The 144179-nt window shown below is 37.0% G+C and overlaps 1 protein-coding gene and 1 long non-coding RNA gene across 3 annotated transcripts; one reads left to right on the top strand and one right to left on the bottom strand.

Annotated features, from left to right (window-relative positions):
* Positions 1-74042: 74042 nt before the first annotated feature.
* Positions 74043-87142, bottom strand: LOC127988078 (uncharacterized). The gene is made up of 3 exons (XR_008161504.1): positions 87114-87142; positions 76299-77518; positions 74043-76192 (listed from the first exon to the last, which is right to left on the bottom strand). It is a non-coding gene; the product is annotated as an uncharacterized LOC127988078 (long non-coding RNA).
* LOC127988077 (nuclear receptor subfamily 5 group A member 2) lies at positions 85649-143480 on the top strand. 2 transcript variants are annotated; one of them, XM_052590593.1, is made up of 7 exons: positions 85649-85861; positions 89854-89972; positions 91852-91993; positions 96752-97443; positions 119665-119784; positions 123444-123591; positions 139101-143480. In XM_052590593.1, the coding sequence occupies exons 2-7, from the start codon at positions 89868-89870 to the stop codon at positions 139346-139348; spliced, it is 1455 nt and encodes a 484-aa protein (XP_052446553.1). In that variant the 5' UTR covers positions 85649-85861; positions 89854-89867; the 3' UTR covers positions 139349-143480. The 2 variants fall into 2 exon arrangements, with proteins under 2 accessions (XP_052446553.1, XP_052446552.1); XM_052590592.1 differs by lacking the exon at positions 85649-85861 and adding an exon at positions 87324-87687.
* The last annotated feature ends 699 nt before the right edge of the window (positions 143481-144179 follow it).

Raw genomic sequence — 144179 nt, 5'->3', positions numbered from 1 at the left:
CTTCATGTGCTAGAACGCGTTTGGGAGTTTGTAGAGTTCCAATAATAGCAGACAGGTGACAAACCGTGATGAGGACTTGAAAATCATCTGGCTGTCTTCTTAAACATCTACTGGAAACGAGCGCCAACGTTAAAGAGAACTGTGTTTATGTTTCATAGGGAAAAAAGAAGCCCCGAAGCGTTTCCCCATGAACGCCCTGCAGTTATCTCAGTGATTTACAGCCACTAGCCTATACTTTCATTGCTACGCAAAGCACGCATTTCTTCATCATGCATTTCTGAGTAAGCATGTTTGGAAAGATGACTAAGTTCCACTTTACTGTAATTAATGATTCACCATCTTAGTCTGACAGTGTACACAAAGCAAGAATGAAACACTGCTATTTTTCAACAGCATCTAAATTCTCTCTCATACTCAAGACGTTTGTATAAGTATTATAAGGATTACTTAAAATAAATACATGCTCCATGTTAAGTACAAGTTAAGCTCAATTGGCATAATTTATGGCATATCGTTGACTGCTATAAATGAACAAACAACAGAAGCCACTTACAATAGAAGTCAATAGGGTCAGGGATTTAAATACAGAAATGTGAAGCTTCTTTACAAAAGCAATTGCATTAATGCTTACGCTGCAACTTGTGCATTGCATGACCTTTAAAGACACTTTCACAGTCGTTTTTTTAAGTTTTAGGCTTTATGTTGTCATGGCAGCAAACTAAACAAATATATTTTTACACAGAAAACCTTTTGTTTTATAATAATATCATGTTAACAAACACATATTGTTTACATGCTTCGGCTGTACTATTAGAACAATAAGTATTTTGTTGCCAACATTTTGAGAACATTATTAAAGACCAGATAATTTTCTATTCTGTTAATGTTTAGAAATTCTATTAATGTTACTGGAACAGTGAGGTTCATAACTTTGAGAGAACCTTGCAAGAACATTTTGGTAACGTTCTCTGTTAGCTAAGTGTTATGTTTTGAACTATTACAGGAAAAAGTTGGCTTCTGCATTAAAAACAAAATAAGACTGGAATGACTGGAATGCTATATTTAAAAAAAAGCATTTAGAACCTGAGTAACATGTTTTATACATACAATCATTGTCAGATTCACTTAAACATCACTTAACATGTACATATAAACATTAAGCATCATGCTTGACACTGAGTACTGTATTCAACTTTCTGCAGCACATGTGATTTCAATTTCTTCAGGACGCATGAGACTGAAATACCACATTACTTTGAATTTCTCAACTTCCCTTTATTGCCTCCTCTCTTTCTCTACTTTCTTTCTGTGGTGTTTCCTAAAGACCACAGATTCTATTTTTGCCCTCCTGTTTACTTTCATATATTTTAAATGCAGGCGCCCAGAGCCCTTCCCTGTCAAAGACCCAGCCCTGGTTAGCAAACCGGAGGCCGTGACACAGTGCTTCCATTCTTCAAGGAATGTGTGTGTGTGTGTGTGTGTGTGTGTTTGTGTGTGTTTGTGTGTGTGTATGTGTGTGTGCGTACCTCGATCCCTCCCTAACCCAAACCCCAAAACCAGCACTGACTGTATCCAGGGTACGCTGTCATGTCCTGTCACGGGAGCCTGTCGTTCAGATGCTTAGGGTTGAGATTTGTGATCTTTCTTCAATATTAAAGTGGATCTGAAGCAAATGAGTTCCATCATTAAATTATTTGTACTGGGTGATTAATTATACAGTATGAGGGAAGCTGGGCTCTTTTTGTTTTTATTTTTGATCAGCCACTTAATTTATTCACCTTTTGGTGGAGACGCAATGAAAATTCATGAACGAGAGTCTTTGATGGTCAGGTCATTAAAAGCGCATTTACTTGTATTCTGTCCAAAATCGACATCTTTATTCATTTTTCTGAATTCGTTAAACACTGTCAGATCGAATAATGCTTCACCAAACCGCTTTAGCTGCAGGTGTTTATTTGCTCAATATTACATTTATTCCATTGATTGGCAACGCAATTTATTCCATTGATCGGCAAGAAAAGTTTACACATTTGTAGGTTTTGGCAATACATTTTGGTGCCTATGTAGCTTAAAAATAAATAAATAAATAAATAAATAAATAAATAAATAAATAAATAAAATATACATATACTTATAAATATAAGAAATTTTCAAAAAAGGGGTTCAGATATGAAAGAGATTTCTGACTGATAATTAAATTATATTTAGTAAAAAAAGTATTAATAACACATTATATAGAATTATATTAATATAATAATAATAAATTATATAATTTACAGTTAATTTATTAATAAACATAATATCAAATATAATTATATTAACATTTTAATATTTAATATATTTCTTTTCAGATATGGAAGGGTTGTCTGACTGACAAACTAAACCACCAATCAAACTTTATATTTAATAATTTGAATATAATATTTCAATACACACACACAGACACACACACACAATATATATATATATATATATATATATATATATATATATATATATATATATATATATATATATATATATATATATATATATAAAAATGCAAGAAATAGTGATATTCCTGGTGAAAACTACATTACCCATAATTCTGCAAAGAAATCTTCACTAATCAGAAACAATCAAATTATGCCAATATATATATTATGAACGTATATGTTTTTCATTAACAGTTTATTGCAGGCATCAACAGTGTGTGTGTGTGTGTGTGTGTGTGTGTGTGTGTGTGTGTGTGTGTGTGTGTGTGTGTGTGTGTGTGTGTGTGTGTGTGTGTGACTAAAAGTACAGTGTTTATAAACATGATGACATCATGACAGGAAATTACAACTATGATTGTTTCCTCATATTTCTTAGACTGTCATCGTTTCACACCAGAACTTTTTGTTTGCACAGAGGGGGGCACGAGATGCAAAATGGCAAAAGAAAATGACAACATGGATGTGAGTCACACAGCGCTTCATACATGGGAAGTAATTGCAAAACAATTGTTGAGACGTAGACTATCTGTATGAGCACTATTTTGAACGGCTCTCAGCTTGTGGTGGAATCAATTAAAACTCATGCTGTTTATTACCGATTGACTGAAATTAAGTGTTTTTGCAGTCGGAATGCAAGTCGATTCAATTTTTGGGGAATGAATATGTGAAATGAGCCATTACTTTTACAACCATCTGATGCGAAAGAGGCATCTGGCTCCTTCTGAAAAGAGATTTAACCAGAGTAATGCTCTGCTATTTATCTACTCCTCCACTTTCACCATTAACATTATGCTAATAGGACTGCTCAGTAGCTCGTTACACACTCCTCTTGAAAATCCGTGTTGTGAAATCCATAGGATTCGTCAAGTTCCTATTCTCTGGATTGCCTGCTCACTCTCGGATGTATAGATCAGCTTTGAGGTTCTTATCTAGCTCTCCCAGCTCCCGGCATAATGCGTTCACTTACCAACTCCACACACTCGTTCTTAGGGGAGGGGGAAAGACAGAAAAGAAGGACTGACACTACAGTCTTAACTTCACAGTCAGCTCAGAGAAGAGCACACAGCTCTAAGCCGCCCCTGTTGCTGCCTGCAAGGTGGAGATATTAGAGCTCGGTGTAGGACAGATGCAAAGATCTGAGCAGCGCTAGCTAACCTGCATCTGTCATGCTTTTTCCGTACATCTAAAACAGAGGAAACATCCCGGGCTGGATTTGAAACCAAAGAGAGATGTATTTTGGAAATGTAGGTTATTGTGACAGAAGGATTTCGTTTCATTCAGTGCCTCTCCAAAAGATGCATAACCTTCTGAATGCTTAGAGTCTAAATCTAAATTAGTCATTTGTGGCTGTTAGTGCACTTCTGTTAGCTTTGGGACTGTTAACATGCTAATGTACTTCTAAAAGTTGACAAAAAAGATGGGGAAATAATCCGAAAAATTTGAATGACTCAGATAGCACTCAGGGGCGTGTATAAATCTCTTGTCCAATCAAATGCTCTCTAGATTTAAAATGTGCCGCCCCCAATAGAGTGCAACATTGTGCTCTAGGAGTAATAATCCAATTAATTTTCTCATAATGCAAACTAATTTTTAACAAGAACATAAAACACTAAAGACAGGCCAATTGTGAGCTACAAGGTTAATCAGTCATCAATCTACATAACTTTAAAAAAAAAATAAAAAAATTGGTGATATTCCTGATGAAAACTACATTACCCATAATTCTGCAAATAAATCTTCACTAATCAGAAACAAGCAAATTATGCCAAAATAACTTTAGCTCCACCCACTCCCATGAAGCACTTCAAATTAAGTCAATCTCTCTCTGCTCTCAAACTCCTTGTTGTTTTTCATTTGATTGGCATTCACAATGCTTCATGGGATTGTAGTTTTTCCTTCAATAAAGTGTTATCAAGGTTTTCAAATACTTTTTTGCTTCAGATCAAAGTTTGTAATGTGATTCACCTCTTAGCTGGCTGATTTGGTTCATGACTTATATCTCTTTGACGAAGACGTAAAAATTCTGTATGGGAAAAATTACTTTCAGAACTAAGAACGCTTAAAAAGTGTGCACTAATACACTCTATATCGCCCACTGCTCACTTACGTTAGCAAATAGCACACTACCACATTTTTGTATATATGGTAGGAATGGTAAGTGTAGTATTCATTTCAAAGGCTGCGCCATCTGGTAGTTGCATTTTTTGGTCGCATACATCATAGGAGTTGTGTTGTTTACAAAAATTAACAATTATAAAATGTACTATTAATTTCTCTAGCATGTAATGTTACTTTTCTGAATTGATGGTGCACACGGCTGAAAAACACGACCTCTGAAGGATGCAGCTTTCGAAATGAGACAAAGCCTATTTGCTATTTGCTAATGCTAGCAAAAAAGACAACTCTTGATATGTCTCACCTCTTGCAAGTTTAAATAGGAAATACGTCAACGCAGTAAACAAACTTCAAGAATAAAAGGAATCAAAGGACCTGGTAAGCATCTTCAAACAATTTTACTTGCAAAACTGAAAGAATTTAGATAAAATAAATCAAGCTCTCTAAACACTCTAAACATTCCAGGTGGTGCCATTATGGCTCTGGCAGGCTGAATCTATAAGGAGATCCTGACTTGATTTCATATGCACTTTCATGTGGCTTGCCATTTAATTATACATTAGTTTAGGGCCCCAGAATGAGACCCCCATCACTTCACATGTACAAACAGTTGAATTATTGAGCAGTGTACAGACTGGAAATGCAGCAGCATAGCTGTTTCGGTGCAAAAATGGGAATGACTGCAGGGTGATGTATCCCTTTATCCTTACACTCCCAAAGTTACTCTCAGCTTTTTGAGTCAACTGAGCTGCTTTTCTATCACATTCAGCTCTGGGGGAGCGCGATTAAACTTGGTCAGACAGCCTCACGTGGATTTTTGTCGTTAGCATTTTTTTCTTGTTCTGTGTTGCCTAAATATCCACAAAAGTTCAAAGCACTGAAGCGGAGACTTCGGAAATGTAAGACAAAGAATTTTGACAGATCAATTATGAGAGTAAAGCTTGAAGTGGCTAAATGTGCACACTGACACTAGCGAAATGAGGTTTAATTCAGATGCACAGGAACATGTGAGTGCATAGCTAAACCTAAATACTCTGTGTATATATCCTATTAGGTACAAATATGTATGCAAAAAGCAATGACATGGAATTAAAGGATCTGAAATGTGGAATGTAAAATTTAAAGCTGAAGAGTGTATTTTTTTTATATGTAAAACTCTATCCAAGCTTAATAAGTAGAGACAACTAAGTTAGCCATTTGTAGGTGGATTCTGCTGAAAAATTTAAAAACAAAGGTGTTTTCAAAACAGCATAGCAACAATGGCTCAACCAATGGCATGAGTTTGGGGTGTGGCTTTTTGTTTGAAGACCAATAACAGGAGGTTTGAGAAACCTGTTTGAAAACAATCATTACTTTTGCAATAGTAGAGCAGAAATTACATACCTTTACATTCAAAATTGGAATTTTAATTTTAAATGTGAATTTCCGTTTTAAAAATTTAAATTTGAAAATTACACTTTCAGTTTTGGAATTTAAATATATATTCCAGTTTTGAAAGTTGCAATGCTTTACAGCCATCAGAGACATCCTCTATTGGTGCACTCAAACTGTTTGAATTAAAATTATTTTTTTTTAACTCTTAAAATAAAATTTTATCAAATGAAAAAAAGAAAATCTGATTTTAAAAGGTTTGCATGCATTAGGTCTGTCAGAGACTTTGTCCACTGGGAAAGTACACTCTTAAGAAAATAATAGAAATTTGAAAATGAAATTGTTATCTCTTAAAATGGAATTGTATCAAATTTACAATGTAAAACTGTAAGTTGAAATGTTTGCATGCATTACATTCACCAGATACATTGTTTCATGGGAGAATACACTCTTAAAACATTCACTCAGTTCACTGAAGACATTTTTTTTTAATGCAGCCACCCAGGATGCATTTCTCTCTTTAATTTACACCTCCAGGGCTTCAGATGTGCGATATATACAGCTGATTGGGAGATGCGACTCAAACGATAGCAGGAAAGAGGGGGGAGAGCGAGAGAGCGAGAAATAGAGGGGTGTAACAGAAGCTGACTGACTGACTGTTTTTAGAAGCAGGATACGCATGAGTGGGCTGGTTAAGTTGATATCTACTGGGGCTGGTGGGTGAGGGGCGTGCATGTGCTAGGCAGGAGGGCCTCATGCCGATGACAGGTGAAGCCTATTACTACAGCTGAGACCTCGCAGCTGACCTGGATCTACTCTGAATCCTCTCTGCAGAGCACATGCCATGTTCCCAGGTTTACTATGGCCCCTTTGAGACAACAGTTTGCAGCTTAAAGTGTAATTGCAAATTTGAGTGTGCATGGTCAACCCAGAGCTTAGTTTTTAGATGATACAATCATTAATAAAACTCCAATTTAATACAGTAAGTCAAAAAGTCAGCCTGAAGCTTTGCCTCAAGTAGGTCAGCTTTGAGGTGCTTAAAGACTGAGAACTGGAATGTGACACCTTCGTGCACTCATTTCACTCAAGCACAGCTCAGTGTGACATAAATAAGCCCGTGAACACCTTTCTATTATTGATGTAAGTGCTTTTTAGGGTTTATCCCATTCAACCGTACCTGTCCTCTGACTGTATGAATGTTACAGATTTAACCTTCTTGGAAATCTTCAAGGCTTCACCGAAAGGCAAAGACAGAAAGACTCCACCAAAAGTTCTGCAGAGCAACCCAACATTCTCTTGATTAACCTCTTAAATCAGACTGTATGTGCTTGTTAAAGGTCGTTGCAGTCGCCATTATATTCAGACCAGTAACCAGACATCAGTTAAATCCTTTTAGTAATATGGCAAGTTGCAACATCTCTTTGTATTAGGCCTAACCTTTCTGGAAAAGAGCTTCTCAGTGAGCCATCAAGAGCAAAATAAATAATTCAGCAAAATAAATCCAATCTAACGACGGGTTTTGCAAGGTTTAGAGTATCTTAAAGGTCCCATTCTTCGTGATTCCATGTTTTAAACTTTAGTTTGTGTGTAATGTTGTTGTTAGAGTATAAATAATATCTGTAAAATTCTAAACCTCAAAGTTCAATGCCAAGCGAGATATTTTATTTAACAGAATTCGCCTACAAAAAGCGACCCGTTTGGACTACATCCCTCTAGTTCCTGCAGTAATGATGTCACTGAAACAGTTTTTTGACTAACCTCCACCCACATGAATTCACAAACAGGGGGCGTGGTCTTGTTGCGCTCCGACGGAGAAGAGAAAGAGTTGCGTTTGTGTTTGTCACCATGTCGTCGTAACACTGTTATTTTCATCTCGGAGTCCAATCATCTTTGTTTGGGCTTCCCAGTGACGTTGTACTTGCAGATTAATGGTTACAATTTATGTTTAACTCGGTTCCCGGAAATTATAATCCACATGTAAAACTATGTGCAGCACATTTTGCTGAGGACAGCGAGCTTCCTCAATCTTAATCAGTTTAATGCCGGATTTGCACAAAGATTATTCTTGAAAGATGGAGCAGTTCCCTCTTTGTCTGGAGAAGGCGTTGTTTATGGACCGGTAAGTATATTTTATTATTTAAGTTGGTGAGTTTAACAGATTCTGTAACTTATTACACAAAGGGCAATGCTGTTTAGCTTTGTTAACTAGATGTTAGGGCTGTGCAAAGTAAAAACGCTCCTGTGATTATAAGTACATCTCCAGCACGTGCGTTCTTTTACTGTCTATGGTTCAGATCAGGATTGCCAGGTTTTCAAAACAAATCCTGCCCACTTGCTTCTCAAAACTAGCCCAATCGCGTTTCCAGGAGGGCAGCGTGAGCTAAGCTGGTGTCGAATCACAGCACAGGAACCGCTGGACCAATCAGAACTCGTAACGTATTTCTGAAGGAGGGACTTCATAGAACAAGGAAGTCATCAGCCCGTTTTTATGACAGTGAAAACAGCGGTATACAGATATGTTAATTGTGTGAAAAATAATGTGATTTTTTTACACGCGAAACATGAACACATGTTATATTGGACACTGTAAACACCATCAAAGCTTTAAAAAAGCACGAAAATCGGGACCTTTAAAAATATGTTTGAAGCCATTGTAAACAGGGTACAACTATATGTTCTGCAAAACAACCCAAACTTGCAACCGGTTTTGCATGGTTTTAAAGGGTCACTTGAATATTGTCTCAAAAATATGATTGTATGCCCAAAGTCATTGCAAATTGCCAATATAGATGGTACATGAATATGTGAGTCTAGTCAAGTTGCAACATCATTTTGCATTGTGCCTAACTTTCATACAGATCTTCTGGGCTTCTCTCCAAGGCTTTAAGAGATCAAATAAGACCACCAAAAGTTCTGTTAAGCAACCCAAACGTACAACTGGTTTTGCAGGTTTTAAAGAGTCTCTAGAATACGGTCTCAAAAATATGATTGTCCTAAGCTGTAATTGTAAATTGTATATATAGGGTATGAACAAATGTGACCTTAAATCAATTAAAATATGTAGCGAGAGATCAAAGAAGACCAACAGATGTTCTGCAGAGGAACTCAATCTTCGACTGGTTTTGCAAGAATTTAAAGGGTCTCTTGAATACTGACTTAAATGATTGTATGTTCGAAAGCTGCTGTAGACTGCCAATTTACACCAAGTTTTGGCCGTTTTTATCATATTTCAGCACAAGTATAACTCTTTCCCTTATTAATGCTAAATTACGTAGCAGTTAGCTCACTTATGACATCAGTTTGCACTGCCCTGTTGAAAAAACTGCATATGCTGGTTAGGTGTGTTTTGAAGCATGGCAGCTTGTTTAAGATGGTCTGTAGTTGGTCATGAGCTGGTTTAAGCTGGTTCTGAGCTTATTTAAGCTGGTCAGGTGATGGTCTTAAGAAACTAGCTCCAGCTCATGACCTTCTTGGAGATCTTCTTCACAACACAGTGTCGAATGCAATAAAATGGCAATGAAATCTACTGCATATGTCCTTAATTCAAAGGTGGACCTATATTTTCTAGATCTTCCACTCAAGCCTGCTTTCCCATCAGCACACCTACCTGATATTGCATTGTTGCATGTTTGGACCACAAAACTTCTACAAAGCAAACCAACCTGGTTCTGCAAAACAGTTTCTGTGTAGAAAGCTTCTGTTAAAGTTTTTGTACGAATTGTTGGAGAATTGAAAATCTGGTGAACTGCCTTACACATTGCAGAGTTTGCATGTGCTCTGTCTTGGGGTTTTTTTCCGTTGGCCCTGAAATTGGGAACACCTTGCACCTCGACACTCTGCGAATTATGATTTTCGGTTCCCACGTGTGAATCATCATTTGGCGTCTTTATGAAACCTGACTGACCAAAATGACAAGCGAAACCTTCAGCTCCACTTTCGTCATCCATCAGTCCCACCGAAATAATTACAGTGGCTGCCTGAGACCCAAATCGAGGGGTCGAATCTAATAACCTCCATTAACTCCTCAGACATCTCATACGGCGAGTGCAGCGTAATGAGGTTAGGCCTCCTTCAGCAAAAGATAATGCTCGGTCTCAAGGCATATTGCACTCACACGCCGGGCTGTTTTAGGGCCCAGGCCATTTTTCTGGAGAAATAGCATTTTTGAAGGTGAACCCGGGTGGTTATTATCAGCATCTCTCAGCTGAACCGTGATGCCTGCCAGGGTCCTCAGTGTGCTCGACTGGCAGGCTGTCGCTCTGAGCAGTAGGGTTTTTCTTTGCCCTTGTTTTGGCAGGGAGGCCGGGGCAGATGCCACACACTTCCCTCAGGGCTTTGTGTGCGTATGTGTGGATGTATGTTTGGGATGAAACCTGTGTCTGCAGTGTCATAAGACAGAGGAGGTAAGCATTAAATAGCCAATCTATGGCATCGTGGAGGCAATAGCGAGGTCTTCGCAACAGATGGATGGAAAAGCTGACAGAATAGCAAACCTCCGTGGAGTAGATGTAGGGAACATGGCACAGTCAGAACTGGATTAAAGCAGATAAGCGCGCATGGAAACAGTGCCATTTTTCTTTCCTAATCTCCGATTTCAAATGAAACTGCCAAAGTAGCACAATTTTGCAAGGGTTTTTTTGGGCGACACGTACTCGAATCTTGAGGTTTGCTAGGGATGTTCTGATTTTGACTCATAATTTTGACTCTTAAACGTGATCGCATTCGTATCCGTAGGTGTTTAAGTGGAAAGTGTGGTTCTACCACATAATTTTTGCCATACGGATAGATTGATACATCAATATCAACATGGAGAAACGATTTCTAAGATGTCGAAATGTTTTATGCATAAAAACCTTTATGTGCGTTTGACTTACATTTCATGGCTATTTAGTTTTGCTGCAATCAAGTTCAGCCAAATGAACAGCGCAAATGAATTTACTTTGATTAACCCCACCTGGATTCTATTTATTAATGAATTAGCAGATAAAAAGGTATGTCTCAGCCAGCGTTTCTGGATCATTTGCTTCTGTATTCAGAGAATTCATAAATATTTTTCTCTCGGAAGTTTGTTTTATATGCTGACAGTATGTTGGTTTTGTACAAAAATGTGCATGTGCATAAAGTACTTAGAATTACAACTGAGATTTTAAGTGCACAATTTTTTTTTCCTTCTTTTTCATCACAGTTTCCATGAACAGAACTTAGGTTTATTTGAAAATCAAAAAAAAAAAAAAAAAAACTGCTGGTTATAGCTATTACACTAAGTTTTAGTGTATTTGTAGACTTCTGGATACATATGGTATGACGTCTATGCTGCTGTGTGATAAATCAAGGAATAGATAGAGTAAAGCAAATAATACATGTAATTCCACTGCAGATACTTTACACACACTCGCCTTTGAACTGATTAAACATTAATATTCATAAATATGTAGATTTTTGGTAATCACACAATGCCGAAAGCAGATAATTATTATTGTGCTTTCAAAAAAAAAGAAGTCTAAAAAAAAATGTTTAAAGCCTACGTGGGCAAGGCTGTTTTACGTCCTTGCATCAGAGCTAAGGCTAAAATTAGACCTAAATCATCATGCATTAACGGTTCTCTGAATCCTCTTTGCTCTCTACAATTTATGCTAAGCATTGCAAAATGTCAGTCTAAATTTAGGTGTGGAGCAAAGATAAGATTTTGCTCATTTGTGATGAGCTGAACACTTTGCTGCTGATTTATCCTCTTTATTTTGAATTTGGTTTGTTGATTTGTTGCCCCCTTCAAATGCATACGCGCACACACACACACCTGCAGCAGGAAATTGTGACACATAACGGACAAGCCCTTATTGGGAGAATAAAAATGAAAGCAAGAAGGCCTTCTGAGCATGACTTTGCTTCTGACCGGAGATTAATGGTTAAATATTGCCTTAATAAAACTGAACAAGCCTGTGCTTTGACATGATCCATGATTTTCAACTGGAAATACTGCGAACTCTCCTCAGGCGGCTATGTTAAATGTGGCATTACTAGAGAAATGCCACAGTCGACAGCTCGTCTCACATCTTATATAACTGAGTCACAATAATATTTCTGATTTACTCATTTAACAAAATCATCATCACTCTCGTTTACAGATTACAAATCTATTTTAGAATCCAAATGGTTTCAAACTGACTTTGAAGAATCATGCCACTACAGAGGTCCAGATGCAATAGCTGTAGATATTGAAAGATACTTGGTTTTACATATACTTGCATCTTTTTAAAATTTACTTTTTTTTCCATGGGAACTTCTTTTTTTTCTTTTTCTTTTTTTTTTAGAACTCATATATATTCTTTGCATAAGACACAAAAATGAAAATATTAGAAGCAAGATCATGCACCATTAGATATACGATTCTCTAATATGCTAGAGGAAAAATATAGCTTAATAATTCCATTATAGGCACATAAATAAAATGTAAAAAAAGGGTGTGTGTGATAAATAAATCGATACACACACACATCCCTGGAACGAACAGACAAAATCCCTGAAAAATTGTGTCTGTTCATTAGCAGCCATGACAAAGAGTTAATTTTGGACTTTGCCTGCAACCTTTACAGTATGTGATCTGTTTAATTGTTTATACACTGTTGCAATGTCAAGGAGTCTTAAATCTTGAAAGGAAATGCAATGCAAAGCTAAGTTGCAGTAAACATCTCCATAGCAGGAATGCTTTTGACACCACATGCTACAGTGGCTACCAAAACTAACCAACCAACATGAGACACACGTAATTCTGAGAGTGAAAGAAAAAAAGACGCTAGTGAGCAGTCTTCCAGCAGCAGGTGCGGCTCGATTCAAATGACTGTCAAAGCTAATGTACGCTAATCAGCTGTTGGATTGGCTCTTTTTTTTTGGCTGTCACACATACTGAAAGACAAGAATATGTCATCAGACACATTTTTTATCCCTCTTGCAGAATTATCAAAGCATGAAGGTGGTGGTGGGCCATTCAGACGAGGAAGAGAGAGAGAAGGGGCGTCACAAAAAATCTGAAAACAACTGCACAGCCCACGCGGCGGATCATGACAGCAGTCAAGTGAATAACTCAACGAGGGGAAGCTTGGCAGAATATTGATTTAATGCTGCATTCATGCAGGGAGGATGTTCACCCGCATTACACACGGTCTAATATCCCCCAGCATTCCTTGGGCCTTCGGTTTTCGGGGGAAAAAGAGACTGGAATATTCCTCTCGCATGAGCATTTAAGCACAATTCAGTGTCTCCGAATTGAAGCGTGAACTGAATCGATCAGAATCCAAAGAAAAGTGTCTGCTATGGTGGAACGCCAGTGATTAGCACCCATTTTGTGGAAAATAGGGTGTAACTGAGTAAACAAGATGGCTTTATGAAGCATCCAGCTGATTTTTTTTGGGCAGTACTATGTTTAATGGCATGTGGGACATTTATTCAATTAAAATAACTCGGGAAGGGAAGGATATATGTGAATGGAAGGGGCTCTCAGGTGCTGAAATGCACAAACAGGTTTCTTATAAATAGTGTGTCAGTCTTGAGAATGAAGGAACAGTGAATGTTATTTCAATTGCATTTAAAGCAAGATATTATATCCATCTGATTCATTTTTGATCCATAAATAAATACATAAATAAATAATGAAAAAAATGTACAACGAAATGACCACAGTGATTTATGTTCTCCTTTCTTCCTTTCTTTCTTTTCCTTTTTTATTAAGGTTTTTATTGCATTCATTTAAACATTTCCTTACAGGTGAATGAAATCTCAAATATTAAGAAGTGAGTACATTAAAAGGTGATTTTGACTCTTTCTTATCATTTTATATAGCCTTTAACTGTCCTTATGTCGTTTTGATTACATTAATTTAACATTTTTAAAAGAAAGTGGCACCCAGAGTAATATTAAAAATGATCTCCTATTGCATGATTTATTGGATATTCTATAGTCTATATGAATATAACACTATTTGGTTAACGGCATTTCATTAAGTTGTCTTACTATATGAAATAACATATTTTGTATAACTGATATATGTGAAGAGTTGTTATATTTTTAAGCTTTAGTTTTATTACAATTCTAGTAGCAACACCTAGTTTCCTTTATTATATTTAAAATTAAACATTTTTTTTAATTGAAATAAAAATAAACGTCCTTCATTAGATAATTAGACGTATTTAGAAGTATTTACATGCAATATGATATGTTTATATTATATAGCTATTTCTATTTATTTAGTCTAAAAATCTATCACAGACATTATTTGAATAGCAAGTCTGTGTGGTGCTATATTTAAATGCATTAAAGCAGCATGATTGCTATCACTAATGTAAACAATTATCAATAAGTAATCGATAAATTAAGCTACCTATGCTGATTCTTACTGTCGCAATGTTTTTTTCCAGCAGCTTTGAAGACGTTTTGACCTCATACATCAGAAGACATCCCTCGGTTTTCTTCTCACACATTCTTGCGCTCCGAAATCAGCGAGGAGGAGCGTCTGTCCCTCCGCTCGCGCCCAATGGAACAAAGAGCAGCGTTATCAATGTACACGCGTTCAGCCAATAGGAGCGCTCCGCTTCTGATGACGCGACGCGGCGGCTCCGGTCTCTTTCCAGTGAGCAGGAAGCGAGATGCGCAAAAGCAGCAGAAGTTAAACGCAAAGGTAACGCGGCACACGCACGAGCAAGCAGCAGGTTTTTGTGTGTGTGTCTGTTTTTTTTTACTGTAAGCGCTCGGAGTTTCCCGCGAATGCAAGAGGAACCCGGCGTCTCGAGCAGAATGAATGGTTGGTATCGATATTACTTTATTATTATTATTATTCTACGAAAAACACTTTGCAAGTCGTGTTAGATGTTTATCGTAGTTTTTGAATAACAGAGTTTTTAGTCAGATTTTGTTTTGATCTTTACAGAGGTATTCTGCAAAAAAAAAAAACGTTTAAAGCTAATATATATCTATATCTATATATATATGTATATGTATATATAAACTTTTATAGATTACTGGACTATTTTATAGAAGGCTAATATCGATTTTGTGTATTCTGAAGTAAATTTTAGTTGATGACTTGTCTTTTTTTTCTTTCTTTTTTTTTTTTTTTTTGAAATAGCTTAAAAAAATAGCTTAGAAACATTTTTGACTTGATCTAGTCCAGCTTAAACCTTTTGCCCCTGTTATTTCATAAAATGTTATATTTAAAAAATAATCTAGATTTTATTTTAATATCCTATAAGGAGATGTAGGCTGTTGTCATCCCATGTGAAAATCTGATGCCATGTGTCTGGTTTTGTGTAGAATGTGTCGCGTGCTGTAAAGTTGTGACAGCCGGGGACCTGTGTCAAACAGTTGTGTGTTTGTTTCTCATCATTAATCGTACGCAGGCTTCCATATGCATGCATGCAATGCGTCTCATAAATACAAATAATGCTTGTATTAATATTAATTCAACATCTTGAGAGCTGGGAAACCTGAGTTTAGAAAAAAAAAAGAGGCTTATTTAGATCGCAGTGCATTGCAATGAGACCTTGCAAGACTGTTTGATGTCTGAGGGTCTTCAGATGTTTTTAATTAGGACCTGTAAAAAAAAAAAAAAAATCAGTCTGTCCTGTTCTCTGGGGCGATGCTTTGAAAAAAAAAAAAAGGCAGGAGAACACAGAAAGTCACTTCAGTGGAGGATCAGCTAATCAAATTTTTATAGCATTTTCTCATAACCCCCCCTCTCTCTCTACCCTCCCTCCCTCCCTTGCTTTCTTGATCCCGGTGAACGAGTTTCTCTTTGTCTGCTTCTTTGGTAACCACACCTCCCCCCAAAACGCAGCCGGCTCAGACACCTGAAGGCTAGACATAATGATCAACGCAGTCCCCATGAGTCTGGATGCCTGCCAGTTGTTTTCGCTCAAATTTTTTTTTTTTCACTACTTTTGTCTCTTCTTCTGTTTTTTCCCCACTTGCATCTCTCGCCCTGCACAATCAACGGGCCAGCGCTCAATGTTGGGGGCCAGCATGCAGTATATGAGGGGCCAACTCGTCTGCAATGTATGGACCACGGAGAAAGAAGTCTGGCACACATGCAAGGAGAAGCATGAACAACAATGTCTCCTTGTGTGTGTGTGTAAGTGGGAATCTGTATTCAACCATGCTGTTCAAAATTGCATATCAAGTCTCTCTTTTTTTTTGCCATACAAGACCTGTCAGAATACAGTGTGTGTTTTGCTTTCGTAAAGAGCAAGTCTGGCTTATTAGGATCCAGATATTGTTTGTTTTCTTTAATCTGTGGATTAGAACAGAGCGTTGGATTCTCTGCTTGTTTAAGTGCTTTGTCTGTGAAAGATTAGGTTTACCGCATGTGAAATTACATACAGTGTGGCGTAATAATGCAAGAATGATTGTGCGATGAGGAAAGCTGAAAGGACGCAATCGTGGGTTGATAAAGCAACCTTTTTTTCTGCACAGTATCCTGAAGAGTGTATTATAATTTTAGAGGAATTGTGTGTCGAAGACTATTAAAGTTGGTACAAAAAAAGGGACAAAAATCACAGTTTATATGAATGTTTGTTTGATTTCAGAGTAGGATTCAATATGGCAACTTAAAGTGTGAGTGCAAAAAAAAAAAAAAAACAACCCCAAAAAAATAATCTTCATTCATTTTAGTATTATTCTATAAATTATAGTTATCCTTACCAAACCCAAACCTCTCTTACATTTGAAATACATTGATGTCTGTTTCGTCAGAATAAGTGTCCCCCCCCAAAAAAAGAAATCGCCATTTTGTCTCTAGCTGGTGCCCTTTGATTTGCTCGACGTGCAATATTTTGGATGTAGCCTGCTTGTGTATTCTCACACAGCTCAGAGCCGACATGTTGGGAGTACAATGGCACTAAGTAGATGGCAGATCCTTTCTCTCTCACTCTCCTCCTCTGCCATAAGCCTTTGAAGGGGTGTAATAAAAGGTTCAATAGAAGCAACAAGCTGTTTTTTTCTCTCCTCTCACGCGTTCTTTAGGCATTCTACCTGCGCATGAATAGGAGGCCACTGAGACTCTCTGACAGAGGAAGAGTGTTTATTGAAGGCTAAAGGGCTCAATACAATCAGACAGCCTCACGTGGAGAACTGCGCGGCTTGGGCGAGAGGCCATGGGCGTGTGTTCTCCCCAGTGTCACACCCATCGACTCCGTTTTGAGTCTACGTTTTTGGGCTGCCAAGAGGAATATCGTATAGAAACGCACACTGTGGATATAGATATCAAGTATGTTTTTAGTAGATGTATTTTTAATTATTGAAGAGACCTTTATGCATGTACGGTTCCATTAAGAATCTTTCCATTCCAAAGAATTTTCTTCAGATTGTTAAAAGGTTCTTCACGCTACGAAAAAAAAAAAGAAACTGCTTTTGACTTTAGTACAATCAACCAAGATGAATTCTGGGAGTGATTCGCTATTTTAATAAGCAGTTTTGATTTTCAGTTGCAGTTTTCGTTTGTAATCAAACAGTTGCTTGCTTAAAAAAAAAAAGAGAGAAAATAAAGAGGAACTTTTTTTTTTTTATTCAGTAAACTGAATATTGGTGTGGACATGTCCCTGTCAGTGACTAAGGTGTATAAAGGAATAATTTTCTCCAAAATGATTTGTTCCAAAAAAAAAAAAAAATGAAATTATATCTATTCACACTGAAGGTTCATTTTTGGGTGATCTATCTCAATTTTAAGATTGCACCATCCTGACATGTCAAACAGCATCAGTAAAATGGGTTTATAAAGAAATTCAGATTACACCTACACATATCCCTCCAAAAAAATCAAATTTTTTATATACAACTTATGTAGGAGTTTTCAATCCAGTATGTATAGAAATACTATCCATTATGTCTGATAATCTTAAACTATGTAGCAAAGCATTAAGGGCAAATATATAATAATATTTAAACTTGCTGAATTATGGTTTGGAATTTGAATGGATGGTTCTTGACTTATTCCTCTAGCGCTCAGTGTGAAAACGCATCACCGGGTAGAGGTTAATTGTTTTTAGATCTTTATGTGTCAAGAGAAAATGGAGAAACTGGTGCATAATTGAACTCCTGGTCGTTTGAGTGATTATGGATTAAAGCGCCTCTCCAAAGGAGAAAGACAGCGATGGAAGGAGCAAAAAGAAGCGACCAAAAGACCCATGTCGTGAGCTGCAACCACAGGGGTTGTCTGGTCTTTTCAGAGCGAGAGGGAGTGAAGGCTTGTTCAGTCAGTGGCCCTTGGGGGCTTGACCTTTGACCTGTGCTGTGCCCCTCTGTGCTCCAGGTGCAGGTCGGTTCTCCACGGTTTTCACAGCACACACACTCCAGAGGGCTGGGGGTAATGTTGCGTGAAGCCTTTTTATTTCTTGTTTGCACGAGGTGTGGCTGAGACCAAAAGGGTTGTGAGGGTGGGCGGAAGAACCTACTTTTCTTGTAGTCTTTGCTAAAACAGCCTTGAAGTTCGTGGAAGGCACAAGTAAAGATAATTCAGTGTTGTAATATTCATGAGTGCATTAATCAGAAGGTTGTCATGTATAATTATTACAGCGTTTGATAAAGCCAGAGCAAATCACCTCAGGCAGTGGTGATTGCTGCCTGATGCTATTAATGTTCTTTAATAAAATGCCCGTGTGGGCCGAACCGTCAGCGCAGCCCGGTAGTTAAGTGCTGTAAGGTTAATGAGGCAATTTACATACGTTCTGCCGCCATCTGGACGCAGTAAGAGACAGCTGCTTGCTCTTATTTCATACTGTGTTTTGGGAGCTAACCCGCAGAAATGTCATTCCAGTACATGCAGAGAGCTTGTTGAACACTTTTGACTTTTGTCCCGTCAACACGGATGAATTCTGGGAGAGATTGGCTATGCTAATGATAAGTTTTGCTTCTCAGTTGCAGTTTTTGTTTTGTAATCCTCCACACAGTAGCTGACTTTAAAAAAAGGGGAGGAAAGGGGGTTCTGATTTGTTTTTAATTTGTTTTTGAGTTGTGTGCATGCTAATAGTTTCTTTAATTTTCTGTTTTAGCATGTGGTATCAGCAAAGCATGGAAAATACAAGAGATTTATAATTATTTTTAGAGTCTGGGCTCATTGTAAAGGGTGTGTATGTCTTTAATGGTTTTATAAGTCACCAATCACTGATAAAATGACTGAAATTGAACCAAAGAAGTAGCATGACTACAACTGGAGATATGACTTATCATAAACTAGAGATATATGTCACCAGTTTTAAATTGACCTTTTTTTTAGTTGGCAGACCACTTAAAATAGTCAAATTGGAATTGCAGACCCCCTAACACGTTAGCTACCTTAAAACAATCATGTATAGTTTCACATCCTTTATTTTCACCTTAATGCCTAATTCTCTCATTTTTACCAATCAATAATGTTGCTACATGGTCATTTTGTTCATATTTCTTTAACTGACTTCTTTAGCTAATGAACCAAAATGCTAAGCTAAAAAGTTTGCTAGCTTAAGCTAAGAAGTTAAGAATGTATAACTTTGAGGAGTGAAACAGAAAAAAAAATATAACTGATTTTAGTGAGCACAATCAGTTCATATTATCAGTCACTTAATTCAGGGATGGTACTTTTCCACAATTATAATGATCTGGTTTTTTTTAAGTCACCAATTTGAGAACTAGACATATAAAACCTTGAAAGTAGGCTGTATCTTGTGGGCCAGCCAGCATTTTAAATAAACCGCTTTATACCAATTGCAGTCACTTTCTTTCTTTAACAGTAACAACAAAAAAGAGTCTCTCGTTCCATGGGCCTCTTCTTATGCAGATAATTTCACACCACTTCCTCCAAGGACTGGACAAAGTACAGCCACTCTGCAATCGATAACCAACCGAGAAAACGACCGAGGGCTGTTAGTTTGGGTCCGAAGTAGGTAGACACAGCCAGGAACCCCTCCAATGGCAGAAAGCAAATAACTGTTACTGAGCTATCCGTAAAATTGCAGCGATGGACCGTGAAAGGCAAAACTGTGGAGTTGGTGGATTCCTGCTGGCTCCGTTTCAGGTTAGGTAGACTTAAGTGACAAGCATCGAGGGCTCGCTGGTGAAACCTGACAGCATTTTCTGATAGGCCGAATTAATTCGCTGTCGCCTCGTGTGCAGCTTGATTCTTCAAGCCTCTCTCAATCCAAGCGATTAAAAAATGATCCAGCTCGAAAATAATATTATGTAAGATTCAGCGGATGTGTTTGTTCCAGTTAGGAGATCGTGCAAAAAGGAAGCTGGGAATTAACTCTCATTGTCAGAAGCTCAATCCAACATGAAAGCCGTCGAATGCGCATTTTTTACAAATTCAGCATTTGTCCGGTTTTGTGGCTCTATCAAAGCAGAACAGCACCAGGGAGCCTTTATTTGCCATCAACTGTGCTGCAATGCAAAAGATATAGTATCATTTTATTGTTCGGCGGTTTCTCATTTAAACTTGAGACTCTGTTGTGTGATCCATTCAGTCCAATTCTAGGGACCAGTCCAACTTTCAAGTTGCGGTTGATTCGTTTAATGTCTTTGAACCCTCTTCATGTGTTTGCAAAGTGAGCTAAAGACCTGCAAGCAGTAAACTTCAAAGCACTTCCATATTGTACTTATTACAAGAAGTGCATCCAAGCATTAGCGGCTCTCAAATCCAAAGCATTTATCCACAGCTAGCAGAAAGGAAGCTTAAATTGGCAAGCCATTGGCGTCAACACTTTTTGCAACCATTCCACAATGAATAAACCACCAGAAGATTACTTTGTGTTATCTGTATGGTGCCACAGCCAAATGGATGATGTCTTGCTGAGATCCTTCACCTACAGTTTTAGGACTCTCACAATGGATAAATGGGGAAGAAGTTTCATAGTGTGCAATTAGGTTTGTCCATTTTGTTATTGGACTTGGTGCTGATCGCTTTCTACCCTGACAGAGGAAAAGGATGTTCCATTCACAAGAACATTGACTCAGTTTCTTGGTTGTTCCTTGGGTACTAGATGCCAGTTTGATGGATGTTTAATTGAGACATGGTGGACAATGAACTTGAAGCCCCCAAGGGACCACTCAATTAGTTTAGCACCACTGCCGAAGCCTCCCTGTTTTGTCAATGTGAGTACTGGGACTAGTAATCTCAAGAGGTTTTCATGGTCTGACACGAATGCATCCAAACTCCCTGTGGTCTTGCCCTGGTCACCTCCTAATTTGAGTTAAACGGCCCTTTTAAAAAACATTTGTACTGGAGTAAATTTGGCGTGAGACTATTGTCAAGCTCCCCCCATGTACTTGTGGCATTGCCTTTGTTACCATTTCAGACTCACTTAGGGTGCTAGTCATCAAAACTGACTTCTCATTGAAACATTTCAACATTTTCACCATATTTCATCATTTCCTCCTAGTACAGTCATTCACTTCTTTTCTCAACTGCAATTTTATAATATGTTGTATTGAATTTCCTCATGCCCTAAACTTATGAGATGAAAAAAAGAGTTAAATTTGCATGTTATACAACATGTATTGTTGTGAAAATAGATAACACAAATGAGAGATGTTTTTAAAAACAGTATTATATGTCAGTGTTTTAAAAAAGTGCTTTTCAGATCCTTCCTATATCAAAGACTAAGAATGTTAATCTTGAATTATTCCACTCAAGGTTTATCCAGGGATTGCTTGAGGATTGTGGAATCAGCACAACCACTAGAGGAGTGCTCATCTTTAGTCCAAACATTTCTCTCTCAGCTCTACTCATGGCTACAAGTGGTTCTGAACTATTTCTCTTGAGTTGTGGAACAATGCTTGTGATTTAAATACCTACAAGAACCATACAGACTTTGTAATCTTAGCATTGCCACAAGGGGAGCTCTAGCGAGCTTTAAATCATGAACTGTCTTCTTCTGCACACTACTCATGTTTATATCTAGTTATCTAAGACATATATTTCTAGCGTCTCAGAAAAGACAATCGAAAATTACGTACATTTCATTCTGTCTTTAATGGAATTTACTCTGTTAGGTAACTATTACCCCCTTTAGTACTGAAGTTTGTTACCTCAAAAAGTAATGCATGAACATACATATACAAGTTGTATGCATACTTGCATAGATTATGTTTCTGGCCTGCTGGTGCATTTTGTACTGACCAATTTGATGTTTCCTAAATATAGACTATATAATTTGTATTTATGCTAATGAGAATTTTTGTTACGTAAAAACAGAATGCTCTATGTGTTTATTTTCGATTGGCTTTTAATTAGTTTAAATATGTTCCAAAACATTTATGAACCTTTTACCAAGAAAAATGGCTACCATAAACATGGTCATTAAAATAAAGCAGACCGTAAAACAGCTATTTAAATTAAAATCAGGGAAATTACTGTTTCTTACGATCTAACGGCGAAGGGAACCGAGCCACGGGGAAAATAAAGACACATCTATACAGGTTAAGGATCTTATTTAAATGTCTGCCTTGTAAATGGGATATTATGCACATATGTAAAGGAAATACACAGCTTACAGCGCCTTACATGTTTTTGTGAAGGTGGGAACTAGAAAGTGATGCATAGCTGAATTCTTGATTCTAACTTACTGCCTATCTACAGTATCTTTGTCTGTTTTTGGAGGGCTTGTACACTGATGGTCGCCTCATCTCCAACCCCCTTTGAAGCCCCCTCTGGTATTGCTGAGTTGACAGAACTGTAGGAATGGTAGGAGCTGGAAAACGAGAGACCCTCCCCGCCACTCTCTATCTCACTTTTCACGCTGTCTTTCCCTCTCTCGGTTTTTGCCGAGCTTGTTCAGGCATGCCTGTCAACCGAACGGAGGGTGGATGGGGGGCGCCGAGGGAGAGGAGTGGTCTGGGGTGAACAAAGAAGCACTGTCACTGCTTTTCAGGGGTTCTGGGCTGTGCAGGGCGAACGGAGAGCTGGGTGGGGGTGGCGGGAATAGCAATTAAAAATGGACGTGCGACCATTGAGACCGAACGTTGATGAGGACAAGCATTGAATGTTCAAACATATAGTCAGCTTCAAAAGAACTGTGGAAGCTCTATGTTTGTCGTTCATTGTGCAATATTTGGCTAACCCTTTATCTGTGCAGCTGTGGCCTAAAAAAAGAGAAGGAGAGCGTGTTGAATAGCCGCACAGCTGCTGCTGATTTGATGAGCGTCTATTACCACTACAGAGTCATCCTCCTGTGCTGAAGTGACCTCTTCACACAGTGTAATATAGAGCAGGGCAGGGCCAGATCAGGGTAAATGTTTGATTTGTCAAAACTTGCTCATCCTTTAATGGCAAAAACATAGCTAGTAGTCACACAGTCACGACCCCGATGACTGGGATGGCGTTGTACTGTCGTGACTTTTCTCAGTAATACCCTTTGTACTTCTCACGGGTGCTGCGGGAAAGATAACGAAAAGTATTTTAATGTAATGATTCGAATCCGCGACCCCGTCTCATCTTGTCAAATTGAGTTTTTTTAAATGAAAAGCGCTGCCTTCTGCTTTCGCCTGCCTTTAGACATTTCCATCTGGTGAAACGATTTCCTTATCGTTCTTCCTTCCCCCCTCTGTATTTCATAGGTTATCAAGCCGCCAGAAACCGCGCTAGAGCGAAGGAAGCTGTTAAAAGATGCAGCGCCGGGAGTCTTTTAAAGCCTGGTTCTTCTGGAGACTTGGCGGAGCTCAACCTCGGAAGTCAGAGCGCTATGGGCCGAAGACGACCGATAAAGGTAACGAAATGCACATTCTGTATCCTCAAATTGCTCCTCGGCAGAGTCTGCAAACGTGCATGCGCGTGTGTGTATGAGTATTGGGCAATTTGCCATGTGATCCAGGTGCAGAACACATCGTTTTGTCCCCGGCTCATCCTGCACGCTCTGGCGTCAGTTCCTTAACTGATTATCTGTGCCTTCATCTAACCTCGTCATGTTAAACCGACATCTGAGACTCCCTGTATTTTACTCACTGAAATTATCTCACCGCAATGCACTATGACTGCTATTATGAGTGAGTCTGGAACAATATGTCATCTTATGGGTTAAGAGATGCAGTGCAAGAATTACATTTTTAAATATAGGTATTACAAAACATTGCTGATGATGAAGATGTCTGGCGTTATGTAAAAGTCAGTTTTTTGGGTAGACTAAAAGCGTGACAATTAAACATGATCATGCAGTGATTTGTAGTTGCAGCAAGGAAAAGTTTAAAGGGATAGTTTTGCCAAAACAGATTATGCTGTCCTAATTAATCACCCTCATATCGTTCCAAACCTGTAAGACCTTTGTTCATGTCCACACACAAATTAAGATATTATTTTGTTTTCTTTGCGGACAAAAGGTATTTATGTAGCTTCATAACAGAACGATTGAACCACTGATGTCTGGACATGGACTGTTTTAATTATGTATTTACTACCTTTCTAGTAAGTTGTGTAGTTGTGTTTCAGTTTTTGCTGGTTCAGAAAGCTCCTCAAAACTATCTTAATTTGCGTTACGAAGATGAAGAAAGGTCTCACAGGTTTGTTACAACATGGGGGTGCGTAATTAATTGCATAATTTTTATTTTTGGTTGAACTTCCCCTTCAACCAAATCACTTATTGCTCTTTATGTCGTTCCAAAACAGTGAGCTTTTTATGCTGAATGCAAAAGAAAGATTTATGAATAATCGTTATAGTGAACATGTCTTTTGAACTCCAAAAAGGACAAAAAAAATACCATAACAAATCATAAAAGCGATTCATGCGACTTGTGCTATATAGTCATATGATTTTGGAAATTTAAATTCACTGAAACTCTTTTTGCTGGTTGGAGGCATTGAAGCCAAACTGGATATAGTGTACAAAATTACTTTTACAATGCTTTTATGGTGTTTTTGTCCTTTTTTGAAGCATTACAGACAGCCGTTATGTAAAAAGCAAAATAACAGCATGATGGTTCTGGAATGACATGAAGGTGAGTGAATACTGACAGAATTTTGTTTTTCTGTGCACTACTCGTTTTAATGTTGCTTGTGTGCATTTTTTTTTTTTACAGCGCTGCCCTTAAATCCAAAAAGATCAGAGTTACCGATCAGCCGTTTCGTTTAAAGTGTTTGCTTTCCTCTAGGGCCAAAAATGTTGCATTGTGCTGCCAGTTAGTGTTCCCAAGACGAACTCTTAGCCACTTAGTCTGAGAGCATTCTTTATCCATACTAAAAGCTTGAGTAAATTATCTCTAGTCTGTCAAGTGGTCAGACAGACTGGCCCTGTAGGATTATAGGTAACACAGATATAAATGCTGGATGGCCGGAAGGCTATAATTTCTTTTCTATCCCCCATTGGACCCACCCTCTCTTGCCCTCGTCCCTTGTAAAAGTCTCAGCAGACTTTGCTAGGAGACTAGTTTAAGACACTGGCTGTCTCTTTTTCCAACGGACACTTGCTACATTTCCTTATTTTCTTGCTCCACCCTTTTGTAGACCCCCACATGCCTAAACAAGTGTTTAAAAGCTCATTTTATTCCCTCTGGCGTCAACCTCTCCAGCTGTTGTCTTCCTGGATGTGATTCACTCGGCCGTTTGATTCCTTTTCTCTTGTACTTCAGCCTCATCCTCTCCTGCTGGGTTAACAACGCACCTCCGCCTTTGACTACTGTTGCGTAGCATATGAATCCAACTCAAAGCTCCTTCTAAATAAGTGGGACTGGACGTGGGCCTGTCATTAAAAGCACTAATTGAGAATCTAAAACTCTGCAATTTTAGACATTTTTCAGCTAGCATAATCTACCCCTTATTTGTAAGAGTTCTCCCTCATGTCTCCACTTCCATGCTGGGAAGCCCCAAGGTCCACTCACCCTATTCTACGCACACAGCAGGAGGGTAGCGACTAACATGCTAGCTGTTTTTTGCGAAGCTAACGGTGCATTAAAAGGCGTGTTAACAGACACGGCCCTCAGAGCATTTATAAAAGCACACTGCGGAGGGACAGGGACAAGCTTGGTGGGATTTAGAACTGTCAAAGAGCATTTTAGGGACAGTTGAACAAAGTTGCAGAGTATGTTTATGTGTGCTTTTTTGCAAAGTCAAGCTACAGTCTTCATCTTTCTGTTATAGTGTATGTTATTTTAATAAGTGGGAAATGCAAACCACACTCAAACACCTGCTTTCCTAGCTAGGGAACCAACTTTCATTTATGTTTTAATTCTTAGTAAGTAATGTTTATTGAACTTTATTCATATTTGATATATATTCCCATAATGTTGAGAGAAAACATTCTGAGATCAACATTCTTGGAACATCATCATAATGTTATTTGTACTTGACGAACATTTAAAAACGTTTCTCTCACATTTAAATAACATTCTAATCACGACCAGAAAAACGGATGTTTTAACTCTCCAAGAATATTAAAAAATAATACTTCCAAAAAGTCATATTTTGATTAAATAAATTAGTAGAATGTTGCAATAAAAGTTTTTGTAACCTTTAAATAATGCTACTATCACAACAAGAAATCTGGGCATTTCAACGTTTTAGAATTCTTTTCAAAACAATGTTCCCACAATGTTTTTATAATCTAAACTTGTTGCGTGCTTTAGCACCACTTTAAAGTGTTCCTGTAGCTCACCTGGCTAGCGTTGTTACTATTGTTAGCAATGACAAGGTCATATGGCCAAATATATATCTTAAATACACTGCAAATCATATTTGATAATGCCAGCCATAAATGTAAACACCACAGCAAACATGCTAACCACTAGGCTGTGTTTTACAAAAATGGTATATATTTTTGTAAGTGGGTGGATAGTTTACCTGCTACTTTACAGCATGCTAAATGAGCGTGTTTCCCGGCCCTGTGCTAATTAGGTAGCTGGGGTGCAGGACCTGAGCGATAGTTACCGGCATGAAATCTGGATGACTTTACAACCTCCGAGAGCAGTGCCAGTGCCACGGGCACTTGACCAGAGAGAGATTATCTGGGCTTTCTTTCCTCTCTGCCTGCCAATATAAGCCGAGCCAGCCATTTCACTTATCACCGGAGGTTAAAAACCACTGGCGAACCACAGTGTGTCTTTATCTTGGTAGTTTGTACTGTAGTGTTTGAAATGATCGTAGCATTTCAGGGAAACCTGGATGGAATCTGAGAACGGTATTCCTACTAGGTTCACGAACCGCTTGAAATCCTTGGCTCCGTGGTGGCTTATTTTGGACACAATGGTGTGCAGTACATTCCCGACTTGTTTCTTTCATACCTTGCTGAACCTTCGAATGGACTGAAAGCTCTTTAGAGCCCAGGGTTTGCGAGGGGGCCAAAAGACTCTTCACATGACTGTGTTAATAGAAAGGCTTGAAAAATCTCCTCAAACTGTGTCCTTTCTATAGCAACTTCATGTACATTCATACCCTCACTTATACACAAGGAAACAGCCGTGTAATTTTGAACTGGATATTGATATTCTCCACATAAATAAAGCACTAGGTCAAGGTGTCTAGTCCAAACAAGCAACTTTGTAATCCAAAATTGATAAAACGAGCAATGCTACAACAGGCCCCCCTCACCCATAATGCATTTCAAGAGATAAATGGTCTCAAAGAGATAAAGTCGGTACAACCACGAGCCAAAGCGGTATAAAATGTGCTCATCACACTCAATTTGCCTAGCAAATTTGTAGCCGTTAATGCTGCTGTGGGAAAATATATTGAGTTACTTACCACCTTGTGTCTTTGCAGCCCAGGAGCTGCTCACGCGAGTTCAGGGTCATTACCCTCGCTGTCAATGACAAATGGAGCTTGATAGCATCTGCGCATAGCTACAATGGAAACAGATTAATACCTCGGGGTGAAACTTTGCATATTATGAAGGGGAAGGAGGGGGCGAATGCACCCTCTTCTGTTTTCTATTGGTGTCTCGTGTTTTGCAGCCCGAATAGTTGTTGCTCTCAAATGAGCTCGTTTTAATGGATCATTTGAAGATTTAGAGGGTAAACGGTTTGTTTGGATACGCTAAGAAGACGAACGCTTCTAAGACAAAAGATGAATCATTAAAGTAGGAAAAAACAAGCCAATGTTCTCCCGCTACCCTGCACTTTGCCTCCTGCTTCGTGACCGTCCCTGATATTGTCATTGTAAATTACAGACTATCAGGGGCCACGGAGTGTCTTGTTTTAGGAGACAGTCTTTTATTACAGCGTCTCCGAATTTATGACACCCTTTCATCTTAAAAACGTACCTCTGGATGCTCCTGCTTACAACCCATAACATTCTCTACCTCAAAGGTGTTTACGTTTGCATGTAGGCCTGTGCATTTCATAGAGGCTTTTATCTCAAGTGACTTAAATTCATTGTGTATTGTTTTTCAGTATGTTTACCAGTATGTTCCCTGGGAATTGAACCCACGACCTTGGCACACAAAATAATGTTTACAAATAGCAATTGAAACCTTGCAGATGTTTTTTTTTTTTTTTTTCTAGGCCTGAAAATGTTTACACATTAGTCATATAACCCTATTTTTTTTTAGTTTTGAGCCAGTCTCTCAGATTTCCGTAGGTCTGTTTTAGCTCAAATCTAAAAATGGTAGTAATTTTATCTTGGAAAATGTAATTGCAAATGCTGGAATTGTCTATTTTCGATACAAGGTTTGGGTGTGTATTGGCTCTTTTTTTTTTACTGTGGCGAATTTGTTCTCCGTATAAAACTTGAAGCGCAAATGAGGGAGGTAACTGCAGTTATGACGGTGTACTTTCAAGTCGATGACACACCCAGAGGATGGAGACAATTAAAGCATCTAAAGCCTTGTTTAGACGGCTAATCTGGGTGGTCCAGAGCTTGGGCGACAAGTTACGGCTGGTTAGCGCCACAATAAAGTCTAGAAGTCTTAAAAAAAATGAATCAGTATGTATGGAGGCTGGTCTGTAGAAGTCATGCCACTGTGGAGATATTTGAGGTTTTAAATGTTGAATTAAAAGATAGAAATCGGCTCAGTTTCATGCAGACATTGATATTATTAAATTAAATGTATTTCTAGTCCTATGTGCACTGTAGGACTTCAGAGCAGTTTGTGGGTGGTCCTCGTTTAGGTTTCTGGCTTGTGTATATATTAGCTTGTGGCAGACAAAAATTGCGAGCCGCATGAAGTTTCCCAAATAAAAATGTTCATCAAGTTGTCAAGTAGAAGAAAGCGTGGAAAATGAAACCGGATGATTTAACATTGTGCAATTCAGTGCATCACATGGGTGTTGGGTGTTGGAGTTGTAGGCATCTGTGAACAAATGAAACAAATCTTTATTAAAATAGATTTTGTGGATTTCAGTGTGTCTGGAAAGCCAGCTTTTATAGGACAGAGTTAGATTCTCAAATGTTTCTCCTATATAGTGATGAGATTAGTACCAGTAATGGAGACTTACATTGTCTTTCATTTCTATGCCAAATTAAAAAGAAAAAAATACTCCTCTGGAGTTTCAGAAAAGATCTCAACAATGTGACAAACTGTGTTCAGATTTGTCAAGGTACCAAAGTTTGCCGTCAAAATTCAAGAGATCCATAGAAGTCAGCTCTTTTGTAATCTATTTATTCATTTAAAATTTTCCAAACTAACTAATATTATAGAGCTCATTCAACTTGTCTCATATATGAGTGTTTTTTATTTCCACTAAGGATTTTTAGAAGAAACCTCTGAGACAGAGTGGAAACATTGGCATTTATGTTTCTTGAGCTCTAAAGAGAAAGATCTGATTGAAACAAAAGTTACTTTTGGTGGTCAATTTGATTAAATATTATTTTTTTTTTTTATTATTTTACAGTTGTTATGCTAAAATACAAAACACAATACATGACCTTTGACATCACAACAACAAGAGGTGATTTTATTGTTGTAGACCGAGTTTATGGCAAAATACAGCACAGTTTGATTGGATACACAAACTTTGACAACGAAAAAAATTTACTTTTAGAAAACATGCAATATCTCCATTCTGACTCCTCCTTTCTACAACGCTGCCTTTAATTTGTCTCCAACTAAATTGCTATTTTTGCCTTCAGTTTTTGATGTAGTTTCAGCTCTTGTCTCCCAGGTGCTCTTTGTGTCTGGCAGCATCGTAGAGGCATTTTACATGTTTGTCAGTTTCCTTGGTTCCTCTCTTTTCATCTTCTGTCACTGCTCCATGTGAGATGGGGCGTCACAGTGTGCTCACATGTACCTGGCCTTTGAGATATCAAAGGTTGACTGCCATCTGTCCTTGCAGGCTCACACAGACGCGCGAGACGGCGAGTTTCTCACTCAGGTGAAGCCGCTTGGCCCCGAGCAGCTTTATCTTACACACAGAGGTAGACTGTGCTGAAGAAACACACAAGGAAACAGTTCAGCACAATGAATTTCCTTTATCTTATAGATAAATAGGCATTTGACCACCAGAGACACTGAGAAAGGCACGTCACACACAGTATTTAGATTATTGGTGAGACAACACAAGTCTTTTGAAATTTGATCTATATTATGAGTGTTTTGTTTCAACATGCAGCTGCAGTTTGTTCAAAGCTGCTTGTCATTTTGAATGTGGAAAATCAGTTTGTTTGACTTGCAATTGTTTATGCAAATTTTGGTTGAATCGGTTGAACGTGCAAATGATTCTGAAACCACACTGATAAAACCGGATATAACTTACCACTGCTACCGAGAGGCATTCAGAATCATGTGATTCGTTGGAAGAGGCCCTTTTCAAACTTCCTTTTATATTAATCTGTGAATTATGAGACCACTAGTCCAAAGATTTATCTTCTCAAATTACACTGCAAAAATATATTTTAATTAGTATTTGATTTAATTAAATAATTAATTAATTAATTAATTAACTTTATTAATTTTCATCTCATTTTTTATGTTTTGTATTTATTAATCTTAACTAACTAAGCATTTGTAACTATTTCATTTACTGTATTTGACTCAGTTGTTTCATTTTTTTATTCATTCGTTCGTTTTGATTATTTATTCATTCATCTATTTTAATTTCTTTTGTTTCTTCATTCATTCATTCATTTTAATTTAATTATGATTTATATTTATTCATTTTATTTCATTCATTTTATTTTATTATTTTTCTCATTTATTGATTAATTTTAATTTCATTTCATGAATGTTTTCCATTTATTGATTCATTTACATCTAGATTTTGTTTCATATTTTCATTCATTCATTCATTTTAATTTCATTTATATCTTTTAGTGATCTATTTGTATCATATTTATTCATACATTTATTTTAATTTGTTTCTTCATTAATTCATTCATTTTCTTTTAATTATTTTCTACATTTATACATTTATATGTATACATTTATATACATGCATATTAATTACATACATTGTATCTCATTTATTTTGTATATTTTTGCATGCATTAATTCATTTTCATCTAGTTTTTGTTTCATATTTATTTTTCATTCATTCATTCATTCATTTATTTATTTAAATTTGACTTAATCCATTTAATTGATTTATTTTATCTTATTTATTCATTCATTTTTGTTGTTGCTGTTGGTTTCTTTCATTCACACATTGATTTGTTTATTTCCATCTCATGTTTTACTTTTTTTTTCATTTATTTGCTCATTTTAATTTTATTTGTGTCTTTCATTTTCATTCATCTCATTTTTATCTTTTATTTTTAGGTACTCATTCATTTTCATAAAATGTATTTTTATTTATTTATTTATTACATTTATTATATCATACATTAAATATATTTGAAATTGTTATTTTTACCAAATAATATTATCTGAACAATATGTCTACATGAGAACCAAAATGAGATATCACGGCTTGTTTTCAGAGAACATATCTTTTTGTGTGAAGTTTACTTTTCTTGCCTCACTGTTTAAGCATAACTCTAACAAAATCTAACAGACATTAGTAAAGCAGAACTCCTGCCAAGAGACGGGAATCACGGCCTCCCCTCACGCTGACCCCTCCAAGTGTAGATTCGGTACACACTGTGAGTGTTTGCTAAAGGAAGTCCAGAAATCTTTTAACTTCCTTCCAAAGTGCTCGGAGAAATCCTTCGCGTCCTCCACGCCCTTAAATGATTTGTTAGAAAAAGCAAGATGACCCCAAAATGCACCGTCTCCAAACTTTTCCCACAGATATGGAGCTTAAATCTCCAAAGTCTATTGAAATGTCATTCTTCTTCCATACATCTTGAAAGATAAAAAGAGCACAATTTGGACGTTTTGTTTCATTTTCTGCTCTCTCTCTCTCTCTCTCTCTCTCCCCGTCTCTCTCAGGTCCAGACATGAAGGAGACAGCGTCTTGTCTGTGGCATCTCACAATGAGAAGAGCTTTCAGCGTGTCGTGAGGTAATTACTCTCTTTGAGGGAGGGCGAAAGCTGTTTATTGTAATTATGTCCGAGAAATGAAGAAGCATGCTTGTGAGAAACATTGTCTCAACATATTTGGGGGGGAAATTTTCCGAAGTTTCATGTGTCTACATAATACCCCCACATCACATTCCCAGCCAGCTATCACATTCACTTGTGTTTAGACCGTCAGGATAATGAGGTGCTAGAGCTTGTGAAACTGCATCGTGTGTGTGTGTGTGTGTGTGTGTGAAGACCCTGAAACCCATGGCCCCTAACACTCGATGGCGACCGTTCCATCCACACAATACAAAAATATCCTGCTTCTCTTCATAACAACAGCCCTGCTGAAGTGGAACATGCCATGGGAAAGAACCTCCTTTATTCTGGATCTGTTTTTCATTTACGCCGCCGGTCGGGGATCGGGGTTTTATGTGCTTACACTATCAATGTTTGGCCCATTAATTCACATCTGCAATTATGATGTCCAATTAGACGCCAGGTTGGCTCGCCTTTGTGTTATGAAATCAGAGGGGGTTGGAAAACAGTGTAATTTTAGACCGAAAGGGGCATCGGTTTATACTGCGATTATTTTATGCCCGCAGGCTAATGGGTTAATAGCAAGTAGGTGATGGTAGGAAAGTATAGATTGCTAAAAGAAATGAAGGCGGGAGTCACAACAGGAACACAGGTTTTGAGGAACTGGAACATCACGTGAATGTAACGTTTGTTAGAGAAATCAGAGCTCTTAAAAAAGTAACCTTGGTTTTACTACAGTGGTCGAACTATGACTTTTGTTGTAAAGTGACAAAAATAATCTGGATTTCACTTCAGTTATCATGGTCTAACTATGATTTTTGTAGAAAAACAATATTAGCTACAAGAAAATGATCATAGTTTTACTTCAGAATTTGTAGTAAATCATAACTATAAAAATAAACATGGTTTCACTACAGTTATCATGGTCTAACTATGATTTTTTTCAAAAACTGTAATAACATTTAAAGTTGTTTTACTTCAGAATTTGTAGTAAATCAAAATAACTACAAAAATGATAATGGTTAGGCGCCATTTTATATTAAAAAAAAATGTTTCTAAAATTAAATAATAAGCTTTTATAGTCACAGCAAATTATCATTAGCACCATTATTAAACTTTGTGCCTCCAAAATAGTCAAATATTAATACTACTGTACATCTTAGGATATTCATTGGGGTCCGAAAGTCTTTTCATTCACATTCAAAATCTGTGAATTATTATTATTTTTCATTTAAACCTAGGTTTTATTTAACCCTAGTGGTTACTCTGGCTACTGGTATGCTCTGTCTGTATAAATAAAAATAGCCGAAAAATCACAAATGTGTATATAATCTCTCATCTGAGATGTTACGATCGCAGCGGTAGGGGCTGTCAATCTGTGCGGTGCAGGCCTCTGAGAAAAACCCTCGGCATATGGATGTTCTCTTTCAGCGCACAGCAATAAATAATCCAGAGAAATGATCGTGTCTACAGCGGAGGAGGTGGGAGACTAACGAGCCCACTGTTACTCATACTGTCATTAAGCTTCCTGCTCTCTAAGCACCTCCCACATCTCACTTGAGGGAAATTTAAACGCAAGTAACACCCAACATGCCCCTAGTGAGCCTGCTGCTCTGCTAGCTTAGCCGCTAATGCTGTTTTTTAATCTTAGCTCTCTAGAGAAACACTCTGGTTTGCTAGAACAGGTTGAGGACAGGTTAGAGGCATTGGTGGGCTTAATGGTTTAACAAATAGCATGAATCTTATACAAAACTTGAATTGGACTGTTAGCATAGAAATAGCATAGGTGCTAATCTTCAACATGTTCAATTTTTTCGTCTTTTTTTTCACATGACTGGTACTTTTTAAGATTTACAAAAACTTTTTAGATTCAAGATAACTAGCTACAAGTCAATTAAGATTAACAAATTAATTAAAATAGCTTTAAGAGTCTAGCATTTATACCTTTATCGCACCAAAGAAGCTGTTTAAATGAAACCGCATATTCCTACAGAACAGCTGCCAGGTTAGCATTAGTTAGCATTAAGTAGCATGTCTGATAATCTTCAAGAGAACATGTTGGTTCCATATGATTTTTCTTGTGGGTTTCTTATGTGTTTTTTTCCCCCCAAGACTACTTATTTTAATGATTTATAGTAGCTTTTAGATTTAACTAGTGACAATATATCTGTTCCAATTAACATTGCTCTTAGAAGATAGCTTTTATCACGTGATGCTTTATCACATCAAAAAGGCTAATTTAGCATATCTTCTAATCTTCAAGAGAACATTTAGGATCCAGTATGATTCTCCTAATGCTTTTCTTCACGTTCTTTGTGTGTTTTTCGATGACCACTTTATAATATGTACAAAAACGTTTTTGGTTTTAAGATAAGGAGTTTTGTCTGTCCCAGTTAACATAGCTTTTGTCAGCTTTTATTGCATCAAAAAGGCTGTTTTAACGTAACAACTGGACTTCCATTCCTACAGTACAGCTGCCGCATTGGACTGTTAGCATAGAAATGTAATGGTGGTTTACATTACATTCTTAATACCTTTTTTCACAAGAATACTTAAAGATATGCAATTTAGATTTAATTTAACTACCAATAAACTGTCCCAATTAACATAACATTTTAGCAGACAGCTTTTATCGCAAGGCACTTAATCACACCATTTCGTAACAAATGACTAAAAATAATGTTTTATTTAAATAGCTTCTGCTTAAAGTAAAGATACAATTAAAAAATAAAAACACTAATGCTGTATAATAAACTAATTGGCAATCACTAAACGTGAAAAAAGACGATTTTAAAATGGCTCCTCATATTGTCCATATCTTCCGTTTTTTTGTTTTGTTGCACATGGCATTGGAAATGGACAAAAAAAAGTAATGACTTCAGATGTCCAATAGGTCACGGTTTCCAAAGTTATTGAGAAGCTATCCACGCATTGCGAAAATATATCCACAATGCTTTTTTGTATGAAAATTATGCATCTTTTTGACAGGCCTGTGGGCTTCCTGACGGTCAGCAAGCTTCAGTTGAACCATTCACACACACACACACACACCATTTTTTGGTCCTCAACGGCTTTAAAAGGCTGCATGGATGGTGTAATCAGCGCAGATATTTTTTTGTTTTTTCCTGATATGTGAGGAAGCCATGTTATTCTGTTTCACCATCGCATGCAATTAGAAGCGGTGGCATATGTGTGTGTGTGTGTGTGTGTGTGTGCGATGTCCTCCTCCTTCGTCCTGATAGAGGCCTCTTGTGTGAAGATCTTACAGACCCAATTACTGTAATCACGATGATCAAAGAGAGGGTGTTGAAGAGATGAGAGCGGGAGTCAAGACAAAGTGTGGCAAAGAGTGTGTGTGTGTGTGTGTGTCATTTGCATGGGGGTAGGGGTATGGTTAGCTGTTCGATTCACATCTATCATCTGTTTAATATACAGATTTGTTTTCATCACTCTCAATCTCTTTCTTTTTGTGTGCATGTATGTATGTGTGTGTGTGTGTGTGTCTTTGCAGTTTCCAAAGTTGGTTCAGGAGGTACACTGGATTAGGTGGGATGCCAAATCACTCCTGGCGACTGGTGAGATGAGTTTAAATGTTTAGATCATAGTTCACCTTAAAATGACACTTCTGTCATCATTCAAGTTGTTCCAACCTTGTATGAGTTTTTCTTTCTTCTGTTGGAACACAAATGAAGAGATTTCAAAGAGTGTTGGTGACCAAATGTTTTCTAGTCTCCATTGACTTTCATGGTATGGAGAACAAAAATACTACGGAAGTCAAAGACCACCAGTAACTGTTTTGGTACCACCAAATTAATTAATGTTTGGAACAATATATGGATGAATAAAAGTTGACAGAAGTTTCATTTTTATTCCTTTAAAGGTGCTTTCATTACCTTTTCCCCTTTAAACAAACAGAAATACTTCAAAATAAATAGTACTAGTGATTTTAAAAGTCAAATCAGTAGCCCGATAAAAGATGTTTTATTTTACACAAGAGTGGGTTGTCTTATGAAGGCCATCATTTTAAGATGTTATGGAGGTGAAAACTATTAATTTGAATTATCATATTATTGTAAACTTTTGCTTGCTGAATATATCAATCACAGTGTGAAAATTAGCCTTTCTACAATCTAACTAAATGCTTTGCCATCCACACCATCTAGATGTCAGTATGTCATGTTCTAAATTGTAACCAGCATAAACCAAAAATTTACTGAACACACTTTCAAAGTATTAGATTTTCCCTCATCTTTTGAATAGACTTTTAAGATAATAGTTCTTATAATGGATCGTTTTCATTATAAATTGAATAATAACATCAGTTCTCTTTGTTGTTTCCTTTTCTTGCTTTCTCTGTCTGTCTGTTTTGCTTTCATTTGTATTAAGGCCAGATGTGCGATCTAAGACTTGTGGATACTAAATACCACATTTTTCATTGGCAAGACTGTTTGATTAACCAGTCTTAATCTTAAATCACCAGTGACGTTTTGTATGTTCATTGTGTTTTAATCACTTGTATATTCATTTAGCAACAACATTTTTATTGTATTGTATTCATCTGGAAGTAATGTGGGGCAGGACTTGATTTAATATCAATGAACTGTTGAATGTTATTGGTCAATATTTCGGCCCCGCCCATATGGCATTGGTTACATCATCAAAAAAGCAAAACGCTTTAGCTAACTGTAACATATCCACTGAAGATTAAGAGAATGGCATCCATTTTCAATATAACATGGATATGAAAACAAAATTTGGATTTTTTTATTTTATTTTTGGAGCTAATAAATAATACACAATAACTCAAAGGGCATTCACACAGAAAAATAAATACAGTCCATTTTGATTTCAGGTTGTGTTTAAAGGCCTGTAAATATTTCCAAACCATCAAAAGGTCACATAAGTTTGAGAGCACAATTCATTGCGTTGTATTTTGGGAGTAGGTGACCTGTGCTATGCTCTTCCAGCATAGAGAGGTGGGATGCACCCGCCCGCTGCTTGCCTTTCTCCAAGCCGACCTCTGCGCAGACTGTCAAGTCGACTCACCATCAGGCCACCATTTGCCTCAGTGAACATTCAACGCTGTCGGTGAGTTTGAGCTAAATAGAAAAAAACCATCGACCGTTGACTGTACCCTGCGGCTGAGCCCTGCCGAGCCTTGTCTCTCCCCACCGCCGGCAAAGACGAATTTCAGCATGGACTCCTGGAGACACGGCGATTTTGTCTTCCAACGCTACCGGCAGCCGCCGCTGAAAAGTTCGACTTTGAAAACCACAACAAAGGTCACAATCAACATTCATTGCTGTCGGTGGGTTGGACTGTTAAAGAAAGCTCACTGAACAATGAATGCAACTGTGTCCCAGATTTCCTTCGCAAAGTGGCATCGGAGATTAATATTAACTGACAGGGCTGGATGCACTCATTTGCTCTTCTCACTTGGGTTTGTTTGTGGCTCTTCGTGGCAAAGACGCAAGTGGACTGAGAACACCATGTCAAAGGGCCCTTTAAGGCCAATGAATGTTTCCTTTGTGTAATAAATAAAGACAAGACCTATCCAAACCCAGTCTAATCCTGTGAGTCTAAAACTTATTAACCAGAGATGTGGTCTAGATGTTGGCAAGCGTGTTGTGCTGTGGTTCTTGCACAGACTGTATATTTTTTATATTTTTGGATGCATGTAAATCATTTTATATGGGTAACGTCCATATATTTTAAAAATAATAACTTTTTTTATATATATATATATATATATATATAGAAAAAGTGAATAATTCTTAAAACATGTAACATGAATCAAAAATGTCCAAATGCGGACATAAATATATATAGAAGTTGCAAAGTGTTACACAAATATCAAAACATGACACAAACAACATTAAGTTGTACCATAAAACCCTAATATGCATAACTTTAACAAAAAGAAACGATCATAAAAATACCAGGAGGTGCCACACTATGAGATCTTGAAATGTCAGTTTATGGTTTTTCACTGTAAAATTATAAGATTACTTGTTCTTTTTTGCTTCCAAAATTGGTACATTTAACAGTATTTTACTGTATAATTACATGAAATGTTAGCTCTATTACATGTTTCCATAAGCCTATAGGAAACTTATCGTTAACCGATCAACAGCCCACATGAAAAAAATAGTAATTTATAGTAAATACTATAGTGTTTTTGAACCATACAATAGTAAAATGTATTATTGTATATACTGTATATTATAGTATTTACAACACTTTATTGAATGCTACAGCATATTAACAATAGTGAACTGTAATAAATACTGTAGTATACTTCAGCTTTTAATACAGTAAACTGTAGTGTATTGTGTGTATATATAGCTACCATATAGTTGTAGAAAACCTAGTACAGTATTTGGTAAAGTAATTTGTTTATTTTACTATAGCTGTTATATTAAAACAACAACTATGCCTAGTTTTACTATAGTATGATTCATATACACCAATTACTATAGTATTTTTAGGTCTTTCAAAACTTAAAATAATTTTTTTTACTGTGTGTGTGTGTAGTCTAGGCCTATATATATAATTACACTTTTATGAGATTATATAAAGTGTCTAAAATTCATTTTCGTTTACCATTTTTACTTATTGACCCAATATCCTGTAATATAAGGCTGAAGGAAACTTTGAATATGTGTTGAAACGCTAAACAAACAAACAAAATGGCTTAAGACACAGATCTTATTAAAGTGTTCTCGCACTCCACCGCTTGTGAGATCACACACACGTCTCGTTTGAGCTGAACTAAACCGATCACGAGGAGGATAGCGCGCTGCGTTTACGGGCCATATCTTAATTAGAGGCTAACGGTCTTACTGTCCGTTTCTAGGCCAATCCAAGATTATGTCACATTGCGGGTAGTTTCTGAAAAATTAATCCAAATTAAATTTGTCAAGAAGCTGAAGTGGCTTATCGTATCACTGTGGGTGAGAGCCCCATGGCACCTCGGTGACATTGCTGACAGAGACTGACTCCTCCGCTCGCCGTTGAGTTTGTTAAAAACGACAGTCAATCCACCGGATTAATTAACATCAGATTACGGCTCCGTCAGAGACCTGCTGTGTGTGATTTCTTAACGCTGGGCTACTTTACTTACCGTGGCGTTGAGCGCTGGTCTGTGGCGATTATAAGCCTACTCTTAAGAGTTATTTGATGAAAACTGTCACAGGAAGGATATTTGGTGGCTGCATTAACAAATTTGAAGCATCCTTGTAAAGTAATCCTGAGGGCCTTGTTGACAAGATGATGTAATTTCATCAAAGTGTAAACTATTTAAAAACTTAATATTATAGGCTTTTGTAGGCTTTTATACTGGCTATTTCAAATTAAAGTAGAAATGATGTTTATATATATATATATAAACATCATTTCTACTTTAATTTGAAATAGCCAGTATTGACATGAACGTAATTTGCTACTCGCTGATAGGTCGTACGATGTTAAGGGGAGGAGCCTTCACACTTAAAGAAAGAATTTGATTGGACTAAAATCTGTGGCCTGCTTACATAGGCTACTACTATATATATATATATATATATATATATATATATATATATATATACACATACATACATACAGAAGAATTATACTGGTTTCTGTGACCCTTAGTGTAAAAGGAAAGCAGTAAGCAAATATGCAAATCGATGTAAGGGTTTCCAATGTTTCAGAAAATATAGTCAGATAGTCAGAAATATAAATAAATAAAATGTCCAAGCTGAATTAATTGCAGGAAATTGTTGATAAAAAATACCCCCGAAAGAAATCAGTTTTTAAAAGTGTCTGGAGTAAGTTGTTAAACTCCTTTGTAACACAATGAGCTATAGGCTGGCTCGTCAAAAGCTTAGATGGTAACAACAACAAAAAAGATATAATTTGCATTATGTTGTCATTTTTGCTAAGTTAGTTTATGTGGATGTCAGGTCCTTGTGTTTTTTAAAAGTAGGCCCATATAATTGAATTGGACTGATGTTATAGGCACTCTCAATATAAAATGAAAATTGGCCAATTTGTAATATAACTGGGAAAAGAATAAAAAGAGATTGTAATGTTGCCTAATTCCTCCATTTTGCCCAGCAGGCCTGAGAGCAGCACCCAAACAAACACACAACGTTTTCTTATAATGTTCATATTTCATACCCATTCGGTTGCTTCTTTGAAACCAAATACTGTATTAAATGCTCAAGGTTGAAGCTTTTCAGGGTTTAGGCTATGTTTGGTTATAGAAGAAAAAAACCTCTTTGCTGTGATGATGACCCATGAAAGCAAAATCAAAGCTCGCTTCTGTAGCTACTGTACAATTCCTGCTTGTTCTCCCCGAGCCCTTGTTCCCATCGTAAGCATGATTGTTTTTTGTGTAATAAACACAGAAATGAGAATTCGGTATTAACCTCACCTCCTTTGAAGCCCCTCATTTCCTCATTGTGTGGGTATCTATAATTAAAGCCCCGAGGCTTCTCGAGCTCTTGTTTTCAAAGCGCCGATTCAAAGTCACAGACCTCAGCAGTATTTTGGGACAGACCGTTCTGGGTTGTTGTTTTTTTATTTTTTATTTTTTTCCGAATTCTAAATGTCACTGTGGTTTCCAAACTGGCAACAGGAAATGTGAAGACTGCAGGTGTTTGAGAAGAAGAGGCTCCTGGAGAGCCGAGCATCAGACAAGAGGATTAACTCGAGTCAATATTCGCGGTTAGACATTCGGAGCTGTGCACATACTCGACGGTTTCCTCAAATATGACGCTATTTTGAGAAATACCGCAGCGCCTTTATATTTTCCTCCTGCTCAATGGCTTCCCTTTATGGAGCTGGGGGAACTGAAAATAATCGTGACACATTCTCCGCGCGTAAATGAGATTCAAGTTGACTGAAATATCAGCCGGTTTGACGAAAATGGCCGTGTTTGGGAAAATCGTTACGCTTGCGATTAGGGAAAGCTTACGCGGACATCAGACTGTCCCTGTTCACGTTGGGCCAAAATTAACATTTGTCTGGTGTTATTAGCATGTGTCAACATTTGGGTTGGAGAGTGTGAAGGTTCAGCGGGGTCCTGTGAAAAACAATGTACCAACAGCGAAATGAGTAAATAAAGAATTGAAATAGCACTGTGTGTTCTGAAGGCGAAGAGCTGTCAGGAGTTTTAGGGAGAAAAACAAACCCAACATAGGCTACTGTGGGAAGTCTTGCATGTATTTTAATTAGGCTGTTTAGTGGGCTATTACATTATAGTTTTAAATATGAGTTATTCCATTTGAGATGTGTTATTTCAGCAATTATGTAACCTAGGCTATATAACATAATTTGAATGCAATAATGTAGGCTAATAAACAGCAGAAAGAAAAACTTTAGCCTATATATAACCTTTAACTTTCAAATCTTTACAACAATCCTTATATTTCCCACTATTGGACACCACATTTCATTTCGATTACTATACTTTTCATTGTTTATTTTATTTATGTATTTTATCATTTTATAATCTAACAGATTCAGTAGCCTAGGCTTTATATTTAAAAAAGCAAGAGCCTATTTTTAAGTAATAGCCTATATTTGTTTATTCATAATTTTTCTAAAATGCTAATAATACCACTTTATATCAAATTTCTAATGCACGGTTTAAAATATTTAATAACATTTCAAAGAAATATAAAATCATTCATGATAGCGTTTGAACGTGCACAAACCATTAAAACTAAGCAGACGCTGCCATCTAGTGGTCACACTGTGACGTCAGTAAGTGACGTCAACGGCTGGTGAATGATAAAACATTTATAGTAATCATAGTCTCAGAGTTGTTACACAATTGTTGCACAATACAATGTTTTTGTGACATATCAGGACACAACTCTGTATAATGACATGGCTTTGACACAGGTATTATAAGGAGAGGGTGACTTATGAGGACATAACCCTTGTCCCCATTTTTCAAAACGCTTATAAATCATACAGAATGAGTTTTTTTTTTTTTTTTTTGAGAAAGTAAAAATGCACAAAGTTTCCTGAGAGGGTTAGTGTTAGGGGTAGGGTTGGTGAAGGGCGAAGGGGTGTGTGTGTGTGTGTGTGTTTAGAGAGAGAGAGATCTGAATAATGTTAAGAGAAAGTAACATTTGACTCTAAAATTCAGTGGGGAATTATAAGGAGTATTTTACATTATGATGTCATGGGATGGTGTAAAAGTAGTTTGTCTTGATGATTTTATCAGCATAGCAGTCGGGATGGGGAGAGATGTGTTTGTTGAGGGGGTGATGACCTGAAGATGACCCCATCCCGAGGTCAGTCGTGTCAGGTCCCTCATTTGACAGGCCTGAGGAATGTGTGTGTGTGTGTGTGTGTGTGTGTGTGTGTGTGTGTGTGTGTGTGTGTGTGTGTGTGTGTGTGTGTGTGTGTGTGTGTGTCTTATTAGCACCTAGTGATGCAGAGGGGACAATCTCCCTGTTCCAAACACTGAGTCTCCCTGCAGCTGAGCTGATTTACATGGCCTTGCTGCACCACTCAGGGCTGCAGGATGGACGCTTTTCACTCATGTTCTGATCTCTGTCCTCCTTGGTCTGTCTTTAATGTTGTTCATGTGATAAGGATTAGAGTCAAGATCGGTAGCTAATGCTCATAACTTTTGTGATGAAATTGTTAATTTCATCCAAAAAAAAAAAACTTTAGAATGAACCTAGAATTTTTTTTTAAAGATTTAAAGGTAAAGGAGTTTTTTTTTTTTTTTATCTTTCTTATTGTGTTGTATTTATTTTTTTTGTTTGTTGTAAATTCATTTTACAATTAGAAAATCTCTAGCAAAGAGGTAGGGACAAAACTAATATGAAAAAAATAAAGAATAAAATATTTACTTTAAAATAAATAAAAAAATTAATTGGTCAGAAGATCTGTGATTTTAAAAAAAGCAGGGGAAAAAGCAAAAAATAAAAAATAGAAAAATATATGAAAAATAGAAAATATTTGGCAATCACGAAGGAACAAAAACAAAATCAGTAAAATAACGTCTTGGAAATATAATAAAATAAAATGTATTTTAAAAATGTAATAAAAATAATAACTATTCAAGCAGGTTTTTGAATACAAAACACACATTAACCACAAGGTGGCAGTATTTATCCGAAAAAGGCATTGCTTTGCCAAGCCAATGTGTATCTTTTATAACTATTTTACCTTATACAATGTTATCAGTCAAAATTAGTTAAAAATGTTATCATTATAATTAGAATAATATAAGTACATAATAATTACTTTGTATTTAAAAGTGGTATTGAACTTTAAAACGTACAGATTTATTCATATTTTACTAGAAATGTAATGTACAAAAATGGTAAATTGTCACTAACAACTTGAACCTTACCTAAAACAGTAATAGCTATAGTCTCTATATTCCATTACAACTTCAATTATGCATTGATGAAGCTTATAAGAGAGGGCAAGACAGAAAGATGTTTTTATGTGGTAACATCCAGCAAAGTCTGTGAACTCTGAAGTTCACTGGATACTCTTGTGCATCTCACTGCCTGTTACTTTTAACCCTCACTGTGATGTGTTTAGTGAGAAAGATGGACCTCCAGTGGTGGCAACATGCCGGTCTGGACATCTAAAGCTGCCCTTTGACCCGCAGCCTTATTTAGGAGGTATAAATGACAGGGGGATGAACAAAAAAGACTCAATACTCATCCACCTGTTACTGTCAGAGTCTCCAGTCCGAGATCTGTTACAGCAAATGCTCAGAGCCCTGATTACAGCTAAATGACTCAATCAAACGAGTCCATTAGAAGAAAACGAATCAGTGCTCAATGCTCTGCATTTTTTTTTATTTGTCTTTATTAATGCTTTAATTGCAAAGCTAAATGAATAATGTAAAGTCTGATAGAGATTAAATAATAACATCTCATGTGGCAACCAGGATTGTTTGGTTTGATTCAATTCTGTGCTGCAATGATTTGTAATTTTTTGTCCTGAATTGTGTTGTTGAACTGTACTCGTATCTTAGATTCTCCTTCTATCAGACAGGTATATTCTTAATTAAAAAATCATCTTCTGCTTGTTTACTCGCAGACGTTTGATGGGCCGAGACATATACGGAGGAAGCATCTGAAATGCATGCATGAAATTAAAAATGAAACACAGCGGCTCCAAATTAAGTCCCCCGTCTCAAACAAAAATGTAAAATTCAGATGAGAAATATCTGACAGTACACTGGAAACCGCCGACAGTGCAGGTGGAGAGGTGGTTAATATTTGACTTTCGTCCTGGGAAACAAATTCAGCAAACACTTGATATGTTTTGCAAGCAGTAGTCATTATCGTTTTTCAAAGACATCTACTGTGGCTCGTCAGTCGATGTGTTGAAACCCTTTAAAAAAATAAAGCAGTTGTATAGTAACATTAATACGTCTGAGTGTTAACTTTCTGCAAGTTGCGGAAGAGATGGATTCCCAGGCTCCCTATATTTTGTACTTGTGGATCCAGGACTTTAAAAAAAAAAAAAAGATATAACACGTTTAACACAAGGTTATGAGTTGTTATCCTTTCACATTAATGTTTACAGGGAGACAGTTTCAATCAGCCGGCACAATCAATAGCACAAGCCTGTCACAAAATAAAAAGTAGGGAATCACTCAAATTCTAGAAAGTCTCCAGAGAGAGAGAGGAAAAAAAAAGGTCTTTCAAAACAACCTGTTTTTTATTTTAAGTCGGGAGCACAGACTGTATTATTTAACACACAAAAAAAACAGCTTCTTTAAACTAAGTCTATAAAATATTTCATATTTAAAAATGTTCTCTCTCCCTCTATCACATATTTATATGCACCTATATGCGATTATATAATCTGATCACAGATAAATATTTAATTCTCGATAAATGTTCGTTATCTACCTACTTGTAATTTCACTGAAATGTTTTTTGAAATGCTTATTAAACATAAACTGTACCTATAGGTAGAAAAAATAACCCAGGATTTTTTAGTGTATATATACAGTTTGTCTACAAATGTTCTGGCTTATTTCAACCCAACTTTGGGTCAAATTTGGACTTACCCAAATTTTGGGTTAAAAGTTGAATGTAAAAATTTTATCCAACTGTTGGGTTGGTCCATTTTTGACCCAAAGTTGGGTTGAAATAACCCAGCATTTTTTGGAGTGTGTTAAATAAATAAATATGCTAAATATAGCCTAATCTTTTAAACAAATCAATTAAGTCAACACACAATATTCAGAAAACTGAAAGCAAGAACTTTAACATATAGCTAGTCAGAATTAAACCATTGATAAAAATGGTGGCGTACCTTTAGCTGAGGGTATTTTTTAAAGAATGCCACGAAATGTGTTTCTTTAGGGAAACTGTAGCCTACTTTAACAACAAATGAGTAAATAATATGTGCTGTTTTAACATATACGAGTCAAAGGACAATGGCGGATTCGGTCATTTTTCAGCACATAGCCTACTGTAAAAAAAAAAAGAAAAAAAAAAGGTATTTGACTAAAATGGTGTTTCTCTCTCAAAAAAAAATAAATAAATAAAATTGATTGTACTCGACATTAATTACGTATAAAGCACACACTGTTTGAAGCAGAAGGTAAAGCTTTTGTAAGAGCATTTTTCTTTCATCTCTTTTCCTTTTTAATCGATAGTCTGCTTTTTTTAATGAGACAGACCTAGGTCTACGATATGCACGAAGCATGTTGGACTTGACAGGATCAGTCACCAGTGGCAAGTGTGCTGATACATCAAGGATACCACCTTTTACCCTGACAATACAGCAAACTCCGGAGGCCAATTAACACCTGCACAATGAGGGCCGGGAGAAGCGCGCCGGAATCCTCCCTCGTGAGCAGAAGAACGCAGCGCGCGGCGGTGCTGATGCGCGCGTGGCTGAGAATGGGAAAGCGCGGGAAACTCGCAGGTGAAGTTCTCCTCAGGGCAATTGTGGCGGGACCTCAGGCGAGAATTCGGCTGAGGCGGTGCGTTTTCTTTCTCCTTTCGCCTTTGTTTTTGCTTTTTTTCTCGGTTGTTTTCCCCACTGTGGTCCGAATTAAGTCACATGAATTAAATATTAAACGTACATCAGAAAATATTCATTTAAAGGTAAGATTTCTGTCAAGGGAGCCGTCTAAACTCAATTGATATTCTTCAGACTGATGGTTAATACATATTCATTCATCAAAACAATCATTAAATGAAATGAGGCGTAGGTACTGAGATTTCCTTCTGTTAGACACTTTGATTTTAGTCTTAAACTAAATGATTAAGAGCATCTGTAAGGGAAAATACAGCATGCGTTATAAATATCCTATAGTATACCTTATCAAAATATATCAAAACTGTATTATCCCTACAGCTACTTATTAATAAATTCATGTCAATTAAATATTTATTATTTTCATATTATACAAGACAAAATATGATTAAAATATGATATTTACCAGATGGGTGAACAGCTAAACAGTGCTTCCCAGGCCAATGGTCATTATTCAGAAATATTTGTTCAGGGAATTTGACCAAGTTTGAAAGCGTATTCCAATCATTAAATTTAAAAGAATGCTAAAACGTGGGGGGGGAAATAGCTATATAAGTAAGCATTACATACAGCTGTGATAATTTCAGTTTCACAATGCGTAATGTACTAGTATGTTAAGTTTATATATAATAAAACATTCAGTGTGGTGGTTTAAAATGTTTTTCACGGTCTGCAGGTTCACATCAATATCCTCGTCGCATTACTACAGACCCACGACAGAAATCTGAGGAAACAAGGAGACAAACCAAGACAGGTGAGACATTGTTCAGTTCGATTGTCTTCTCTATCCTAAACTCTGACGTGGTGTGAGTTGACACTGAGGAGCCACTGTGTCCCATAAAAAGACATCTCAAGACCCTCTGCTCTTTGGATAGCATGAAAATAAGATCCTGGGGAATGTACTGGGAGAACGTCATCGGGAGGTGAACACCGGCAGCCGGGGTCGCCATCCATCACGCCGACTCGGGCCTGGTGTGGTGGACGAGCTCGGCACGGGCCAAGAAACCTGAGCCACTACAAGACAAACACATGCTCCCTCCAAAATAACAATGGGCTCCAGTGACACACGCTGCCTGCTGTCAGAGCTTCACCGCAGGCTCATGACACCTGACATTGTTATATTGAGCGTGTAGTGTTTCCAGACCCACAGTGAGAACAGCCGGCCTGCTCGTACGAAGGAACGAATGCTGAAGATAATCGCAAGTGACAACTTTAGGAGACAATACTGTTCTTTTTAGGCAATAGGCAGGAGCTTGCGATGCGGAAACTTAGAAGAGTAACACATAGGAACATTGAGAGCAATGTCAGATTGAGTGACAAGACGCATTAAAGACGGTAATAATGTTACAAAAGATTTTTGTTCCAAATAGATTCTGTTCTTTTGAACTTTCTACACTGTAAAAAAATATTTTCTGAAGTTGTAAATAAGAAAAGGTGACACTTTAGTACAGGGACCATTTCTCGCTATTAACTAGTTGTTAATTAGCATGCCTATTATTAACATATTGGCTGTTTATTAGTACTTATAAAGCACATATTCTGGATGACCATATCTACATCTCTAATCCTACACAATACCTAACTTAAAAACTATCTTTCTAACTATTAAGCAGCTGATTAGGAGTTTATGGAGGCAAAAGTCATAATTAATGGTTTGCTATTAGCTTTTAAATAAAGTGTAACCAAATAAAAAAAAAAAAAGATTATTACAATAATTATTTTTTTTATTATTTATTATTTTGGTGTTTCTACTTAAAAATTACCTTGCCCTTTCTTAGTAATCTTTTTTTCAAATAAACTAGCTTTTACTAAATGGAAATTGTGGCAACGTAATTTTTTTCAGTGTATTCATCACAGAATCCACAAAATCAGAATATTAGAATAATTTCTGAATGATCATGTGACAACGAAGACTGGAGTAATGATGCTGAAAATTCAGCTTTGATCATAGAAATAAATTACATTTTTAAATATTACAATAGAATAATTAAAATAATATTTTACAATATTGCAGTTTTTTCTTTAGTTTTGACCAAATAAGTGTACCCTTAGTCATCAGCCATTACTCCAGTCTTTATTGATCCTTATTTATTGATAATTTCTATGATCCTTTAGAAATTTTTGTGATTTATAAAAAAATATGCAGATTTATATAATTGTTGGAGACTGTTGTGCTGCTTATTTTATTATTATAATTTTTTTATTATTATTTATTTATTTTAATTTTTTTGATAACTGAGATACTTTTTCAAGATTATTTGACGAATAAAAAGGTAAAAAGAACAGCATTTATTCAAAACAGGAATCTGTTTAACAGTAGAAGCCTTTACTGTCACTTTTTATCAATTTAACATACTAATAAAAAAAATATGTTCTTTTAAAAAAGAAAGAAAGAAAGAAATTCCTGACCCAATACTTTTTGTGTATATTGTAATAAATTAATAAACAAACATTCAATCAAATGTTTGGGTTCAATCAAACATAAGATATTAATAATTACCTTAACCTTCTTGGTACAGTATCACAAAAGCAAAGCCAATTCAGGACAATGTTACTCATTCGCTGGCACATGACACAGCATTTATGAGTTCCTGTTTTGAGCTCAGTCCAAAATTTGTTCAGTTCTCTTGGCTTTGCCCATCAATTACAAGACTGAAGCTAGACGCTGATGTAAATGTGTGGCTCCGGTGCCACATCCATACCCTCACAGTAACACATGAGCACTTCTGCCAGACCCTGTGGGCGTTTCCGAAGCCATTCCCGGAGATTTTCCTCTTCATCCACCCCCATCATTCTTCAGTGCGTGTGTCTGTTTTGGGGGATGTGGAGGAGGTTCTTTAGGGTCCCTCAGTGCTAAGCCGCTGAAGTCTTCACAGCTGCACCGTGAGACTGTAGATTTACAGGTGCCACTGACCCTTTCATCAGAGGAAGTCGACTCGGCCGGCTGTTCCGCTCTTTTTCCAGTAGAGGCCAAGAATCTTTGATGAGTCTTAATTAAGGGTGCAGCTTACTACTAACCGAATTCTCTGAACTCATGCAGCTAGTGAAAGTGTTTCCTGTTTCAATCATCAACACTACTATTCCGGAAGATCCAATTAACCCACAAAGCTTCATTTTAAAGCATGTTATTAGTCTAATAAATGAGACCATGTTGTGAAATAAAATTTTGCCTTGAAATGGTAAAAGAAAAAAAAAATGTTCAAGTCACAGAATGAATAAACTATGAAAGACATCGAGTTTCAACTAATAAATTAGCTGGAAAAATGTGCCACGTTCCCGGTGAGGAATGCCCATGTTTCTGAAATACCACAGATAAAAGCCTGGCCCTGAACGTGACAAACTTTGCAAGGAAAAAAAATGATTTAGAAATTTCATGCATTATCTTTTTCTTTTAGTTTTTATTGACTTATTATCTTTAGACATAAACTAAAAAAAAAAATGGTAACACTTTAGTATAGGGTCCAATTCACACTAGTTTCTTATTAGCATGTCTATTATTAACATATTGGCTGTTTATTAGTGCTTATAAAGTACATATAATGCATGACATCCATAATCCTACCCAATACCCTAAACTTAACAACTACCTTATAAACTATAAGTAAGCATCAAATATGGAGTTAATTGAGGCAAACGTTATAGTTAATGGTTAGTTAATAGTGAGAATTGGACCCTAAAATAAAGTGTGACCAAAAAAATAATTTTTAATGGATGATTATTACAAAGTTGTACTATGCACAGTATTTTACCATATGAGAGAGAGAGAGAGAGAGAGAGAGAGAGAGAGAGAGATACATAGATATTTAAACATATTTATAAGTGTTTTAAAAAATGTAAAACAATTATTTCCGGTCAGAAGACACTACATTTTCCATGTATACATTTTGAACAGATTATTGTTAAAAAGTTATATATATATACTGTATACTGTAGTTATTATATTTTTATTATGCTGATTTTTATCACTAAATATAAATGTATATTAAAAATGTATTTTACATTTGTAAAAATTAGATCAAATTTTTCATATAAATGTTGATAGTCCAAATAACATAATTAGTCCTAATAAAATAGACTGCAAAATAACTTCAAATATGAATTAAACATATAAACAATTTGTATGAATCTCTCTCTCTCAATCTCTCTCTCTCTCTCTCTCTCTCTCTCTATCTATATATATATATGTATATAAGTTAATATATATATATATATATATATATATATATATATATATATAAGTTAATATATATATATATATATATATATATATATATATATATATATATATATATATATATATATATATATATAAGTTAATATATATATATATATATATATATATATATATATATATATATATATATATATATATAATAGTTAATATATAAGTTAATACCATATTCATATACATCTTTTACTATAGAAATTGTTCACAATATATCCTCTAAATATTTCATTATTAATTTATTAAACATTGTAGTTTGAGTTTTTTTTTTTTTTTTTTTTTTGAGAGCATTAATGAGACCTAAATGTGCCAGTGGGAAAATATGGGTTGCAAATACCAAATACTACAAATCAGGTTAATAACAGAAAAACCGCAATAATTGCTATTTTGAACAAAATAAAACACATGCATCTACTAGCATCCATTCCAGCCTCTTTATCCCAGAGACTCTTCTCTAGAGTAATGTGTGTGAAGACCAAGAAGATGAACTCGGCTCAATGAGGCGGACATTTACAAATTTTTATATTTCCATCCCATCTCAATGGCAAAATAATTAATCTGAGATTGCTCTTCACTTCAAAAGACATGTAGTACAATGATCAGCTCGTATTGATTGACCCCTAGAGGACGATGGAGAGTAGATTGGCATCCTTCGCTATCAGAAAACATGTTCTGAACAGCCATGTGTGGAAATAGCTTAATTGTTCCTCTTCATCCTTTCAATGGGATCAAGGTCCACTAACCTGTCTGTTTAGGAAAATTAATCTGTTGGATATAAGAAAAGGCTATTAATGCAATGGGCTTTGGTTTAGAACGGGTCCACATTTATTGATCAGAGGTCAAATTCTTCTTCTAGAGTAATGTCAAGTGCCATCGGTCTGCTTTATACATGCATAGATGAAAATGTGGTCTGTCTAAATAGACTGATAACCATAAGCAATGTGATACAATAGTGAGGGAACAATCACAATTCATCACGTCTTTGGCAATCAATAGGAGTTAATCACGACCATTTTTCTTGAATATTGCTGTGTTTTTAGGTAATGCAGACATCAGACTGGCTTGTATGAATCGCTTGAATTTAAATTGCTACAAAAGTAAAAAGTTGTATCCCTCCAAATGTCATTATGTGAATAATCACATGTTCTCACATGGAGATTTTGGTCCATATTGACATGATAGTATCACACAGTTGCTGCAGATTCGTCGGCTTCACATCCATGATGTGAATCACCATTTCAACCACAACCCAAAGTTGGATTGAGATCTGGTGACTGTGGAGGTCATTATAGTAAAGTGAACTCATTGTCATGTTCATGAAACCAGTCTGAGATTATTTGATCTTTTTGACATGGTGCATTATCCTGCTGGAAGTAGCCATCAGAAGATGGGTACATGGTGGTCATTAAGGGACGGTCATGGTCAACAACAATACTCAGGTAGGCCGTGGCTTTTAAAGGATGTTCAATTGGTACTAATATCCCCCACACCATAACACTACCAGCACCAGCCTGAACCGTTGAGACAAGGCAGGATGGATCCATGCTTTCATGTTGTTTACGCCAAATTCTGACCCTACCATCTGAAAATCGCAGCAGAAATCGAGACTCATGAGACCAGGCAACGTTTTCCCAATTTACTATTGTCCAATTTTGGTGAGCCTGTGTGAATTGTAGCCTCCGTTTCCTGTTCTTAGCTGACAGGAGCGGCTACTGGTGTGGTCTTCTGCTGCTGTAGCCCATCTGCATACCTTGGTAGTAATGAGTGGATATTTGAGTTACAGGTGCCTTTCTATCATCTCAGATGGAACAGCATTTAATACACTAAGTCGTAGATCACTGACAAGCTACGCAATATCACATTCATAATCTAAGGTGATCTGTGATTATGAACGCGATATTGCATAGCTTGTCAGTTACATTCATGGCCAAAATTTTTGGCAGTGAAAAAATGTGTTTATACTGCTTCAGTATTTGTAGATTTTTCCCACGTTTCTATGGTAAACTGAAAAACAATGATAAGCATCATATGTTTTAAAGGCTTTTATTGGCAAAAATATATGTAATGAGTCAATATTTACAGTGTTGCCTCTTTTTCTTCATAACCTCTGCAATTCGCTCAGGCATGCTGGATATTAGCTTCTGGATCAAATCCTAAATGATGGCAATCCTTTTTTGCCATATTAGTCCTCAGAGTTGATCACAATTTGTGGGCTTCTGCTTGTCTACTCGTCTTTTGAGGTGACCATGGGTTTTCTACGGGACTGAGATCTGGGGAGTTGCCTGGCCATGGAGTAATTATTAACAAATTAGTTAATATATAAAATAGATGCTAATATATTATAATAATATTATAAATATATAATAGTATATGTATATAGTTTAATATATAGCTTAAATTATGTGTGTACACTATACTTTTAAAAGGTATTTAAACATATTTATCTATTCTCATATTTTAAATTTTAAATAGTTACAATTAAATATATAATATTTATAAACGATACAGTATATTAATATATACTTTTTTTTTTCATTTAAATCACTTTTTAAATACAGTATCTATGGTGACACTTGAGCCACAGCTGCAATCTCCAATTAAAATCAATGAAATGTAATAAATTAAAAGTAACCGTGACAGGAAACATCCAGAAATGTTATTCATGTGATGGAAAGAGGAATAGAGCGCCAAGCTTTGACTTCCCTATTAAGAAAGAGATACATATTTAATCAGTGGGAAAGCCTGCTCAAGCATTAGAAATTCAATCTGGCCCATTACTGCCATGATGAAGCCAAGCTAATGGGGCAGGACTCCATGTACCCTCCTCTAAATGAAGAGGTGGAACAAGCAGATATTTCCCTTACTGAAGTGTCCATAATGCTTTCATCTAATAGCCATTACCTCTGCTTTTAAGGGGACCGAATGTGATTATGACCGTTAGAGAATAGAAATTAATTTGTTAAAGGGCTTGTACGGATAATCTGAGGACAGAATTTCAAGAGTTGGTACAAAACATAAACAAGAATCATGCTAAATACAATTAACAATTATATTTATTATGGTATTTATAATGTCTGGAAAGTAAGAGAATCCTATATGGGCCACTCTACAGAATTAGTCCATTTAATACACATTTAGTATTCAAATCTTGAATGTTTACTAAAAATCTTCTACTATCTATTGAAACCCACAATAATATTCAAAGTATTAGTAAGCTTAATATATATTTAAAAGCATCATTTATTGGGTGCTTTCAATTGGGAGGTGGCTGTCCTGAACCCTAACCCCTTAGTTTCAATTTATTAAAATAATATTGAAATATGTTCTTTTTTCATTGTCGTTTTTAAAAGTATCTTGTTGATTCTAAAAAAAAAAAAATGTTCTTTAAATTATAAAACTTTATGTAAAAAAATGTGTCCCAAATTTTAACGTCACTACCGAAACAGTGTATGCCGTAGTCCATTGGCCGAAACTGATTTTAACTACATGACTAAATTTATGATCAGTAAATATGTGTGTGTGTCTCTCTCTCATATCTACAAGGTGTGAGTAGATAGGTCCCATCATTTTGAGGTAAATGTGTTCAAAAGACTGAAAAATCTGTGTGAAACTTTAAGGAACATCATTACCGAAAACCTTTTTTCTGCAATTAAGCACACTTTTTTTGCATAACATTTAGTTGTTATATGTAGACCACTGTGCTAGCTAACCATGTGCTGATTAGCATCTTTGAGCTAGGTTCATAAGTATCTAAAATTGTCATTACCGACACATTTGGTGGAGTTTCGGTAGTGACATCTTTGTTTAGTTTTTTTGTTAGTTGTGTGTGTGTGTGGGGGGGGGGGGTGTTATCCCATAGAATTGTCACTACCAAAACAGTCAAGACCGAAACATGTTATCATTGTTTCTGTTGTGACAAAAGGGAAAACATAATCCTCATATTTGGGTGAAATAAACACAGTTTTAGTACAGCTAATTTCTGTATTTACAGTAGTATGTTTTGGTAGGTGTTATGTTATGCAAGTTAAAATTCGGTAATTAGATGTGGTTGCTACCAAAGTATCACTGACACTGAAAGATATTACTGATGTTTTGTCAAAAATAAAGTATACTGAATTATCAACTAAGATGTTTTGATAGTTTTTGGTTGAATGTATATTCAAACTAATGAATCCTTAACTTTGAAATCAGTATTATGAACTTTTTGCCTTTTACAAAGACAAATTGGATTCAAAATACAGCAAATCTCATAATTGGAATTGAAATAAAAGGAAATATTCCAAAACATTCTGAAAATATAATATGAGAATTAACAGCACAATTACTAAATTTGTACTTTTGATATTATACAATTTTCATACATACAAATTATTTGGAAAAATACTTTTTTATTTTTTTCTCGAGATGTTTTCAACTCTGACTTTGGACCAATCCTGTAGAATGGCTGATATAATAAAACAGAAAAGGGTAAACATAAAAAAAAAAAAAAATCTTCAATAGGCCTTCAATTATATAACAGTGTCCTTTAGATCCCTTTGGAATTCTTTAACAACAACAGCAGAAGAATCGTCTCATAAACAAGTTTTTATCTGCCAGACAAGATGGCACAGTCCTTCTCTCTGAACTCACAACAGTCCTCTGAAGCCTCTTCCTGGCAAACAGCGTACGACGCAACACCTTTCCTTTCCATCGTAACATTCGCTCACAATGCAGGGATGGCAGGACAGGACCCTCAGGATAGGACGTAACCGTTTTCAACACTTCCTCCAGCTTTGGGCCACAGAAGTGGTTTTTGTGTGTTTTTAGAGAGCGGGACAAAAGGGAGGGGTGAGACTGAAAACAAACGGACCCTCTCGGATTCTTTGATCTTTGTTTCCTGTCAATTATTTACGTCTGTTTCTCACGAATCTTTTTTTTACTCTCTTGCACTTGATTGCGGCTCGCTTCCCTCACTTTTCACCCCCAAACACAATACAATTTCTGTTTAAAAGTTTCTGTCAGGAAGCTATAAAAACACCTCAGTTGCTGCTGTTATTTGTATGGAATATAAAGTAGCTCCCAGCGGAATATTGTGCTTTAGATGTTTGACAAATCACCACAAATATATATCATGCATTAATATGTAAACATTTATTATGGTTATTCCTTATATTATGGGATATTTTTGAGTAAACTAAATTAAATTGAACAACAATAACAAATAATAATAAAAGATTTATATATTTTTTATAAATACATAAATAACAATACAAATACAAGTAAAATTTTAAAATAATAATTATTATAATTAATAATTAAATAAATATACAAAAATAATAATTTAAGAATCAGTAAATAAATAAATAACAATTATAAAAAGTACAAGTAGATATAAAAAGTATTAAAATAATTATGTAATAATTAAAATAATGAAAGAAATAATTAAATAACAATATAAATTAATATAAGAATAATTTAGAAATAAAATAATGAATAATTAAAAAAAAATGACAATTAAAAAGTACAATCTTACTATGTGTGGGCTATTGTGTAATATTAATTGTAATAGTATATAGTATAAAACATCCAATCATTTCCTGAAGGATGAAATACATTATTTATATCCTGCTTTACTCTGAAGAGACACTAAAATTGCAAAAGATTGAATGGCTTGTAAATCCAATAATCTGCAAAACAACACAACATTTTGACTTTAATAAGCTGTCCGGCATCCTAACTATCATGTCAACATAAAATTCAGTCAAACGTACCCTCGCATTAGCATCCAAGATGCATTGTTTATTCAAAAAGATGAATGCTAACCTTCATCACTAAGTGTTTTTTGCTGAACTTTGCTGAAAAGCCTTGGAGGGGTATGAAAAGCATTATAAAGGGGCAGGGCAATCGGTAGCAGGACCTCCAGAGAGGGGCCATTAATCTGAGGCCTCCCGTGGCACCCATAGCCTGACCGGTGTGACCACAGGCCCGTTCCCTTGACCCATGCACTGCAGAGATCTGCTGAAGAGGCAGCTGCTAAAATGGCCAATTTGTAGAAAAAACTGGAATGACTGTGGCCTGTGTTACTAGAGCAAAACAAAAGGATGTCATTTAAGACCCCCACTGCTGAGCGGCAACCCTTAACTTTCCTCTAGTCTCCCAAAAAAAAAAAAAAGAAAAAAAAAAAAAAAAAAAAAAAAAATATATATATATATATATATATATATATATATATATATATATATATATATACAGTACATACATGTATATCAAATATGATTGTTTTGCATGAAAAACATTCATTCTTTAGATCCAACATCCCAGTTTCAATCACTTGCCATCCATCAACATATCAAATCCTCATTCATTCATTTCTTTCCGCTCTTATTAGTGTGTTATGCCTATTCCAGCAGAAGATGGCCAATGTTTTGTTGGGGGGGTGAAAGATGAAAGGCATGTTGGGGCTTCGGTCGGGACGGAGGCTGGCCATGGCGTGTTTGGAGGGAGCAGTTGGGAGTCTGATGACAGAACGGTCTTTGGGAATTTAAGAGTAGCTTGGAGTGCGCTTTTCCCTTCGGATGACAGCTCCAGGAAGGAAGGCTTCTCTTTTCAAAGGCTCTGGCTTTATTTATATTACACTTTTTCATCGAAGGGCTCTTTCAAAGGCAGAGAGCTTTTTTCAGTTGCCCGGGTTTATGTTTTATCACCGACCGTATGTTTGCTTCCGGATGAGCGGCCTTTATTTCTTTACAACTGTCCGGCAGGAAAAAAATATGCAGCAGAATTGGGTTGTTCTCTCACGTACACACTTGTGAACAGTAAACACTGATTAGCTCCAGTCACAGCCCATCCGTCATTAGCCATTATTAGCGCAAGACGGCTAAATGATAAATTAGATGTCATTCAAAGCAGCCACATCATTTAGAACTGTTTCATTGCTGACAAACAATGCCCCCAACGGGACCAGAAAGAAAAATCAAAGCGAGAGGCGTTCACCTGTTACCTGTCAGTTAAATGAAGTGGAGCACGAAATGCCTGATAAGTTACTTTGCTTCAAATCACTCCTGCCCTCCGCTGTTGTCCTGCTTAGACTGATGAGCAGCAGTGTATAACTGAACCATGTAGCACATCAAAACAGCAAATGAATAATATGAGGAAGTCTTGGTGCTACTTTTATTAGAGAAAAAAAAAACTGTTTTGTCATGACTAACTTGTACAAAAATTTAGTAAATGGTTATGTAATATGGAGCCCCTCATATGACATGAAAGAAAAAATAAATAAATTGTGCGCACGATTTACTAATTTGTTCCCTCAGTGTACTAAAACATGCACACAATTACTATTGCGTTCCCTTGATTTGCTAAATCGTGCACACGATTTAGCAAATCGAGGGAACGAATTAGTAAATCGTGCACAATATTTATAAATCGAGTAAACGAAATAGTAAATCGAGGGAACACAATAGTAATCGTGTGCACGTTTTAGTACATTGAGGGAATGAATTAGTAAATCGTGCACACAATTTAGCCTAATATTTTTTCCTGCATGTCAAGTGCGGGGCTCCGTAATGTAAGTATTTTAAAATAAATGTTTATCTATCTATATATCTATCTATATATAAACGCCTGCTTAATGAATAAATATAAATGTAAATATATAATTGGCCAAGGAAATGGGATTTGTCCAGCAATTAAATTATTAGATTATTTTTCATCAGACATTCAAACAATTTAACTCTTTGTCACTTGTACTAATTACACAACTGGCATTATTTTAGGGTTATTTCAATAAGAATATTAAAATATCTAAATGTACAAAATTTATATGGAAATATTTTTAATTATAAAATAATTTTTGATTATTAAATTTCATTAATTTTTCTGATTATTAAATGTTATTAGATTTTTTAGGGAACAGAATGACATTTTTGCCTGGTAAATGAATAAACACTTTGACTTATTTTAGTAGTATTGTATATATATATATATATATATATATATATATATATATATATATATATATATATATATATTTTATATATATTTTTATATTTGAATATTTAGTTATATAAATGTAATATAATGAAATTTATACAATTTAAATATAAAAAATAGCAATTATTTTATATATATTTTCATATATCTGCTTAGTCATCATCTCCAAAATGTAAAGTTTAATTTCAGATTAAATTCCACTGAGCCAAAAGTTGTTACAGTTGTATGTCAGTGACTTTATTCTGCTCTCATTGCTCAAGCAACTTGAGCCCTGTATTATACTGCAGTTCCCAATTACTCCACGAAGACAATTTTCGCTCACATTTGCCACTATGAGAGCATTCATTTTAGACCCCAGATACAAGTAACACTGTTTAAAGTGTGAAAAACTTGGCTGATTAGGAATCTTGATCCAGTTGGTGTCCCTCACAGCTGTGCATGTCAAAGGTCTGCCTTTCTTCAGCCAATGAGGAAACCAGACTTAAATAAAAAGTTTGCTGTGCATTCAGACTTCAGAGCCTCCAAACAGCCGTTTTCCCCTGCCATCAATTAATTAATTAGGAAACGGTGTCATTTGTATGAGACTCTTGAGAAATCAAGGGCAAGAAAACTCTTTCTCTCTCGCCGTCATGTTGTTCCTCTTGTCAGTGCTTCATTAATTTTCTCGGTGTAAATCACGTCAAGAGTGCGCATGTGGAAGCTGTCAGGGTGTAGATGTATCTCTTCATCACCTCGGGGAGCGTGTGTGTCTGAAGCGGGGCCCGTGGGTAATCTTGACGGGGCGTGGACGGGGCCTTGTAAACAAGATGCTAATGTCTGATAAGAAAAGCTGATGCCTAATGACAAATTGCTAATAACGGCAGGAGACTGCAGAGAGCAAGAAAGTGTATTGATTATCCTTAATACCCAAAGCATTCGTCTCTGGAGGAGGAGGGAAATTAGCCTGCGCCTGCCCCCAGTGACGGACTGATTGCTCTGGGGGCCCTGAATAGGACAAATGCGTTTGCAGAGAAACACATAAACCTCAACCCTCTGCCTGCAGGAAGATGAGAAGTGAAAATATCCCTGCGATTTTGATGAGAAGCTCTTGTGAAAAACAAGTGCGCTTTCTTAGTGTGCTCATTGTATGATAACACATATATGAGATGAGCTGGTGTCCTAAACCATTTAAAAAAGTGTCCTATAGAAATTCCAAGAAATTTTAATATAATAATAAATAATAATAATAAATAAATAAACACTCTTACACTCAACAAACTGCATTTTATATCAATTTAAACTATAGTATTTATAAAATTTAATTGTAAATAACATGCAATTGTTTCCAAAAGCATTACATTACAAGTATGTTCTTCATAAGTATAAGTATAAAAGTATGTTATTTCCATAATGAGTACTCTTTTTAAAATTATGCTAGCTATAAGTGAACTTCCTCAAAAAAGGGTAAGTGTCATTGCATCAGGAATCAAAGAGAGAGAAGGTTTGGCTTGTCTGTCTCGCCACATCTAAAAAGGCTTGACTTTCCTGGGTAGGTGCCACTCTTACTCATAAACCCTGGTTGGAAAATACTTCCAGTTAATGGTGACCACCCTGAGAAGTCTTGGAGTTATAGATTCAATAAATTTTGCATTAATTTTCAGTTTCGAAGTTGGTGTTCTGGTCAGACTTGGTCGCTCAGCCATATAAAGTTTCTCAGGTATCTCCACAAGATGGGGGAAAAAAAGATTTTTTTGGTGGTTAATCCACAATTACTTTTTTTTTCGTCTGAAGTGCTGACTTCTCCAGAGAGGACCTGAGAGGGCTGTCTAGGTCACCGGAGGACTGCCTATCTAAGCAGTGCAAAAAATGAGGTCACTCTTTTCTGCTGTTTCACCAAAATCCATCCTGGGTCGAGCCTGAGACATGGGGATCCAAACCTGCTTTTGTTTCAGGGACGCATTGTGTGGAAGTAGAGATGCAAGACAAGAAAACTTCTTTTTTAAGATTAAAATCATTAGTTAGGACAAGTTTTAGACATTTGTTCCGAAGGCCTACATGACCATGTCTGTTCAGATCATTTAGATGTAATGTTTTATTGTTAAACTTTATTAGTTTAAAACTAGCATCTTTTATGAAAATTAACCCTGGTTTTACTACAAAAAAAAAAAAAAAAAAAAAACCTTGGTTACTATAGTTAAACCATGAATTAACCATGGTTTCGCTAAACTAACCATAGTTTAACCACAATATTTGTAAAAAATTGTGGTTATGGTAATTAACACAACAAAAAGACATTGGTTACTACACTTTTACCATAGTACAACCATGGTTCCCTATCTGTCGGTCACTACGAGTTATGTCGTGATGACATACAGTAGGGGGTTCACTTGGGAGCCTCATACTCTCTGACATCAGGAGAAAACGCCAATGGAATTTGGTTAGTAGATTTTGTATACCTGAGCCACTCCCCGTGCATACTGGTATAAATAGGCGACAGGTGCATCCACTCTTCAGATTTTTGCTTCGGTGCTGACTGAATGATGTTGCTTGATCTCCACAAAACCCTTTACTCATCTGACTGGAAGAAGATATTCTTGGTTGGTGTTACGGTGTAAACAGCGTTGTCCCTGTCATCAGGGAACCTCTTGGCACTTCAGCTGAAAGAGCAGTTACTCTAAAAGAGCAAATCACAGTCGGTTTGCATTTTTTTAAAGATGTCTTCCATCTTTTCTTGGTTGCAGTCATTACTTGTCCTCTGTTGACGGACATGACCATTATCTTCAGTGTCTGGGCATCCAACATGCTGAATCTGCGTTCATGGATGACTTATGCATTAATTGCTAGCATATGAGTATGGCTTTGCTGTGATCTCACCTCTCCCTCCTCATGGGGAATGGAGCGGCAGCCTCTGTCTCTACCCGTCCCGGTTTCCGTCACTAGCCGGGGACCGCCGGCTAGAACTTCAGAGATCTGAGGGTCACAGTGAGGGCTTCTCTGCCAGGCACATCCCTGGGGACCTCTCACTCCTCCCGCAGCAAATGTCCTGTGCGGCTTTCGAGTGATTTTGCTGGCCCAGCTCATGATGGTCCCAGCATTTCATTTGGTGCACCTCTGGAGGATCCAATGTCGATCACAGCATCAGGGGATGGGCTATGTAGATTCGGCAGGGCTACCCCCCTCAGGTGTTGTTGCCACCACCAAATCAGACCCGAAACTGATGGCCATGCTTGCCCGGGCAGCTGTGAGACAGCAGAGTGGGCGAGGAGGTACACTGACATTCCCCAGGTGAGTACACTGTCAGCCAGTCGGGGCTTTGGTCAACTGGGAAAAGGGCAAACTCTCCCCCATGCAGAGGATTTCTTTTCTCAGTGTGGAGTTAGACTCAGTAAGTATGACGGTGTGGCTCACCAGCGAGCATGCCCAGTAAGTTCTGAACTGCCTGAGTTCCTTCAGAGGCAGGAACGTGGTATCTCTGAAATACTTTTAGAGGCTCCTGGGGCATATGGCATCCACAACCGCAGTCACGGCGCTAGGACTGTTTCATATGAGGTGCCGAGATGGGCATGGCACTTCTCATGACCATTATGCCGAAATGTCGCCACTCATTCAGCCCCTGAACAGACCTTGCGTCTATGGGCCGGGTCACGATGGATGCCTCCAGTATGGGCTGGGGCGCCACATACATCAGGCAGACAGCCTCCATGCTCTGGACGGGACCTCGACTGCTTTGGCACATCAGCAGCCTAGAGCTGCTGGCAGTGCATCTTGCCTTATGGCAGTTCTACAGTTCTTATGGCAAAGTTTCTTTCCTGCAAGAAAGGTTGGAGTGTAGGCTGACACCCTCCACCTTGAAAGTGTATGTACCTGATAAAGCAGATCACATCATGATGCAGTGGCCGGCCGGTCCCTGCAAAAGCACAATCTCATGTTAGGTTCTTGAGGGGTGCAGTCCTCCTAGGCTCCTGGTGCACTCCTGGAATCTCTCTACTGTCTTGGCTGGCCTTCAGAGGGATCCTTTTGAGCTGCTGGATTTAGTTGAGATTAAGTTCCTGTCTGCTAAGACAGTGCTCCTGACCACACTCATTTCCATCAAGAGGGTCGGGACCTTCAAGCATTTTCGGTGAGCGAAGAGGGCATTGTGTTTGGGCCAGCCTACTCTCATGTAGTCCTGAGACCCCGGTCTGGATATGTTCCCAAGTTTCCCACCATGCCCTTTCACGATCAGGTGGTGAACCTGCAAGCACCGCATATACATGGACCACACCTGGAGCTTCAGAAGCTCTGGGCAGCTCTTTGTCTGCTATGGAGGTCATCAGAAAGGGAATGCTGTCTCCAAGCAGAAGTTGGTCCACTGGATAGTGGATGCCATCGCCTTGGCACCAATCCCCCGATGGCGTCTCCACGTTGAACCGGTTTCTTCCCATGTGTTGGGTAACAGGTAAGTGGCAGGAAAAGCTGGCCAGTGTTACACTTGCTGTGCCATTCCCACTCACCTGGGGATGAGAGCACCTTTAAGTCCTCCAGTAAGTTCCCCTGTTGGCGAACCCTGTTTGAGTATCCTCCAGCACCCCCGGCAGTCAGACTGGGTGGAGCTGCTTGCCCTGCTTGTTCTGGTCAGTCCCTTTACTGGGCTAGGTGTCTATATGTCTTAATTCCCTGCATGTGATCCCATATGTGTATTCTTCCATGGTAAGGCTTTCCTCTCTGCAAATCCGTGTCTTCTATTTGACAGACCATTCTGTCAATCTCTGCTGGTAGCCCTCCCTACTCCTAGGTAGTACTGCCCCAACCCTGGGTTAGTCCATATCAGTGTTTTCACATGATACCTTCCTATGGGCAGGATATGGTCTCTGTAACACCCTTCTCCAGAAGACTTGATTCCCCTTTGCATAGCATTTGTCTAAAATGCGGTTGCTTGTCAACATTTGCAGTGCTACAGTGTTGTGACAGGGTTCAGGTTGTGGCACTTTCCATGGACCCCCTATGTCATCATGACATAACTATATAATATAATCGAATATAATATAATATAATATAATATAATATAATATAATATAATATAATATAATATAATATAATATAATATAATATTAGGGTTATTTATTTATTTAGCATTTCAGCTGAAACTGGCATGATATGATCCATGTTTACAAAATAATATAAATGAATATAGGCCTAATAAAATGCATTAAGAAAATTTTTCAGCAAATATTCCTTGAACGTTGGCTGCATGTGTTGATTGACATTAGGATGTTTTGTAATGTTTTATTGTAACTTGTTTTTGTTGCAACTGACATGATATGATCAATATTTACAATATAGGCTAATATATGATATAATATAAAAGGGTTATGTTATTTATATATAAAATAGTTTATTTATTTATGAAGTCAGCATTTCAGTTGAAACTGGGATGATATGAGCCATGTTTACGATATATAATACCTTAAAAGTTACTTTCCTAAGTAAATTAAGCCATTTTTACAAAAAGCCCATAGGAAGATTAACCATGGTTTTACTATAAATAAATTTAAAACATGGTTAATAAAGTTGGTATTTGTAATAAAACTGTGGTTATAAAAATGGTAATCAATATGCCAAAAAACATGGTTACCACACATTTATCATATTAACACCATAGTTGATTTTCATAAGGGAGTCCATGAACCATATGTTAATTCACATAAACTTTGTTTCATTTCTGTTTAATTATCTTTCTTATGTGCTTCATTTGTGTTGTTCAACATATTCAGTTGAGATGATCTCTTCCTCTGAACAGCTTCGGTTTGTTACGGCCTCATCTGGGGTTTGGACTGTAATAATGGTGCCTAATCAATAACCATATTTGTCTTACAGTAAATGTGCTAAAGTATTTATGAACTATTTGATTCCCCACTCCAAATAAATCAAACTTGTCTGAACCGGGTCGTAGAGGTCAGTGTAATGAATAGCTTTATTGAAATCAAATGATATAATGTTAGCTGCAGAAGAAAAGCAGAAATGGACGGGCGAATCAATTGGACTGCATTATCCCGCGCTGCAGTGCACTTAACGAGCCTGTCGGCATGAAGCGGCCCACGCATGCGTGCTGTGAGAGTCCTCAGTGCACAGCTGGATCGTGAATGATGCGGCAAGACAGATGTATTGTGATGCGCTGAAGGTCAGGTCTCATTGTGGGACTGCAGCTCGTGTCTGTTTAATCTCTACAGCTCCACAGCAACAATCCAATCAACCCCCACTACACACGGCCCTCATTCATCACCACAAACCACTCTAATTCTGCCCTTTGGAGGGGATACTGAAGAGAAATGATGAATATTGCATATAACATCATATACCTACTTTCTTATATAGATGGAGAGGCCCAAATTTGTACATTTAAATAAATAAATTATGTATAATGTATATTAAAATCATTATAAAAAGTTGCTTCAGGGAGAGAGCAATTACTACATATATATATATATATATATATATATATATATATATATATATATATATATATATATATATATATATAATAACAGATACTTATATACTTTCTCTCTCTCTCTCATATATATATATATATATATATATATATATAACTCTCTCTCTCTCTCTCTCTCTCTCTCTATATATATATATATATATATATATATATACAGGCATATTTAGTATTATATGGAATGCAATTAATTTTGTAATAATATAATTGTATAATTATTACTGTAATTATTATTAATAATAATTAATGTATTACAATTGTTAAATGTATATAATTGTTATACATTTATAATAAATAAATATAATAATAATAATATATAAAATCACATATTTTTGTATAATAGTTATAATACATATATATTAATATAATTATAATAAAAATAATAGATATTTATAGTATATAGAATTTTGATAATAAAATATGATTTATATAATTACCTGAATTAAGACATAATATAAATTATGTAACAATACATAAACACACTCACATTATTATTCTAACTATAATAACATTTTAACTATATATAGAGATACAGATTGGAAGCATTTCCTTTTATTATTATTATCTGGAATAACATGCATGAAATAATAATATAATGAATAGAATAATAATTTCCTGTACAGCCTACATTTGATTAATAATTACCGGACTAACATAAACTGATCAGTCTTTCACATTAGAACAGTAACGAGCTTTAAGCACACACATGTAGGATCAGTTTTCATTCCGTCCTGACTTCAAGAACTTATAATAGAGTCAGCTGTTTATTATACATTTAAAATAGCTTTACAAGCCACCGTAAGGATAGGCTTTCCTTAGAAGAGACATTTCAGCGTCTGTTTGCAATCAGCAGCTCAAGTCACTTAAATCATGTGATGTCATCTGCCGTTGAAAGCGCTCGACACGTGGGAGGTATTGAGGCGGGAAACATGTTGAACAAGCGCCTTCCTCGCCGTGGTCTAGGAAATGTGGGAACAGGATGGGCAGCCGACTGCCCCGTCAAAACACTGTGGTCAGCCGCCACTTACGCTGCAGGCAGAAAATAAAGGAGGCCGCGGGGAACACTCGAGGTGGCTCTGGGTTCACAAAAAGCCCTTTCGATAAGACGACTAACGCGCCACTGTTGTTGTTGAAACCATCCCAAGTCTGACCCGTAAACTTGGCCAGTCAGAGGCAATGGCTTTCTGTCTTTATTGACGTGGGTTTAGGGGTTTCTCTGCCGTCCAGCTGAGATATTAACTGAAAACGATTAAGCTGGGACCACACGGGCGGCTCTCGGACCAGGCTTCGCGATGCAGAGATGAAAAAGGGCAGTATTTTTAGGCCAAAAGATTTACTTCATCGTTGTAAAGCACATTTAAGTGCCACCTATGTAGAAAATGATTCTGATATATATCATTTGTAGCCAATTATGGAAAGGGAGAGTTTTTGGCGACGCCATATTAATCATGACTCCCGTGCATGTCGAATATAGTGATTCTCTTGTACCCAAAAATTATATGAGAGATCAGTGGCTTAACTTTGATTTTTGTTTTTAACTACAGTATAGTGATTCTCAATGTTTGTTTTGCATGCAAGTGTAAAAGAACATGATCGTTTAATATTATTATTACTATTAAAATGAATTATAAATTCAAAATGTTCACATTACTTTATAAATAACATATATTCCTTATAATGTTCTTTAGAAAGATCAAAAGGTCAAATGATCTCTATGGGCTTCTTGAAGTGTGACAGTCTTTTTTAAAGATGTTTTAATTTTTTATTATTTTAAATTCACTATAAATTTAAATAATCTGATATTGATTTTTAATGTAAAGTTAATGTAACTATAAATAATGATTAATTATTATTATTATTATAACAAGTTAGATTTTATCATTGAAATGTATTCAGAAAATACAGTAATTGTGGGACATTGTGGGAATACTTTTTTTATTTTTTACCAATTAATAAATTAATATAAAATATTACAAAAAAAACTAAGTAATTAAATTGGTAATTTAAATGTAATAATATTTTATTAATCACGATTAATCGCATCCAAAATAGAAAGTATTTGTTTGTATAATATATGTCTGTGTACTGTGTATATTTATTATTTATATATAAATAGACACATATACATATATATATATATATATATATATATATATATATATATTTAAGAAAAATATGTAATGTTTATATATATATATATATATATATATATATATATATATATATATATATATATATATATATATATATATATATATATATACATTTAATTCTACGAATATAAATGTATACATGTTAATATATGTAAATATTTTCAAAATATATACTGTAAATACAAAAAATCTAAATACAATTTTTTTACAATTAAAATACCTTATATACAAATGTATAAAGGGAAATATTTTCAAAATATAAACTGTGTATGTTTTATTTATTTTATTTATTACACAGTGCACATGCATTTATAAGGTAAACAAAAACTTTTATTTTGGATGCGATTAATCGCGATTAATCGTTTAACAGCGCTAATATTTAAACGTCATTAAAATATATATGAATCAAATAGCCTTCCTGAAGCAGTGGAGGCTGGACTTGATCTGTTTCGCTGTATTTGCGTGTGTCGTGATCGAGCTCTGCACGCAAGTGTAACGCCGACAGATGTACACAAACACACGCTTCTTTCCTGCTTCTGGTTGCTACGCGACACTTTCTGGCCTATCTGCTTCCTCTCTCTGGACTATGGCTCATTTCCGTACAGCGGTGCAAAAATAGCCGAGCCCTCTGCACCCGTCCATGTTGTTTCTTCCTCTCTGCGCTCCACGACATCGATCAAGCCTGTTCCTGGGCTTCCTATCTCTTCCTGCGGCTGACAGAAACGAAGAACCAGTCGCCTTTTGGCCTCGTATGATTTTTACCCGCCGTTTCACCTGTTGAGACGACGACTTCTATACTCTTCTATACTGTATACTTTGCTTGAGGGAAACACGACACCCTTAATATACCATACAATAATATCTGCCTCAGCACTCCACGTTAAATAAGTCCATGTGGGCCTCCTTTGCCATTTCAAGCCTTTATTTTGAATCCGGCTCCTGCCAAGTCTGACTTGTTGTCTCTAAACGTGTTAGTCCTCGCTTCTGATTAATGTCGCTCTCCACCGCAAGATGATGTTTGAAACATGGTAATCAAGACGTAATCCCCAAATCCCTGTGTGGGCAACACGACCGAATCTGGACTTTCTCATCAGCCTTTTTTGACGAAGCCTCTTGGAAACGAGGGGAGGCATGGAGCGGAGCCATGCAGGTTCTGCAAACTGTGCCATATGCACTTTTTCCCAAGCCACAGCTCGACCGGTGCAGATTAATTTCCACTTCTGTATTTTTGCAGAAGGAGAGGGTAATAAACTAACTATAGACGAAACCATGCAAAATATACACGTCTTTGTTATTGTGAGTGGCAGTGTTTTCCCAAGCAAATTATCCGTGAAGGTTCTTGATCATCCATCTGATTCATTGTTATTATCTAAACTTAGGATTTGCATTTAAACGACTTCGAAGGAGAAATATACTTTCAAACGTTTGCACGACGTTAGCCTTTTTTTATAAGATGCACATCTCCTCTGAGGAAGCTCAAATATCTCTGGTGAACAGAATTGTTGGGCTTGTTGGTTTGCTCTGCAGATATTTCCTGAGGAAAACAGACCGGTTTAAATTCACTCCAAACTCCTTTTCCCGTAAAACTCAACTTGAGCTGACAATAAAAAATCTCACGCTGAATTTTAGTATCACAGTACAGAAGCAGTTAGAAATGCAGCGGTGTGTGATGTAAAAATATTATGGCACTTTAAAGAGGATGTATTCATTTACAACATTAATACACTTCAGTTCAAATATATAATGAAAGGCTCATATTTTACAAGTTTCTCTGCAATTCAGGTTGGTATTAAAAAATTGCAGTCTGGATTTGGTATACTTGATTTACTGTTTTATTTAAAATATATTTAAATATAATGACCAGCTGAGTGTGCATTGTCCCTTTATTTTGTATTTTTGTTTATTTATTTTTTTTATTTTTTTTTTGTATTAATTGTTAAAAAAGAAAAAATGCATTCTTCTTCTTATTATTATTATTATTATTCCACATGTTAGATTTGTAATTAATTTACATATAATGTAAAAATCTATATAGTGGAAATATAATAACAATAATATTAAAACTATTATTATTATTATTATTTTATTTTTTTTATTTTTTTTTATTATCATTAATCATCATCATCATCATCATCATCATAATAATAATAATAATATAATCAACATTAAAATAAAAACAAATTCTTTATTATTTGTCAAAAAATATGTATTAATAATAATAATAATAATTATAATAATAATATCAACATTGAAGGTAATATTTCTTTAATTATTTCTATTTTCATTTATATTATATTTTATATTATTGTGCTTTTACACATTATTATTATTATTATTATTATTATTATTATTATTATTTATAATATTATTATTCCACATATTCTATTTCATATAATGTAAAAACAAAATAGTGTAATAATAATAATAATAATAATAGAATCAACATTAAAAGTAATATTTCTTTATTTTGTCTTAATTTAAAGAAAATATATATTTTTTATTATATATTTCTATTATATTTTACATTTATTGTACTACTACAAATTATTATTATTATTATTATTATTATTATTATTATTGTTGTTGTTGTTGTTGATGTTGTTGTTATCATAGTGGATGTTGTTACAATTTTAATTTATATTTAAAACAATTTGCCATTACACACTATTATTATTACAAATAAAAATATTATTGTAATAATTATTATAATAACAATAATAGTAATTTATTGTAAGAAATTAAAACAAAGAACAAAGAATATGACTTTTAATGTTGATTCAAATGAACAATCTGTCAAATACATATTGAATGAAAATGTCCAGTTATCATGCAAACAATTTGAGTTGGCATAAGTCCCGGGATGTCAGAAGTAAGGGGGATAAGAGGAGGTTTTTAAGGGGTGGAGACCAGACTGCGATGGCATCTTATTCTCAGAAGATTCTTCAATGTCTTTCCAAGCTCCAGAGAGCAGACATGCTGACTTGTTTTATGTGGGAAGGGCTTGGCAGGCCGGAGGGGGCCTGCGGTCTGATTGTAAAACATGGAAGAGGAACATGTTAAACGTATTGATACAGTCATGTCAGGAAATCCCATGACCCACCACCTCCTTAGTTTCCGCTCCAGTTTCCATTAACGTAGGCCATTATAGTCTGTCTGGGTTTGTCTCGCTTGGAAAAACCAGCGTGTCGCAGCCAGGTGACTTCGGACACAAAAATCCTCATTCAAATCAAAAGAGGAAAATATGTCATCCTTTAAAAACAAATTCTCATCAAATTAAATAAAGATAATTCCTTAACATTTTGTAATGAAGTCAAGGAAATTTGAGCTCTAATATAGCTCTGCATATTAGATCAAAGGGGACAGATTCTGGTTCAGAGCAGGATGCTGCTATATAGTCCCCATCAATCAAAAGAGGTCTGACCGGAGACTATAGAGCCTTGATGGGGCCGAGAGAACCTGAAAGAAAGCACTTTAAGCGGTGTACCTGTGCTTCAGGAGTCTGCTAGAGTCAAGGTAAAGGGCCCATTACTGCGCTGCCTATTTCTCGGACGTCAGTTGATATCATAGCCTTTGAAGGATGATTCAATTTCTGCCCACTAGATCTATTTTCCCAATTTCTGCCCTGATTTCGAGTGAGATTTGGCTGCACCAAAAGTTACTTGGATCCATCAAAGAATTTCATCTGTGATATTCTCAGAATTAAACAGACAGTAAGGGACCAAAAGTCTTAAACCTGTGAATTTGAATTTTTTTATGTAATATTTAGATTGCATGAATTAAATATATTTATTACATTTATTTCATTTTCTCTTTTTTTATTTTTGTAAAACACACACACACAAGTGTTATTATCAAGTGTTATTTAAATTTTACTGTTCATTTTGTATTTATTTTACTCAGTGTATTTATTTATTTATGTTATAACCACATACATATTCAAGTGAACATACAGGGGATCCAAAAATCTGAGACTACCAGTGTAAATGCTATAAATTTGCATTTGAATTTAATATTAATTTAAAATATTTTTTTTCATTGCAATATGTGTGTATCTAAACTTAAATTTTAAACTTAAATACTTATACATTATCCTACATTAATATTTAACTTTATATATTTTATTTCTCATTATAAAATAATTTTTTTTACATATTTTAGTAACTCTAAGAAATAAAACATAGTAATGGATGAAAGATCTTGAATCACTAATTGACATGCACTGAATTAGCTTTTTTAATATATTATTTAAATATATTAATTACATTTATTTAATCTATTTTATTCTCTCTTTTTCTTTGTGTGAGTGTATATGTACATTTTTAATTAAATTAATTATCCTGTACATTTTTTTATTTTATTAATTGTATATATTTATATTATAAGCACACATACATATTAATCTAAACTTGTATTCAAAGCACACTTTGAATATGTTTTTTGAATTTAATATTTATAGAAATTAGATTTATTTTTTCAATTTATATATATATATATATATATATATATATATATATATATATATATATATATACACACACACACACACATTAATTACATATATTTTATTGTATTATGATATTCTCAGAAATAAAACATACCATGATGTCCAAAAATCTGAGACCACCAGTGAAAATGCTTTGAATTAGAATTTTCATTTGATACTTATAATATTTTTAAATTATTTTACATATAATTAATGACAACATAAAAATTGGAGTGAAGAGTTTAACTGATTTTTTTTTTTTACAAATAAATAAAGAAATATCAGGATGATAACTGAACATTAGATTTGTGACGTTCTTCTTTGTTTTACAGTTTTTAAATCCCTAAAGCTCGGCACTAAGCATCTGTAACACTGCCATATCGTGTGATCACAGGAGCTTTGCGTATGCACTCAAAGATTTTAAGGGGAGGATATCGGTGTGACCCTCGGGGGCCATGTACAGCCGAACAGACTGTACCTCTTCCTGTTTGGAGCCATTCATCTTGCCCAGTGTTATCGGCCGTGTCTGCATCGTTTTACTACATTCTCACAAACTTAGCACACAAACCAAATTACAGCATTCCACAGCGTACAATATCCCAAACTACACGAGCAACCGAAAGCAGAAGCAGCAGCAGCAGCAGCTCTTCCCAAAACAAGTTTCCAATGTCACCAGCTTTGATGGATAGGTTCCCATTGGTGTCCCGTGGGTTACGGAGGGGGAAGAGCCAGCCCCGGTCTCCTTAGATCTCCCAGTAGGGAGCCGAACACAATAGAGGACAACTCTCGTGTCTACACTACGGTCCGTACAAGTGCATGTGGCATTCGCAGGAAGCCAAGACTACAGGGTGTGGGGCCGTGCTCTCTGTAAAGATCCGATTTCCACATTCTTCCCTTCTGCCACACCTAACTCCTTAATTGTCTGGCCACAGACAAAGTATTTTGAGACCACACCATCGTGAGCCAGTTCTGGATGTTTCGTTTGGGCCAGAACCAGAAGGTTTGGTCGAGATCGGTCGGGGTTTGCGTGCAGCCCTTCTCAGGGAAAGCAAATGGGATTATTTGGGAATTGAAGAAGAACGTTAATGCTTAAAATCACGGCATTATTCCGACATTGATATCAGTGGATTGTGTAAGGTCTTTTCATATCAAATTTAAATCAATGTGTTGGTTACATCAGATAAAAAGATTGTTGACGTCACCGCATACATCTTGCATGAGGAAGCCTTGGCAGCTTTCGTCTGATTGCTTTCCTTTCATGTCTTTTTTTCCCCGCTCTGCTTGTTTCTGATCAATAAAGGTCTATTTTCTCCCACACAAGGTTTCCCATTCAATACATCTGCCAGTGGTTTTAAAAACATAGAAGCATGATCCATTTATTATTGGCCATTACCGTGATCTATCTTCCTAGATTCCTGCCACTGAGAACAAGTTTTTTCTTATTTTGTTTATACGCCTGCCATTGGTGGATGGCCAGTCAATCAAATCTTGCAAGGCGTGCAACTGGCCAGTGCACATGCCAATGAGACCGTGTTTCTGTTTAGTCTGGTTTTAGTGTCTTTATTTGTCATTGATGCACATTTTACCACTTTGTTATTCAGCTGAATGCATAATAAGGTATGTCTGACAGGACCGTGAATAATGGGATTGAATATTTCATCAGGTATAATTTGCTGACCCAAACCAACAGGTCAATACTTATGTGTCAGAACGGCTGATTTGAATGCGAGTCAATAGCCCACAAATATGCTGTGTGGCTTTTGGGACATCCTACGCTCTATATATCAGTAGGTTGTCTTTGCGATTGGCAAGTTTCAACATATTTCAGTGAATCATTCTGTATAAATATATGAGTGATAAACTACTTTGCATTACTGCTTTTTTCATAATATAGCCCTTATACATATAAAGACGAGAAAACGGATGAGTTATTGCTGACTGAAGTACCTACATTCATTACTAGGGTAAAATGTGTAATGTTGGCGCGCTAATACGGAATTAGCAAGTTATTAAGTCTGTTTCCATTTCAGTAAAACGTTATTTCTTTTGAAATTATGTCATATTTGCAACTTCCTTTTTTTTTGGGGGGGGGGGGGGATTGCAACTTTATTTCCAATCATTTTTACATATATAGTATCATTCAAAAGTCTGAAGCCAGTACTGTATTTGTGTTTATTTTATTGATAAGGTTTGACAGTTACGACATTTTGGCTCACATTTAACAAATACCCACTAATTCACGATCTCAACAAATCAGAATATGGTGACATGCCAATCATCTAATCAACTCAAAACACCTGCAAAGGTTTCCTGAGCCTTCAAAATGGTCTCTCAGTTTGGTTCACTAGACTACACAATCATGGGGAAGACTGCTGATCTGACAGTTGTCCAGAAGACAACATTAACATCCTTCACAAGGAGGGTAAGCCACAAACATTCATTGCCAACGAAGCTGGCTATTCACAGAGTGCTGTATCCAAGCATGTTAACAGAAAGTTGAGTGGAAGGAAAAAGTGTGGAAGAAAAAGATGCACAACCAACCGGGAGAACTGCATCATTATGAGGATTGTCAAGCAAAATCGATTCAAGAATTTGAGTAACTTCACAAGGAATGGACTGAGGCTGGGGTCAAGGCATACAGACCTGTCGAGGAAATCGGCTACAGTTGTCGTATTCCTCTTGTAAAGCCACTCCTGAACCAAAGACAACGTCAGATGCGTCTTACCTGGGTTAAAGAGAAGAAGAACTTGACTGATGCCCATTGGTCCAAAGTCCTCTTTTCAGATGAGAGCAAGTTTTGTATTTCATTTGGAAACCAAGGTCCTTGAGTCTGGAGGAAGGCTGGAGAAACTCATAGCCCAAGTTGCTGGAAGTCCAGTGTTAAGTCTGTGATGATTTGGGGTGCAATGTCATCTGCTGGTATTGGTCCGTTGTGGTATTTTCTTCACCCATTTACCAAGAAATCTTGGAGAACTTCATGTTTCCTTCTGCTGACCAGCTTTTTGAAGATGCTGATTTCATCTTCCAGCAGGATTTGGCACCTGCCCACACTGCCAAAAGCACCAAAAGTTGGTTAAATGACCATGGTGTTGGTGTGCTTGACACTCCAGCAAACTCACCAGACCTGAAGCCCAGAGAGAATCTGTGGGGTATTATCAAGAGGAAAAAGAGAAACAAGAGACCAAAACAATGCATATGAGCTGAAGGCCACTGTCAAAGAAACCTGGGCTTTCACACCTCCTCAGCAGTGCCACAAACTGATCATTGACCGAATTGAGGCAGTAATTAAAGAAAAAGGAGCCCCTACCATGTATTGAGTACATGTACAGTAAATGAACATACTTTCCAGAATGAAAACAATTCACAATTTTTTTTTATTGGTCTTATGAAGTATTCTAATTTGTTGAGATGTTTTTGTTAAATGTGAGCCAAAATCATCACAATTAAAAGAACCAAATATTTAAACTACACTACTCCAGTCTGTGTGCATGGCATTTTTTAATACACGAGTTTCACAATTTGAGTTGAATTACTGAAATAAATGAACTTTTCCTCGACATTCTAATTCATTGAGATGCACCTGTAAATTACATTTTAAAATATATTAAAAAAGAAACCATTTAAGTTAGATTATAATAATAATATTTCAAAATATTTCCAGTTTTACAGTATTTTTAAACAAATGCAACCTTGGTGAATGAAAGAGATTTCTTTTAAAATAATAAGAAAAAAATCACCTCAAACTTTTGCACAGTATATATATATATTAAAAAAAAGGATTTCACACAACATTTTTAATCACTCGCATACCTCAATCCAAAGAAAAGCTATTTTGAACTAAGATTTTTTGTGCTATATTTTTTTTTACACGGAAGAAAAATAGATAAATTATTAAAAAAGAAATAAGTTCTAATTATTCAAGTTTTGTTTCAAAACAGCAAAAGTTTAACATTGCTGTTTTTCCTGAAAGAACACATCGTATCATACATACATACTTGTACAAATTTATGAATATTTGTTTTAAATCTTCTGGTTATATAATTAACGTTACAATGAATTTGTTGGGTTTTTAAAACTAAGCCCTATAACTTCTCATTACGATTAATTAAATCTGAAAAATACATCTGAAATGTAATAGTCTCATTCCCCTACTTCCCTCTACCCTCAGGTCCTGACGTCACTTGCAAATTGGTGTATTGATTCAGTGAAAATATTCAGAAGCATGCATCTCCTGAATGTGCTTAGCAGGAGGTTCCTGGCGGTCAGCAGAAAGAATCGGGAGCGTTTTGTCCCTGTGATAAATGGAGCGCTCTGACAGGTCACTTCTCCCCCCCAGCCCTCCCCGAACGCCACAATTTGTTCCCCACAGAGGGAGGGAGACGAATCTCTGCGGGTGACAGATTTATCGGTATCCACATGAGGCAAAACGCCTCAAAGTCCCTGTAAAGGCCCCAGACCACGGCAGAGAGAGATTGAAGCCCCATTTATATCCAGTTGGATTCCAGTAAAATATTTCATGTTTCACCAGTGTTACCCCCGAAGACCTGGAAACCTGGATTTCGTGAAAAAACAACATTTATTTCAACACAGTACAGCGACTAACACATTTAAAAAGATAATTAAAGGAAAACAATTTAATTTGCTGGAAATGTACTCACACTCAGGCCATCAAAGATGTAGATGAGTCTGTTTCCTCATCAGTACAGATTTGGATCCTCTGCAGTGAACGGGTGCCGTCAGAATGAGTCTAAACAGCTGATAAAAACATCACAATAATACACAAGTCATCCACACCACTCCAGTCCATCAATTAACGTCTTGTGAAGTGAAAAGCTGCATGTTTGTAAGAAATCATTATTTTAAGACATTTTTTAGTCTTATTTTTTAGTCCATAATCCAAAATAACACTTCCTCTGGTTAAAAAAGTCCATCTCCCATTGTCCTCTCACCTCAAAGTACACCACATATTTGTTTTTAACTGTTTTGGACTGTTTCACTTGTTTTGCATATTTCTCTCCTGATTCAGACGATACAAGTTTTTCACTGGAGAAAGAAGTATTATGGATAAAGGACTTTTATTCTAGTCTGTAGCAATGGTTTTGAACAATTCTGCATTTGTTTTTACAAACATGTATCAGCTGTTCAGACTCTCATGCTCACGGCACCCATTCACTTCATCCATTTGCGAGCGAGTGATGTAATGCTGAATTTCTCCAAATCTGTTCAGCTGTAGAAACTCTTGGATGACCGGAGGGTGCGTAAAAATTTCAGCAAGTTTTCACTTTTGCGAGGAACTTTCCCTTTAAAATATTCACGCCTCCATAACGTGTCAACAGCACAGTTTTTCTGACGTGGAGAAACATATGTGGAGGATTTCTGGGTGTCTGCAGGAGCTGGAAGTGATTTTTATTGGGCACTGGTGCACTAAACATGAATCAGGGGCCGTTTTGTGTGTGCGAAAGCCCACTTCTGAGATCACAGGTGTCCCGGCCACAGAATCCACCTCAGAGAATGGCTCTAATTAATGGTAGTGCAGCTCTCTTGGAGAGAAAGGACATGGGTGGTCCACCTCACGTTACCTCAATCTGTTCCCACCAGCCTAAAATATACAACGTTTTGGACCAGGTTACCAGAGTCTGCCAAGCATCTCCCTTTAAGCCCAATTAACATTCAGGACCCCTGAAACACTCAGTCCAAACTTCCGTCAAACCCAGACTTCTTCGTGGAGACCACATCTCAATCTGCTGTCAGGAACTGAATCTGAAAGAGGGGAAAGTGTGATTGTTTTCTTCACAGGCCCAAATTGAAGACGCATGTTTGATTCAGGAACCCTTCCAGATCTAGACGAATGGGTCAGCTGCCAAACAGGAAGATGAGGCTGTAGAGAGAAGGAAGAAATAAGAGCAATCTTCGATGCAATGCTTTGCCTTCTTGAGCCAAAACAAATACAATCTCATGGACCTTAATGACATGATGTCAATAGTGCGGCAGCGCCTCTTCAAAATGAAGACTTGAGAACATGATACGCTTTACTTTAAATACGCATTTGAGGTTTCTGTCGGAGCCGATGGGAAAATGACTATTTTTTGTTTACAAGTACATATTCCGCAGCACGTTATGTTTGAAAAGAGATTGAGATCGTTTAATCTGCTGGTAATGTATGTGATTAGACTCTCAAAAAAAAAAAAAATGTCACTGTGGCAGCTTCTCAAAAAGTGCACTCTTGTGTACTCCCAAATGTGAACTTTCTTGTACATGTCTCCTTTTCTTACAAAAAATTTTTTTTGAATACAATCCACGTTACAGGGAGACATTTACAGTGGAAGTGAATTTTATTTAATTGGAAGTATGTCACAATTACAAGAAATAAAGTCACAATTATAATCATAGTCGCAATCAAAAGACAAGGTAAATTTACAATTACATTAAATATTGTTGAAATTATAAGATAAAAGTGAAATAAAGTCACAATTATAGGAAATAAAGCCACAATTGAAAATAGACTTACTGTAATAGCGCGTTTATTAATTTGCTTGTTAGCATGCTAACAACAAATATAACAATTCAAATAAATGCTAACATTTATCCTAAAATGTAGATATATACATCAATCAGTAACACATAGCATTTATTGCATTGCACCATTTTATTAAAAAATTTTAAATTACATTTGAATAGTGCCTTTTTGTAAACATTAAAAGTACTTTTTCAGTAGCCACAAGACATAAACAATAGCATGCTTACATGATTTTAGCATGAAAATTTTTTACTAACCTTTCCTGTGTGACGTTATACAATATAACCAACTGTGCTGCCATTACAGTGAAATTTGAACAATGTTTAAATGTGAATGCTTTGCTAAAATCATAATCTTCACATTCATGTTTGTAGGGTCTCCAAAAATTGGTCTCATTCACTTCCATTGTACAAAGTGGATTTCTTTTTTTTTCTTTTTTTGTCATAATCAACATTATGCCACAAATGCTGTCAACCTGAACACGGAATAGTCCTTGAACTGTTTTTGAAACCATTAGGAAACAAAATGTTGTACTTCCCTACAGTGCACAAACACTTCCATTCATAACTTACAGCTGTTAACACCTCTCGTAATGAGCAAAAGGTTCTACCCCGAGACAAACACCAGACATTATGATGTCTCTCAACATCTCCCCTGCGTCTCACAGGTTTACAGTAAGCGCTGTGATGCAAATCTCCCAGGACTCTCCCGTCCCAAAAAACCTCCCAGCCAGAGACATGTTATTCTAATGGGTTAATGATCGGCTCTCAAGTTAGAGTGCCATTAAACGCAGTGCAAACTGTATCTCTTTCTGTCTAACACACACACACACTCAATTTACCCTGGGAAGAGTGTAGAGGGCTAATTGATGAAGATTCTTGCCTATCAAAACGGCCCACCACCATAAATGCCATTCCAGTCTGTCGCGCTGTTCAAACAGTGGCCCAGTGTTAATGGTTAGGTAGAAGTATTTGCTCTGCATTAGTCGGTACCTGAGCCGACACAATAGCAACCCTTGATGATAGAGGAAGCAGACAAAAAGAGGATGACTAAATGGGTCTGAGTGCTACACAAATTCTTGTCCCTCAGGAAAAGGTCAGCAAACATTTCAGCAGGTTAGACACCAATCATTCCTTGATGGCAAGATTGAGATTACGGCTTACTTTTGTTTAAAGTTACTAATACGGTACAAGATGTACCCTAATATATATATATATATGATTATGTACTAAACGTAATTTTATTTCGCTCTAGACAAATGTGATGCATCTACAATGGTCTGTCATTAACTATGGGAACTTTTGAGGATATTTAGCTAAATGAAGGCTTAAATGGATCAAAAAAAACCTGGACTGGAGCATGAAAGAAAATCGATTTACTTTTTTTTTTTTTTTTTGTGACGCGATGACCAAATTATAACAGTATAATAAGTACTGTGTTCATTGTTGAATGGAGTCGCTAATACAATTAAATCAACCAAATGAAATGGCATTCATTGCTCCATACAATGGAAGTCTATTGGGCCAGTTTTTTATTTTATTTTAAATTTAGAAGCTGAAATATAAAGCTTATAATTTTATTAAAGTAAAATGATTGTATTATTATTAATAATAAATCATTTTTACAGTTGCTCTATAGTTTGCAGTGTTATGCTGTCATTGCGATAAAGTTTACTAAATTTATTAGTAATTTATCATAAGTAATTTTTTCACACTAATATCAGGTTAACGCTCTATATTTACGTCTTGTAGCTATACTATTGAACCCGTTAGTACCATTTACAAATTGGCACTATTTAATTAGCATTTAAATGTAATTATTCACATGAGTAGATTTCATACGAAGTCTATGCAAAGACGTAAATAGATGCAAATTTGCATTGGGTGACACGAATTGGGTGACACAAAAGCACAATATATGCCTCAATTCTGTCCTCAGCGCAAGCTGAAAAATTTCAACTCAAATGGAAAATTAGCATGAAGCATTGTTTTTGCTTGTAGTCGGTTCACTTTTGAAATTGCGTTACTTGCTCTAGATTACTCGCGGGATGTTTTTTGCATCACTCAGGCAAATGAAAACATCACACATGCTCTCCTCCATTTTCTGATAGGTCTACAACCGGAATAAGCTCTTCGCTGGTTGGCTTGCATGACATTACATCATGAAAATTTCCTGCTGAGTTTTTTCAACTTTTTTTATTTTTTATATTTTGTGAAAGATGCAATTGAGGCAAATAATGCTGGTTCGTAGCAAATCGCATCACCCAGCGTGAATTTGCGTCTTTGCATTGACTTTATATGCAATATACTCAACTTTAAAATTAAAATAAAATTCACTTCCGTTGTGCACACTCTAACTCAGATTTTTGCTTTTTTAAGTCAAAAGTAATTTTTAAAACAGGTTAGCCATAAACGAAACATCAATAGAGTCAATTAAATGAAAATATTTTTTTTAGCACAGGTTTTAAATAAAATAATCTAATAAATAAAAATAAATAAATATATTAACTTGATATTAAATATTAATAAATATATTAACGTATATTATATCATATAATTATAGTATAAAAATATATTAACTTAACACGAAAATGAATTCGTGAAGTGCCAGTTGCTTCCTCACACTGGAAAATTTCACTTACATCCAGGACCGGAACTATCCATTTTATAAACTCTTTTCAAAAGCAGTTTATATGTGCCTTAATAGATTTGCAATACAATCAACATGAAGTGCTAACAAGGAACCAAATAATGCACAAATGGATGTTGCGTCCAACTCCTGAAGCCTCATAAGAGGGCACGTCTTGCCACCTTCCCTGCCTGATATATTGATCCAGGGTTGTTATGTGCAATTAGCTTTTATTAGACCTTACAGTTGACACAAGCAGATATCATTGAAAATGACAGAATGGATTTACAATATTGGCAGGGTGATAATTGCCCTTCCAGGGCTGCGCAAGTCCTTGGGAAGCAACAAAAAAGGAATGTCTTAATGTTTCCCTGATGTGAATGCAGCAGACTTAAGAGGCTTCTACTAGCTTCCTATCAGTTCTGAGTCATTAGCGGAGTGCTGGATCGGGCTATTGTGAGGGTGTGAGATGAGGCTTTTGTGCACCATTGGTTCGGGTTTTCCGTTCTGCTCTGCTCAGCGAGGGGTGGGTGTACGGAGGGCTATTGCCCCCCGCAGGGGTCAGGTAGAGGCGACTGGGCGGCCTGTCAGTGGAGCTCGTTCAGCTATGATTTAAAACAAACATGCTGGTGTTCAGCAAATTGAAAAGGATTTGGCCTGTTGAGTTTGAGGGCTTATGAATAAATGACATTTAAAAGCTTTATTTTTTTATTAAAATATATTTAAAGTAAATGTTTTTGTATATTATATTATTATACTTTATATAAATGCTTTTTTGCATAAATGTTTATTTTATTTTTGGCTTTTTGAATTGGAAAATAGAGAGAGGACAGAAAATTACAGGATGGGGAACATGACTGGAAATGTGAGCCTGATTCGAACCTGAATTGTCCATATGAGCACCAAAGCTCAATGTTTCTATTCAAAATCCTTTCGAATGTAAAAATTATTCAGATATTTGCCACGTCAAAGTTAAACCACAAACAAAACAAGAATTGTACCTAAATTAAAATGAAAAAATAAGCTGACTGGGTCAGTAACACATTTTTTTTTTTTTTTTTTTTTTGCTAGCAAAAAGTATTACAATTGTGAAAACAAAATATTAACAAAAACGTTAGCCCGATTCAAATCTGGATTTTCCATACGAGCACAAAAGCACAATGTGTCAGCTCAAGAAGATTTCAAATTTGAAAATTATTAAAATATTTGCCATGACAAACATACACCACAAACCAAAAATTAAAGGGATAGTTCACCCAAAAATGAAAATTTGATGTTTATCTGCTTACCCCCAGGACATCCGAGACGTAGGTGACTTTGCTTCTTAAGTAGAACGCAAACTGAGATTTTTAACTCAAACCGTTGCAGTCTATCACTCTTATAATGTAAGTAATTGGGAATCACGGCTAAAACATACAATAAAATAAATAAAATAAAAAAACATATACAAACAAAACCAAATTAAACCATGCGGCCTGTGACAATACACTGATGTACGATCGGTCTGAGCAAGAAACTGAACATTATTTATATCGTTTTTTTTATCTCTGATGCACTGCAATCCCTGAACTGTCTGAACTTTATGAGCGCCTCCTCAGAACTGATTCGAACCCGGATTTCCCACATGAGCACCAAAACTCAATGCGTCAGCTCAAAATGCCTCCAAATATGTAACTACTCAAAATATTTGTTATAATTTCCACTTCCACGCTTAACCTCATCCATTTTCTCATCTGCTCAGCGTCATACAATCCTCATCATCTGCTTTCGACTTTCCAAACATGTGTTTTCATATTTCGCAAACCACAGTGTTGCACATTTAAGACATCTGTCAGTTCTGATTCTCCTCAAAAATCAGGATCAAACCCGATGTTGTGGTTTAGAAAGTGTCCAACCGTGTTTTGTTTCCAGCCCCACATGTGCTTTGTTTTGGTTTTCGTGGCGACCGCAAACACCTGACAGAACCGCGAACGCTATTGTTTCACAAAGCACTTGAAATTAGAAGCATATAGGAAGCAATGAACAATGACTGTTGCTTGACCCGCTAATGGATCTAGCAGCTTGTTTTCTCTTTTTTTCTCATCCTCCGCCAGAAAAGACAAGGAGAAACCCAAGAAAACATATGGCGTTTAATTAAACGTGCACAGGATGGATCCGATCGGATGGGAGCTGGGAACACGCAAGCTGTGGCCGCTTCAGTGCAGGAATGCTAATGCAAACACATCAGGTAGAAACACGAAACAAACACGATAAGCTGACCGTATGACTCAGAAATGCCGTGGCACAAATCCCAGCCCTTTCCCAGGCTCCGGGTACTGTTTACTCTCCCAACAATGCCCGACAACACTCTCTCTCATCTCAGTCGTCCCCTTTTTCTTACTATTCATTGATGACGGCCAGTGAAGGTCAACAAAACATGGTTTTCGCACAGCCCAGATTCCCCAAGCTCGTCTCACTCATCTTATACTACACGAAACAAAGAGTTAGCGCTGTCACAGCCAGGAAATATCCACTGGATCTGAGCGTCCCACGCCCTTTGGCTTTTTTCCCGTCATACCCATGTAGGTGCATTTGAAAAGGTGGCCTGAGAACAGCTTGTTATGCCTCAGATGTCAACATTATATTACACACAAGGTTTTCAGATAATCGCGCACAGATTATTTTGAGAATTACGTATTGAAAAGGGGTTTGGATAGAGCGGCACATCAAGCAATGATCCATCAGTTGCCAAGCTTTGTTGTCACTTACAGAGGAAGCCAAAAGGAAATAGTTTTCACAAGCAAGCATGTCAAATTCGGACCTAGAAGTACAATAGATTAATTAAACCACAATCATGCTAGATTCGCACATTTCCGTTCTGATTTCAGGAAGTGATTTTTTGGATTTTGACTTAAACAGGTCGAAGTGTGTAAAACAACTCTTGGTTGCTGAAAACAAGATACAGTTGTTGAATGTTTTGAATGACATGTGTCCCAATTTGGTGGAAATCTACACTTTTCTGTGTAGATTGTGTTGATTGAACTATCCATTCATCCATCCATCTATATATCCATCTATCTATCTGTCTATCTATCTATCTATCTATCTATCTATCTATCTATCTATCTATCTATCTATCTATCTATCTATCTATCCATCCATCTATCTATCCATGTATCTATCTATCTATCTAGCTAGCTAGCTATCCAATAATAGATTACAAAGAGGAATTACAATTTTTGCAAGCCACCACAATAATTTTAGTAGATATAAACATGTCTCTTGGCGTGTACACGAGTTGAATAGATTACTGAGCGTGGCTGGCAGTCAGAGCTCAGGATCGCGCTTTCATTAGCTCCTGAAGCCTTCTCCTCCACGATTGAAACCTTGACCCCAGCCTGCTACATTTAACCATGTTTTATTCTGCAGTAAAGACCTCTGTTTAGTGCAGGGGTCCATCCAGCATCGTAAAACATGACTGAAGGAGGAAAAGAAGGAGCGGGGACAGGGGTTAAGTTGACAAATCCCCTCGGCTTTGAGCCCTCGGCGGGCCGCTAATCTCTCTGGTAAGCAAAGAGCTCTCAGGTACCCCTTGTGTTATCAGCGCACGTCCACTTATGGTAGTCAAGACGGCCTCACTCTGTTGTCTTCTCCCTTGTAGCTGCTGTGGGCCAGTGACACGAGGGTCATTAGGTCCCCGCGCTTCAGTCAACAAGCCTGTGTTTGCCAGGCCACTTGTCCCGAGACTCTTTATCTTTCGTCGCCAAATTTAGATGGCATTGTTGCCCCTCACCTTGCATGAAATTGCTCTTTTGTGTGGAGCGCTGTAGATCAAGTGAAAGAGAGAGGAACAGAAAGACAGAATAATTAAATAATTGAACATTTCAATCTGTGTAAAAAGATCTCTCTCCTCTCTCTCTTTCTCTCTCTCTCTCTCTCTCTCTCTCTCTCTCTCTCTCTCTCTATATATATATATATATATATATATATACATACACACAATATATATAAAATTAATTATAAGCCTTTGTACAATCATCTATAGGATAGACAGATAGATAGATAGATAGATAGATAGATAGATAGATAGATAGATAGATAGATAGATAGATAGATAGATAGATAGATAGATAGATTTTTATAAATGTTTATATTATTAATTATTTTATACTAACCTATTATTTGCATATAATATAATATAATATAATATAATATAATATAATATAATATAATATAATATAATATAATATAATATAATATAATATAATATAATATTGTTTGCCCGTAGGCCCAAATTTGTAAATTGCAATAAATAAATGAAATACATTCAGGACTCTGTACAAACACACCTATAGTATAAACCATATGTATTTGGATTTTTTTTTGCATTTGCATTGATATGTATCTGTAGATGATGTCCTGTGTGTCAGTGCTCCCTGGAACATCTCCAGGTAAATCAAAATGTCTTATTCTGCTGAGCACGCATGTCCATCCTGAAGCTCACACGTCCCATAAAACCATCTCACTCCGTGTGCTAGTGTTTGGTAGAAGCAGTTCAAAGTTTGCGGCCCGGTATCTACCTGTTGTGTTCTTTTGATCTGGTGTTTTACCACCTGTCTTTATTTCCATTCAGTCATTGCCGTGGACGGCGCTTCGAACTCTCTTGTCCACCGGTTAATCATTCCTTCAGTACTATCTGTCCGCTTTGGCTTATCTATCTGTGTGTCACTTTATAACTGGCTGTTATCAATCGGCCTAACTCCACGTGATCTAGGCAAACCTATCAACCTCAGAAGTTTTGAATATCGTTGAGTAGGTGAGATATGACTGCAGGTTTAGTGCAGGTCATGGGGGGGGGGGGGGCATGAGGGGTGAGTGGTGTGTGTGTGTGTGAAAGTCAAGGGAGAGATGTCAGGCACCCGCTTTCCTCAAAAACACCTCACTTTTCTTCATGCTTACTGAGGAAGCTTCAAAAGTTTGAAAGAATGGGAATGTGTGGGATGTAGTTGCTCTGGTGGATCACCTGGGGTTTTGGTTCTACAGTGTCCACGAGTTTTGAGAGGGAACTGGGACAACGTGACTCCAGTAAAGACTTGGGTAAGTGGTTTACCTTCAACCTGTTTGCTCTGATTAAAAATTGCATTATTCTTTAGTCCTCGTTTTAATATTCAACAGACTTGAACAGAATATGAGCAGTCTGCGTCTAGTTGTTTATACGTATATTGTAGAGAAAGATTATGGCCAGATGTGAAGCGCTGGCCTGTTGACGATTGATGATTGATTTTTTTTGTCTATTCTGAACGTGTTTATTACTGGCTTTATCGCCTTCATGGGCTATTAAAACTTTATTTTGTTTTTAAACCAGAATGCAGTGCGTTTTATATCAAGTGGAATGACATAAACAGTATTTTAGGCTTTTATTGCGCTGTTTTGTTACTGATAAACTGGCTGAGGAGCGGAAAAGTAGCGGATTGTATTAGGCTAATGGTAATTTGTAACAATTTGAAAATTATTATTCGTAGCCTATTATTATAGAAATCATTTAATATTAACTACATAACATAAATGGAAAATATTTAACATTAGCCTACATAAATATATTTAGATTTTCATGAAATGTTTGAAATATAAAGGTAATAATGTCGAGGTGAAGGGAAGGAAACTAATACACGTTTTTTTTAATCTTGTAACAATGTGTGTGGATTCGGAGTGATTTTCTTCCGTATGGATGAAAATATTGCGTCTATATGTGCCAGCTGTTTTCGTTATTTGTTGCCGACGTTTGTTGTCACATTTACAGGTTTTGTCTAACGGGTTTTTATGATTTTATTACACTGTATTATTACCAGCATATCATCAAGCACAACTCACATTTAGGCAATGTGCATTAAAGAGCATTTCATCGAGAGATTCCTTAGCCCACATCTTTTTTTTCTCTCCCCACAGTAGGATTTTTGTAGGCTAGAAATAATTTTACATTTAAATATAATTAACATTAAAAATATAAAGTGACTAAATATTTTGGTATGTTCAAAATTATTTGATTTATAATATATATAGAATAGCCTAAAACAAATTTCCACTGTGCACCTTTAACACACAACACAAGGCAATTCCTAATTTCATTCTTTTTTTTTTTTTTTTTTTTGCTCTCTTTTTCTATTAATTCAACTCTAAAACCCCATAGAGCATTTGAAGAGCATGTTGATGCCACAAATTAGCAATTAAATCACAAATAAATTTCAAACATCAATTTTAGAGTAAGTCTTGTGTCATTTTCACCCTCCCTACTCAGAGATATTTTTCTAATCCATACAAACACTTTACCCTCCGGTATATCACCACATACCTCCCGGTGCTCCCGTTAACGGCGCTGCGTGTCTCGTAATGTTCAATTAGTTTAGTTTGTCGGCATTTGCCAGCGCGAGCGAAGGCGCTGATTCTCTGACTCGATTCTGATTGGACAAACGCGTGACGCTGACGCAGCGAACGCAGCGCTGATTGGCTGACGCGGTATCAGCGCGGCGTAAACAAAGCAGCGAGGACCCGCTTGAACTTCACAGATAGAGAGACGCAGAGCGCGCGAAGGAGGGGCTCGCGCGAAGTTCCTGACAGCTCGCGCACTCCGGTTTAAAGAGCAGCATCTCCTACTCGATGCAAAGACCACCCTAATGAACGTACACCGCGTGTGAACAACTCCTAAACGAAGGGCAGGCGTCTTGTAGGTGCACAAACACACGGGATTTGTTTCGGACGCTTGGACGGTGTTTTTGAGAGTCTCTGGTGTTCCTCGCGCGCAGGCGGAGCGGCGCGTGCTCATCTTCGGCTCAGCTGAGCTGTCATGCTGCCTAAAGTCGATTCAGAATCTCTGGGACTCGCTCGATCGCATGGGGAACAGGGGCATATGCCTAGAAACATGCAAGGTAAGCGTCATACGTGTCAGAGTAACTTACCACTCGCTTTCATTTATGCACGCAATATCAAACCTCATGATTGTCAGATATTTAACACTCAGTCACCTTTTATGAGCACCGCATGCCACAGATATAACTAACACTCGTTCTGTCACTGACATTTGAAGAATGAGAAAATAATTTCCCTCAAAAGGACCTAACGTTAAACAGAAGTTTAGGATTGCAAACTAAATATTTGCGTCTACTTTTACTATTACTGACTCGCGCTTCAACATGCAATGGGGTGGCCGCGTGAAGATACATTATTAAACGAAGTGCAATAGCAGAGCGTGAATTATTTTGAGCTGAGTGAACTCTTATAAACTCAACATGATCTGCAACACCTGCCAGTGAATTTGGTCTTAGTATATACAACAGAAGGGGGAAACGAAACCACAATAATGACTATGACAGAGCGCAGCTTTACGCCAAACATAGGATAAATCTGCTGGTCCAGAAAATAGTTAAGCCGACATGAGCTGCACACTTTTAAATAAAGGTTCCAGCCAGTACAAAACTGATTTAGAAAACCATATGTGTGCTGGATAAAATCTGAAGAACCGACTCAAAATAGGATGTAACTTTTTAATATCAGAGGAAGCATAGAGCAGCTCCACGACAAATGGTTAGGCTACTGATAAAAATACGATGTTTTGTGATTTTTTGTAAAAAAAAAAAATGTTTATTTTTAAAAGAACGTACATTAATGTCGTAGAAATCAAATTCTACGCAATCTCCACGCATTGCGAGCATTTATTATAATCGAAGACTATATTTATATTGAAGGGAGAAGCATAGATAGATTCCAAATCATACACGAGAAAAAATTCCAGGTAAGAGAACTTCAGCTCGTGGAATCTTGAATAGTTCGGTTCGAGATTTTTTTTAAATAAAAAAAATAAATAAATAAAACTCAGAATGTCTTTTTAAATTTTAATATTTAAATTTACATGTATTCTATCTATTTTGCGCTGCTCGAGCACACGTCAGAAAAGAATTACAAGCCGTTATAAATAACGATTATTTGTTTCAAATCAAGCAACAGCATTTTTTAGTCAAATTTAACATGTATATAACAGAATTATCGACGAACTGAGAAACCTTCAGAAATAATGCTCTTGGAATTATTATACTACAATGATACAAAAAAGTGAGCATTTTTAAAACACTTGTTGCGTTCTGTTAAAAAAAGAGAGAGAGAGGCTACATTTTGCACAAATAATAACCTAACTATGAGAACATTAGAATAATGAGTAGGCTAATAATAAACGAAAATCCGAGCATGTTATATTTTTTTTAGCTTAACGTTTTGTTTCACAATAGATCTATCTGTTTCTTTTTTCCTATGGAACACACATCCTTTTTTTTCTCGAAATTCGATGGTTCTAATTAGAACTCTCAAACGGCATCACTTCATCAGTGTTAATGCTAATTAAAAGACGAAGATGAATGAAAAAAAAACATAATTTACAGAGAAAAGATTTGTCTCAAATATAGGCTACAGAAGACACATGCCACGGTGTATGATTTGTTTTGCTAGCGCGCAATACTCGTGAATTTACATATTTGGCTTACAATCGCCTCGTGGCTAAACGTTCCACTCCAGCGCGAGACAGCAGCCTCTCTCGCGCTCCCACACCAATTTACGAGCCATCATGAATATTAACCAGATCGAAACTGAAGTTTTGCCCTGTCTGCGACCATCCTCCGAACCCGACTTCCCAGAGACCCAGACCTGCATATACTTCCAGAGAATCCACTCTTAAGGCTAGGATTTTGTAAAGCTCCCAACTGGTGATTCCTCGACTTTTGTTATAGGCTTGTTTGCAAAACTGCAGGGCGTGCAGGCTACACGTAGGCTATAAGGCATTGAAGAGACAGTTAACATAAACGTACACGCTTAAAAATAAAGATTGTTGAATTGTTACTCAAAGAATCGTTCAGGAACCCTTTGGTTTGGTTTGGTTTTGAGCTTTTCTGTATGGTTGTTCAGAGATTTAAACAGGTCTTGGTGTTCTTCAGTTGAGTGTCACATAAAAAATATTCTCATATAACGTCACACTGTCAAACCATTTTTTTTTTCATCTTTAACAATGTAATGTAAATTGTTACTCATATTTTGATTGTGATTTTCAGCCCCCCAGTTTAAAATGATGGACTACTCTTACGACGAAGACTTAGACGAAATGTGTCCAGTGTGCGGAGACAAGGTGTCCGGATATCACTACGGGTTGCTGACCTGTGAGAGCTGTAAGGTGCGTAACATCAGCTGTTTTTAACCTCTCAACTGGTGGGTCGTGACCTAAAATTGGGTCTCAGGTCTGTCCTGATGATTAGCCCAAAATGCCACTAACTATATAATTATGGACTGTTAGGATAGAAAATAAATAGCATTATCTGTTTTTAAAAGAATGTAGATTGTTGTTGACCTCACAGGCTGTGCATCCACTCAAGTGGTATTTTGGAGAAAATTAATCCACCAATTGGCAAAATTTATAGGTTGCATGATGGCATCCCTGAAAAACATATAATAATCAGATTTTAAGGCCATATATATATATATATATTATATTGTAAGGAAAGGTCCTGGGTTAACACTTGACATCCAAAACCGTTTAAGAACATCAAATCTAATATGCTCCAATTAATTTTTTTTGTCTTTTATCAAATCAAATTCATGTGCATTTGTGGAGCTGTTTGTGTTCTCCTTACTTTGTGTTAGTAAATGAAGAAATGACTGTTTTTGTCAATGTCCAACTGGAATCTACGGTGTGTTTATTTCTGGAAACCGTCAGAGGTTTTGGAGTTTAGTCACACATGATAGTTTGTAAACCAAATGGACAGTTTAGAAAATCCAGTGTCTTTGTCTCTCTCTCTCTCTCTCTCTCTCTCTCTCTCACACACACACACACACACACACACACACACATACTGACTCTCATTGTTTTTCCACCCAAAGGGTGTATATGGTGGTGATTTTCTTCTTGAATTGTTAACAGATCTCTGTAACACAACATGAGGAGAAAATGATTTGCCGTTTAAAACCTCCGTTTTGAGTTTTGACGATATTTAAATATCAATGTTACACTTTAAATGTCTTTTAACATTCTGTTTAAGAATTTGAATGTGCTACAGGCAACCAGCATTTGCTGTTTCGTATATATATTTCATTTCAGTTTGGACTTGTTTTAATGATATAGTCTACATTCAAGGTTAAGCACTTTATGAACTCCGTGTTACGGTTGTGTGTGAGTGTGTGAGTGTGTGTCTGTGTGTTATTTGAGTTCTGGCCAGTATTGATCCTTTTAGTTTTAAATGGGCCGGTCTCCCTACGGTGTTGATCAAGAATAAGTTAATACCGTTCCTCGTTTGATTCTCTCCTGCCCTGAAAATTAATTCTGAACAGTTGCAGGTGGAATCTTGTAATCCTACGGCTGTAAATTATGGATATAATTTATTGGATTTTTTTTTTCAGGTGCTTTTTTTTGGCCTCTGCTGTATGAATAATAGGATCAGAGAAGTTCAACGGGATTTTTTTAGAAGAAATTTTAATATCCGTACACCCCTGTTTGGATGTTCAATTAAAAAACGGAACACAATTTGTTAAAAGTAAACTCCAACTTTCAGTCCAAATGCCTCTGGTCATAACTGCTTTTAGAGGGGCTCACAGAAACACGTTAAACATGTCGTAATAGTATGTCACAACGCTAAAAGCGGATCTTTATATTAGCGAGGATATCAAGCGGGTCACCTAAAGTGATCGGGTGGTTATTTCGTCCACTCTCTAGTCAGCTTCTCCCATTTCTCAATCTGTTTCTCTCCAGCCTGCGTTTCTGTTTGTTCATGTCAAGTGTGCGTGTGGGTGCACATGTCAGTTTTTTGTGTGGGTGTGTGTGTTTGTGTTTATCCAAGTGAGCGTCGACTGCTGAGGGAGCGTTTCTCTGCCCGTGGCTCTACTTTTATATGTGTCTACTTGTGTGGCAGTGTGTGTAACACCTCTTTTTTTTCTGTGTGTATGGATACAAGTGTTTATTTTTTTTCTTGTATGTGTGTGTGGGTTGTCTGTGGCTGAATAGCACATTAACAAACACCGGAGGTCAAAAGTTTGACATCTTCATTCACCTCACTCTGCAGGGCTTCTTCAAGCGCACGGTGCAGAACAACAAGCGCTACACATGTATAGAGAACCAGAGCTGTCAAATAGACAAGACCCAGCGGAAACGCTGCCCCTACTGTCGCTTCCAGAAGTGCCTCACTGTCGGCATGAAACTGGAGGGTAAGAAGTCTTTTTAGTTCATCTGTGCATTTCTTCTTGTTACCGAACACTGCTTTCGCTCTTTAAAGAGCATTTCTGTTATTGTTTACTCACCTGAATATCGCTCCAAACCCGTAGGACTTTCATTCCTCTGTGGAACACAAAAGGAGACGTTTTGTATAATGTTCAAGCTGCTCTTTTCCATGCAATAAAAGTGAACCACATCTGTCCAAATAAAAAGAAGAAGAAAATGTTAGAAACGGATTGAAATATAAGTAATTATTTACTTTTTTAGAGCTTGACAGCTTTTGTTGCTATTGTGTGGAAACGTGCAGCGTCAACATTCCTCAAAACATCTCTTTTTAGGTTCCACTGAAAATACGTAAAACAACACAAAAACAACATTTTTGAGTGAACTATCCCTCCGGATACCATCTAAGAATTTTACACGCTTGCTACATGATTCTTTGCTCTTAGTATGTAGATCTACGACTGTTAATTGTTTAACTGCTGGAGGGCAGAAATTCTAGCGGTGTCGTTTTATAGCTAGCTGGCTTTGATTTGCTGCCGCATGCTACCAACAGGATATGAGGCCCTCCAGCGCCCTGTCAGACCCGTCCAAAGAGATGAGCGCTCGCTAATACTCCCCACAGGCTTATTCTGATAGTTCGTATTGCCGAGGAAAGCTGCAGAGATGGAAAATGTTCACCAAAATGGTGTTTTGAATACAAACCACAGCAGTAAGTTTAATGCATATTGCTTGAAAACAGAATTACTGCTAAAGAAATTAGAATTATTTGTATGAAACATAAGTGTGTAATTTTGTCATAAAACTAATCGCAAGAATTTGATGTTGTTGCTGGCTTATTATTCAGTGGTCCCGAACCCCATGGATTTTAGTGCCTGCGATCCATCACTTATTTTGGCATTACATTGATGGCAACTTATAAAAATAAATAAAAATAATAATTACTGTATAGCTTACTTATTAGACAGGGCTCCAGGGTCCCATAAATTGTGATGATGAATCTGCAATCCATTACTTATGACAATTTTGTCTACTTTGGTGGCAATTTTAGTAAAAAAATATATTATAATATTAATAATATAGATAATGTATTAGGCTAAAGTTCCAGGCCCCATGAATTTTAATGACGAACATGCAACCCATCACAGAGTTAAGGATAATGTAAAGAATTTGAAGTAAAAAAAAACAAACAAAAAACATTACATTAAATTATAATATTTAAGGACTTGCATTATTGATGGATTGCAGATTTAATTTTATCATAAAATTAATGGCTTAATTTTATCATAAAAGGTGTGCAAACAATTTGAATTTATGGGATTTTTATATATATATATATATATATATATATATATATATATATATATATATATATATATATATATATATATTTTTTTTTTTTTTATAATAATATATAATTTTAACTACTGGTTTGGGGTCCCAGGCCCCAAGAAACGTAGTGATAGATCTATCGGAAATAAATGCGTCAGTTTCAATCTTTTTTTGCGTATTATCAGAAGCTTTCAGCAAACAGATTTGAGCTCAACACTCACCATAACTGAACAAGCAGCAAAACAAAACATCCATATCAGTGTGACACAGACAAGTGGCCTTCCATGTCTCCGTGGAAGCTCTATTATCAATACAGATAAGGAAAGCCTGCTGTTTTAAAGTTCTGGAAAAAGCAGAACTCTTTCAGAGGAAGCCTGTGATTATCTTCTTTCATACAGTATATTAGTGGCTCAGTTACAGATTCCCAAAAAGAATCCAGTCTTTTTTTACCTCTGTATAATCAGTTGGAGTTGAGGAAGTAAAAAGGAAGCTACATTACATAGACCAGCCCCGTGCGTTTATTCATGCCATTCGAGTCCAATGTTGTGCACAGCGGAGCGTAAAATAGTTTAGATTTCATCAAACGTCTGTTATCCATATTAAGGACCTTGATGAATCTGACACAGATCTTCCGTGGATATTCAAAACATGCTCAACGCTTTGCATCGCGCACTTTGTCATTTTTGGGGGCTGATGCGCATTTGCCGTCTCCCGGCCTCTGGTGGTGGCGGCAGCGGCAGAAAGCTGTCCCATTACTTATGCATAGGTATCATAGCTATTCATGTGTGCGCATGGAACGGCGCGCCTTCAGAGTAGAGCTCCGGCAGACATGACAAACTGTGTGTCAGGAGCCGGCCAGGGGAGGCATTCATATGCCTGTGATAGGACAGGGATTCTCACCCAAGCAACACTTAATATTCCTGTATATTAAACACACATAAATCAGACAATAAGCAGCGCTCGAATCTGCCCAGATGGGCCCCCGTCTACACAGGCGCAGAACACGCACAAACAAACAACATCCATGGACGGCCAATTCAAGTAAATTAGATCAGGCAACTGCTTTTATTACCGAGGCAATTGCTTTCCGCAAGCCATTTGAGTAACTCACAAATTGGTTTTATAAGTCATGTACACACAGACACAGGCTACAAACACATACAGAACAGATAGACAGTTTACATGGGGAAAAACATGGCTGTGTTCAGAATAGAATACTAGCCTACTACATACTGAAGACTAGACAATAAATACAGTATACTAGCTAGTGAACTAGTGAAACAGTATGCATTATTCCAAAATAAACATTTACAAAATCATGTTTAGTAATGTAAATTTATGTTTGTTTTGGATTTTTGCACTTTCGGTAACCCAATCAAATTATTAGAAAAATTACTACTGATATTATTTCAAGCTATCATTTGACACACTAGGAATCGAAAGTCAAGTTGAGGTCAAGTTGTAAACTGTGCATACTACATATTGCAAAGTAGTGGAAGTAGTATGGTGGCATGCTATTTGAAACATAGCCAGAAATGGGAATTCGAAGTATATAGAAAATGTGCATAGTATGCATACTACAGTATATACTGCAGCAGTAATAAGTGTAGGATTGGTAGTATACCATTTCAAACAAAGCCAGAAATGCACAAAATGTTATTTCATGCATACATGAAATGTGCATACTGTGCATGGTATACGCATGCATACTATATGCTGCATTAGTAGTAATATGCTACATCAAACGGCTTTAAGTGCACAAGGTTATGCACAGACAGAAATGTGCATATTGTGCATTCTATATACTGCAACATTAGTAGTAATCCTGAAAATTTGCATACTGTACATGGTATGCATACTATATACTTCAGCAATATTAGGACAAGTTTGGTAGTCTGAGATCATGAATACACCTAGAAATTCACATACAAGGCAAATGTTGGTGGTACAGTGCATTTAGACAAATTGCATACTAAGCCTAAGTATACATACTGTATACTACATCTGGTATGTACTAAAACAATAGTACTACTACTAACACAGCCAGAAATGCTCACACGAAACCCCTAATTTCATGCCCAAAAATCTGTATGATATGCATGTAAATAACCTTTTTAATTAGACGCTGTGAGAAAAAAAAAAAAAATCTAATCAGAAGACAAAAAGGAAGAGGGGGATGGTGTCAGACAGAGTGTGTAAGCGTGCGTGCGCACGGATGGGGGCATGCATTCATGATCTGAGTTGCAGGTCTAATTGTGATTTCCCATAAGGGCCGACTATTAGTTTCCAGCTCATTAATTACCCTGTTGCTCAGGAATCATTAATAGTTAAACTTACCACAGTTTTTCTGATTGGATACATTTTTAACAACCACTTTAAGGGCCAAATCACTCACTCACACACACAGAAAAAAAAAATCTCCCACTAAGATGCTCGGGAATCATTTTTGAACGTTACGAGAGCTGTCAGCAGGATCGCAGTGGTAACACTTTACCTCCCTCTCTCTGGATCAATCAGATCACACACATAGTGACAACCACACACACACACAAACACTCACCGCTGTGACTAGGACCATTAAAATCACTCCCAAGGCAGCTGTTGGACCGAGGGTTTTCTTTTAATTGTTTTAATTTTTTTAAGATCTACCATTGGTGAGATATTAGGGCCTAACGAGCGGCGGTCAAGTGGCGAACGCGTTTACCAACACATGCTTTATGCATATGCTGCTGTGTGTTTAACACGCTGCTGGAACCTCCAGCCATCCACCTGCCGACAATGTGGAGCATAAAAGAGGAATAATTAAGCATAAATAATTAACATGGGACCCAGCAGACGAAAGTGGAGTCTACGGCCCTGTGGCGGGGATCAGAGTCGCTTCCGGGCAATGGCGCTCTCTTCATTTATTTGCCATAATGATGATCTCGTCCGCTTGACTTTGTCTCGCTGCAGTTTAATATTGAATCATTAGCACAGTTTCTCTCTAAATTGTATCCTCTGGCTCGATTACGGGGAGTTTGCTCTAGGTCTGCTTTTGAAAATAACAGGTCACATGGGTAGCAACACAAACTAACACCACTTAATAAAAAATTCACACATGAAATCTATCTATCTGGCCAAAATGCCTACTGTACGTTCAAGCCTTTCTTGAGAAGAGAATTTCTCTTGATAAATTGGAATTCCAGTTCTGCATCCTGTTCACCACCTAAATTCAAACTCAACCGAAATAAAGTAATATAATGTGTTTTTAAATCCTGTTCTCAATTCTGTTCTGAATAACCCACAACCTGCAGGGAAAAGTCCTTACTTCTCCAAATCGGTTTGGTGAAACTAGTGTCACAGAAATTACACACTTTAGCTATTATTTAAGCTTTCATGAACTGATACCCGATTCATTTTGTGTTTGCCTTTTTTATAAGCTGTGAGGGCCGATCGAATGAGAGGAGGTCGCAACAAGTTCGGCCCCATGTACAAACGAGACCGGGCGCTCAAGCAACAGAAAAAAGCGCTGATCCGGGCCAATGGACTCAAGCTGGAGGCCATGACGCAAGTCATGCAAACTGTCCCAGCGGACCTCACCATTACCTCTGCCATTCAGAACATCCATTCAGCCTCCAAGGGGCTTCCACTGAGCCACCACCATCATCACCACCATCACCACCACCACAGCTCCTCCAGCGCAGGCCTGCCCCCTGCAGACTTTGACCGCAGTCCCTTCGTCACCTCGCCGGTCAGCATGGCCATGCCGCCGCACGCCGGAGGACTGCAGGGCTACCAGGCGTATGGCCACTTCCAGAGCCGCACCATCAAGTCAGAGTATCCCGACCCCTACACAAGCTCACCGGAGTCCCTCATGGGCTACCCGTACGTAGAAGCCTATCCGGGTGGATCGCCAGCCACCTTCCCTCACCTTGTGATGGAGCTGCTCAAGTGCGAGCCGGACGAGCCTCAGGTGCAAGCGAAGATCCTAGCGTACCTCCAGCAGGAGCAGGCCAGCCGGGGCAAGCACGAGAAACTCAACACTTTTGGCCTCATGTGCAAGATGGCCGACCAGACACTGTTCTCCATTGTAGAATGGGCCAGGAGCAGCATCTTCTTCCGGGAGCTGAAGGTACGTGATGCTTTCGTTGGTTTGGTGTTGGGCGGTAAATGACTTCAAGTGATACAAAAGGTTTTTTCATTGAGTTGGGAATCAGTTGGGATGTCTGTTGGCCTACAATTCAGTATAATTCTCGTAAAATTGCGAATTAAGTTTTTTTTTACGAATAGTACTGAAAATATACTAACCCACAGCCCGTCCATCATGTAGATGGGTTTGTTTCTGCATTTTATTCATCAGAACAGATTTGGAGAATTTCAGCATTACATCACTTGCTCACCAATAGATGCACAGCAATGAATGGGTGCCGTCAGAATGAGAGTCCAAACAGCTGACTCGTATGACTCCGGTCCATCCTTTAACATCTTGGGAAGCAAAAAGCTGCACATTTGTAAGAAGCAGAGAATCCATTGTTGGGCAAGTGAAGTAATGCTACATTTCTCAAAATCTGAACCGATGAAGAAACAAACATATCTAAGATCTCGGATGGCCTGAGGGGGAGTACATTCCTATGCTTTAACAACAGGTGGATCCTGATTGGATGCCAATAATAAAAATTAAAAAAAATATTCCAACGATGTAGTTCTTCTGTTTCGTCATAATTATAGTTATACTGTGGACTTTGCTATTCTCATAGAACAATTATTAAAACCATAGTAGCTTAAATAGGTGTGAACAGGCTTTTATGCATCAAGTACACTTAGAATAACAGAATAACGTGATGTTTTGATGAATCCCACTAATAATGTTTTACCAGCATACTTAACACTACAGTACACCATTAATATGAAAGAGACAGATGTTGCCATTTGACCTGACAGTTAATCAGTTCACAGTTTTCAAGGCTGTATGCGAAGACTTTTTTTTTTTTTCGAGACAGCCTGAAAAATACATTATGTATTTGTGTGAGTATTTCAAATGATGTATGGACACAGTGATCTATAATTGACGGTTTACTACACCAGCCGAAGAGGCCAGTCAGATGTCGTTCATTTTTTATTTTTTCGCTTGTTTTAACTTTTTCTTTTTTTTTTCACAATACACATCTGTCTGACAGAAATATTGATGGGATTGTGAGGGTTTTAGTAACTCGTGCATGTCTGCCTCCGTGAAAGATTTTGGTCGTGAGCATGCTGTATTTTACCCGTCCATGACATGTTTTGATATGCCACTGGGAGATCTGACAGCACCCAATTCAAATCATTCATTTTGTGCTTTTAGAGCTACAGGCACCTTATTGTTTTCCTCATATCACGTTCAATAGCTCATGAGCTGTACTAGAATTCATTTATACTGATATTGACATACAGTTTTATCTGGATGCTGTATATATTTCAGTGCATATCTCTATTTTGATATCTGGATATGCAAATTGTTTTTCCAACATATTTTGCTGGTCAGAAATGAATTATAATTCAGTTTTCATGTCTTTGTTATAAAAACTGAATGTCACGCTCTCCCCAGTGCTCTTACTCATAGAGCTTTGTTATCTGTTCTCGCTCTCTTTAGCTCAAGCATTGTATTCCCACTTTCGCGTGGATTAGCATTTGTGTTAGCTAATTGCTGTCTGTATCATTTACCTTTAATTGTGTTTGCACTTCACCTTTCGCCGCGGTGAAGTAGTTTCCCCCTTGATGTTACGACTACTTTCTCGCCCCGGCTAATTGTTTTACACAATAGTTGTTAAAAGAGACAAGGGTGTAGCTGTCGAATTTGACATTAGCAGTCGTAGCGTTGCGTTGAAGTTGTAATTAGTGCAGCTCTCATGTGCCCTCGCTAAATCGTACATTCGAAGCGCAAACCGCGGAAAAACCACAAACAAAAAAAGTAGCACTAGAAAGTCTGAACCCACTCCTGGCTCTAATTATCGAACACTCGTATGGCTGTTGTTACCCACGGAGCTTTGTGATGCTGATGGACGTTTATCCCACCTAACATTGTGGTTTTAACAAGCTTCATCTATCGAGAGCTCAAGACAAGAGCTATATATTCAGGTTTAATGGCACAGAATTGCAGTGAATGCTGCCGAAATTGCCGTGAAAGGCCTCTCCTCACACATATTCAGAGAATTTAGTGAGTCGTAAATTTCTCAAAAGGTGCTATGGACTAACATGCTAATAATTGAAATCAACAGTTTCATTAGCAGTGCTACGCTAGCAGTTTAGTTCGTTTTTATAGCGGCACACATATGTATAGATGCCCCATTCGACGGCTCCAGGCACAAAGATGCGGCTGCCATCTTGGAAGGGTCAACTTTACGTCATTCACCATACCGTAGGTTTTCACAAAGCTTTGAGTCTTTCTGTGAAGCGTTGTGGCATGTTTTGAATAATCAGTGATTATTATGGGGAATGACGTTAAGTTGATCGTAACAATATGGCGGAGGGCTTACGTATAGCAGCTCACAGAAACAGTCGCTAATGAGCCATCTACGTTATATATATCTATGGTGGCACCTGCGTAAACAACCACTGCTAGCATATGCTAGCATACACACCTCCTCGTAGAGAGCTCATAGATGTATAGTATGTAACCCAAAACCACCTTAGACATCAATTAATGCTTTATCCACTAGATCAATGTGAAAAATATAATTTGCGAATATTCTGCGAACGAGCTAATGACAAAACGGTGGGTAGCATATAATAAACACAGGAAACACAAGTGAATATAAGGCTTGTCTGGGAGGGTGGTGAGTCAGCTATAAATATATCTACATTTACAGCGCTATTATTAGCCTCGTAAGAACAAAAGCATTTCTCTCGTAATAGAGCCGGGTGTGAAGCGTCTGCCAAATGTTTAAAGATTTAGTTTCCATAAGTTCGACTTCGGTTACAGCTCTCATAAATATTTGGTCATGATGGGATCTCTGAAGAGAGCAAACTATTGTGTTCAGACACATGAAAAAAAGACGAGGGGAACATTCCGATGGCCATTTCTCACACTTGGGCGACAGTGAAGCTGTAAAGTTTGGGAAAAGAGGAAGACGTGAAAAAATTAGCTTAGCTACCAATCAACCCCAGACATGACATATTTTGTAGCAAAAAAAAAATTTTAAGATGCTTTTAACCCTAATAACCCTTTTTTACCATTTAAATTAATACAGTTTATTGGACCTTCAGACAAAATATTTAAAAGTTAATTTTTTTAAAACATATTTAATACATCAGGCTTTTATGGCTCATACAGTATGATATAGAACTTTATGAAAAAATAGTATAAATTTTGTTAGCTTGTAATGTAGATTTTTAAACCAATATAACATACTACTTACATATCAGTATCATTATGTATATTATCTGTCAGTAATATGTCTCAGTAAGATGATTTTTAAATGCTTTGATTCATTATCAAAGCTGTAGTTTTTTATTTAAAGATAAAACAATGCAATGTAGGAAATAAAAGCAATGCAGTGATGATGTACTATGATACATTTGTGTATCAAATACGATACTGTAGACTTTATAGGGTTAATAAATAAAAAGGCTTGGTAAAACTGCATCAAAATTGCTAGCCACCCAGATAGCTAACTTATAAAAACAATATTGAATAGAAGCTAAATTCCTTATGAATTAACAAAGTTGATAATTTAGAAACCTAAATATGATACAGTAGGCTTTGTAGGGTTAATGTATGAAATCATCTGTATCCCGGAAATGAAAACTGTGAGAGCTGTACATAAGCTGGCTAGTTATTCATTGCTTGTTGTATAAACTCTAAAATGCTTGCCGTATGCATCATAGCGTGTGTGTGTGTGTGTGTGTGTGTGTTTGAAGGTGCGTGCCAGCAGCATCCCCGTCGTCTGGCTGGTTTGTCATGCTAAGGGTGGGAGTCATGTTAGCGGGTGGGGGGGAAACAGATGCAGGCTTCCCAGTGTTTGCACTGACTACATGAGCTGGTATGAGACCTGTGTGCGTGCTTGTCCTCCCCTGGCTCTGTCGTTAGCTGCCCGGCCCATAACGTGGAGAGTGATTCACATCCATAGAGAGATCACCCTCTCATTGTGGACGGCGGGCTATTGTTTAACGGATAGGATGCGTGCACTTGGCTTTTCCTCAGCACACAATGGCATTAAAACACACAGATTCACCACAGGCTTAATCGTTCTAGTGAGGATTCCTGCAGCTTTTCTGTCCCCGACACAATGTGCTCGGGTAAACTTAATCACCGCTGATATTGTGTCTTAAATTTAGTCCTCCGAGCTGATAAAAGTCAACCGTGCAAAACTTACAATACCCTGACATGTGGCGCCAATATTTATTTTTATTCTTTCACGGCTGCTCTGGGACTGTTAGCCACTTTTTTTTCTTCACTCTCTCCCTCATTTTTCTCTCTCTCTCTCTCTCTATCAACAGTGAATTGAATGACAATACCAGGCATGCCATTAAGTAAGCACTGTATTAGGGCCTTGTTCTCCAACCTGCACCCAGCCGTGAGACTCGTGCTTATTGAAAAAGCAGCTGTGAGGAGAGAGAGGACAGGAGATAGGGGACGGTCTGGGGCACTTACAGTGTTACAGTGTCTAGAGGGTCACCATTCATTCACGCTATGTGGGACGCCACTGGGAATTTTGGATGACATTTGTTTTATTTGTATGTTTAATTATGGAATGTATAATTATATATACAAATATAAATTTGTATTGCCATATATATATATATATATATATATATATATATATATATATATATATATATATATATATATATATTTTTTTTTTTTTATTATTAATTTTTTTTTTTTTGTCAACTCTGATCTTCATAGCAAAACCTATTCAAATATAATTATTTTTCCTTTTTTCCTTTCATGATTTCAGAAAATTCCCATACTGTGTAAGTAGGAGATGGAGACTCTTTATTACTGTAATTAATAATTTAATAATTTAACTATTATTATTATTTAGCAGTGGCCTTGAAAAGCGTGAACAATTAAATCACACTTAAAAAAAAAAAAAAAAGAACATGATTTGCTTTGCATTTAATGAATTTTTTTTAAAAAGAAATTACTACTTTTATTCCACAACCATGCATTAAAATATAAAATATATATATATATTTAAAATATTACAAAAAATCTACTTCAAACAAATGTTGTTGTTTCCTAGTATCCAAAAAAATATCATCATCAGTTTCCACAAAAATAAGCAGCAAAACTGTTTTCAACATTGATAATAATAATAATAATAATTCATGCATCTTTTGTGAATCAGATCAGTATATCAGAATGATTTCTGTAGGATCATGTGACACTGAAGACTGGAGTAATGATGATGAAAATTCAGCTATATATTTAATAATATATATTAAAATAGAAATAACTTATTTTAAATTCTAAAAATATTTCACAAAATTATTATTATTATTATATATATATTTTTTTTAACTGCTTTGTAGTATTTCTGATTAAATGAATGGAGCCTTCTTTCAAAAACATGTAGCCCATGTGTCCAAATACCGTTGCTGTATTCATTTCAGATTGAATATTTTCACCCTCCATTAATATTTTTATGCTCTGCAACACTTTTTCTCATCCCGGATCCGCCGGTCCAATTTCAGAGGTTCAGGTCAGAGACTGTCATTTCCGTGGCCGTCTCATCTGCAGAAATTAATAAGGCGTTGCGGGCGTGATCTGTGAACCTGCGCACGATTTATACCACCCCCCCCTCCACCCAGCTTCATCTCCACAGATACCACCCAGCCGGGCCGCGGCGTCTCCTGTCCTCCCCGTGACTCGCAGACGGTCTGAGGTCAAGCCAGCGCTCCTCCTGACAAACAGCCTCGCTCGCAAGGGAGCCCAGATTTGTAACCGTGTCCCTGGTCCGCCGAATTTGAATTATTCCGGCCCGGGCCTGGCGTCACTTTACATCGGCGTGTGGCGTGGGGGGGTTATTGTCGCGAGGGGTGAGGGGAAAGGGGGGCCGAACGAGCCCCAGAAGCGGCACCAAGGGCAGGGGTGCATGGTGAAGGACGGGGGGGAAACAGGTGGGAGGTTAATGGCCCCTGGACCGCATCCACCAGCCCCTCAGACTTGATATATGGGCTTTGGGCCTGGTGCAGGCATAGGCTTTCAAAGATATATTATTTCATTTGAGACGCAGCATTCTCAGCCCTGCATTTGTCCACTGATAGATGATATCCACTGGCTGGAGCGGAGATAGCGTGTGAGTTTGCGTAAGGCCTGCTCCTGTACATATTTTCTCTCTGGCTATTCTCCCGTCGCTCTTTTCTTCCCGCTATTGCAGTGGTAACAATGTCTGTTTGATCAGAAGAGATGGGCAGCTGGAGAACATCCACAAAGGCCTCTTTTCATTCATAAATAATGCACAATTGGACAAAAACTCCATGTCTTGTCATGAATTCTGGAAGAATGCGGTGTTTTGGCACTTCATAAATATTGCAGCGCTGAAGTTCAGGTTCTTGCCCCCGGAAGGAGCCAGGAAAATTAATAATAACGCCGACGTTCAAGGCGGACGTGAAGAGATGAATGTAAACATTTATTCATTTTTACATGTTAAATGATTACTGTGGTTATAGTTACACGCTCTTTATTTGAGTCCGTCTGTCAGTAGTCATCGCGTTCGTGTGATTTACTTCAGAAGCAGATTCTGGACAAGGAGCGTCTGCTTAGACAGGAAGAGTCTGTCTGACGTCTGAAGAGGCCAATCACTGATGAAGCCCATTTCTGCCTCAGAGTTCAAGAATATAGAGGAGAATTGTATTTGAAACATTTTATATTTATTACTTGGATGCAAAAACAGACTTAAAATTAGCAACAATTGTATTCAGAAGGGCTGATTATTTACATTTTTTTATGTAGTTAATTTATTTATTTTTTATTATTTATTAGTGTATTTATTATGATGAAATTTGTTTATTATTTATTTTATTTGTATTATTTATCCTAACTTAATGTTAATTACTGTTTCACTCAAATATGCAAAAAAATTATATATATATATATATATATATATATATATATATATTTATTTATTTATTTTTAAAGAAATTCGTATTTTTATTCAGTAATGATACATTCTAAATGAAAAGTTGCCTTTACTAAGCTAAAACAAACCTAAAAGTAACAAAAAAAAATTATTATTTATTTATTATTTACACAGTTAATTTACTGTTTATTACAGTTTATTTGTATATTTATTATGATGTAGTTAATTTATTTAATGTATTATTTATTTAATTTTATTTCATATTAATTTCTTTAGAGAGAGGGAGAGAGAGAGAGAGAGAGAAATTCATTTTTAATTAGCAAGGGTAATTTATGAATGAAAAGATGCATTTATGTTTATTACTTTAAACAAAAAAACCTAAAAGTAAAGAAAATATCATACAGAATTTGTAGATATTTCTCAAAAATCTCAGAAAAAGAGCCAAAAATACTGTTTTATTCAAAGATAGACTATTGTTTAAAAGTTGTTTTAGTTCAGTAAGTTGTCGTGTGTGTTTTTTTTTTTTTTTTTTTTTTAGTTTTTTTTTTTTTTTGGGGGGGGGGGGGGTTCTTCTTTTCAGTTAGGATGAATTAAATTGATTTAAAAAAAGTGACAACAGTGACATTATTAATGTAATAAAAAAATCCTGTTGTTTTGAACGTTCTCTTTAATGCATTGAATGAAAGTCATTGAAGCAGCACTATTGTTTCCAACACTGATAAATAATTATAAATTATGATGATAATATGAAGAAATCAACATATTGGAATGATTTCTGAAGGATCCTGTGACACTGAAGCCTGGAGCGATGAGGCTCAAAATTCAAGAATGAATCAATTTAAACTGTTCTTTCAATTGCCAAAAATATTCCACAATATTACTGTCTTTATTGTATTTCAAATCACATATGACACTTATTTCAAAATCATTGAACCTTTTTATAAAGTATACTGACTTAAAAATCATTTAAAACAAAATATTTATGCCATGCCAAGATTTTATGATGTTTCGCAAATCTTTCCTCTAGTTCTTCTTCAAAAGTGCTCATAGTAGCAGTCCGGTACCTTGTAAACATGACTGATATATACTCATGCTGACTCCCTAAAGCTGCTTATAAATCATCCAATCAGATCGCAGCTCTTAAAACAGCTCTCTTTCACGGGGCATTGCATACAGGGCTTCCTATATGGCAGCTTCGCTCTTTCTTTCTCCCTGAAAAATGTGTCCTGCACCCTCAAGGCCTGACCGGGCGAAGGAAGGAAGTGCGTCCACTTGTTAAAAGGAGAGATTTAGAGTCCGACTCCAGGGAGGGGTTTGGAGCGGACGGAGAAGAGTCTGTTCATCCACTTGTTGCTTTGATGAGGGATAAAAGCCTGTCCTGAACTTCTAGGTCCTGCCCAGGAGCTGATGGACTCGTACCGCTGCTGCCATTCCTCACAAACCGGGATTAAAAGGACAGAGAAATACAGAAATATGTTTACTTTTCTTTATCTTTGGCATTTGTAAGCACTTTGCACTCGGGAAAGGGACAAATGTTTGATATTATCTGGTGGCGATTAAGGTAAAAGCCTTTTTTATTGGCCGCACTGGATGCTTGTTAAAACCAGGATGTAGAGTGAAGCCCCAAAACACCCCAATCAGACCGAGCCAACGGCAGACAAACTGCTCCGAAGAGGCTGATTTAAGCTAACAAATCAACTCAATCAGCATTCTCACCCCTTATGTACTAGTCGAAAAGTCAAAACGGCTGCACATTTGCCCTCATAACAGTAAATGGTTGCTTTATACCAAAGCAGCGTCTCGTACGAGAGCCGTAATATCAGCCTTGCATTTAAACGGCACGGTATCAGCATTCATGAGATGGCGCTTTAGAACAAAATGCGTTGATTTAGTAGATGGAATTGCTAGAAATCACCATAAAAAATAAGTTTATTTTACAAAATATATATGTAATCATATGATATTTAAATATCTGAAATAGTTGTATTAAATTATTAAATTAATATTGTTATAAAAATTATAATATTGTTTATTTTAATGTATGACACTGTTATATTAATCTTAAATTACTTAATTATATATTCACAGACAAATATGGACTAACACTTAAAATATAAATAGTGTGTGTAAATATACATACACATACAGTATATATATATATATATATATATATATATATATATATATATATATAATGAAATGCATTGATACCCAAATATTTCAAATATTTTAGTATATATGATGTGATCATAAATTAATAAATATATATATATATGTATGTATTACACATATTTAGGCTACAATGGCCTAACAAAGTATGGAAGATAATAGAAGATCATTTAATAATGATCTCAGTATTTTTTGTTCATTCACTGAAGGTCATTGGTAACCGAAACAGCTTTGTTACCAACAGTCTTCAAAAAAACCTTCTTTTATGTTCCACAAAAGAAAGGTTTGAAACGACATGAGGGTGAGTGAATTACGACAGAATTAAATTTTTTGTGTGTGTGTGAACTATCCCTTTAATGTTTATTTATTTTTTTATTTTTATGAAATGATACTGTAAATAAGGAACTAAATCTGCAGAGGGCGACAGTAAATGCCTTTATGATTCGTTCAAAACGCAGATTCGTTCAGAAACTAAACACCGCTGTATTGCTCGGAGACGCGTAACAGTTCTGCTGTGGCTTTAAAGGTAATGTGTTCTCTGCAGAACTGAGCAAAAAACATCATATTGTGTTTAGAAAATAACACAGATTTACTGAACTGTTGGATAAAATCACATTTAAACTTCAGGATCAAAACTCATGAGATACTGCTCGTGTGATATTGCTTGTCGTACCATATAAATACAGGATAAATTCTCAAACAGGGGCATTTTTTATAATACATATTATTATCTGGTACTTTTATTATATTTAGAAATTATTTAGAATATTTTACAATATATTAAATGTTTGTATACACACACACACACACACACACACACACACACACATATATATATATATATATATATATATATATATATATAGTTGTAGCTACTTAATCCAAATGCATGCAAAAATATTAGTGCATTGACATAAATATTTCAGCAAATATTTAGAATATTTTTTTTATTAAATGTTTGTACATTACACTGGCATAAAAGTGTTTGTAGGTGCACGTAACTTTGCCACATTCAACTTAAGTCCATGATGTCAAGCTCCCCAAATGTGACTCGGGCTTTAGCCTTTTCCCCTCTATAATTATTCTCTTCATCCTCGTATACCTCACACTTGTAAATTCAATTTGCACAGCAGCTGTGGCCTCGCACCTGTTTTACGTAATGGGTTTGAAACCAATCCACCGAACGCCAGCGCCAACTGAAAGTGTCAAACTTTTTACGGGCACATTACAAAAGAGCATTTGTTTAATTTGTCCGGATCTGCTGTTGTCTGTCCTTCAGGGTTTAATTAACTTGTAGTAATCAGCGCAGGCATGAGGTTTCTAGTGTCCGCTTTCCACCTCGCTCTGTCAGCAGTTGTCCTACGACGTCTATTTTTGCTTCTCATATACAGCTGTCTATTCCGGCCGCGCTGAAAGGTCCCAAAGACAATAGATAAGGCCAGAAAGACAGGGAGCGTGCAGGCTAGGCTTACACTTATATTTAACCGGACTGTGTGAATGGATTTGCTCCAGATGAACGGCATGTGCGATTCAGCTGGAGAACGTTAGACGTCACCGAGGCGTCAGAAAAAGACAAAGCCACCTGTTCATTAAAGCGACTTATGTCTTTTATTTCTGCCTCACGGTTTAGGTTCATTTGGCATCGTCTTGGCGCTTTAAAACGTTTCCAAACACATTACATCAATGAGCGTAACTTTCAGAATAGTTTTGGTAATTGCGTTCTTTCTTTATCCTGACCCCCTGACGAAGATGAAAGGAAGCTTTCACCGTTTCTGAACTACGGGAGAGGAAAATATTTCAGATTCACACCGGGCCAACACTCAAGTAACTGAGGTGTTGACAGCGGTGTTAAAACTAGCGAGCGTTGCGTTACAATGGTGCGATGCCAGAAATGGCACTATAGGGACATAATAGCTAAGACAGTAATGTTTCTCTCAGATTGTGTCAGCAGGCCTTTGAATTCTCTCTGTACCTGTTTGTAAGGCTCAGTGAAGGAGGGTGGTCTGCAGCTGCAGGCGTCTGACATTTTGGCACGAGAGTTCACTTTTTGTTAGGCTTTGTACCAGTGTCACTCATTACAACAGTCTTGGCTCAAAATCAAGTCATAATAATTGTTTGATTAGGAAAAAAGAATGTATACTCTATGGAATTGACGAAATGCCAGATGATATGTGTATATATAATGTATAAAAATATATATAAGATATTGAAGAAAAACCTAAATACTGAATGTAGCCATAATATAAAAATGGAAGCATTACAAACAAACAAACGATAATTTTTAATTATTTTTTTCAATATATATATATATATATATATATATATATATATATATATAATTGTTTTGTCTAATTGTTCAAATATATATGAAATATAAAGAAAACTAAATTCCGTATATAGCTATAAAATAATGAACAAATTACAAATAATTATAAATAAGTAAATAATAAACAATGTGTGCATTATTATAGTTAATTAATAATTATTGTTATAGTAATTCATAATAATAAATACATTTTAAAGTTCAAATGTATTATATAAAATACAAACATACACACAGATGTTTGTACTAATACATACTTTTTCTTTGCATTATTATATTATGGCAAAGTATATTGCATTTAGTTTCAAAAATGTATATTATAATTATTTTATGAGTGTGAGTGTGAGTGTGTGTGTTTGTGTGTGTGTTTGTAATTCTACAAACATAAATTACAAATATAATTACATTTAAAATTACAAAAACTAGAAAAGGTGTGTGCATTGTGTGAAATATATTCTGTATTATAAATTCAGTTCATTAATTGTTTCTAATCCATATTATACTTGCAGATAAATAAAAATAATAATAATTTTGAAACAGTAAAATGACCTCTATTATGCTATTCTGATATATTATACTCACATTAATCATCCTAAAATCATCCTGTTAGTCTGGTGAATGTGTGTAAATTATACAAAAGTTGAATTTAAAATTTTTTTTGATGACATAATACTTATATATATATATTTTTTGCATGCACCTATATATATATATATATATATATATATATATATATATATATATATATATATGAGTTTGTTTCCTAAATGCGATAAATGGCACAAAAAAAAAACATTATTATATCTGGTCGGTACTGAAAACATTTTAGATCATGTTTTCTCTCTTTTTTATCCATTCCCTTATTCCCTTTTCTGCAGAATATGATGTATCCCCTCAACCAATCACAGCGCACCATTCCATGCACTCCAGCCAGTAATGGGGGTGCTGTGAATACACCGGCATCCTAGTTTTCCTCATCTACTTTGTACTCTGTGATCAACAAACAAACATAGGGCTGCATGATAAATCACATGTGATAGTCATGCGCATCTCGGTTCTGTGATTAATAGTAGCGGTAAATCTCCATCACATGCTTTCAGATGGAAATTATTCAGTTGTATATAGTATATATATATATATCACCTAATCCAAATGCATGCAAAGAAGGCTGCTCTTTGATGGCAATTAAATCTATCAATGATACATAAATATTTAGAAAAGCTACTCTAAATAGGGTTTAAAATGAATGAAATGCCTGAATGTAAATATACATTGAGAGATCAGCTGTTCCTTTGGGCCTCAATAAGAGCAAATGATGCCGTTACTAATGCGTTGCGTTAGTACTCTTACAGACGAGAACAGACAGACGCATGAAGCCACTCTGGAAGGCGACTGCATGTCCCAGCTAAATAATACAGAAGCCCCGGCTCACCAAGACCCATTTCCCAACAGAGCCAATCAAGAGTCATTTCCTGTTGTCTGTCAGCGTGTCACACAAAAGCCATAAATATCGACAGCCGTCGCCAATAAAGACAGCCATAAATCGCAGAATTGAGGGGGAAATACAGCAAGGGAGGGGAAGTAAAATCAAATAAAAATACAGCGATCATTCTAAACACGAGACGCCGCGCTTGAATATGTGTGTGTGCGCGGCGTACAGATGGAGAAGCGCGATCGATTGGGGTTTGACGTGGCGCGCACAGCTCATTGTGGATTTGGAGAGCATTATTTTCTCACCGAGTCGTGGAAAGGGGGGTTGGGGTAAAGTAGCGTAGTGTGTGGTACTTCAGAGAGCCTTCCCTCCACAGACTGCATGTGTATTAGGAGTCTAATGTTCAGCTGAATAATTGATCAGGGCTGCTGTGTTTTTTTGATAATTAGTTGATAGCTTCTTAGCTTTAAGCCCTCCGAACCATTGGAAGAGACCTTATTTTTTTATGTCGATTGTTTGAAACAGCTACTAAGATGGACTCGGTAAATGGCCTACGGTTTGGATAAGTTTTGTTCTCATAACCTAATTTCATCTTTCCCGTTCTCTCTGGATTGTGCCGTTGCTCAAGAGACTTATTAGAGTTTTGCAAAGCATGCCGAGCGAAAAAAAAGGTTGTGGTTTTATTGAATATCACTCCATTAATGAAAGGCTGCCACTTTAGTGCTCATGAATGAATTAAATTAATTAGTCTTTCATCATAGCATCTAGAAGCAACCGAAAACCCTTCAGGAAAGTACATATACGATATACGCACTTTGCAGTGCTTTATTAATTACTATAGTTTTCTAGCCAAGTCTGTGGCAATATGGCGTTATATTGATGGAGAACAGACTGTAAGAACCTGATTCAGTTTCACTCTGAAGAGATACACAGTAAGTGTCCTTGAAGTAGAAATATAACTGCTGGCAGCTGAACACGGCACAGCAGGTGTGGATTTCTTCTTTTTTGAGAAATGTTGGATTTATATATTTATTTAATTTACTCTCCCTCATGCCCTCGCGATTTTCTTTCTTCTGTTGAACACAAAATGAGACATTTTGAAGAATCCTAGCTGCGATTTTACATAATGAAAGCTTTTTTTATATGGTCCATATGGCTATTGCTCTATATTATTACTCTTTTGAAGTCATATAATAGCTTTTCTTGTGGGAAACACATAAAAAAATAAATTTTGATTCACTAAAAATCTTGCCCTCAACCTCAACTTAAGAGAAACACGGGATTGTGGCTTTTATTAGAAAGTTTGAGGCGTATTAAAGCACTTTTATGCCCTTCTTGGAACTCTATGGCCTTGGTGTCAATATTCTTTCACTGTATAGAAAAGAGCTACTCTTCAAAACGCATTCTTTTGTGTTCTGAACAAAATCATTAAAACACATACAGTGGGTTACTGGAATCCTGATTTATATATATACACATGCTGTCAAACGATTAATCGCGATTAATCGCATCCAAAATAAAAGTTTTCTTTTAAATAATATATAAGTGTGTACTGTGTATATTTATTGGTATATATAAATACAAACACATGCATGTATAAATTTAAGACAAATATGTTATATTTATATATAATATATCTATAGAAATGTATATACATGTAAATACTTTCAAAATATATACTGAATGTGTGTGTATTTATATATTCACAATAAATAAACGCAATACACATGTAAACAAAAACTTATTTTGGGTGCGATTAATAGCGATTAATCATTTGACAGCACTAATACTCACACACACACACACACACACACACACACACACACACACACACACACACACACACACATATATATAAAGCATGTGATCAGCCATTGAAAACCCATATGGGTTGAGCACTAATTACAAGCAGCATTTATAGTCTCATTCATCTCTGTGATGTCCGGAGATGTTTGACATGTCCCACTAAACTCTGCTGAATGCCGACGTGTGTTGTTTTTATTGTGGGCTGACATGATGAGGGGCTGCTGAGGGCCTCCAATCAAACTCTGGGTGTTTCACAGGTCAAGAGTCACACTTGGGAGAGTGTTAATGCGTTCACCGTGGGAACTGATCAATCTCTGTTCCCCGTCTCAATCGATTGAACACCCCTCCTCCAGCCCCTGCATCACACAGTTGCTCGGTGTCCACTTGCTAGCCTTGGACAAGTCCCGAACCTGCTCACCTGCACACTAACACATGAATTATGTGCATCTGTTTACCCCCCCCCCCCCCCCCCCCCCTCACAGAGACCCTCGGAGAAAGAATACCATGAGGTCTTCACAGATTTAGCTACTGCAAGGAATGCAAATGTTTTCCCAAAGATATTTTATGACATCTCAATTTACATCGCTGTCAGGCACACAGTGAAAGCCTACATAATCTATGTGTGCCATGGACACAACATCACTAGGACAAGATTACAACATGGATAGTTCGCATTGCTGAGAGTCTGTTTCTGCATCCAGCCTTTCTTAGACTGCTGCAACACACCACGCGCAACACATCTAAACATTTTGAGCACATTTGAATAATGTTGCACCTACAAATGTACACAGTTTTGAAAATACACATTTCAGATTTAAGTATTTAATTTACTCTCCCTCAAATCATTCCAAGCCCTTGTGATTTTCTTTCTTCCATTGAACACAAAATGAGACATTCTGTAGAATCTTAAGGCCCGTTCACACCAAGCACGATAACTATAAAGATAACGATAAAGATATAGTTCTAAAAATCGTTCTCAATATTAAAGAATAGCGGAGTCCACACCACAACTATAACGATAAAGGCAAAGAGAAACGATATCGTTGGAATCACTTTCAGAACTTTTTTTTTTTTTTTTTTTTTGCTGATGAACGATAAAAACGTTGCCAACAAATCAGACTCAATCCTGCTGTAATGAGCTCGAGAATTTAAAGCAGCAGACACGCGGAGGCACGTCCGCTTAGAATACACAGACATCGTTCGCTGGTGTGGACGCTAATATCGTTATCTTTATAGTTATCGTTCTTGGTGTGAATGGGCCTTTAGCTGCGATTTTCCATAATAAAATAATTTTTTGGCCATTCGCCATAAATGTGGTGCATATGGCTATTGCTCTATATTACAAATCTTTTAAAGTCATATAATAGCTTTTCGTATTTAAAGTGCCCCATATGCATTTTTGAAAATGACCTTTCATGCAGCAACACAGTTCTAAGTGAATGAAAACATTCTGCACAGTTCTGCACAGTGTACAGTGTATAAAGTTATTGTCTCTCAAAAGAAAGACTTGACTCTGAATCATTGAAACTTGTTTTTAAAACGAATCCCAAGCCGTTTTATCTTGACGTTAACATAAAACATTAGCATATTGCCTGCTCAGACCTCGGAAAACTTGATTTTCAAGTCGGTCTGAATGAAAATTCTAATCTATTCTTTGCCACTAGGTGCCGCTTTTGGAGCGGCAAAAATGTCTGTTTCCCTGGTAACGCTGTAGACAAAGCAGCACTGCGCTCACAAACGCTGCTTTATCAGGCAGATTTGTGTCATGCAAAGGAGGGTTTTCGGAAAATGAATCGCTGAGCAAATCGTTTGGGAGTCTTTAAGCAAATAATCTAAAATAATCTAAAATAGATGCATATGATAAGATACAATTAAAGTGTCAACCTGTTGTTGTGGACTCCCAAAACCAAAATATGAACCTTTCATAACCCATAGGGGCACTTTAAATATTTCATTTACTCTCCCTCATGTTGTTCCATGCCAATGTGATTTTCTTTCTTCAAAATTAGACATTCTGAAGAATCTTAGCTGCGATATCCCACCATGAAAGAGTTTTTGGGCCGTTCTCCATTGTGAGAAACACATTGAAAATAAATTGTGATTTACTAAAAATATTGCCCTCCACCTCAAATTAAAATAGACAACGGTAGTTGTGGAGTTTATTAGGAAACTTTAGGACTATTAAAGCACTTTAAATTTCCTTCTTGGATTCTTTCATTGTATAAAAAGCTCCTCTTAAAAACATCTTCTTTTGTGTTCGGCAAAAGAAAGACAGTCATACAGGTTTGGAACAGAGTGATACAGTTTTAAATCATAGGTTAACTGTATGTTTAAAACACAGCAGTTACTGGAATATGGTCAGCAATGTGTCCCGGTTATAGATCATTAATACACATTAGTACAAATTAAAACTCCTGCACTAGGCTCTATCCCCTATGAAGCAACATCAGACTCTAAAATAAGTCCGGAGAGAGAGTGAGATGCCAGGCAGCTCCCTCAGAGGAGCACGAATATGAAGCAATGCGGCCGCAGCGGCTGGTGGCCACCTGCTCAGTCCCAGCGTGCTTATCAGACCCCCGGCAGCAAGAGAGCAAGAGAGCAAACACAGGCCCTGCAATGACAAACAAGCCGGGAGATTTCCACAAGATCAGGGAAAAGCGAGGCCAAATAAACCAGGCTCTTCAGTCTCGAGCATCCAAAGCATGTCAAATCAGCTCCCACGGGACGGCAAAAGAGGAAGCCAGAATGTGACACCTCAGCATAAATAGTTAGCACTTCCTCTGGGGATTCGGGGACACTTCCATTATCTCCCATGAGTGTAACTGTACATTTATAGGTTTCCAAAAACTATTAGTGTTGATAAAGAGATGAGGCACTCAACTTATACCATTACCATTTTTGCTACGGATGTTAGTGATACCTAAAGATTATTATAAGAATAAAACAGGGACCTAACCATGAAAAAAGTCTTTTTTGGATTGGGCCAGTAAACAACCACCCAAAACACCTTAGCAGCACCTTAAAAACCTCTTCACGTAATGATCTATTTTGCTCTATTTTTCTTATATAAACTGCTGTAAAAAGTAAAATAAAATCACCAACAGAAGGGAAGCATCCAACATCAAATGCTATTTGTCAGCCTGGCAGAAAGGAAGTGCATGTAGCAGCGCGCGAACAGATGTCCACAGAAGACAACTCAAAGCTCGCCGCCTGACGGCACCATTGAAGTGCACTTCAAACCTCACCTGTAGTTTCACCGACCAGCACCGTTCATCCACATCCAACAGGTCAAAAGATTTCAGATGGGATTTATTTTCTTTCTACCCCTCGTATCTTTTTTTTTTCTCTCGCTTCCTCGTGTTTATGCTAATGTGATTGTGGACCGCACACTCACGGCCTTCCTTTAGTTGTAAATAAATCATTCGTCTCATTCTGTTCATTAATGGGCACTCAAGGAGATTCTATTAATCTGTTCATTAGGGCACTTCAAAAACAACAAGAAATACTTATTAAAAGCAGTTCCAGCTGCGTAAGCTCGTTACTCGCGCCTGAACAATGCTCCTGGCAGTCTACCAAAACCGTGTGGGATAAAGAAAAAAATAACGCTTGTATTTGGCGATTTGGAGTGTATTCTATTATCACCAATCAACCCTATCAGGCAGTGATGAATAAGTATTTATTTTGGATATGCAACAAGACATATTTGCTCATCGTTTACATTAAAAAAAAAAAAAAAAAAGAGCAAATAATCATGGTATACTCATTTGGCAATATCCTTAATACCGTTCAACGTGCCGTTGAGGCACACAGGGTCTTAGGGTCTTCTTTAGGAGCAGGACGGGGGCTCAGCAATTGATCGCTGCATTGATCTAGCAATGCCTGAATGACCGTAAAAAATTAAATTGGTTTCTTGGAGGATATGCATTTTTTATCATAAGAGAAAAAGTAAAAGCTCTGATTTTGAAAAATTTGGAAGCACAGCACATGAATAAATGCAAAATTCGGAGTTTCTTATATTTCCGAGGGATGCGAGAGGAGTTTGTGTATTGTGAGATTTCAGTGTAGGACAACAGATTTGATGTTTAATCGCTTGCTATGCGGTCAAACAAAAGCTCAGGTTCCTAATTGAATGCTTTTGGAGTGAAATCAATAAGCATGTTTTTATTTGGCTGACCTCCAGGTATTTGTTCCAGCACCTTGCACCACCAGCTCATCTAGATAAACATTAACAACCGATTGCCATTTTATTTTTAGCTTGTCATGATTATACAGCTGAATTTACAATCTGTTGAGTTTATTCCTGTTATCCATGCAGGAAAAAAAACACTAATCACATCAACTGTATGACAGTGTAAAATATTCAAATATAGCATATTTTTCCAGGGTTGCTGGGGTGATATATACATATTATAATTTAAATACACATTAGCACAATGTATTTGTGTGTAAACTGTTTGTAAAAAAAACAAAATAAAACTTTGATCTTGTGTTTCATGAATGATAAACACAAAAGTGTTCAAATGATACACTCAGAATAATCAAAATGATAAACCATCGATTGTCGAAATAAGCCTGAAATTGTCAAAATGATGAACCCAGAATTATCAAAATGATAAACCCAATCCTGAATGATAAACCCAAAGTTGTCAAAATGTTTTTATAATGTAAATGATAGATACTGTATTTTTAAACAGTGATGATATTTTCTTTGCAAATTGTTTATAAAATCATTCCTTCATAAATTGTCAAATTCAATAATACTTAAAAATAGCAAAAGTAATTTTACAAAACAAATGAATTCTACTCATTTCACACACACAAAAAAAAAAAACATAAACAAAAACTTTCATACATATTAGATACCCATTGTGTGTTTTAACAATAAAGGCACTTTAGTAAATAGTTCAAAACTTTTTTTCAAAACCTTTTTTTTTTTTCTTCAGTAAATTGTAATTTTTTTTTTTTAGTAAACAGTATTTAAAAATAGCAAAAGTAGTTTTACAATCAATTAACACAATTCATTATGCTCATGTTTGGATAATGATGGCAAAAAAAAAATTAAACTTAAGTATTTGAGTGTCAGTTGTGTAAATCATACTTTGTGTAAATTATAAAAACTTTGTGTCGTAAATTGTTGCATTCAAATTTAGTTTTAAAAATAAATAAAATGAACACAGAAATTTACACAGAAATCTTTGTAGGTATTTGAGATTGTTTGAAAAAAAAAAGCATTGCTACATTTTTGCATTCAATTCCATGTTAAAATTTAGAAAAATATGTAATTACTAAACATTTTCTACAAGTGATGCACACAGAAAGCGCGAATGCTGATCACAAGTCACTACCTCCAGTATTAGAGGACATTGCTTGCCTGTCGTAAGAGCACTTCAGAGCCGAGTTACACATAGCTGTGACAGTGCAAAGGGAAGTGAGCTGACATGGAAACAGCGATGTCAGACGCACTTTAAAAGGTCAGAGATGCCTTCTCTGCCCATCTGACGTGTTTCTGGCAGAAACCCCAGTCTGCAGTATCTTCCCCTGCTTTGACTCATGGCACCCTCATCCCTGTTTGATGACCTAAAAGTGCCAGGCATCAGAGGCTCATGTGGGGCAACATGTCAAAAAACTAACTAAATGACAGGTTTCTTTGTAGAACGGGCATTTTTGGCTTGCATGATTTGAAACATGAGACGTGTGAACAATGCCAAATGCATATATTTGATTCTTGCAGCCCTAGTATTTCAAACCAGGAGATTTTATGAAATTAGGCCATACAGTATCGATTGTACAGTAAAAGAGTTGATATAAGTGATGCAATGATACCAAACAAGAAGAGATTTGATTGGTTTTCTGAGGCTTTTGCTTTGCCGGATTTGGAAATCCATTCTTCCAATTGATTTTGTAGCATTTGTTATGACTGTGAGAGCAGCACAAACACGAATCGCAGGCAGTCAAAACAATCCGAACCAGATATCGATGGAGCCTCCCAAGATAGTAAGAGGCAGTTCATTCACGTTATCTTTGCCTTGAGAAACCACAAGTATTATTTTCACGACTCGCTGTTCTCATGAGACTTCATAATCATTACATTTCTGTATTTTCATCACCCTTTTGTAAACTTTTCTCATGGGTGAACTGGGGATCAACATGTAGCCAAATAGTCAGACGGGGACTCGTTTTCACAAATTTTCCTCATTCTTGCCGACATTGGACTCAAAGAGCCCTTTTCACCTCTTGCGTTTAATAATTGACCAAGGGAGCCATGAGAACCCAAGAAGGGTGACAATGAATGCGTTGTTGAAGCCGTTTAACTCCTGTGTGAGAGAGTTTCAACGTGAGTGCACCTAACTGCGCAACGCTAAACACGCAACTTAATCACAAGGGATAAATGAAGCTGTATCGCTCGACAAACAGATTAATTAACAGCGGGTGAAAAACAGTCACATTTGGTGAAGTTCACACGAGAATGACCTCTTGCGACCCAAAGACCAATATTGATTCCTACTGGCTGTCCGGACTACTAACACACAGACACAGTGTCGAAGGTTAAAATTACACTCAAATGACAAATGACTGAACAAAAACTTTTGGGACTGAAAAATCAAAAAGAAATGCCATTTGTAAGCCATTTTAATTCCATAAAGTGGCATATTTGACATATTAAATGAACAACAGAACTTGATGTTAAATTGATTTTATCCATCTGAAATTCGACTGTGAAATGTTGTTTCTACACTACTGGTGGAATTTTTTATTTATTTTTTGTTCTTGAACGAAGTCTCTTATGCATACCAAGGCTTTGATTATTTGATTAAAATACAGTAAATTTTGTGAGATGTTATTACAATTTAAAATAACGTTATTATAACTCTAAATATGCTAAAAAAAAAAAAAAAGATTGATTTACATTAGGACAGTTGCTACAGGACAATACAATTCAACCAAAAAGGTTTGAAATCACTCAAAAATTTAATGAAAAAACAAAAACAAAAATGAAAATTGTCTCATTAATTACTCATCTTCTTGTCGTACCAAACATGTAAGACCTTCGGAACATAAATTAAGATATTTTTGATTAAATCCAAAAGCTTCATCATGCATCGATCATGTTCAAGGCCCCGAAAGGTAGTAAGGAAATCGTTAAAATCATCCATATGACATCAGTGGTTCTACCGTAATCAAATGAAGCTACGAGAATACTTTGTTTTGCACAAAGAAAACTAAAATAACGCCACTATTCAATGAGGACAGTCTCCTCTAACACGATGTACCACGATGCATGCTCTCTGATTTCATCAAAAACATCTTAATTTGTGTTCTGAAGATAAATGAAGGTCTTATGGGTTTGGAATGACATGAAGGTGAGAAATTAATGACAGAATTTTCATTTTTGGGTGAACTATCCCTTTAAACATTTTCAAAGATTATCCAGTTAATCAAGGCTAAATCCAAACCTGAACCATTCTGAACACGCCCACCTACTGTACTTGGAAAAAGTTATAATCTACCCAAATAACTACTTCTTACACATTACACTTACACATGTTGGTCTCTCCTCAGGTTGACGACCAAATGAAGCTTCTCCAGAACTGTTGGAGTGAACTCCTCATCCTGGACCACGTTTTCCGGCAGGTGATGCACGCCAAAGAGAGCTCCATCCTCCTGGTCACAGGGCAACAGGTGAGCGTCCGCTGCAGTCTCCTCCATGCCTCCCCGTAGATCTCATCAGGCTTTTTTGCCAGTGTGGATCAACATCCTTTAAAGTGCTATCGACTGCCCCGGCCACTCCATTAAAAATAGATTACGCTTAGGTATAAACTAATGTGGCCAGAATAATCAATTGTAGACTTCTTATCAAGTGCGTGGTGAACGAATAAATAAAATGCTTGGTTAAGCATGCACGAGTCATCGCGGTGAAGAAGGGATGAGAGACACAGAGAGACGGACAGGGAGGGAAAGCAGAAGATATGTATGATTTACCTCAGTCGTCTCTGAGGAACGTCGTTGGACGGACGCCTCAGGCTCAGCTGAAGTTTTCTGCACACGAGGACCTTTAATTCTGTCTTCGGCTCCAGCACATGCACACACACTTCCAGAAGATGTTTAAACTGCTTATAAATAAATATGCTTCTGTCCGCCTGTCAGTAAGGCTTGGTTTAAATTTTTAATTCTATGTTTTTCCCTCCATCCTCTCTCCTCAACAAAGTGATCTCTAACTGTAGTGACAGCTCAAACACAGGGACTCGTGGGCAGGAGAACTTTTCCAAAGAGTTCACAGCTTATCATAGGATTATGTATCAAAACAGAAGTGAATTACAGGTGATAAATTATATGATATAAGTTTTTTCTGGCCATGGCCTAGCGGTTAACACACGTGCTCTGGTAAATAATACAGCGAGCGATGTGAGTTCGAATCCAGCTCCTGACGTGATTTCCAACCAAGGCAACTAAAGGACAGAGAAAACCCAGATTACAGTAGACATCTTTATTGTCTCAAAAACATGGTTTCTAGACCGTTATGATATTAAATGATGAACAAACTCTCATGCTCTGGTAAATTAAAAATACAGCCATCAACACGAGTTCGAATCCGGCTCCTGACACAATTTCCATCAAGTCAACTAAAGGAAAAAGGAAACCCAAACTAAATATCTAAAATTTCTCAAAAACATTTCAGTTGTTTCTTCAAGACAATAATGAGATAAAATGATGAATAAACTCGTATGCTCTGGAAAGTTATAACGCTATCAACGTGGGTTCGAATCTGGCTCCTGATGCGATTTCCACCAAGTCAACTAAAGGACAGAGAAAAGACCAATTAAGCATATTTGATGCCTCAAAAGCATTTCTAAATTATATCTGAATTATATACTTTACAGCTCTTTACTTTTCCCTTTCATCATTTGAGACAGTAAAAAATCCACTTTAACAGCTTTTGGTGTCGAGTCTATTTGAGGTCAGAAATTGATTTGTTTGGTTAGTGTGAAAGTGGTTTCTAGCCTCCTGAGCCATGAAAGAGCAGCCTCTGAGCAATACAAATCTGAGAAAGTTCGTTAGATATCACATCTGGAGATCTGTGAGAGCTCACAGCGCTCGCTATCTTTGATTCGTCTGGATTGTGAGTGCTCTGCGTAGCGCGCCTCTATGTTTGATTAGCGAGGTCTGGCGGAGGGGTGGGGGAGGGGTGGAGGAGGGCCAGACCTTGTTTGCATATTTTGCCTAATGAACAGCTGGTGCTGAAAAAAAAAAGCCTTTGGGGAGAGAGAAAGCAAAGACTCAAACAGTTCATTACGTCCTATTATTCCAGAGCAGACTACTGACAGCCCGGCCACACAACACACTCGCGCATGAACATGGACTTATGCATAACAAACAAACTGCCAGTTATTAAAGCAATATTGTGATTCAGTAAATCAGAGTAGTTTAACTTCAGGCTGCTGTATAGTGCATGTGTGTGTGTGTGTGTGTGTGTGTGTGTGTGCGTATAATATATATATATATATATATATAAGTAGTTACTCCACAACATTGTCCGTGACTGTCAGCTGAACTGCCCCACCATCTCTCATCTTGTTTGAGGACGTGTCATTGTTTCTTCCCAGTGTTGGTATGGCAGCAAAGCACTGTGGGGATCAGTCCTGAAGTCCTGCGACACATGACACTACATGGGCGGCTTTTCAATTTGTCACAGACCTACAGTACATCTCCCCCTCCACCCCGTCTTTTGCTGTATCTGTATGTCTGCCTCTCACACTGAAGGTCCCAGGCCTTTAGAAGAATCCAAATCATCATAATGATATTCATACCGGTCTCCGTATTTTGTCACGATCAAGCACTCACAATATTCATTCATTCATATTCATTCACAAGATATTCACAATGTTAGAATGAATTGGGGGATATTGCTACAAACAGTTCGCTACAAGTGCTGCTCAGTCATCATTATGGAACAAAAATGTCACAAATAACATTTGACAGACATTTTTTATTTTTTTATGTATTTTTTTATTTTGTGGGTTTGTTCACTGGAATATAGTATTTTTTTAAATACTTATATTAATATAAATAGGCAACATTAAAAAAAATATTTAGATTAGTATTAATGTTTGTTAAATATTGTCAGTATTTTGCATTATTATTTGTATTTTTTTTTAAGTGTAATCCCACTACTTTTACTTTAAGTGGTTACTAATGCTCGAAGCACATGGCCAGTTTGTCAAATCCCAGTTAATTGACAACTTCAGCAGCTTCATATGGGCCTCGAAGAGACCCACGAATACAGCCGGTGAGAAATGTGCAATTCTCCAACCAGGACTTTAAAAAATTCCACTCATCATATTTACACAATAAATAAATTCCAATCCGTCCGCGTTTTTAATTGCAAATCCAGCTCAGAGGGAGCTCTCCTTACGCTTAGGAGGCCCGCAGTCTACCTTATCCAGAAACCCTGGCGCAGTCAATTATGGTAATGAATTGTCAATAAATATAAAAATTTAATATGGCCTGCTTTCAGTGAGTGGCAGCTAAGGACTTGCCTCCAAGACAAATTTGCTGCTGCTGCAGATATTAAGTGCCCCTGAAAGGGGAGGAGAGGGCCACGGGGGTCCCGCGCAGGGTTCGGCCCGGTAGCCTGGGGGACCTCCAGGGGCCCCCGCTCACTCGCGCCTCTACAACCCCCACCACCCTCGTCTGGCGCGGGGCGCTGGAGTCCGAGGGTCTGGGCACCAGGGATGGAGAAACGTGCAGCTCTTCGCCGCTCAGTTTGATGCTGATTATCATTCAGACCTCGGCCCAGCGCACTGTCCCTGCTGTGCAGAGAGGAGCCTGGGAAAAAAGAGAAAGGGAGAGAGGCATATAAAACATAGAGCTGCCAGAGCTGGTTACATGCTTATTTCAGACGGAGTGGAAAAACTCGAAAGGTGGTGCCAAGTGCCGTCTGTCTGATTGAACATTTAAACTGAAAGGACTCCGATTCAAAAAATACTGTAGAATTTCCAGTGAATAAGAAACAAGGCCTAAACTTTCCTAAAACATTCCTTTCAACTCTTGTTGTTCCAAAGCAAATATGAGCACATCATCTCAGAATAATCGTAGTGTTTCAGTTCCAAAAGTGAATACGCAAGTCAATAATTGCCCCAGATTGGTTTAAACAATGGCATGCGCTTGATCAACCAGTGGAATATGGGAAGAGTGTTCTTTCAGACCTCCAATTTCTTTTGCAGTCCTGCTCCTTGTACCTCTTTATACATGAGATCTCAAACCTTCAGAGATCTGGCATGTTGCTTGTGGTAATACTTTTATTGTCTGTGTGTGTAAACTCTCTCGCCCTTTCTCTTCAGGTGGATTACGCCCTAATTGCCTCCCAAGCCGGTGCCACACTCAACAACCTCCTGAGTCACGCACAGGAGCTGGTGAGCAAACTACGATCCCTCCAGCTGGACCAGAGGGAGTTTGTCTGCCTCAAGTTCCTGGTGCTGTTCAGCTTGGGTGAGTACAGAGAAAGGGGTGGAGGGGTGGAGAGAAGCGGGCATCATCCAAATCTCACTTGCTCGCTCCCAAGGTTCCTGCTGGACCTTGAGATAAGCCACAAGACCGCATTCACTTCCCCCTGTACGATAAGACCATCATTATGAATGCCACCGTCTCTCCTTTACTGGTAATGCCAGAATAGTTCAGACAAAGCTGTCATTCTCAGAAAATCATGTAGCTCCAAGATCTCATTTACCCTTCATCAGTCTTCATACAGTACCTCACTAAATCAATATGCATATTTCAGGAACAGTCTATGAACAAAGTGCCATTTCAGTGTTATCAAAAGACCAAATCATATTTCCTTGGGAAATTTTCTTCCAAATAGAAATGGAAGTAGACGCCACTGTTACTTTTTTAAAGTTGTGGTTTAAAGAGTGCAGCCAAAAACTGTTTCCAGATATTTGGAATTTCCTTCAAATTTCCAAAATTCAAAGTTCTGATGTGCACGTCAACCTGCCATGTTCTATTCTCTGCGTTTCTGAGTGAATTACTCAGTCATATGAATATATGGTTCCAATTTTTTATGTTTCACCTAGCAAATTTAATGCGATGTCATAAAATTAGCATAAAATATGTGAATGAAAACTTAGTTAATGACTGTTTACAAGACATACACTAATCAATGACATCCGAAGCTAGTGGTCTTGACCTGCCATGTTTGAATCATGACAGATTTTTTTATTTTTGGTTGAATTCATTATTATTATTATTATTTATTTAATAAAATAAATGTAAATACAAAAAAATGAATTTTAAACAGAAAACATTAGATTAGTGCATTTAAGTGCTACTTAAGCTACACAAGTTCTAGCTATACTTCCAACTTGGAAACTTACAAAACCAAGGTTGCATTTTTTTTCTCTATTGGAGTTAAGAAAATCAGGAGGTCATTTGCTCCTAGAGATTCGGGTGCCGAGTGCATTCAGTTTTGCTTTTAGCTATCAGTAACGATCGGAGGTTCCATTGCTTACAGGTCAAGGTAGCTCTTGTAGCCGATTCACAAAAGCTGCAGGTCTCCACCATTAAAGAAACAGCATCAAAAAACAGGACTGGCCGTCTGTTTGGCCCCATAAGAACATGGAATATTAATGCCGACCATCCGCTTCTGCATCATCACATGATTGTTCCGTCCTGTGGTTCCGGAAAAGAGAATATGATGTGTGTAGGGTGTAGGTGCTTTGATCCCATCCATTCCGTTTGCTGCGTCCCTGAACTAACTGAAACTATGAAGCAGGACATAAGCCTTTATGTCCAGCTCCCCTATCGCACCTTGAGAAGGTTCCTCACATCTTCCTTAGACCAAAGACCAGTTTCGAAAAACTCCAGACCTCTCAACCTTGCTGTGTTTATGTTGAACGCCTTTGAGTAGCGTAGGTTTTTTGGTTGAAGTTTGGGGGGAATCTGATGTAAATAATTTGGCGGAAACATCATCCATAATAAAACTCTCACCTGAGGGGAGTGTAGCGCCCCAGGCACTGACCCGTTCTAGAAGCTTGCCCCATCCATGCTGTGTGCCAGTCCCAGAGAGACCAAGAGACTAAGAGAACTAAGCTTGGAGATCAAAGGTGGCTCCGATTAATAGTATCCTGTGAGTGAAGGGCGGCGGGGGGCTCTGTGTACATACAAGTGCACGGATGCGAAAAACACTTTGCCAGTTGCTATTGAGAAGCCAGTCAGAGGTTAATTAAATGAAGCATGAAAATCCCATGGTGCTTTATGAAAACTATTTGAATTATGGAAACTTATCTTCTGTCTTGTCTCGACCTGCTGCTTGTTCTTCAACCATTTTTGAATGGGCAACTTTAGCTACACCGGTCCTTATTAAACTTTTCGCAAGTGCATTCATAATTAAGGTTTGCGCCATTAAACTAAACGTTTTATGATTAAAAGTCAAAACAAAAACAAAAAATGTTGTGTTAGGACAAGTGTAACAGCTTTTGTCATGATACTACAATTTCATACCAAACATTGTTTATGGCGTCTGTCTTTTCTGAATGAATCCTAAAACAGAATCAGTTATCGGGTAAATGTGCTGGTAAACCCAAGGCCACACAAACACAAGGTCAACATTTGGAGGCCAACTGGACATTAAAACATCAAATCCAGTGCATCAGCCCTCTTACACTCGTTAAATGCAGTGTCTCCGTATTGCATTTACAAATGAAGCCTGTTAACGGAAATCAAAATCACATTTACCCACGCTGTTCCACTCCCCACCGCTTTAAGTTAGTGTCTGTTCGCTCTCAACACAGCCAAACCATCGCAATCTGTCACTGTCAGGGGAGCCCAAGGGGGCTCTTTGTAAAGCTAAGTGTCGATAAAGAGGAGGAGAGACATGACTTGACCTGGGAGCAGTCACTTGTCTCCTCGATCCCTCCGGCTTGTCGAGAGGACCGATGGCAGTCAGCTGATCACTTCTCAGGCTTTTCCACCAGCCGAAGCGTCTCTATCTTTCCCGTTGTCAGTCTCAGTGTGTTGAATAAGTGCTTTGGCTCTAGCAGGAGCTGAAGGCTTTATCAATGGTTAAATAATTACGACCAAGACATTGATTTCCTCAACAGCAAGGAAGGCGCTGAAGGGTGAACAATGTTCTTGTGGAGTTTAAAGGGGGTAGAAACGATTAAAGTGGACATTTCTGAGAAGATGCCAAAATTTCAGTTGGAGCCGCCTCTGTGATTGTCTCGACCCTCCATAGACACCTCAAGAACGTCTTGAGACACGTTTTACTAACCGTTTTTGACTAGAAATGCCATGCTAAAATGGTGGTAGCCCCTGAAAAATGGTTAGACATTGATTGAAACTGACTGATGAACTCTAGCAGTCAACCAAGGTCATAGGACAGATTTAGGTCAAAAAGAGAGAAGGGTTACCAAAACAAGAGAGAAATTTCTGTCATTCTTTACTTGCCTTCACGTTGTTCGAAACTTTTTTGACTTTCTTTATTCTGCAGAACACAAAAGAGGATATTGCACAAAATGAAAGCCAGTAGGGTCCCAGGTTGATGTTTTGGACGCCATTCACTTTTATTGTATGGATGATTAAAACGTTCCTCAAAATATAGTGTTTTGTGGTCACAAAAGAAAGAAAGTCACGTTGGAAGAAAGTGAGAATATGAATAAGATTTTGGGTGGACGAACAGTATTAATCTTTTACCAGTTCTATTGATTCAGACTTTTTAAAATAACTTATATAAAGTAGTATATAAAGTAGTTTAACTTAAACTAACTTTTACTAACTTCGTATAATAAAATGTAGACAGTCAACAAGTACCACTGCATAGCAATTTTTGTCCAACATTTTTGGACAAAATCCATTAATTTCAATAGGAATCCACGCAATCAGAAATTGAACATAAGGATAAAAGATTTCTCAAATTCTGATTTCGCTAATTTTGAAAGTGACTTCTGTGCTTTGTCCATTTCGACACTATTGACAATGGACCTTTTTTTAACCATGTGTGCCTTAAATGCCATTAACGTGATATATTAAACAAATGTAACCAAAATATGCAAACCATCCTTATCGATTTTTAATCAGCTATTTTTAAATTAAAATTATCTACATAATTCGCATTTCTAATGTAAAATGTAGAGGACACTGGTATAAAAAATGTTCTGCTCATGGCATCAACACTTGACTATGAGACTGGATGCATCTCAAGTCCCCGAGGCTTGGCTGTGGGGTCTCTTCCAAACACCTCTGAACAACACTGCATATAGTCACGGCACACAGCAGTTTCCCCTTTACTCTCGCTTTAAAGGAGCAAAAAAAGCAGTTCCCACATAGGTAAGCTCTAATTAAGCCGGCCCATCTTGTTTCCTTGATCTGAATCGATATGTCTACCCTTGTGCGAAGAGAGGGGAGATCAGTAATGCATGCGCAAAGGCTCATAACAGGTGCAAATATTCATTTCCTGAAACAGACCAAATAATTTGGAAGTCGGTTGGGATTGATTAACATTCGAGGGCTGGGACGGTTCAATATTTACGCCTTGGAGACCCCCAGCCCGGGCCAAATAATGGTGCATAAAACTGCAGCTATGTCTTAATTAAATGCAAGATAATAGGGGCAGGTTTTTCTTGTGAGCCAAGCAGTTTGGCACTGACGGGTTGTAAGTCATGTGGAAGATGTGAGGCCCAGCTCTAATCAATACACATATAAAGCAAGCGCATGTGTGTGCGGACACCCTTTGAAAACACATTGATGTGGCGATGCACATGTAGGAATTTATTTGCCGTGATTTGTGACAATGCGCGGCAGCTCTTCCCCGCTCGCTCAACGCGTTCGCTTCTTGTTGTCACCAAACACGCTCATTTAGATTTCGCTCAAAAGTGCAAAACCTTCCAATCAGCGCTGAGTGCTCTGATATTTTACAAATCTTGTGGAGAGGAGGAAGTGGGCCCGTGCAATGACCCTAATATTTAAGGGTTATTTCTTTTGCCCGCTGTCCTTTCATTCCACGAGACAGAAATCAAAAGCCTCACTTCTGGCACTTGAAACGGCAACCTCATTAGGAGCCTTAAGAGGCTTTCAGACTTTATCAGGTTTTAAAAGCCGCTGATATCTGTGGACACGGCGCAATGCAGCAGCGGGTTCATGCTTTTAAAGGGGAGTGAAAGGATGGCACTTTACCTTTAGCCCCACTAGCTTTTGTCATGCATTCAAGTCAGTTTGCCGAAATTCCAGCCATTCGGCTTCAATGTGTCGTGGCAGCAATTAGCTTTTATATCGTTGCTCTTTGTTCTTTATCTTTTACTACACATTACTTTATGATTAACTTTAAATTGCAAACAACTTTAAGTGTGATTGGCGATCGTTAGCCATTAGCGGCGTTATCTGAATGTCTACAAATGCTTTAGATAAGTAACGCAGGCAAGACTCTACATCTATGGATTTACTCTTGATAAGGCAAGACGAACTCGGTGTATTACCCTTGACAGATAAAGGGTTTTGTTTTGTGATTTTAGCAATATACTTGAAGCTCAATTGTGTAGTCTAATTTTTACCCTAATCACTGGCAATGAAATATTATCAGACCAAGACTTTATGGATTATGCTTTATGGATTGCACAGTTGCATCTGGCACTAAAAAAAACCCATCTCAGGTGAACCACGCATCCGTGAACTGTTTGTAAAAGTTTTCCCCCACGTTCAAAAAGCACAGACCGGCTGGAGTTGCCTTCGACAAAAGCTGTGGATGAAGTGATTGAGAATACACTGAGCTATAGCTACTTGTTTTCCTTCTCCATCTCACAACTCTTGCCTCTGTCCCGTCGGATTCCTCTCTTCCTCTACCTCTGCCAGAGCCTTATTACAAGCTGTCAGTTTATTGTAAAACATTAGGAAAGCAGAGGGACACTTGCTGTAACTGTCTTATCGATCTGGGGGATAGATTCTGTGATTTAACGCCCAAGCCTCCCATATTTCCACATTTTCAGCCTCCTATTAAAGCCTGTGCTTTCCTTTAGCTATTGATGTATCAACATTAACTGTTACAAGCAACTACAGAAAATCAATGACCAACTTTTATTACCGGCTGCATAACACGCTAGCTGGCTCACGCCCCGGTACTTAGCAGGCAAACCGGTCCCGAAACATGCCCTGCTCATGTCAGGTGTTTCTTAAGTGATATCTGCACTGGAAATATCAATCATACGAGCTCCATCTCCTTTCTGCCTGTTTGTGCAGATACTTGCCCCAGAACGGAGCGCTTGGGTGCCATTTTTATGATACCTGGCCTGCGATGCTACAAGATTCACCGCTAACAGCAACTATCAATATCCGTAATGTTCCGGACTTCTGCATTCGATTCGGTAGCCGCACCTTTAGCGATCATTCGCAGCTTTAACTAGCAATACACATATTCATTTCCAAGTATAATGAGCTTGTGCGCTATAAAATAATAATAGCTTGCTGCTTCTGTCTATCACTTGAATCGAAAGGGATGCATTTGAAAAGGAACGGCGTGGCAAAAACAGATCACCCTTAAAGATTTATGAGACCTGTGGTCCTGCCGGGACAAACATATACAGGCTTTGTTTTTCCGATCAATGGGCTGAAGTTCATTATTCACTCTCACCGCGGCCGTGCTTTGCGTTTTTGTGCATTGTAAAGGGGCCTTGTTGTTGTTGCATGTGCATATCTGAGGTTTTTCTCCCGTTTCTTCTTTCTTACGTGACTTGAGGTCTCACTAGCTGGTCTACGGGTGCAGCGCTACCCCATTCCATGGCAATTAAATTCTGCAATTTTTCTTAGCCTGCGTAGAGAGCCCGCTAGCCCAGGACCTTCAGTCCAGCGGGGGAGACGCGAGCTGCCGTGGATGTGATAGGATGGATCTATTGATCAGGGAGCCGCCAGGTCTTATTTAAACATTGCACACAAACACTGATAAGGGCATTACACAAGCTCTAACATAAACTCCCCCTGTCATTTTTCAATCGATTTCATAGAAAGAGTTCTGTGCAATGGACATCTTTAAAAGTGACCCGGTCACAGCAGAAGAAAACACTCAGCCCCCATGAGCACTCGGGTCAAACATACACCACACAGCTGAGGAGATGTGCCCCTTGAAGACAGTACTGTCTGAATGATTTGTAAGCTGTTTGTGTACAAATAAATATTTTATATTTATGTGTTTTTTTTTTAATAATTCTATCATTTTCAGTTTTCAGATCTCATACTGTAGGTATTGTCAATGGCATACAATTATAAAAAGGCAAATATATATTTATATTAAATATATATAAAACAATTAAATATGTATATTTATAATGAAAAATATCAATAATAAACATTAATAATACTGTACAATATACATTGAATTATATTGTACCTTAAAAAGGTTTTTGCCCCCTTCATGTTTTGAAAAGAGTAAGAAAGAGACTGCGCAAAAACAAGAACACAAAGGCTCGTCTCACATTTGGCCCAAAAATATCTTGATTATGCCCAAAACTTTTGGGCAAATATTCTGTGGACTGATGCAACAAAAGTTGAACTTTTTGTAATGTGTGTCCCATTACATGTGGCATAAAACCAACACAGCATTTCATAAAAAGACCATCATAGCAACAGTCAAACATGGTGGTGGTTGTGTGATGGTCTGGGTCTGATTTGCAGCTTCAGGACCTGGACGACTTGCTATAATTGATGAAAACATGAATTCTGCGCTCTATCGGAAAATCCTAGGAATGTCCGGCCATCAGTTTGTGACCTCAAGCTGAAGCACACATGGGTCCTGCAGCAGGACAGTGATCCCAAACACACCAGAAAGTCCAGCTCTGAATGGCTGAAGAAAAACAGAATCAAGTTTCTTGAGTGGCCAAGTCAAAGTCTGGACATCCGATTGAGATGCTGTGGCATGACCTTAAACAGTCCTTTCTTGCTCGAAAACCCCTCCAATCTGGCTGAATTTAAACAATTCTGCAAAGAAGAGTGGGCCAAATCTCCTACATAGCGATGTGAAAGACTGCTTGACTACAGTTGATGCTGAAAAGTGTGCCACAACCAGTTATTAGATTTAGGGGGCAATTACTTTATCACATAGGGCCAGGCAGGTTTGGACAGTTTTTTTCCCCCTGCATTTTGTACTTACTCAGGTTATCTTTCTTTAGTATTAAAATTAGTTTGATGATCTGAATCATTCAAGTGTGAAAAGAAAAAAGAACTTAACTAAGTTTACCATCAGCGTATGTATATATATATATATATATATATATATTCAAGTTCAATTAATCAGTATATCAATAAATAAAAATATATAATGCCAATGTATAAATAATGTATAAAAATATTTTATCTCAAATTGTAATACATAATTTATAATGCATAATATAAAAAAAACAAAAAAGTAATAATAATAATAATGCCTAGCTGACTGTACATTCTTTTTAAATTAAAAATTATAGTTATGTAGTATACATTTGAATTGTGTGTAAATATATATACTGCTGTCTTATACCTATATATATATGTGTGTGTGTGTGTCGTGTTTAATGAGCTGCCAGTTCTTTTCCTGTTATTTTACATATTTATTTTTGACAGTGTTTTGATATATATATATATATATATATATATATATATATATATATATATATATATATATATATATATATATATATATATATATATATAAAATATTGATTTATTTATATATTAAACAACAGAATGCCACAACTGACCAATAATAACAATGTAATTAGAGAATCGTATTATAATAAATATACTTCATTATAAAGCAGTACTTCATTACATGTACAAGCTAAGTACACCAGATAAACTAACTTTTATATAAAAAAAGTATTCTAATTATAAAATCTTTCTCACCGATACTTCGAGAGAGCAGCTAAGCCCTAAAACCGTCCCCTGTAACTCGAGTCTGCTGTTAAACGTGATGGCACAAATGAGCCGACAGGTGCTGCGACCATGTCTCTTGTTCCCCTTTTCATCCACCTCTCCTTCCTCCCCCCATCATTGTATTTAAAGCAACAAAGCCGAGGAATGCCTGCACCGCCTTCTTGGAAAAAATGCCCCATCATCAGTCTTCCTGTAACATAAACCTGTGCAGATAGCATGGAGCTGGACGGGTGTCACACTACAGGGACAATTATAGAAATGAGAATTCATCTAAACATTGTCTCACTTGGGGGCGAAGGTTTAACAAGAACTGCAGGAGAGACGTGAGGTCACTAAGAGATGTGGGCAAGGGCCATGTGTTGTCCATCAACAGTGGGAATGCTGGGAAGTGTGGCCGAATGGGGAGTTGTCTATTCCTGGTGTTTTCCATGCTTGGAGACCGTCTTGTCGGACTATTATGTGTCTGGTTGCCATTCTTATGACAGTATGGACAATGTGATTGAGGACTGGAAATGATGGAGAGGAGGAGGGGCTTAACGAGTTAGAGCATGTTTAGGGTGATGGAGTTACCTTCAAATGTTTGCGCCATTCATCTAGATTTGTTACTCTTCACGTTCAGCTTCAGATTTATGCTCTACCATGGCTTTAGTTGGCCTAAAAGAAAAAAGAGACAGTAAAATAAGTAGTTTGTGCAAAAACTTGCTATTGTGCTGCTTAAAGCATTGCTGAGACTGCAACACATATATAAAAAATGTATATATATTTTATTTTATAATATTTTACATATTTGCAAAACAAAATCACTATATATATATATATGGATTTAAAAAAATAGCCATTATTATTATTTCTTAATATTTTTTATATATATAAAATGCATTACAAGATTAGAAATGTATTTTTCTTGCTTCAATTTTGTAGTGTATTTTGGCATTTGCAGGACCATATTGAATATTTCCTATGTCTACAACATACATGCAGCATATATTCTGCAAATATTTTGGTGTGATAAAATCTTTTTTCTTTTATGAGAACGAAATCATTCATCATCAAGCAGTTGTCTGAGCAATATGGGAACTTAAAATGTGCTTGATTTTATGTATTTAATCTCTGAGTGCTTCACGTCTTGTGATATTTTATTACTTTCATCCTTCTTGCTAGCAGTTAAGCTAAAGCTCCACAAATTACCTTGCTTTGACAGGAAGCTTACAAACACATCATGTAACATTACCCTCGAGGTAAAGGAGACTGCATCTTCTAAGTGCAATGAATTAAACCAGAATTTACATTCACATCTGTCAAAACACAGAAGCAGCTTTAGCATGCATGTGAGAGAAAGACCAAAACTGAGAAAAAACACCATCGTTTGGGTCAACACATGCAAGATTAGATGGCTACTTATTTACCCAAAACAAACACTGTGATGGTCAAACATGAATATAAAAAAATGGGAAAAAGTGGTCATATAAAAGGAGGAAAATTCATGCTATGGGTTAACTGTCCTTCACTCAGGAAATATACATCCCCAGGCACTGTGTTGAATTATTAATTCAAATTTGTCCAAAAAAGAAGGTGGGGGGTGGGGGGGGGCTTAGAAGGGGAAAGGAGAGAGATATTGATAGAGGCTTGGCTTTAATGACCTCATTAGGTGTGTGGTTTCCACTAAGGGCAGGATCTGGACTGCAGGTGGAGTTTTTGGGGGGGGGATACTTGACCCTTGAATGATTTTCTGTCACTTTATGATAAACAAGAAGAGCTCAACGCGCCTCCCCATTTCTGCACATGCAATCAGCTGGCACGAAAACGTGTTGAATGCAAATATAAAGATGCTCAGAGACGATCGTGAGAAGATAAACATGGACAGGAAGGAGTCTTAGAAACCCGTTTGGCTGTTCAGAAATGACCTGCCTCTCAAAATTATGCTTTTCCAGACACTTTTTTACAAAAATGAGATGCATAGATATGTAGACAGACAGACAGACAGATAGATAGATAGATAGATAGATAGATAGATAGATAGATAGATAGATAGATAGATAGATAGACTCAGCTAACTCTTGATAGAGAGTTTCATTTATTAGCATCCAAACACAGAGAGTTTTATCATGATCATTATCATGGGTTCAGCCCACACCCTGAACCTGCGAGCTCCTGACAGTGATTGCGCCAAAAGATAAGCAGATGTAAATATATTTTCCCTTACCTTAAGAGCAGGCAGAGTGCCTTTCAGCTAGCATTTGTAACAAGAAACGTTTGCCCCAGCTTCTCGTGTTTATTTCATCACACCTAAGGCGTTTTATACCCTCCCTCCCCGCGTCAAGTGCGCAGCATCTAAACCATCCTTGGGCGACCGGGACGTCTCTTCTACCTGCTCAGCACCGCTATGACGGGCCTACATTTGACTTAATATATCCCCAACTGTACCAGTCCTGTTTAATTCCCTTTCATAGCAGTCAGAGGTGACCAGGGATGAGCAGATTGAGCCCTCCACGTCCCTCCTGGCTTTACGTGGCTTAGTCAGGAAGAAGAAACAAGCGATGAGCTCATTGATATGCAATGTTAAAGAGAATAAAGTTTAGATGGATCACCGTTGCGACTGATTTTTTTCATCCAAAAGCTCTCAGAATTTCTCCAAACCACCCAAACAGAAGTAAAACGCACTGAGTAAATATTATCACCAGTGACTAGGTGGACATTGGCCACAAGCAGAGCTTCAGGGGCCGGATTAGATGAAAAACGAGTGTTTGGAGGTCAGCGGAGTTCATGCACCACCCCACTTCCTGATTGGTGCAAACCTGGAAGAAGTTAATGATGAATAAAGATGAAATTTTGCCATGTTTGACTGACTATATGATTATAGCACGCTGTAAAGTCAAAGGTAGGGAGATGTTTTGCTATCTGAAACTCTTTGTACATGGTCATAAAATTTTGCAAATACACAATACTGTCTGGAATTGCCCTGCTTTTAAACAATATTTGTTTCTGATTAGCTTCCAACAGGAAGTCATTCATTATACTGACATCAGCCTTCTAGAAATGTCAATGGTTTCATCATTTGCCTTTCAAATGTGGTATTATGATTTAATTGCACATTGACTAAACTATTAGTGGTGAAATTCCATATCCTTGTATATCTTTATATGCAATATTGTAATCAATATGCCATTAATGTAGTGAGTTGATGTACAAGTTTATGTATGGCGAATGCGGTCTTGCTATATTTGTGCATCCATGTCTGTGTACAAATGAACCTCACAAGGGCTTTGGGGGGTTGCCAGCATGAATTTCTCGTGGAATGGTCTTTTTTCACTTAAAAAATCCTTTCTAATTAAAAAGCATCCCAGCATATCACAAGGCGAGGGGTGGTGCGGGGGGTGTCTGCGAGTGTATTTGTGGGGTCGTCTAGCATGAGCGCTAGTCAAATGGACAATGTATTCCTCAGGACCTAAGGGTTTAGAGGCAGGCTACATCCCAGCCCTAGTGCACACTAAGGCTGTTTCATGAAAAAAAAAAAGAAGAGAAAAAGTTGATAATTAGTCCCACAGTGGCTAAATGTTGAGATAGAAAATAAGAGTGCTTACCATGCGATGCTTGAACCTGAATGGATAACTGCTGCTTGTACATTTTTGTTGTTTTTTTTGGTATCTGTCAGCAGGGCATGATTAAGCGTTTCTTGTTGTGGATAAATTAAGCAAACACGTTAATTCTCTCCTCACAACCTGTATCTCTTGCTTGGGCCGGAAGAGATCAAGCCATTGTCATCGATCAGTTGACTCTTTTAACCCCTCCCTGCGCTTTGGTTTTTCATGTTCAAACGCAGCCCCACAATAATTAGACTTTTTTTTTGACTAATTGGACTTTTTTTGGCAGATACAGACAGACAGACAGACAGACAGACAGATAGATAGATAGATAGATAGATAGATAGATAGATAGATAGACAGATAGGTAGACAGACAGATAGACAGATATAATTCCATTTCACACTGCGATTTTGTAAAATACACAGGAAATGTGTCCCAGCAATTGTTCCCGGGTCGCTTGATTTTGCCCCTTTCACACTGCCAGTGATTACCCGGAATATGTGGGTGCTTTCAGACACAACCCGTAAAGGTCCCGTAAAGACACGTGACGTGATGTGTAATGTACGAGTCGAAAACGTTAGGCACATTAACTTTCACTTAAACTGGTGAATGATCTCAGCTTTAGTGTGGATAGTGAGGAACTAACTTATCTCTGCTTCATTACAGTTTGCACATATATTTTAGTCGCGAACGTTGATCTTCCTTCAAAACAGCCGGTAAAAGAGTTGTGCGATAACGTGCATCATCACTGCGACACAGCATTAGATTTGGCTTTTGTTCACACAGAGCACGTCCCGTGACTGAACCCGGCAATGTTACTAGGTCCCCGACCCGGGTTCAATGCCGGAATCAATCCCGGGACAAGTTTGCGTTCACACAGAAGGCAATCCGCCAATGTTCCGGCAATTTTCCGGGACCAACGTGCAGTCTGAAAGGGGCTATAGATAGACAGACTCAGACAGACAGACAGATATAGATAGACAGACTCAGACAGACAGACAGATATAGATAGACAGACTCAGACAGACAGACAGATATAGATAAACAGACTCAGACAGACAGATATAGATAGAGAGACTCAGACAGACAGACAGATATAGATAGACAGACTCAGACAGACAGACAGATATAGATAGACAGACTCAGACAGACAGACAGATATAGATAAACAGACTCAGACAGACAGATATAGATAGACAGACTCAGACAGACAGACAGATATAGATAGACAGACTCAGACAGACAGACAGATATAGATAAACAGACTCAGACAGACAGATATAGATAGAGAGACTCAGACAGACAGACAGACAGACACAGATAGACAGACTCAGACAGACAGATATAGATAGACAGACTCAGACAGATATAGATAAACAGACACAGATAGACAGACTCAGACAGAAGACAGATATAGATAGAGAGACTCAGACAGACAGATATAGATAGAGAGACTCAGACAGACAGACAGACAGACACAGATAGACAGACTCAGACAGACAGATATAGATAGACAGACTCAGACAGATATAGATAAACAGACACAGATAGACAGACTCAGACAGAAGACAGATATAGATAGAGAGACTCAGACAGACAGACAGATATAGATAGACAGACTCAGACAGAAGACAGATATAGATAGACAGACTCAGACAGACAGACAGATATAGATAGAGAGACTCAGACAGACAGATATAGATAGACAGACTCAGACAGAAGACAGATATAGATAGACAGATTCAGACAGACAAACAGACAGACAGATATAGATAGACTCAGACAAACAGACAGACAGATATAGATAGACTCAGACAGACAGATATAGATAGACAGATTCAGATAGACAGATATAGTTAGATATAGTTAGACAGACTCAGACAGTCAGACAGATTCAGACAGACAGATATAGATAAACAGACTCCGATGGACAGACAGATATAGATAGACAGATTCAGACAGACAGATATAGATAAACAGACTCAGACGGACAGACAGATATCGGACCGACTGTTCAAGTTTTTCCATCACTCTTGCGCTGCACTTGAGAGGCTTCCTTAACATCTCACCCTCAAAAACAGCTTGACTGACAGGTCTGTGTTTGTTTACCGCTTTTCCATGGGCTAAAATAACCCGTCTGGAGCTGAAGAATTGTAATTGGTCATCTTCTGGTTAAGCCCTCCCCCTTCCTTGTCCTGATTGTGCCTGCTGGTGTCACCCAGGGGTCAAACATCCTCACCAGCACCATGAAGGACTTGCAGCTTGTTCTACAGACCTCATTACATTGCTGATGGAGTCACTTCCCCTACACCCCTTCTTTTTTTTTTCTTTTTTTTTTTTGTCGGCCGAGGCAGTCTTGATTATTTTTAGGGGAAAAGAGAGCAGGCAGAGAAGTGTCAGCTGGCTCATTAGATATGGCTGGGTGGGTCCGAGTGCTTTCACAATCGTTCGGACCCCAGCAGTCTCCATTAGGAGAGACTACAGCGGGATGGCCACGCTCCTGTTCAACCCCGGGTCAAAGGGATAAATAAAAGATCGCATGAGGTGGCCCCTCAAAACCTGATTAAATAGAGCCACACGCCAGGGATTTATTAGCAGCTCCTGCCGCCACAGAAGCATCTGAAACACAGGAACACATGCAGCTCACCGCAACACATTAACACGCCATAAATTAAAGACATGACAAGGAAAAATCTGATGAAAAACTAAGAGGCATTTAAGATCTCGATCCCTAGTGATCTGTTTCCCCCAAATTAATGAGCTTTCTCATCAAAATCTCCAGAGATTTTAAGCATGGAATAAAAAATATATATGGACCTACCATTCAGAAGTTTGGAATAATTACAGTTTTTTATGTTTTTGAAAGAAGGATTTAATGCTGATAAAGGCTGCATTTATTTGATCAATAATACCACAATGCAGTGCAATATAATGGGCAATATTATTACCATTTAAAATAACATGTAAAAATGTAATGTATTCCTGTAATGCAAAACAGAATTCATTCTAATATTCTGACTTGGAGCTTTAAGAAACATTAGTTTTAATCAGTGCTGCTTAATATTTTTGTGGAAAAAAATTATATATTACAGTATCAAAAAATTCAATCGAATGAATACTTTTATTCAGCTAGGATGCATTAAACAGACATTTTAAATGCTGCCTTTTTTAAAATCAAAGAATCCTGAAATCCTGGTTACTGGTTTCCACAAAAATATGAAGCAGCAGCATCTGTTTTCATCACTGATAATAATAAGAAGAACCATTATTAATAACTGAACTCCAATAATAATTGAGCACAAATCTGCATATTACAATGATTTCTGAAGGAAAACTACATTTTACAGTATATTCAAATAGAAAACAGCTATTTTAAATTGCAGTATTTCACAGTATTACTGCATTTTGGCTTTAAATAAGCACAGCCTTGGTGAGCATATGAGTCTTCAAGACGAAAAAAAAAAGTGTATATAACCTCAACCCACATTTTAGTAATACCAAAATTGTCTTTATCTCATCTTTCTTCAGACGTCAAGAACCTGGAGAACTTCCACCTGGTGGAGAGCGTCCAGGAACAGGTCAACGCGGCGCTGCTGGACTACGTCATGTGCAACTATCCTCAGCAGACGGACAAGTTCGGCCAGCTCCTGCTGCGGCTGCCGGAGATCCGGGCCATCAGCCTGCAGGCCGAGGAGTATCTGTACTACAAACACCTGAACGGTGACGTGCCCTGTAACAATCTACTCATAGAGATGCTGCACGCCAAACGTGCCTGAGGACCGTCTCCACACCAGCATCATCACCAGACAACACCAGCCTTCGACCGATGCACACTCACTGCATGGGTTTGGGCCAGACTCTTTGGATCTGAGAACCCCATAGCGAGGGTTTGGCGAAGGGCAGATGCATTTCTGGTAAAGACATGAATCCAGAATCCAGAGTTATGACCTCTAGGCTGCGGATTTGTCGTAGTATTGTCAAACCATGACTGTCAGTCGTTATTTGTTGTGTGTGCAGCTGATCGAATCCTCCACCTTACACTCAGACTTGAGGTGGTGGGTTTAAGATGACTGGGAAAGGACTGGGCGCTCTTTCAAGACTGGTTTGCCAGCATTGACCCAAAGTTTCCATTAGGACCTGGCCATGTGGCCTGCCTTTGTCTGTTTTAAGGCACACAAGCTGGGCCAGAGCCGGTAGGTGGAGGTAAGATGGACAACCAGACATTGCCTGCATTTGCCCCTACTAAGACTTGATTCCAACCCCTCACCAAAAAGAAAAAAACCTCTTTTCAAATGGGCAGCCATTTCTTCTTCTTTGTCACTGTGAGGCTGCTTTAACCAATATTTTCTCACCAAAAATGGAAAAGGATGAATATCACAAAATCTGTCAAGAACATGTCCGGGTCATATTCAATCTCAAAATCATAAGAAAGAAATGAGAAATGATTGATGTGTAATATTTGGTCCAAAGGCTCAAAAAAATATATAGTAAATTATTCTGAATACTGAATAAAAGGTAATTTTGTAGGTAAATGTACTAAATGCGGTCATGAAAATAAGAATTAATAATTATTAGACATTTTATTAATTTATTTTTTTAAAAATCAGACAAAAAAAAAAATATTTTGGAGATAAATGTGCTAAATTGTCATGACAATTAACAAAAATATAACAATTCACAATTAAACTGAATTTTGGGAATACAATTCTAAATTGTTATAAAAGTAACAATTAATAATCGTTAATTTTATAATTATTTTAATGAAAATAGTTCATATTAAAAATATATTTTTTAGGTAAATGTGCTAAATTGACCAGACATAAACATTTAATAGATAATTAATAATAAACTAAAGTTTAGGACTACAAATGCCTAACTGTCATGGTAATATAAATTAATAATTATTAACAATTAACAAAAGAACGCAACTATAAAACCTTAATAAAAATAATTTCTTATTTTTTGATTTGTGGGATGCATTGTGACCTGGAAATGTATTTACTAAGATTCTCCCTCAATAACTCACAACACACATTTTTTTCTATTTATTAGTGTAGATTTTTCTGCTCGATCGGAACATTTTGCAGTTTGTTCATTAACAAATGTGAATACGAATATAGCGCAAAGCCAGTATAAAGAAATACAGCCTCAGTCAACACAAGACCAAAGCCTGCAGAGAACAAAAAAAGAGAAAGAAAAAAAAACAACCGTAACTATCAGTATTAATAATTTGTGATGTCACAGTCATGTGAGTCTTGCCTTATTTCGTTTCCATGCTAGCTAACCGTGCTGATGTGAATTACGATATGTAAAATAAAAAGTACATATATATAACGTATTAATGTTCTACAATTGAAAAGAAATGAGGTGTTTACATTCATGTGGTCATGTGGGAGATAACTGTGATGCGTTCAATTGCAAAGCAATGATTTCATATAAAAACGAAACAATGTTCAGAAAAGATTATTCCTCGTTTGCTTTCTTAGGTGTGTACAGTTTTCATCTTTCTTAACCAGTACTTAATTATGTCGTGAGACACTAAATCAGAGAGAAATCTCACTTAATTCTGAGTTTCGAAATGTGTTTTTTTTTTATTGTGCTTTTTCTGTGGACATCTGTTTTATACGTTCTACGTTTGAAATGTACGTCACTGGTTAAGCTTAATTTATTGATCTGGTTTCATCCATGTGTTCCTGCACAGTGGGGTGGGGTCATGACTAAATGTATTTGTTTACTGTAGCACGTTTTTAAACATGTAGATACGAGATGCAGTTGCGGAGCTAAATGGTGATTGAGTGATTCACATTAAATAAGCATCAGTCCTGCCACTGTAATATATCAAGAGCTGTACTGAAGGGATCCGGTGTGACTGACTGGTGCATCTTTCCTATCGTGAGGTTTCACTGAATGTTTTCATGATAGCGTCTGTGTTCTATACCAAAGACAGCGTCTGTCCTTCACCTGTACTTACCTGTTTGCTTCACAATGAACGGATGAGAGCTTTGATAATTGGGGACTGCCGTTGTTTTTCCTGAACGCTTCATTTGACTGTATTTTATAAAATTGGTGTTCACGTCAACATGAAATCAAAATGGATCCAATTTACTTCCATATCTATCAGTTGGTGTCACCTAGGGCAGAAAATGGCCAATATTATTATGTTAAAAAGAAAATAATTGAGGAAATGAGAGCAAAACAAAACAAAAAGCAAAGTAAAGCAAAGCAAAAGAAGGAAATGAAAGCAAAACTAAAAAAGCAAAGTGAAGCGAAGCAAAAGCAGAGGAAAAGAAAGCAAAACAAAAGGAGAAGGAAAAAAAAAAAGCAAAGCAAAATAAAAGAAGTAAAAGTAAGCAAAACAAAACAAAAGCAGACAAAATGAAAGCGAAACAAAGCAAAAGCAGAGGAAATGAAAGCAAAACAAAAAAGAAGGAAAAGAAAGCAAAACAAAGCAAAAGCAGAGGAAATGAAAGCAAAACAAAAGAAAAGAAGGAAAAGAAAGCAAAACAAAACAAAATGCAGAGGAAAGGAAACCAAAAGCAACGCTATACAAACAAAGGCTTGAAAATATAAAAATGCAATTAGTTGTGAAACAAAACAAAAGCAGTGGAACAGATAAACAAACAAAACAAAAGCAGAGGAACAGATAAACAAACAAAACAAAAGCAGAGGAACAAAAAATAAAACAAAGCAAAGCAAACAAAACAAAAGCAGCGGAACAGGTAAACAAACAACAAAAATCAAACAAAACAAAAGCAGCAGAACAGAAATGAAAAACAAACACAAAACCAAAGAGAAGCAAAACTAAATGAAAGCAAAAAAAAAAGTTAAAGCAAAAACAAAACAAGCTCATGTAAAAAAACTAAATAAAACAGGAAATGAAAACAGAGTACAAAAAGCAAAATGAAGCCAAACAAAACAAATAAAGGTTAAGCAGAACACAGAAAAACAAGCAGTCAATTAATTAAAACTTAAGATTAATATTCTAAATGGTACTGTTATTAATTGCAAATGATGATAATATTTTTTTTAGAATCCTAGAATCGTCAGACATTAAGATGCTCTTTTGACGACAAACTTGGCCTTCAGCCTTTATTTTCCTGTGAAAAATCTCAAAAGTAAGTGCTTGTGTTTCAGAAGAGAATTTCCCGAAACCCTTTGCAAACTCACATTCAGCTCTATTTTGACATGTGACGGCCAGTTTTCACCAAAAGTATTGCCACAATTTTTCAGATGAAATTACCTGCTTTAAGTGGAAAAATGTCAAAATACGGAAGTAAATCGGGTCTCAAATGTCATTTCATGTTGACTGTAAAAGGTCAAAAAGTATGGTCCACGCAGTAAAAAAACAAAAACATGTTAAGGTGACTGTTGTATCACACCTGAAATGAAATGTGTTGATTTAAAAAGCAATGAAAATGGCCACCATGGTGACTTATCCCAATCATCAGACCATTTTTTTTAACAAACATGATGTTACACACCTTATCAATGTACATGATTTCAGTCAAAGATACTGTAGAAAGTATTTTGTATGAGCACAACTGCTTTAATCAACATTTGCTGCATGGCATCTACGCCCTCATTTGTACATAAGGCCACTTCTTTATGGATTCTAGGGAAATTGGTTTGTAGTTGCTTCGTTTTGTGACTCTACTGTGTTGTGTGTTGATCAGACCGACAATCTTAAGAAATCCAGTGCCCCTCGTTTCTCATTTTGTTCCCCATCACCGGAAGTCCTGCAGCTGCTTTGGATGTCTGCTTACCTGCCTGAATGTTTGGATTGGGATTCTCTCATTTGTGCGCTGGAAGCCGCAGTCAGACCCACATCTCGGATGTCACCTCTTGCCATAAAGAGTTTCCATACAAGCTCTTTCCGTCATATTTTAATAAATTACTATTATGCCATAAGTTGCTGTTTTATTTATATTTCTGGTATTGATGATCATCGAACACGTTTCACCCTAATAATCAAACAAACATGAACACTTGATTCAAATTCAAGAATAGGAAAATTATTTGAAGAGCACGTACCTGATGCTGTTACACTCATAAACTGCATATTATTTACAGCAAAGATTAATTATAGCCTATTCGAGATGAAACCTGTACAAAATAGAGTAAATCTTCAATAAAACATTCAAAGTAGTAAGACTGTTTGTCACAAATGAACATATTGTAGTTTTTAGTCAAGACAAATGACAAAATATGTAGACTTATTAAAGGGATAGCTCTCCCTGTCATCATTTACTTTCAAGTTAAAACCAAAAAGACATTCTGAAGAGTGTTGGTGATCAAATAGTTGATGGTAGCCATTGACTTCCATAGCATTATTGTCCAGACTATGGAAGTCGATGGCTACCGTCAACTGTTTGGTTACCAACATCGTTCAAATGATCTTATTTTGTGCTCAACAGAAGAAACTCAAACAGGCTAATGGAAGCAAAACAAAAGCAGAGGAAAGGAAAACAAAAAGCTAATTAAAGCAAAACAAAATAAAATGCCAAACAAAAATCAAAGTGGAGCAAAACAAAAGCAGAGGAACAGAAGGGAAAACAAACAAAACAAAAGCAAAGAAAAGCAGGATTAAATAAAGGCAGAAAAAGTTTT

This window comes from Carassius gibelio, chromosome B22 (genome assembly GCF_023724105.1).
Source record: "Carassius gibelio isolate Cgi1373 ecotype wild population from Czech Republic chromosome B22, carGib1.2-hapl.c, whole genome shotgun sequence".
Lineage (NCBI taxonomy): Eukaryota > Metazoa > Chordata > Actinopteri > Cypriniformes > Cyprinidae > Carassius > Carassius gibelio.
The sequence above is the reverse complement of the archived record's forward strand: the minus strand, read 5'-3'. Positions and strand labels throughout refer to the sequence as shown.

Excerpts from the sequence above, each read along its gene's own strand:
- LOC127988077 (XM_052590592.1), top strand. The coding sequence starts at position 87,606 with ATGCTGCCTAAAGTCGATTCAGAATCTCTGGGACTCGCTCGATCGCAT. Across the intron at positions 91,994-96,751 it reads TGTCGGCATGAAACTGGAGG|CTGTGAGGGCCGATCGAATG; the intron begins GTAAGAAGTCTT and ends CTTTTTTATAAG. Across the intron at positions 123,592-139,100 it reads CCTGGTGCTGTTCAGCTTGG|ACGTCAAGAACCTGGAGAAC; the intron begins GTGAGTACAGAG and ends ATCTTTCTTCAG.